Source organism: Carassius auratus, chromosome 1, assembly GCF_003368295.1.
Source record: "Carassius auratus strain Wakin chromosome 1, ASM336829v1, whole genome shotgun sequence".
In the NCBI taxonomy this organism is placed as follows: domain Eukaryota; kingdom Metazoa; phylum Chordata; class Actinopteri; order Cypriniformes; family Cyprinidae; genus Carassius; species Carassius auratus.
Window position 1 is genome coordinate 31364292 of NC_039243.1, and position 135000 is coordinate 31499291.

The following is a 135000-nucleotide window of genomic DNA, read 5'->3' on the forward strand; positions in this document are numbered from 1 at the left end:
CCAGGACATGGATGGAAAGATTACGTGAGTTAATTGGTTATCTGGGCTTTGATATGAGGTATGTGAGATACAGATGGGGTAATGGAAACTGTACTCACCATTGGGCGAGGCGGACGGACTGGGCAGGCGTGGATCAGGTGAGTGGCCTCGCCACAGTATAAACACAGCCGCAGCTGGAGCGGCGTCTCCGTTCAGAGGCATCTAGGCGGTAGAGTCGGTGATCATGGGCTCCTCCTGGTTTCGTTGAGGCGAGGGCGTTCTGGCTGATGGAGAGATGGTATATGAAGCCGGGGAGGCACAAGCCGAGAGGTGCTGAGCAACATTATAGTTTTTCTGATGAATGTCTCGAGATTGACATTATCGTCGTAAATGACCCATTTTGCTTTCTGATCTGGGGCTTTAAACCTTTACGGTATGCAGCTAGCAGGGCAGTTTGTTCCCAACCACTGGTGGCGGCTAATGTCCGGAAACGGAGAGTGTAGTCGTGAACTTCCGTGGCTCCCTGGCGGAGATTAAGAGTTCATCATGGTTGAAAGAGGAGTTAGAGCCATCCCGAACACTTCCTGGAGGTGGGTGGTGAAGGCATCGAATGAGGATAGAACCGACTCTGGGAGTTCCCAAGGCCCTCCGCCCATTGTAGCGCTCGTCGGTGAGGAGAGAGATCACAAAGGCGACCTTTGGTGGCCTCATTGGGGAATTTACTGGTATTCGCGTTGACGAACCAGTGAGCACTGCAGTATAAACCTCACCTGCAGCCCACTCGGTTCACCCCGCATAGCACGCGTGGACGTGCAAGGGGCGTGCTGTTGGTGTGGTAGCACTAGTTTCGGTGGTGGTGAAACTGACTGTAATACTTGGCGGAGAGCAGTCACCATTTCGGTGAACGGGTCCGAAGCCGCTCCCTGAGCAGCAGCGTTAACATCCATGGGAGATATGAACTTCTGTTTTCCGGGCTGGAATCCTGTCACATCCACACAAGGAGAGGAGAAGACGGGTAAGTACTTTCGTGAAGCTTTATTAACATGGGATTTCAACAGAGCTGGTAAGTGTGGTCACAGACGGTGATCTTCAAGCACTGATCAATAGGTGAGTTCAAGTACAAAGCTAGGCCTGACAACAAAGAGTCACTTCCCTTATCGCTGTATCTGAATCTCCACAGAGTCACAATACGGTCCACAAGAAGCAGGCAGAAGATCCACAAAAGAGCGTCCATGTAATCTTGGATTCCAGCCAGGTGAGTGAATGAGTGAGGTGAGTATTTAAAGGTGTGGTGATTGCTGGTGCAGGTGCAGGTAATCAGTATTCAGGTGACGGTTCACGTGAGCGGTGCATGGGAGATTGAGTGGATGGTGACTGGCAATGGTGACTGGGGCTAAGGGAACGAGCTGAGGGTGTGACATTAACCAATTAACAATTTTGCACTGTAGCATTTGTTCTATATATATCATGTATTGCTTCACACAGCATTTCAACATTAGCATGCAGCTGGCCATTACAAATCTAGTCTTGTTCAGATTTGACTGTTTTAGAGCACTGGTAAAACAGAATGAGGACACCACAGATAGATAGCCTTGGTGGGCTTCTAAATATTTTTGTTACATACTATTTTCAAAATAACCTACGAACTGTATTTTGTTTTTCATAAAGTGCAAGTTTAGGGAATCTGGGTTTAAAATAGCAGTTATATAATTTCATGGGGCATATTAAACATTGACTGTTATAAAACAGAAACTGAAGACTGCGGCATTGGCTAATACTAAAAGCACAAAACTAGAGCTTTATTAAAATGCCAATGTTTACATAAAAACACTGACCTGCAGTGCAGAGATGTAATAAATCACATGCTGTCTCCACCACAGGTCATTAAGTCATACACAATACAGTAAACAGTAGGTTTAGAGGCCTGTAATCATGATGCTGCACTGCTTGAGCCTCGGTCACTATGTAAGTGGCATTTAAAAGGCTGTTAGTGTTAGAGGAGTTGCAAAGGGGCATGTGACTCATCGTTAGCATGCTGCTAATGAACAAAGTGCTCAATGGCCAGATAATAGCTCTCTGATTGTGAGAGAGGAGTGAGCTGAGCAACACTGCTTTAACAGCAGGGAGAGGACGAGATAAAACTGAGACTCAGACTCTCTCTCTAATACAGAAACTATTTGGGACAGAGTTGTTTGGGACACTGTGAATACTTTTTTTTTTTTTGTACTGTGAATACTAATTTCATATATAATTTTTTTTCATATATCATGCATTCACTATAGCAGCATGTCAAAAAGTGAGTTTTGAACAATTTTTCATAAAATAAATATTGTAAATACAATGCTTATATATAATGGAATTAAACTAAATATATTTTATAATAAAATATATAAAATGTATATTGACGCATTGTAACTCCTGCTGAGTGGCATCAAATGGCTTGAAAGATCAAAGACAATTTTTTTTTTTTTAAATAACTCTGACTGGATTCATCTGAAAGAAGAAAGTTATATACACATAGGATAACTTCAAGGTGAGTAATTTATGGCCAAATTTTCATTTTTGGGTGAACTAACCCTTTAAGTAATGGCTTTGGCCATGTTGTACCCTACTCTCCTGTAATTTTAACAAACACATAAATGAAACAATCCGAACATCACAGCTGTTCAAATGCTTTCTGAATAGCAGCATAACACCATAATCAAAGAGCTTTATGATTATAAAGAGCTGATTCATGAGAGGTTTTCTTGCTAGTAAAACAAAAGCTGCTGTGTGGCTTGCATAAGCATAACCTATCCAAAGCTCTGCACACTAGAATGAATTATTGAGTGATAGCTTCTTCCCTTTACTTCCAGTCGACTTGACTGAGATGCGTGTGAGTGAATGTGGTCACAAGTTTGCATGAGCTTTCTCTTCCTTATGTATTCTTGCTGGCCATAAACATATATTCACATAAACAAACTGCTTTATGTTTCCCGTCTAACACAAATAGGAATGAATGACATCTGTATGTGACTCTGCATCTGTTTTTGTGCTTGTGTGTTTTGGACTGTAAACCCTTTACGCTAAACACACAAGAGGCTGCAGCAGATGAACCATCCAAAACTCACACCTGGGGTCCTTTTATACTTTGTGTGTGCCAATAGCTAATATTCTTCCCCCTGTAATTTTTCCAGAAATGACTTCAGTGATGAGCACACTGCTTTTAGAAAGAGTGTTCGCATTGATTTATCTGTAAATCATCCTTGATAAAGCCTACTGAGAGATCCATTAGACACTTAAAAGCTCTCCATCCCTCCAATGTGCCTTTATGTGCTTGTGGAAGGCAACAAACATTCCTCAGCTCTGCCTGTTGGAAAAAATCAAAAAGAAAAAGAAGTAGCAGCATGAACACAAAAGACATTGGGAGTACAAGGAGCACCCGGTGAACAGGTGATATTAAAAAGTCTTCATTTGCACTATTTGAGGACGGCCCTACACAAGCTCAAATACATAGATCAGTGCAGGATTTTGTGCTCTGCCAGTTGAAATAAGGTGATGTCCTTGAAAGACCGGCAGTGACAAGATAAAAACCAAGCCAGTCAGTCAAGCTTAGGAAATGATTCTGCATGCCTGATCAAAACAGGGAGGAGAGAGGATTTTATTATGTTGTTTGGAGAGAAAGCGAGGACAGAGCAAATGAAATGCCTCACTGCTAATGTAATTGACAGGCTGTCCTTATAGATCCCTAAAACTCCCGGAAAAATGACTTCTTATCATGTGCCACTCCTTGAAAATATCACAGATAAAATGGGGATTAAAGAAAGCACCGTTCTTACTTTGCAAATAAATGCTCCACTTTTTAAATCTCTCTCCATTTGATGGAGAAATGTTTATTATTCAAAAAACCCAATGGATATTGTAGCTGTAAACTGTAATAGACCATTTCTATTTAGAGAACAAAGAGGGATATAACTGTGCTTCTGTGAGGTGACAGTGATTATTAGTGGACTAAACAAGATGTGAAAGCATATGCACTCACAAATCGAGTAACAATTCTGCTTTTCAGGCCCATCACTATTTAAAACCCGTTTGATAGTTTTGAACACAATGTTGAGCAATGCTTAATGCATGATACACCTCTGAGGTATGATGTTCACACAGACATTTTTTGCTATAATTGCTATACCATTTTTACAGATAGGGAAGTCCCAGGAAAAGAGGTTTTGTCATATTCAACTCAAATCTTTCTTTAAAAAAAATGCTTAAGTTTCATATTTGTTTGTTCTTATATCTTTGTAGGGACTTCAATCCCTTTACCCCCTCGAAGCCTTATTGCATTTTTACTATACTATAATTTGAATATTATTAAGTATGTTTATTAACCAGCTCTTCTCATGGGGACCATCAAATATATAGCTGAGGTCCCCATAATAAAGCTGAGCTCAGGTTTTACTGTTCTAGTGGGAACCACAATTAGGGTTAAAGATGTTCACTCACACACACACACACACACACACACATACACACACACACACGCACACACACACACACACACACACACACACACACACACAAACACACGCGCGCGCACACACACACACACACACACACACACACACATACTTCCATGTTTTATGGGGAAATTCATTAGACTTAATGGTTTTTATACTGTAGAAACTGTATTTTCTATTGCCTTATCCTAAACACAAAACTCTCTGCTGTTTTAGATTTTCAAAGTGCTTCATTCTGTATGATTAATAAGCTGTTTTCCTCATTGGGACCAAAAATATTTCTCCACAAGGTCAAAAATGACTGGGATTACTGTCCTTATGGGGACATTTGGGCTCAATAATGTATGGAATATCACATACACACACACACACTAAATGAGGACATACTGCAGATTTAAACATGGTCAGCATTTTTAGAATAAAAAGGTACTTTATTTATGAATCATTTGACTTTTAAGGGCGTCCCAAGAATTCCCCTAAGCAAAGTTTGTCAGATTTAGCTCATGTCTGAGAACAATATTGTCTCTGAAGCATAGCTAGCTAACATAGAGTTCCTTGGACAGACACATATTACAAATAGGTCAGTCCACTATGAACCAACCTGACAGCGGCAGAATCTATGTTTGAGTTATGACTGTACTGTGCCGCTGTAGGAAGCACTATGATTGGTTCTCTAGTGTTTAATGTCATACTATGATGACTAGCCTTGAGTTTGGCATTAATTAGAATCCCAGGTCTTTCACTATGAGATTGCACAATATAATCATACATTTAAAAATACAGCAGATGCACTATAGGTCTGAAATCATACAGTATATAGAAAACCTTCCTATACAGACTCTTATACACTGTCTAGGTGTTTTGCTTATGTCCTGTTCTGCTATGTCTCTTCACGGTCATGTGTCGTGTTGAGCTTTTAGTGGCCGCTGTCCTTGGTGTTGAACAAAGGCCTTTAACAAAGTGACTCAAGTGTTTGCTCCACTACGAAGCAAATAAGTAAGTCTCTCCTGAAAACATCATCTTCAGAGACACCAGAACACAGTTTAAAATCTCCGGTTCAATGTCAGGGTAAAAACAAGTTCAGGATAAACCCTAGAACTCAGCTAACTGAATGTCAAATGCTATTGGTGCTGAGCGCTGCATACAACAAGCTTAATCAAAGAATTTGGATCAGCTGTGAAAGCTGTTAAAATGACAAACATTTCAAAAGTAAAAAAAAAAACTGTGAACTGTGCTTAATGGTAAGTGCCCTTATGGAAAACTGTAATCGAACATTTCATGTAATTTTACATTAAAATACTGTTTAAACATTTTTGGAAGTTAAAAAAAATAGATTATGTAAAGCCTTATTTATTATTATTATTATAGCTCTAAACTGTAAATATACAGGTTGTCCTCTAAGTATGTTTCCATTTTTGCTGTGTTTTGGGAGAATTATTCTTGTAACCACAGCTGAAAGTTTTGTGGTTGTTGTTTTTGTTGTTTTTACAGTGTATGCTTTGCATTTATATTTGGCAGATGCTTTTATCCAAAGCAGCTTAAACTGAAGACAAAATATACATGGCCTTGGCATTGCTAGCACCGTGTCCTACTGTTTTTAGTTACAAGAACACTCTCAAAAAGATCAAAAACTACAGGAACCTCAGTTCCCTCAGCCCAGTTACACCAGCGGGTTATTTGTTAGAATAGACAATACGCTCTGGAGAAGGAGGCTTTTCTATTGGATTACAGGCTGCTGTTGCCGTAACAAAAGCATCAGATTCCATTTATAGTGACAAGGAGGCTATCGCCTGGACCAAGGCACACCACAACAAAGAGCTAAGAAAAAACTATAAATAACAAGAGTAACAATAATATGACAACAGCACAATGTTGACCGACTAATCCAGGGAGGACAGAAACGTGCTATTTTGAGGTAAGCCTGACCTCAGAATTTAAGCACTGCAAAATAAGAGAACAATATCAAAACTACTATCCTCTAAGAGAGAGGAAGATAAATGTGTGCTATTTATGTCAAGATAAAGCCACACATATCCAGTGTGGTAAAGAACCAGAGGAAAACTGACAGAGGGAAAAGAATACAAATGCAAAACCATGCAAATGCATAAACAAATGATAATTTTGGATATGGTGGCACATCCACAGTAATCAGTATAATAAATCAGATGAACACATGGAATGGGAGAGGGTAGGATAGGAAGAGGTTTTGAGGAGCACTCTTATGCAAAGTTGAACTTAACTCGAGAAAATGAACTTGACGTTCATCTAGAGTAAACATGCACAAACAGAATACTCTGATCGTTCATGTTATCTCCTCATGAAGAGACATGAATAAATACATTATGATCACTGAATAAACACAGACTATTTACTGTGCCCCAAATTTCACTAGACTGCAATATGAGAGACAACAACAGTAATCATTATTTGTTTTTACCCGTGTGATTGTGTGAAAAAAAGTGTATTGCATTCTGTTTTGCGTTAGCAAGTGGAAGAAAAAGCATTTCACTTACACCCCATGTGTTATAGGTATTATGCTTTAAAGTGTGTATTCATATATTCTAGAGATTTTCCATACACATAAACCAAGGCAGAGGTGGTGCATTTTACCCCTTTATAGTCCTCTAATGCTCAAACAAATGCATTTTCATGCATTATGCTGTGATTTTAAAAAAAAACCTACGATAAAGTGTCTGCTGCCTGAAGCTAATATATCAATAAAGAGCCGTTGTGTGCAAAATTGCAGATTAAAGGACAAGGCTTCTTTTGTTTATGCTAATTTCAGGCAAATGTTGGTAATCAGTCGGAATGTAAACAGAAGAATTTTATTTGGAATTAATGCATTACATGCTTTGGAGCTACAGCCAAATGTTGGCACATATCAAAAATGCTATTGCAGTCTGTATGCTTAAGATGCTATTGATTCAACACATTCTGCTGATATAAAGAACACAACAGACATTCCTGAAACCAATGCAGACACAGCACAGTCTCACTATAGTGTTTCTATTATATTACATTTGGGTTTTTTCTCTTTCAAAGGATGACAGTGAAGAAACTTTGAGTGCCCTCAATTAACCATTTACCATTTTTTTTAAATCATTATCATTTGGTAATTTGAAAATGGAATTTAAAATGAATTGCTGCAAGATTAATGTGCATTAAATATAATATACCGTGGAAATTATTAATTTATTATTCGATTTATCTAATGATGTTTTCAAATGTTTTCAACTTTTAGAGCTCTTCAACTGATCTAAAGTCATATTGAAGAGTTTTAATTTTGTAGTATATATATATATATATATATATATATATATATATATATATATATATATATATATATATATATATATATAGTACATACCGTAAAACTTCAAATAATAGCCCGGGCTTCTATTTACCCAAACCGCCGAACTGCACCGGCTTGTATTTGAGACCGGCGTCTATAAGAGACAGGCCTTTAATTTAGTGTTGAGATGTTCAAGCATGACAGCAGGAGGTTACCACATTATACTACGTTTTATTTATAATTCATTTTAATGTGTTTAACAAATCATTTAATGTAAGAAATGTCTTTGGCTATTGGCAGCATAAAAAAATATATAAAAAACGAAACGATGTGACAGCAATGGGCAGAACAATAGAAGTTACCGCTAAAATCCATTGAGCATATGAACTTGTTGCCCGAAACATATCAACAAGAAAGAATGATGGCTACCCTGTAAAACAACTGCAATCATGTGATAGAAAATTACTCTATTCATCACTATCATCATCCCCGCGATCCTCAATTACAAGTTCATTGGCGAATTCCTCCTCCACATCGCTCTCTCCTCCACTTCTCCCTCTCCAGCCTCCGCTAACTCTGCCTTGCTTGCACTAACAGCTCTCGCACAGTTGCGCACGGCTCTCCCTCTTTGAAACAATGGTGATCCTCACTTCCATCAGAAGCTACTGTCAGGCCACATACCTAAGGATAACATCCTTAAGTCAATGAAATATATTATCTCCTCTTTCTCCCTCGCGCGCACACACACGCGCGCGCAAGCATACCTTAAAGGAATTTTTCAGCCGCTCCGTATCCAGCTTTTCCCACGCTTGAAACAGACCAGGCCTCTATTTGAGACCGGCCTTTATTTACCCAAACCTCTCGTCACACCAGGCGTTTAAAAGAGACAGGCGTCTATTTGGGACTCGGCTATTATTTGAAGTTTTACGGTAATTAATTTTTTGCAGACTGACTTGCTAAATCACTGTACTTTGTTGCATTTAAATTGCAAAAACTTTAATTTCCACACACTATAAACAGTGCTCCAGGATTATGACTGTGCTAGAATTAAGTCAGATCGTTCTGAAATTATTATAAAAAGATGCTACTTCAAAAGACCCGATACTCATAAAACCAGAGGCACTTTCAACCTCTGCTTTAGCAGCCAAGCCAAAATAAGCATGCGTGTTTCACAGACATAAGCCATGTTTCCCAGACATGCACCACATACATACACTCATTGCTTGCTGAGTTTGACACAGAGGCAGTAAGACAGAGATCATAGTGTGTACAACAAAAAATAACTTTTATTTGAAAGACATCTTTTAAAAAAAAAATACAAAAGTGTCAGAAGCTGACAAGTGGAAGTGGAAAAAAATGTAAATGGTGATATTAAAGAGGGGATTATGTATCTGGTAGAGCGAGAGAGAGAGAGAGAGCATGAGTGTGAGAGAGGGAGGGAAAGCAGTCATTTTAATAATCTGCACAGCACTCAAAAGAGTTAAGGATTAGGACATACAACTGCTTCAAATGAAAAAAATCTTCAACATGCAGTATCATAGGAATAAGACAAAATAATTCATTAATCTCATTCTAAATACAAATTATTTGGCATAAATGGGACTCGTTTAGTCATTTTTATTCTGGACCGCAGCCATAACACAACTCTAGATAGCCACTATGTTATTTATAGACCACCCATATTCTTGACTAATTTCGTCCCATAATCACACGGCTCAGTGTTTATCCGTGAAGATTTTGGTGAACTAATCTACACAACACATTTTTTTGTGCTAAAACTGGATTTCCTCAACTCTATTGCCACCTTCACTGTCTTTTGCAGATTTTCCTGAGTGACTGCTGAGTTGAGAGAAGATGGCCATGTTGTTTGGTATATAATGCATGCCACATATCATGTGTGTGCAATCAGATATTATAAGTGGTGTTTCATTTTGAGTAGTGGACACAGAACACCAATCAGTCTGATTGGTCTTCTTATGGACATTTTAGTGCTTCAGGAAGGATGGTGATTAGAAAGTTCAATTGGAGTCACTGATTGTTAAAAAGGCAAAAAGCAATCTCCAACTGATTAGTGGCAGAGAGCGAAACAGACCACCTGATTATTATTATTATTATATTTTTTGGGTTGCTGTGCAAGGACACCAGTATATAGTTCTGTTGAATTGATGGAACACTTGTGATACTTATTAAATATGTAGCATGTCAGTAACTCAGATAATGATTGGTTAGAACAGGCAAGCTGGCTCAGTAAGTTACGAGAAGAAGCCAATCAGAGGTTGCAGGAAGAGTCCCAAAGTTCCCAGCACACACACCAGCACAAAGACCCAAAGGAAGATCCGGTCAATCACCATCGCAACATACTTCCAATCATCCTCCACCTAAGAGAGAAGGGGCACACAATAAACAGAGAAAAAGAGGAGAGACGGAAGGTTAACAGATGAAAGAATAGAGAGGTTAGATGTAACAAGGAAAGAAAATGAGAGAAAGAAGGAAAAATTGAACATGTCAGAGCAAGGTAAATTGAGGAGAAAATGGCAACGAGAGGATGAGAATGAGTGAAAAGAAGGCCTGTCCAGAATGCTTTACTCACACTACACGGGGATAAGCTCAGTTAGATTGTGCTACTATAAAACATTTGCTCTCCACATCTTTAGGCACTGGGTGCATTACAATGCTAATGTGATTCAGTAGTGAGGCTCTGAGCCAAGATGAAAGATGAAGTGGTGAGACTTTCCATATCAAAGTGTGATGTCTCCACTGAGGGATCTTAAGCACTTATTGCCAGTGAAGCACTCAGTAAACATTTCCACTGAGAGTCGCCGAGTCGTTTCCATAAACTTATGCTAGATTTCTGTGATGTATAATCTGTCCTTATGAGGGCATTACAACCAAAGCATGATGTTGGAATTTGAGTCATACACTAAGTGGACACCTTCTTCCAATGGGCAATGTGTGTTTTTTTTTTATTGTGAAGACATTTCGACTTGTGAACAGACCAGCGGATCGATCAGTGACAGACAGATTACTTTTCCCAGAGGGAAACAAGGTACAACACATCGACTATTAGAAATCAGACCAGAAATGCATCCCTGAAAAGCCACTAACACACAGTGATACCAGGGACTTCTACCGAGGGGACCCCTTTGCCAGAACACAACGAGACTATTTGTGGAAATACAAATGTATGCTTTAGCACCGGTAGCTCAGGTAGAATAGGGCTGTGATATGTTGAACATTATTATCCCACTTCTGGGACAGGAGTTATGTATTCATGTTTATATATAGTTGCAACACATTGACAACAAGACCAATTCTCACGCCCAATGAATCTAGCAAATATAGAACAGGAATTAATGCGACAGCTCAGAAGCAGGCATCCCACGAGTTGAATGACTTGCACTCCCTCAGGCTGTTACATGCCAAGAGATAGCCTCCACAATTCAGTGAGAGAGACGTTTCTTAGACTGCACGGTACAATGAGCCGGACTAGCAAAACCGACAAAGAGTTGATCCAACAATCGAAAAGGTCTACGACTTATAGTTGAATGGTTAGTGTGATGCACCTCAAAGCTCTCGAGGCAACCCCACGGATTTCCTTATGACATGAAGAAAGTTCTGCTAGACTTTCACAAGTATGAATAATAAAGACTTTTCAACTTTACCATAATGAACTGCAGAAACAATACTGTGCCCACAACACTGACCTCAAAGCCCACAACTCTGGTCAGGGATGCATAACGTCCGCTTTTGGTTGGCTGAGCATAACTGTGCGCAAATAGGAAACACCAAGGCTGTGCTACTAGAGTGTTGATGATGTTAGCATAGCATGTTTTTGACGGTACAGAAAGAAATGCATAAATGAATAGCCTAGGGCCACTGATGTACGGATGCATCTTTTTCTAGAGAAGCACACTGAACTGTTATGGACAAAAACATAGGACACCTGACATTTCCGCATAATACGAAGAGACGTATACTGGAATAAGAGATCTGTGTTCAACCTTGACGATGCCATTCCCTGAAACAGGGTCCTCCCCCGGAAAGGAGGTCCAGCCACTAATGTGACTACTCTCTCATGTGACAGAAAAAGTTCTATTGCATGTGGATTCAAGTTCCAAGAAATAAATAGAATAGAATTTTGGCAGTGTCTTTATCTGGAGAGCACAATTCCTTATAATCAATGTGTTGTACCAAGTATATTGACTGATTGGGAAACACTTACCTCTTTGGCTTTGTTGCGGCTCCTCATGTTCTCAGCAATGTACTTCACACTCTCAATAGCCTGTTTGATCTCCGGTGACACCACAGAGAAAGTCACAACTGTGTTAATAGCCTGTGGGGTCAACTGACGACTCACTTTCCCACAATCCCCCTCGATTGCCTCTTTTATTGGGTGACATGGGCATCCCCCTTTCTTTCCTTCTAATGCTGCTTTCCCCTCTCCAAATTCCAAAGAGTTCATTGCTCCCTGTTGAGATGCACTGCTTTTCATCTTCTTTCCCTCTGCTCCTCGTCCTCCTCCAGTCCCGGACGAGCCCGCGATTTCCCCTCCTCCTTTTCCAGAGGACTCTGATAGATCGATAGGCCGACGCATGAGCATGACACGGGGTAAAGCCCGGAGGAAGACGGTACGGACCCAGCTAGGCATAGTGTGGGTCATAGGGGTGCGATAGTGCACGTTCAATACAAAGACAGTGATGACAATGGAGAGGGTAACGAAAATCATGGTGAAGAGAAGGTACTCGCCTATCAGAGGGATCACGAGTGAGGTGGATGGGATGGTTTCCGTAATGACAAGAAGGAACACAGTAAGAGAAAGGAGCACAGAGATGCACAATGTCACTTTCTCACCACAGTCTGAGGGAAGGTAGAAGACGAGTATTGTCAGAAAGGAGATGAGGAGGCAGGGGATAATAAGGTTGATAGTGTAGAAGAGGGGCAGTCGCCGAATGTAAAAACTGTAGGTTATGTCTGGGTAGATCTCTTCACAGCAGTTGTACTTGATGTCGTGCTTATAACCGGGTGCATCGATGATCTCCCACTCTCCACTTTCCCAGAAGTCTTTAAGGTTTACCTTTGAGCCAATAAGAACCAGGTCAATCTTGGCTTTGTCATAGGTCCAGGAACCAAACTTCATTGAGCAATTCTGATAGTCGAAGGGGAAGTAAGTGATGTCCATAGGGCAGGATGATTTGAAGATTGCAGGAGGGACCCAAGTGATGGTTCCATCATATTTCAAAAGAGCTTTGGTTTTGTCCTCCACCAAGAAGTCCCCAACGGCACTGTGTCAGAAAAAGAACATTTGAATGTTATGACTGCTTATTCAATCATAAATTAGTTCTTAGCTCCAACCATGTTCATTTGGCTTCAAATAAAAAGGACCTTAAAATGTTTCTAAAATTTCTTACATAGAAGACTTGACTCACTTGTTGTAAAGTACAATGTCAGGCCTCCAGATTTTATTTGATGGGACTCTGATGAACTCAATTCCATCAAACTCTGCTGGTAACCACTTCAGCTTATAGTCATTCCATATCTATGACGAATTCACAAAATGTACATTTTTTATTTTATTTTTAAGCCATGATCTAAAGATGAATACACATGCTCTGAGCTTTGGTGCACATACAATTGACACAATATTAATATGGAATTTACACTTTTGTACATAGATCATCTGTGCCATGCCATTGCCTCTAAAAAGAGTGTGTTTTTGTTCATTCTGCTTGAGCGGGTATGTTGTCATTTGAAGTTTGTTATCAAATGTGTATGAGTGTATTTGCAGAGCTGTATGTTTTTGCCCATATGTGTCTCATTTTGTGGTTTGTTGACATGTCAGTGCAGAGATATGTTATTAGGCCTGCTGATCTCTCTGTGTCCAGTGATATGGAGCGTCCTGCTATCAGGCATTGCACAGACTTATTGTACAATACTGCAGGGCTTAACAAAAGCACATACACAGTCTCAAAAAAATCCTACAATATACATTCAAATCTAGACCCCCCCCACCACCACCACCACCACCAATCCTTTCAAAGCACAATCCGGCTAGGGCAACACACTCAGTAACAATCTTACACAATGCAGCGTACATATATCACTCTTAACTATCAACACAAAATGCTGATTTAAACAGTAAATTCAGCAGTAATACTGGGGCATCTTGTACTCGTTATTGTAAAACTGAAATATATAATACATGTATAACAAGAAATTCTCATAGAAACCCTGTCACTATTAAAGCACAACAATTATTTTCAATATAAAATAGTTAATAAAAATATAGCACTTTATATATATATATATATATATATATATATATATATATATATATATATATATATATATATATATATATATATATATATATATATATATTTATATATATCATTGCTGACTGTGTGATAACCACTCACAACAGAAGTTTTTTTATTCTACTGATTTTAAAACAATAAAGTGAAATGTTTGATCTCACAAGACTAAACTCTTTTTGCACATATATTACCATCTTTTTAACCTCTTTCTTTCTTACTCTTTGTTTTTTTGGCGATAACTACTGTGCTACCTTTGAGTTTTCCATTATTTTCATAACTTTTCTTTTCCATGGTGTCCTGTTTCCACCTACTCATCTGCTCCATGTATATATCTACTGTATAGTTCTTCCCCTGCATTACTCAACCCCATCCTTTGCATGTTTATGCTACATACATTTTCTTGTTACGTTCTTACCAACAGCAGTACAACAAGACATAAAGAAGATGAGCTGTTAATGTGTTAACACATTCACAAACCCTACATGCTGCAAACAGACATCACTTACATGTCTCAGCCAGAGATTTGTTTCCATGATCTGATTGACTTCATCCTAGAGAGAGGAAGACACAGGCAGAAGCAAAGACAGATACAATCAGAAAGAAATAAAATCAATACAGTTCTTGTCTAATGGCAAAAGGAGATCTGATAAAAAAGGGGGTTTGGACTACTTTCATCTACTAGCTTCAAATGTGTACTGTATGGCATTCATCACAGTATTAACAGCTCCTGCATATCCACAAGAAAACATCTGAACAAATTATAAAAATAAAAAAAAATTAATTGCTTTTTGCGCAAATTTTCTTTAATCCTGTGAGAGAGTGAGTATAATCTATAATCCAGGATTGTATCCTCTAGAGTGGTGGGTTATGGCTTGTTAATCTCTCAGGTGTCTGTCTCCGGGAAGCAAGACTAAAGGTGTGCTGATAATCTTGGCTGCTTTCCCTGGGCGAAGTGGAAATTTAATCCAGGAGTTTTAAGAGGAGTGCTGATTTGTATGACGCCGGCGAAAGCACAGAGTCTGCTCTACTTCCTGTAACAGTGGGGCGCAGAGGCTTTTAACTCAATTGCTCTCTCTGACCACAGTAAATGAAACAAAAAGCCCTCACAACAACTGAAAACAGCCCAGAATTCCACTTACAGAAAGCCACCTGCGGAGCAAATCCTCCTTTTTTCCATTTTGGAAAAAAGACCGCACACACTATTCCTACATTTATCTTTAAAAAGGGGTCAAATGTTCCAGGCTTACATCTCATCTCAAATGCAATTTATGGACAAAAAAGCAGGTCAAGGTTCTGATACAGTGGACACTGGTTTTCTTACCACTTTAACAAGCTGTGAGATGGAGACCTCAAATTCCACAGTGACGGGGTCAGACACATTTTCCACTGGCCGAATGAACTGATTATACCTCCTGAATAAACGACGAAACAGCCTGTCTTCTCCTTTAGATGAGAGACACTCTGCACAAATAGAGATAAACACACACATAGGAACAGAAGTCTGCTTTAGTATGCAGTGCACTGGGTGTAACCCAGGGATTGACTTCATGTATAATACAGTGGATGGTGAACTGGCACTACAGAGAACGAGACACGTGCAATATAACATTCAGCATTGGCAATGTAATGTGCTATACATTACAGTGTAATTTTTTTATGGTTCTTCTGTAATTCTGTGGTGATGATTATTATTGTATTATTTATTTTCAAGCAGCATTAATATTTTGGTAAATATTTAGGTCATGTAAATTTTAGACTTTCTATCATTAATTATAAAACATTGATTTAGTACAGATTATTTTTTGTACTCATTTTTGTAAGCTTTATATTTATATAGATTGCTTTTGCAAGTATGGGAACATTCCAGAAGTTTCTGGACCATTCTGGTACTTTCTGAAACACACCAGACAGAAATGATCCTTCGTACACTTCTGAGGTTTTAGGATTCTTAGTAGGACTGGATGTTTAAAGATCCCTAATGTTCAGCACAACAATTGAATGGGATGTCATCTTGTGTGGGGTGAAATTTCTCATGGTGCCATCAGTGTGACACATCTTCAGTTGTGTGCCCGACCTCATTGGGTGTTTCGGCCACTTATCACAAGACACCCTCTGCCGGGGTTGGCCCACCACGGGTTGATCAGACCCGGGTGTGTGTCGCACGGTGGTGGCACCATGCGATCATTTGGCAGCCCATGTTGAGTCCCTACGTTTCAGCCACAGCCAGTGACTGCTCCGTTCCGCTACAGTGGCAAGTTCTTTGATTACCATCCGTTGGGACTGCCCTCTGATCCCTACTTCCTTCAAGAGCCTTGTGGTAGAGCTGGCTACAAAACCTCTGCATCCCACCTCCACTGGCCACACCTTCACGTTCCAGCCCCGCCCTTCTGCTTCAGCTGCTAAGTTGGCATATCGCAGCCTCTTCCGCTCAAATGCCTCGTCGATGGCATCCTCCCATGGGACAGTCATTTCAACGATGAAGACACGCCGGCAGGACTTGGACCAAAGGACAAGGTCTGGGCGCAGGTTGGTTGCTGCAATTTCGGTTGGGAAGGTGAGCCTCTGGTTAAGGTCTACCCGCATTTCCCAATCCCGGGCTGCGTTCAGTGGGCCACAGTCTGGGAGTGATGGCTTAGTCCACGGTTTCTCCCCTTCCCGCATGAAGGTTGTTCTCCGCGGGATGGTAGCTTGGGCATTTAGAGGCGCGGCGTTGGTGGTTGCCCTCTTGTTCTCAAGTTCGGCAACCAAACACCTCAGCACTTGGTTATGGCGCCAGGTGTACCTTCCTTGAGTTAGGCTTGTCTTACAACCCACCATGATGTGTTTGAGGGTTGCTGGGGCTGCACCTGCACACAAGGAACAGGCTGGGTCCTCTCCATACCAGAGATGTAGGTTGGTTGGGGAGGGCAGAACGTCGTATGTGGCCCTGATTATGAAACTTAGTCTATTAGCCTCCATACCCCACATCTCATGTGATTTTTCTCCTCTCCACACCATCCCACTTCATCCAACGGCCTTGCTGGGCTTGGGAGACAGCCTTGGCACACCTGGCTGCTTCCTCCTGGTGGCGCACCTCCTCCACCACCATGTGCCGCCGTTCGGTTGGAGTAGCCTTTTGCCATGTGGGTGTTGCTGCTTCCAATCCAAGGCCCCCTCTGCCATGTTGGACCTGTCCCACTATATCCCGGTGTTTGAGGGCAGCCTTTGCCGCCGTAACCGCTGCCGATGGCTTCCACTTCCTCCCCGTTGCTAGGATAGGAGCAGCACCTCTGACGACTGGATCCCGGGATTCTGTGAGAGTCATTTCCAGCCTTGATTTGGCACATTTGTACTCCTCCACCAGGCTTGAGATTGGCAGGGAGAGGGCTCCATTGCCATACAGGCCAATGCTGGTAAGGCATCTCGGCAGTCCCAGCCACTTCCTCACTTGTGCATTCACTAATCTCTCCAGTCTAATGGCATGGGAGAGCGTGACCTCATATATAGAAATTGGCCACATGAGACTGGGCAGCAGCCCAAACTGAAAGCACCACAGCTTCAGCTTCCCTGGGAGAGCAGTGTTGTTGATCTTCTTGGGGCCACTGATTGTATCCTGCCTGAGTTGCTCTATCTGCTTCGAGTCTTTGAGTTCTGCGCTATACCAGCGGCCGAGGCTTTTTATGGGCTTCTCCATAATTGTTGGTATTGGCTCGTTGTTGACCTGGAACCTCTCATTGGTAAGCTGGCCCTTGACAATGGAGATACTGCGGGATTTGCTGGGTTTAATCTCCATTCTTGCCCATTTGATGTTTCCTTTGAGTTTATCCAACAGGCGTTTGGTGCATGCATTTGTTGTTGTTATTGTCGTCATGTCGTCCATGTACGCCCTGATTGGAGGAAGACGCAGCCCACTCTTCAACTGCTCCCCTACTACTACCCATCGGGATGCTCGAATAATGAGCTCCATCGCCATTGTAAATGCCAGTGGAGATATAGTGCAGCCCGCCATTAATACATTTTTGTTAAACTGTTGCTGTTGGCTCAGAATTATGCATGTAGCATGTCATTTTTATGCATGAGAAATAACAGATAAGCATGTATAAGTGTCAACATATATTTTTAGATTTCATGAGAACTGTTTATGATTTACAAAATGTCATGTGAATTTTCGAAGTCAAACTTCATATATATTAAAAATAAAAACCAAACTAAACTTTTATAAAAATGTGTTTAATGGTGCAATAACACATTAAAGGGGGGGTGAAATGCTCGTTTTCAATCAATATCCTGTTAATCTTGAGTACATATAGAGTAGTACTGCATCCTTCATAAATCCAAAAAGTCTTTAGTTTTATTATATTCATAAGAGAAAGATAGTCTGTACCGATTTTTCCCGGAAAAACACGACCGACTGGAGGCGTGACGTGTGGGCGGAGCTAAAGAATCACGAGTGCGAATAGGCTTTTGCGTTGAGAGGATGTGGAAGCTGTGACATTACCGTGAGGGAAAACCCATCATCCAGAACAAACCATGGCTAACAGTCAGATTCAGCCGTTTATTTATGATCCAGAACCAGATCCCGAGGCTGAAACTGAAACAAAGCAGCAGCAGCAACGACTCGCTCCGAGCAGGGCTCGAACCCGGGTCTCTGGCATGGGAGGGGACACACTAACAAGGAGGCAGATATATTTGAAGCAGTTTTACTCACCGCCTGCGCTTCCAACACACGATCGTGACCCTTTTTCGTTGGGATTGCATCATCCTTAAGAAATAAACGATGTGCAAATCCGTCGTCAAACTGGGCCTTGTGAACAAGCATCTTCGAAATGCAGGGAACAAACACAAACACTTGCACAACTCCATTGATGCTCTGTAAAAATAAACTCCATCCACTGGTCCCTTAATGATGTTTTTTTTTTGGTAATCTGTGCAGGGTTTTCTTGCCCTGGCAACCAAAAACACACTTCTTTTGTGACTTTTCGCGCCGCTCTCACTCTGATCAGTGAAGTGTGTTGTGCTCTCAGTGCTGTGCTCTACGGGAGCGCGCTCTTCCGGCAGAAGTGCCTCAGGACCCATATAAGGAAATTCCGCTCCATCTAACGTCACACAGAGCCATACTTGAAAAAAACTTTCCGAAACTTGTGACAAACCGGAAGTAGTATTTTGGGAACAGAAATACTCCTTCAAACGTACAACTTAATTTTTGAAACTTTGTCCATGTTTAGCATGGGAATCCAACTCTTTAACAGTGTAAAAAACTCAGTATGCATGAAATAGCATTTCACCCCCCCCCCCTTAAGAAAGCAATGTATTGTTTTTGTGTTTAGCTGTTTGGTTTTTTAAATACTGTATGTGAGTGTGTTTACTTTTAGTGTGTTTGTTGCTTTTAACACATTCCTGAGGGTCAGAGCCAATTTCCTACCAGACAGTCTAAGTGCACCAAACATAGCTCTCAAGGTTAGAGGTCATCATCAACTATCACCAAAGAGACCAGGTGTAGTCAAGTGGAAAATATGGAGCTAGACAAGTCTGAAGGAACAATACAGAACACTGGAAAAGCCAAGAGCAGGTTGGGGCAAATTTAAATGAAATTAGTTTTTCTTAAAATGGGATGTACAATTTTACTCCACAGGACTACTAGTTAGTTTGTAACTTTGAAATTAACTTGTCTGCACCAGTTTCTCTTAAGACAAGTCTGGTTGAAAGTGTAGTCACATATGATCTTTGACTTTACTGAAGCAAAATGTACAAACAGAAGCAACGTAAGTTACATCATTTGCTCACTAATGTTTGCTCTACAGTGAATGGGTGCCATCAAAATGAGAGTCCAAGCAGCTGATAAAAACATCACTTGTAATCCACAAGTAATCCACAGCACTCCAGTGCATCAGTTAATGTCTTGTGAAGAGAAAATTTTGTAAAAAAACTAACAAATCCAGCATAAAGGCATTTTAACTTTCTCCAGTGAACAAATACATTACCTGTTGTCCTTACACATCAAATTACACCAACGTATTTGTTTAAAACTGCTTTTGCTCGTAAACTGTGCTTGATCTGTGCATATTTTTCTCCTGATTCAAAAGTGATTAATTTTGAAGAATGCAGTATTGTGAAAAATATGCAAACTTTGATATTATACAATATTACTTTATACAAAAACTCAGCTTTATGGACTGGAGTGGATTATTGTGATGTTTTTATCAGCGGTTTAAACTTTCATTCTGACGGCACCCATTCACTGCAGAGGATCCACTGGTGAGCAAGTACAATGCTACATTTCTCCAAATCTGATGAAGAAACAAAGTCATCTACATCTTGGGTGGCCTGAAGGTAAATACATGTTTTGGTGAACAATTCCTTTAAGATTTATTTAAGAATTTTTAGTTTTATGCTATCCTGTAGCTGTCATGTAAAAAACACAGACAAACAGTAAAAACAGTATACTAAATAGTATTATATGTGGTTTAAAGAAATAATATAATGATAATCAAATGGCATTATGCTCAGTATCAGCTTCGGTCATACAACTGCAACATAAATGGACTTCAGTTTTTGTGAACAGTTATTTGCAGTTATGACCTCTGTAAACTTCTAGCAAAAATTGAATAGGACTGAATGCAGCGAGTCTTATATAAAAGTCGGTTTCCAGAAACTTTAAACACCCATACACACTCAAACACTGAGAGTTCAGTGCTGCTGTCTCATGCATGCAATCTTCTTCTTTTACTTTTCTCTTCTAATTGCTTCAACTAGTTAACTCTCCAATGGCCCTTCTGTTAATGGGGTTAGCCAAGGGTTGCAAGCCCCTCCTTCCATTAATTAAACAGACTTAACCCTCATTCAAATTCATAAGATAGAAAGTGGAGAGTTGAAGTTAAGAGTTAGCTTTCTGAACTCCATCAAGCTTAAGATAAATTAAAGTAGAACAGTTTCCACATGGACCACAAAGTCTCTCAAAGTTGAACTCTTAAACAGACCCCTGTGGTAAACTTAAAAGGATAGTCCACACATAAATGAAACGTGTCTTGATTTACTCATTATTTGTAATTTCTTCAGAAGAACACAAAAGAGAAGGTATTTTGAAAAATGCTTGTAATCTAATTTATTGCTATTGACTTCCACATATGGTCAATATAAATATTTTTCTAATATACACAAAAAAGGTTTTTTTGTATATGTGTCCAGTGTGCTTGGTGAATTTGGAAGACTATGAATAGTTAGTTAAATTGGCAAAACAGGAAAATATTTTCCAATTGATAATATGTTGGATTAACACTGTCAGTTAAAATAAAAATTAAAAAATAGGATGACTATTGTATGTCCAAGATACTATTTACAAAATCTGGCAATTAGATCAAATGTATTCCATTTCAAGACCCAATTCGCAATAAAGCACAAGAATGGAGCAGAGATGACATATATTACCATAATTGCAAGAGAGCTGTCCGTGGCCACAATGAGGATGGAGGCTGTTCAAAAATAGAAGCGGTACTTACTTTAAATTACAGTTCCTAACAGTTAAGCCCAACAAATTTGACTTGGTCCATTGGATTCTGCACTGAAGGCCATTAAAAATGCAATTACAAAAAAAAAAAAAAAAAAAAAACACGAGTGACTGTGGAATTTATTCCCTCTTTACCGAAATTAGTTTCTTAGAAAAAAAAAAAAGAGTACCTGAGATTGTGCACGTGTTTCACTTTCACAGAGGCATGTTTTTTCTTTTTTGGTAAATTTGTATTCAGTGCGCAAATCATTAGTGATGTAAAAATTATTCACAATATGTGCACAATGATTTATATATATATATATATATATATATATATATATATATATATATATATATATGAAATACAGGCACTCAGACTATTGTTTTGATAGCATCTCTATCTTAAAATTCAGTAGCAAAATGGTTTTAGTAAAATATGTTGCACACACACTGGTGTTTATTAGCATAATTAAAAAAAATAATAAATAAAATAGTTAATAAAAAAGTGTTTCCAGTGTGGGAAACATACATTAGTTTATAACTGTTTGATCAAACTTATGGTTGATTTATAAATGTCGATATATATTAATAAATATTCATATGTATATTCATAACTATATTTCCTGACCTTATATTATCCAAAGTACATTAATATTTCAATAAAAGGCTTTGCTGTAAATGAGAGAAACACACAAGTAGCAACAACGGTGATGAAGAAGGTTCAATCAGTTGAAAAGACTAAAGAATCCTCTTTGATAATATAAAGCTATGTGCAAGTCACTTGTGAACTGCTGCTGAGCACATATGCCCTCATGCAGAAGTAATGAGAGAAAGAGAGAGAGAGAGAGAGAGAGAGAGAGAGAGAGAGCGAGCATGAAACACTCTTCTCTGTTCTTTCTCTCAGAGTGAATGGGACACTAAGTGTGTTTCTCTGTCGGTGGAGAAAAATCATTACAGATATAATCTGACAGGTGAGCTGTTCTTGTTGCCCAGGGACTTGAGCCTGCAGCAGCACACACACACACGCCTGTTCCCCGCTGCAGGCTGTGTGTGTGTGTGTGTGTGTGTGTGTGTGTGTGTGTGTGTGTGTGTGTGTGTGTGTGTTTGTGTGTGTGTGTGTGTGTGTGTGTGTGAGAAGCTGTCAGGACATGCGTCACTGTCTGTGTATGTGGTGCATATGTGTGCCCTCGCTATCTGGAACAAAGAGTATGGCGTACAAATGTGTCTGTGTGAGCTTGTGACTAATTCTGAACACAGGAAGAATGACACTAAGCCACCTGGAAATCATATTTCCAGCACTGTCATCCATTCTTTTAGAAGCAAGCTTCTCTGATGGTCTTAAAAAACTTAAAACTTAGGGTGATCATCTTCTATCATAACTTCTTGTTCTATCAGTTCATCCTAGAAATGAATTGGAGCATTACCTCACATCTCACTGAAACGTATCAAATTGTGCAACCGCAGGGTTCTCCAAGACCTTTGACATCATCTATATACAGTAAACCTGCCTTGGGAAGACAGAAGAAACAGAGGTGGCAAAACTGGGATGAGAAAGAAAGAAAAAGAATGGGAAACTATTTAAAATGTCTTTACACCCATTCTTAAGGTGAGGAGAATTATTTTCACTTTTTGTTTTACTTTCTTTTGCTTTCTTTCCTTTGGAGCAGAGGGGTTTACCTCCAACAACCGCTCTCTCTCTCTGCTGGAACCTCATTGATTTCTCTCCTCAGCACCAAAACACAGATGTGAAGCTATTGAACAAGAGAGCTTGAGTGGATAAAAGAGCAGTCCTCCCCAGAGGATGTTCCTTCCCAGAGATCTAACAGTGGAAATATGTGTAAAACACTTTTTACACACACACACACACACACACACACACACACACACACACACACAAACACACACACAAACACACACACACACACACACACACATATTCTCCTGCATATTACATTGTCACACCAGGTGTGATCAAGCATGTCAACAAAATGTACAAACTGCAATACATATTTATAGTATATTTCTCTTATTTACTATTCATATATTACTATATTTTATAATATACTATATACTATAAATATATATATATATATATATATATATATATATATATATATATAATATATATACTTTCATACTATAAGTTATTTTTGCATGAAGTGATAAAAACAATAATATAAATCCATGTTTAATATATCTCATGATTCATATTTGTGATTTTATTTATGCCTACACTAAATGAATATGGATCACAAAAGAGGCGAGGCACTAAGTACCTCTAAAATGTGTACCTTTTATTCAGGCAGATTTAAATAAAAAAGATGCAATAAAAAAGATGCAAGAATAAAATATATGCAATACTTTGCTTCAGGTATTATTGATGCATGTCTATCGTGACGACTCTCTGAAGATTTAAGCATGGTAATGGATATGGCGATGTTAATGTATTTGGTCTTGCCGGAATAGATCTGCTACGCTGCTGCTGCTGTTGGTTATTGCTGTTGTTGTAGAGTACAGGAACTTGCTACTGACAGTACATATGCCAATACAGTGCTGTGATTATTTAAGAAATACTGCTGCTGCACAAATAGCATATAAAATAGCCCATAGCAGATCTATACAGGTGGAGCTGGGGAAGGTGGAGGGTTTCAGAGGAACTCTGAAAGCGTGCTGTGAACTGCTCTAGTGCATACTAACCAACCATTTAAATGTACAGCAGTAGACTCATTGGCTGTGAATACAACATGAACCAATCAGCTTGTGCCAAGTATAACAATGTGAATATCATCAGTTTGCATTAACGACTCATCAGCCTGCGCCATCTAGAGATCCGTGACAGGACTTGGCATTTGCTGTGGTTTACATTACATTACATACATCAGGCCATTGTACTAGCCTCCATTAATTAAAACTGTGGTTCTCAAGACCCAACTTAAAATTATTTAAAATAAGACAAAAGTTTTAAATTAAGCTAAAAAAATAACTTTTTAACAAACTTTTTTATTTTTCTTTGAAGAAACATAGTTCCCAATGTCTTGCAAAACATTTACATTAATTAATACTAACTTAATAAAATTGAATTACTTTTTGAGTACTTTTTTTTAAATTAATATTCTTTTTTTTTTTTATGTGTATCAGATAAAATATGTATCAGGTAAAAATGGTGAATAAATGTTTTTTATGTTTTTGTTTTTTGTTTTTTAACTGTTAACCCTTATCCATTAAAACACAAACAACAGGAATACTCTCTGAATCAAAAGTGTTGAGAATCACTGAATTGAAAGGTATTCGTTAATTGGGCATTTTAATGGGAATTTCTTTGGTTGTCCTACATTTAAAATAAAACAATTATTCTACGTTCACAAAAATATTAGAGCGAGAAAGAGAGAAAGAGAGAGAGAGAGCATGCTTAATTATAAAAAAAAATTGTATGTGTGATTTAAAAAAAGTTTAAAAGTTTGTTTCACAAACTTTCTTTCTCTATCTACGTATGTTATGTCTCTTCCCTCCTCCTTGTGATCAGTTCAGCATGCAAAGAACGCTTGCAGTGAGAATGACGTGCAGCTGAAGCTGAACACAGGCTCAGACAGCTCCTCTTTTCCAAGCTCAGAAGAGTATAAGGAATTTAGCAATGTGAAAACTCGACAGGATGCGAGCGGTGTTTGCCTCTTTCTATGTTTGTCCCCTAAATGTGTGTGACTCACTCTTGGCAGAGAAAAAAAGTGAAGCCTCGTGTTTCTTATTTAGATACAGATTTACTTGCTAAACCAAACAAGAAGAGGAAGAACTTAAAGCAGACACTTAATCCATCGTGTAGTTGTTGCTAACTTCACGTAAAAAGCTGTGTGTGAGTCGAGAATAATTTAAATATTCTATTGCTCTGACGCACATGCGGATGTTGACGAAAGTGGAAAACGAAGCGAATAACCTGCATTGCATTGTACAATGCCACTGGGCTCACCTACCGGTTTCTTTCTGCCGGTGAAAGGCTTTAAAGCGATTAAACTAAACTGTGCTACCGTGCTATAAATATAGCAACAATTGTGCTATAAAATAGCCGTCGGATTTCGCGCTGGTAGCGTCTCCAGAGCGAGACGAACATGCGCCCGACACTCCGCGTTCCGCGCGCACACCAGCAGCGTGAAGAATGGCTAAGCTATAGCCTACTAAAACGTAATGCTTTGTTTGCAAAAAATGTTATTATGACTATTATCAAAACAAAACCACTAACCTATAGACAGATACGAAGTCAATACCACAGTATACAAACAGACTAATCAACCATTTAAATTCACAAACCCAAGACAATCAACTTGAGCTAATGTTTTTTTTATTTTATTTTTTTTGCATTACAAATGCGATGTGATCATTTGCCCAAAAACTAAGACATGAATTATTCACCACCATGAGGTTCAAACTTACTTTCTTAAGTGGAACACAAAGAAGTGCGGTTGGCAGAATATTCGTGACTGACAACAATCAGTTGTCATTCATTTTTTACCCCTACGATGCAGTAAATAGTGACTGAGGCTGTCATTCTGCCTAATAAATCTTTGTTTTCACAGAAGAAAGTAAGTCAAGTCTTGAAAAATGTAAGGTGAATGATGACAATTTGGGCGAACTATTGCTTTCAAACACATGATAGCTGAGAAAATGTCCTTTAATAAGGAAAGTAGTCCACAGGTAGGACAGTGATGTCCATTAGTTCACGACTGAATATTGTATGAGCTTTTTATAGGCTACTTTTTTTCGCTTCATCTCAATAATACCATTTAGGTGAATGGACATAAGTGACGTAGATAAAGTAATATATCTATTTTTTTCAAAGTTAATGCATGCATAAAATGTATTAATATCTTGAATACGGCGGAACTTACCTTGCGTTATCAGGACAGTTAAAAGAAAAAACAAAGTGATTCTCGACGCAGAATTCATCGAGCGTCGCAGGTGGGGAGCGTGTCTCCCTTTCCAAAACAAAGCAACAAATTCGCAAAAGAAGGAGCAAACTGTAGAAAGGATGTTAGTGGATCCCGGTTGCGTGGCTGGGTTGAGTTGTGCTTTCCGCGAGCAGAAGAAGCGCGTGAGATGGATTTGGTTTCGTCCCTCCCCCTGGGCACGTGCATCCGTCCCCACGCGTGTCTCCAAGAAAGAGTCATTAATAAGACGCACAATTGCAAGTTCTTTTATACCGCATTTTAAATAGTTGTTTGTACGAATATGACAATTCTGTCATCGCTTACTCAATTTGACGTCGTTCACGTTCTGCAAGACTGAGAACACAAACGCATTTTAAATGTTGGGCTGCATTTAAATGAATGGTCACTTGAGATACAAATCCTCAAAAAGTTTGCAAACTCACTATAAATGCTGATAGTCAAAGTACACTTGCTGTTTTCTAAAGCCATACCATATAGCGTTGTGTGATGAAAAGTCTGAGAGTGAAGTCTATTTCGTGAATGAATCATTTAGATCCAGTTCTGAATCATTTAAATCATTGATAAGATCGACTCTAAACCGTTCCTTCAACTGGTTCGCCCAAAAATGAGAAGTCACTCGTTTTCTCATCAATGCACCAACATTTTCAATTAATAAAAGTTGCATTTCAGCTATTGTGATTCCAGAAGACCACTTTTTCGAGGCTTAACATTTCCAGCTTTTATGTAAATGCATGTAAAAAGTCGTTTAAGTATATTCAATGTTTCACATTCTGTGTTCCCCAAAGGAAAATAGGTTTAGAAATTGAGTGCAATGATGACAGAATGACCTTTATAGGTATAGATCACCCAAAAATGGAAAATATGATTATTAATTCACCCTCATGTCATTAGAAACCTGTAGGACCGATTTTCTTCTGTGAACCCCCCATAAATGGAAACATTTTGCTTACCAAACTGTTTCCATTGTATATATCAAAAAATATAATGGAAGGGAATAAAAATGTCTTTATTTGTGTTCCAGAAACAACAGAAAGTTATACAGAGTGAGTATTAGTAAATTATGATAATTCTTGGTTAGACTTTGCCTTAAAGGTTGTTTCACTCAATTGTTTGTGAATCCAAAGCTGTTTGTGAAGCAAAAACAAGTTTTTTTTTGCATTTAATGCAAATGTCACTGGAATTAATTACTATTTCTTTAAAAACATCATCTTCCCTTTGTCCCTTTATCGCAATAGAAAACTTACAACATATTTTCATATCACCCTAGGAACCACAGAAAATCAGACAGAAATGTATCTGTGTATCTACTATTAATTGCACATCGAAGAGGCTTTCTAAGGTGCATAAAGTTTTGTTTCAAGTTTTAAAAGCAGTTCCAGGTTACAGCAGGTGACTAAGTGCCGCTGGAAAAGCCTCAGGAATATTGATTACATTTAGCTTCCCATTATAAATGCCTGGCCTTTGACATAAAAAAAAAACAGAGTATTTATGAAAATTTAGTTTAAATCTCACTTTATTGATATAGCGCGAACACAAAGACATCAGATGAATTAAAAGATGACAGGCTATCATTTATGTAAATCCATGTTTAACATTTAAATGTAAACACGCATGTTTATGCCAGAGGGACACGCATGGCTCAGCATGCAGCTGTTGATGTGTTATTGTTGTTTTCCCATCAAACGGCTGTGTTTATCTGTGTATTTGTGAAAGGGACATTTTGATGTTTCAACACATGTGCATGAGCAAACAGACCATAAAACCTACCGGCATCCATGTGCAAATGCATACACACAGAGAGAGGAATACACATTTTAAATTTAAAGTCTAAAGTGGATAATGGCAGGATGAACAAAAATATAATGTTTATGTCGTCTGTCAAAGTGCTAATAGCAGTGTACCTTCTCACAAATAAAATATGATCATGTCTAAATCTTGTTAAATGAAACAGCAGTCTACATTGATGGAGATTTCATTGTATGGATTATCCTTTCTCTGTGAATGTGTTTCAGATTCAAACTTCTCAAGAAATCACCCAGAAATTAATATTTGCTGAAAATTTACTCATCCTCTGGCCTTTCATGAAGTCAAAGAGTTTGTTTGATTTGGAGAAATGTAGCATTCAATCACTTGCTCATCAATGGATGCTCTGAAGAGAATGGGTGCCGTCAGAGTCCAGAATCCAAACAGCTGATAAAAACATCACAATAATCCACAAGTAATCCACACCAACTCCAGTCCAACAGTTAATGACTTGTGACATGAGAAGTTATGGTTACAAATAGACGATTTTAACTTTAAACCACTGCTTCTGCTAAAAAAGTCCTTCATATGAGTACATTTTCAGCAGATTTGAATCGTACTATTCCTTTAATAAGTGTAATAACAGGATTTACATTGCTGAACATTAACCATCATAGATATGTACGCATAAAATAAAATAAAGGTAGTTATTTATAGCATGTCCCAATCCTTTTCATTTGGCTTTGCATATCTTGTCAGTGTAGCTTTTCACAAGTACTGGGACTTTGTAGGTGTCAGATCTTCAATGAAAATTTTCTTGGAAATAGATCTTCCTATCTGAGTATAGCTTGGACACCAGGTCTCTCTCTCTCTCTCTCTCTCTCTCTCTCTCTCAGAGTGTGTGTACACTAGAGGGAGCAGGTGCAGCAATTTGGAGGCCTGTATCAGTCTTTACACAATTGTTTGTTAAATCATGTGTTTTTGTCTTTTCCCTCATGCACTTATTTTCATTTCAATTTAGATTTAGTTTGGGTAATTATTTCAGCAAAATATGTGTATAAGTAGTACACTTAAAATTTATTTTTTTATTTTTTTAAATACCCCATCCCCGTTACTCAGTCATAACAGTATTTTACAAAACCTTTTGTAATTATATTGTGATTTAATTTAATCATCCGTTACGTAGTAGTCTGCGGTACAAACATAACACATTAATTTAGATACATACTGCATATTTGGTTAAATAGCAACTACAACCGCAGAAAAAAATGGTCTGTGGCTTTAAAATGGAAAATAGGAGAGAAAATGTGTGTGTTGGTAAGGGATCACTGTGTACGCATGCAGAATTTTCGGTATTGTTTCCTATACTTTGGGAGAATCATATCATTTAATGGCTACAGCACTGGCGCTGTCCATGGTGCTAAAACATTGATTTGTGGTCAAAGCGGTGTCTATGAAGCTTTCCCTGTTTTTGAAGAAGCATTTATGTGTCTGTTAATATAAACTGACTAGTACTTTGGGGTTGGCGTGTTGATGCTTTAAGCTTTCTGCCTTTAATTAGACAAGAAAGTGACACCAACCAGCATCCCTAGGAGCTCTGCAGCTCTAACGTCACAGTACTGACAACACAAATCTAATCGCATTATGCAAAAGCACTATATAGTTTATCAAGATTATAGTTTAACAGTTTTGTTATTGCTAAAGGGATGGTGCACTCAAAATGATGTCTGAATCTTCAATTTTGGGTGGATTATCTCCTTAACTAAAAATTAAAAATAATTTCCATTTATTGAAATAAAGCTGAAATAAAATACAAATTAAATTAAAAACTTAAAAAAAAAAAATTATATATATATTTTAAAAAATGTTGCTTTTGCAACTAACCAATATTAGTACTAAAATTACTAAAATTGAAACTGAACTAAAAATGAATTAAAGCTAAAAAGAAAGATTCAAATAGTAATAATAACAACCAAGACAAAAGCACATAAAATGACATAATTGTGAACTTAAATTTAAAGGGGACATATCACACACAGTTTCACCCAATCTCATGTTTATTATAGAAGTATAGCATTTTAATAGCTCCAAAGAGTCTTTAGTTTTATCATATTAATTAAAGAAAAATACAGCTTTCTAAATCTCTCCAAAAAACAGCTGAGTCCTGGAGGCGCGCTGTGGGCGGAGCTAAAGAGTGATGAGAACTTGCCAGATTCCCAACTAAACACAGACATTTTGATGCCGTTTCACTTACTGTCTGCAGTTCTGAATCATGACCGGGATCTTTTATAGCTGGGACGGCTTCATCTTTCAGTATCAAACATTGTGCAAATCCAGCGCCGAACTGGGCATTGTTTATAAAACGTTCATCAACAAACACATTTGCAAAATGTTTAGCATTCTTTCACAGCGTAAATACAGTAACTCAACATAGCATTAGACATCACCTTTAAATAAAAAATGTATGTATATATATATATATTAGGATTTAAGGAATTGGTATGTATCTATATAAAAATATGTTAAATCCGGACAGAGTGAATAGGTGATGTGTCCATCATAAAACTAAAATCACACCATGATTTTACTCTTTCCTCCTTTCTTCTTTTCTCCATCTTTAATTCATGGCGTCCTAAAAGCAAGACATAGTGAGTCACAGAGCCATTAATGTCTCACTCTCCTCTCTCAAATCTGTGTGTCTGCTTTTCCTCTCTCCATCCACCCTGCCATGTCCCAAATACTCTTTTAAAAGCTTCTTCACTCTTTAGAACAGGAACGTCATCTTCAAACGCATATTAAAAATAGAAAAATAAAGTTGCATTCCCCAATAGGACTTTTATGGCCTTGTGAATTATTCACTTCAACATCTACAAAACCTAGATGATTGTACCTGAGTGCTTTTATTGTTCAGTGGGAATATCTGGAATCACGAAACAGGGCGCACTGCTGCAAAGTAGAAACCATCTTCACAGCCTCTTGCTCCTGACAAGATCTTAGCAAATGCAATGATCTTTTGGAAGACTCAGAGTAAGCACTCTTAATAGTTACTTACTGATATTCACCTGTTTACTTTTCTGAGAGTCAGTATTTGGAACTGAAATCTATATTTAATAACAGGTGTGACTCAAACTGTCTTAAATATTCCATCACTTGCTCATCAGTGGATCTTCTGCAGTGAATGGGTGCCGTCAGAATGAGAGTCCAAACAACTGATATATGTTGCTTTCTACAATGAAAATGTCGTCTCACCTGAATCAGGAGAGATATATGTACAGATCAAGCACCAGTTACGAGTGAAAACAGCACTAAACAAAACATATGTGAGTAAATTTTATGTGAAAGAACAATTTTCATTGGAGGAAACATTATTACGGATTATGGACTAGTAATTTGGCAAGAGATTACAGTTAAAACACCTAAATGCTGGATTTGTTTCCCACAGACACATTTTGGGTGAACAATTAAACAATTAAATATAAGGATTTAGTGTATATAAATATACTAACATAAACATAAATACATAAATGTACTTTAAAGTTGTCACTGGGGTGATACCGCCAAGTAAAAAAGGTACATATTAATACGTAAAGTTATAAAACATCCCACTGACAGCTGTTGTACCTTTTTTTTTCTGAGAATGTATACAGATAATACGTAATATAAATAAGTTTGATAATCAATAGATAAAGCTTTAAAAATGACTACATGTGATCTAACACATTTGAATCTCTGTATATATACAGAGTAGTGACTTGCATGAGTTTGTCTAGTAAATAAAATCTTTAGGGATAGCTCATCTTAAATGTATCCTTCATGCAAAAATGTAAATTATGTCATTTTTTACCCTCATGTCATTCCAACACATATGTTTTATTTTTTCTTTGGACAATATGGAATGACATGAGGGTCAGTAAATGATAACAGAATTTTTATTTTTGGGTGAACTCATCTCTCATCTCTTTAAAGGAGGAAGAGAGCGTAGTTACAGTAGTTGAGCAAAACATTTATATATCTAATTTCAACAACATTTTATTTCTTTCATGTTTTCAAATTTCGGCTTCTGCACATTTCAAATGTGTTTTTGAATAGATTTTGTTGTTACACCCTCTGTTACAGACTCTGACATTAAATCTTAAAATATGAACTTAAAAAAAATATATATGGTAAATATATTACATATATTAATTTGATTTACATTAGGCTATATCACTATTTGCAATGAAACTGATTTACTGTATGAAAACATCTTACAAGTAAAAACACCTTTAACAATTTTCACACAATTTACAAACAACATGTAACTTTGTCAAATTATGCCAACGGTCTGAAAATTGTTATTTATGATGCATAAATTCTGCGTATTTGATGTGTAAAATTCTAGCTATGATTTTCAGTCATTTTATAAATGTTTAAAATGCCATTCCCATTACAGAATGATATTAAACACAATCGTTTGCGGTGGAAATGATACTAGTCGAAATCTTAGAAACATTGTCAGAGGAATTGAAATAGTGAATTTTTTTTACTGAAATGAATGCATGACATTTAAATGGAGACGAGAATAATTTTGAATTTTAATACATAATATTTACTGAATTATTTATTTATTTATTTTTTGTTGGGAGGTTCAATCGAGCAGCACAAGGGCAGCAAAAAGGGCAGCAATTATCCAATCAAAGCAAGCCTGTAAATTTGACCTTGTGATTGTAGACTATAGAGGCCCAATAGTGTGTTAAGGAGTCCTTGTGTGCTGTTTTGAAATGACAGCTGTGTGTGGTTAGTGTTATTTTTAATCTTCAATGGCAGTGAGAGTGATCAAACGCATGCAGTCTCTCCATATGCCTCTGGGGACGTGCGACCTTAAGACAATATTTAATGAGAGAAATCTGGGAGAGACTCACAAGCTAATGAAATTATGTGTGTGTGTGTGTGTGTGTGTGTGTGTGTGTGTGTGTGTGTGTGTTGCATAGGCTTCTCAGATTACCTCTTTCTAATGGTATTTATAGTTTTCTCTCATTTTAAGATGGGCAGTGTTCCAGCTGTAAAAGCACAGCAAAACAACAGGCAAAGAGCCGTCATACTTGACCAAAGCAAACATTCTGGAATAATCTAAAGAGAGGCTCTGGAGGCTTTGTGAACTTTTATACACTTTTTGAGAGTCTTTAATTCCTTCTATCATCTATCTATGTTTACATTTGGTTGTATTTTTACAGACATTTCTGTATGTTTTGTGAGAGTATATTTTCAAACATAGTTTAACAATTTAATTGCGCAAACATAATATAAAAATCAGACTGAATTGAGCCAAAAATAAATTAATTAAAATTAAACTTGAAATTCCTAAAAATAAAAAAAAAGTATGACCTTGTTTCAAGGTCATATCCCCAACACACACAAATGTATACTATGTTTAGATAATAAAAACTTTATTTGAGCATAATTCTGTATTATTTGTTATTATTATTAAATCATCATCGCTTTTATTGTATTGAAAACAAACAAATGCATTCCTCCTCTCCACATTTCTAAATGCACCATTGCATATTAGAGAATCTGACAGTAAATATGAGAGACGTCGATATCTCAGCACGCTATAAGCAATGGAGGGACATTTCTGCTGATCAGCAGCATTGCAGACAACAGCAGCCATCTCTGCTGAGGCAATGAAGTTTCCACCATGTTAAATCTTTCCTCCGACATCATCGCTATGGGCAGCTGAAAATATATGTGCAAATAAAAAAATAAATATATAAATAGGCCTGACAGCTCTCAACTCTTGACAAATAACATATTTCATGGATTTTCTTTCATTCCTCTTATTTTACGGCCACAGGTCTCTCATATCGCTCTAATTGTCTCCTTATTTCAAATCATTTTTAGTGAGTCAAATTAAGATCAGCTTAAATGCATAACAGCTTCTTGTGACGCTCCTCAAGATGCTATGAATACATAAAAGATATCTAAACAATACATCATGATGTTTATGTCCACTCTGAGAAGTGAAGAGGAATACTATAAGCATGACTCTAAAGAAGACTACCGTAATTCATTTATGAACAACTTATATAATGAATGTCATTCATGGACACACACACACACACACACACACTTGGAAAATTTCAAGGGTGAAAAAAGCATGCAGAGAATAGTTAAAATTTCTAGAGAAAAGCTAAATTGTGAAGGTGCGGACAGCTTTGAAGCATTACAGTCTGCTTTTGTACTTTGTCTCACTGGTTCAAATGCTGATGACAATTTTCTCTCAGATGGTTAATTTATGGTACTTCATGGCAGGGATCCAAGCATTGCACTCATATTTGATACACAAAACTCTGATGCCTTCTAAATTATCTTTATGATCTAAACTTTGTGCACAAACTACTACATGCCTTCTGTCGTCTGGTTGATGGTTCATAATATATATTTGAGGTCTGAAAAGTTCCCCCTTTAGGTTTTGTTGTGCATGCCTTTTTGTTGTGGAATATTTAACGATTTTCATAAAGTACTGGTAAGAATACATTTTATATTATTAGTAGTATTTCAAATTGAAAACTTACTGGAATGAAGCAAAGCTACTTGATTATCCATACATAATATTTTTTAGAAACATCATGTTATAATCAAATAAATATTTTGAGGAATGTTTATTAGTGCATCTCTTAATCATTAATGTAATGCATTGCATAACATTTTTTTCAACTGAGTGACAACCGATATTTATATGCATATTATGTTTTATATATATATGTATGTGTGTGTGTGCATACACACACACACACATATACTGGGTTTGTTTAAATATATATTTTTTTATGTTTGAAGAATATTGTGCACATAAAATTATATACTGCATATCAAGTCCCCCCAAAAAAAGGTTATTAAAGGCAATTTTAATAATGTAATTGCACATTCATGGTAGTATTTAAAATGATAAAGCTCTACCTTTCGTCATTACCACTTGAAGGATTTATCCCTCTACAGGGAATATGATTGACATGGGGAAGGCCACTTTAAAATGAGTGCACACCCATATCTTAGTGGTTTCCATAGCAATGGAATATTTTCCATGCTAATGTCGTAGAAAGATTAGCGAAAGCATCTACATTTATTATGCTTCCCAGTGCCTGCATGTTACCAAAGCATCGGTTAAAAGGGTAAAACTCTGTCTATGTGTTGATACCTCAGACACATCGATACTATAAAACAGATAAGCACCACAGTGTGTATTATATGTGTGTAATATATAAACCAAATATCAATAATGAAAGATTGTCCACGAGGAAAAATGCATTTGTGTGCACTTGTAAATGGACCCTCTCGATTCAAAGATGGAGCATTAATATTGAATGTGCAATAAAATAAATACAAAGAAAATGCAGAAATTAAAAAAACAGCTCTCACATGAAGGAAAAAAATATTTATTGTATCATTTTTATAACTACAATGCTTATTTTGAAAAGTCTATTGATCATACTTTTGTGGTGGTGAAGTGATCAATCACAGCATGAAACTTTCTTTTAAGGCAATTAAAATGTGCTTCAATTCCGGAAAACCACTTACAGACGTTAATCAAATGTTCATTTCAAACAATACTGAGTGAACTACAGTTTGTGTCAATGCATTTGTATGAGGTCAAGCAAAGAGGAGAAAAAACGTCTTAGAAAATTAGTTCTTGCATCAAGGTCTCTGATAATCCTGCTCTTGAAACCCTGTAAACTCTTCTTTGATATAAGTGAATGTGTGCCTTGAAAAAAACATAAAAGTGAACACTACATAAACCATATAAATGTTGTACAACAATTTGGCTGCAAAGATGACAGCTGACTTTTATTGCTCAAATGAGAAACTCTTAAAGGTGCAGTATGTAATTTTGTGCTAGTAGTTAAAATATATAGTTTAAAAATATTGTTTCTCCGGTCCATACTCCTCAGACTCGATGCTCACACGGGTTGCCAGATTGAGAACATGCAACAGGAAGAATACAACTGACAAATGAAGGCAGCGAGCCTTACAATTAAAGCTGACAAGATGATTCATCCATGTTTAATTATTCCTCTCGAAACAGAGATTTTTAGTTGGATCCAAAGCTTTTTAACTTGGATAGATTCAGTGATCTCTGACCTAATTTGTTTTCTGGATTCCTTGATTGTGTGAGGAATCACACAGACCAAAACAAAAACAGACATTCTGACACAGAATGCACATTAAAAGTAGATTAACCGACTGTAGCATTGCTTTTCAGAGAAACAAGTATATTAAGCGTTTCCTAAATATCTGCAAATCAATTATGGCATTTGTATGCTTTACTATAGTCAAAAAAATTACATACAGCACCTTTAATTAAAGAAACAGGATCATTGGTTTATAGCATTGAGACTGTTTGTCATGTGACACACATAAGGAATTCACTAAGAAGGAACAGAACCAGCAAATGTGTTTATCTGCATCTAAAGAAATTATGCAAATTGAGTAATGGCTGATTTTACGGCTGATTATAACACTCTACTCCAATTAATCATCATTTGATAATTTACTGCTACCACGATCAGTAGAAAATGTAAACAGGTATCTGTTTACATACAATTGTGTTTACAGCAAGCTTCCTGTGGACGATAATAGCACAACGTTAATACACATGCTATAAGAAGCCTAATTTGCATAGAAAGGAGGTTTTCAAAACAATTATTATGTGCTGCTTAAACTGTATTGCGGGTGGTTGGTGAATAAAATTCATAAGTTTGCGCTGAAACACCACACGCTAATGCAACAGTTTAGTGAATTCGTCCCACAATGGTTCGGTTCTGCTGAACGTTAATGTGGATTTGTGTTTGTGATATGTCAAAGCTGGTATGCCCCAAAGTCACAGGATCACTCAGTGGATATTTTAGAAATCCCCATATCTGCAAATGGGAAAGAGAAGAATATGATGGGAAAAGGCAGGGAAGGACAGAGAGAGGCAGATGCATCAGTAAACTTTTCCACATCGAAGGTGACACTATTGTTAAATGCAGAAGTTTACAAAACTCTGGAAGGCACTTGCCTCCAAACTCTCCTCTATCATGAATAAAAGAGAAGGAGTAGAGAGAGAAAGATGTGACTCACACTTCTTCTGCCACGGGGGTGTTGTAGCTCTGAAAGAGAGGCTGAACAAAGAGTCCGAGTGTGCCGACGACACACACCAGGATAAAAATCCAGAGGAAGAGCCGGTCGATCACCATGGCTACATACTTCCAGTCCTCAATGATCTGCAAACCAAAAAAAAAAACTTAAACTTACTTAAATATTCATTACCATTAAAAATATGCATTTTTTAGTATTTGATTTCATTTACAAAATATGTGATGATTCCAATAATGCATAATTATAAATATATGTTTACACTTTTAATGTTTTATGACATTTCAGTGTTAAGAGGCAGCATTATTTTAATAAAATAGTTTGCATATTAAACAGCATGTAAAATGTTATAAATTTGTACTGTTAAAATTCATAATATGCATCTTGAACTCTTGAATCAGATCACACTGGTTGTGATACATGTTTTTTGATCCACTAAAATGAACCGACTCATAAGAGTCATTTGTTCGGGAATCAGATCACACTGGTTGTGCTACAAGTTTTTGATCCACTAAAATGAACCGACTCATAAGAGTCATTTGCTCAGGAATCAGACCACACCGGTTGTGCTGCATGTTTTTTGATCCACTAAAATGAACCGACTCATAAGAGTCATTTGTTCGGGAATCAGATCACACCGGTTGTGCAACATGTTTCTTGATTCACAAAAATGAACCGACTCATAAGAGTCATTTGTTCGGGAATCAGATCACACCGGTTGTGCAACATGTTTCTTGATTCACAAAAATGAACCGACTCATAAGAGTCCTTTGTTCGGGAATCAGATCACACCGGTTGTGCTACATGTTTTTTGATTCACTAAAATGAACCGACTCATAAGAGTCATTTGTTCGGGAATCAGACCACACCGGTTGTGCTACATGTTTTTTGATCCACTAAAATGAACCGACTCATAAGAGTCATTTGTTCGGGAATCAGACCACGCCGGTTGTGCTGCATGTTTTTTGATCCACTAAAATGAACCGACTCATAAGAGTCATTTGTTCGTGAATCAGACCACACCGGTTGTGCTGCATGTTTTTTGATCCACTAAAATGAACCGGTTCATAAGAGTCATTTGTTCGGGAATCAGATCACACCCGTTTTGCTGCATGTTTTTTGATCCACTAAAATGAACCGGTTCATAAGAGTCATTTGTTCGGGAATCAGATCACACCGGTTGTGCAACATGATTTTTGATCCACTAAAATGAACCGACTCATAAGAGTCATTTGCTCGGGGAATCAGCTCACACCGGTTGTGCTACATGTTTCTTGATCCACTAAAATGAACCGGTTCATAAGAGTCATTTGTTCGGGAATCAGATCACACCGGTTGTGCAACATGTTTTTTGATCCACTAAAAAGAACTGACTCATAAGAGTCATTTGCTCAGGAATCAATTTACCCCATTTGTTCTGCATGTTTTTTAATTCACTAAGAACCAGCTACTATAAGAGTCATTTGTTCAAGATTTAGACACCGCTGGTTGTGCTACATGTTTTTTTTTTTATTCACTAAAAGAAATTGTCCATAAGAGTAATTTGTTCAGGAATGGCCTAAACCAGTTCCTCTGCATTGATTTACTAAATATATATATCAGCAATTGTTGTGCTGTATTGTTGATTCACTAAAACTCTACTCCACTCAAACTCAGTAATAAATAAATCAATAAAGTCAATCAGTCAATAAAATACAAAACCACATCTCACCCCTTCATCGTCATCCTCAATCTTCATATGTTCAGCAATGAACCTCACACCATCTATGGCCTCATCCACATCTTGGTCGTGCCTGACTTTCACTCTCTGCCTGAACTCTGACCCCTCAGGGAGGTCACCGACCCTCCAGGCCCCACACACACGCCCAGGGTCATCAGTTAAGAAGAACGAGTCTCCATCCTGATGAGATGAGAATGATTTCCGTTGATGTTTCCGTCGAAACCTTTCCCGTACATTAGACCTTCCAGGCCGTCGCATCAGAAGGAAAGCAGGAAGCTTATGAAGAAACACACACTTGACCCACTCAGGCATGTAGTGTGTCGATGGAGAACGGTGGTGCACGTTGAGCACACACACACTCGTCACAATAGAAAATGTGACCAGCACCATCGTAAACATCAGATACTTTCCTATTAATGGAACAGCTAATGATGTTGGTGGAACGATCTTCGATATCAGGAGCAGAAACACAGTAAGAGCCAGAAGAACCGACATGCATAGTGTCACCTTCTCTCCACAGTCTGAAGGGAGGTAGAAAACCAGAATTGCAAGAGACGTGATGAGGACGCATGGAATGATAAGGTTAATCGTGTAGAAGAGAGGTTTGCGTTTAATCACAAAGTCGTATGTGATATCCAGATATGTGAGGTCATTGGGGTCTTCGTTTTTTCTGCCAGGGAGGGACACGATATCCCATTCGCCGCTGGGTGTGTAGTCATCGCGACTGGCAAAATCAGACGTCAAGACAAGATCGAGTTCTGTGCGGTCATAGGTCCAAGAGCGAAATTTGAGCGTGCAGTTCTGTTGATCGAAAGGGAAGTTACGGACTTCTATAGCACAGGCGCTCTTGTAGATGGCAGGAGGGAGCCAGAAAATATCCCCAGTGTTGGAGACTACGGCATTGCAGTAAAATGATACTTCATATACACCATCAGCACTGTAAGAAAAAAATGAATATTATGAATATCAATCAACTGTATTCTGTGTATTCCTAAAGAACAAAAAGGGAGTTACACTGGGAAAATGTATGCAGTCCTAAATGCATTCTATATTTATTTACTTTATTTATTTATCATTCATTTTTTATTTAAAATATATTTTTATTTTATGCAAATATATTATTAAGAACAAATAAACAATTTATGTAAATAAAAAAGTTTTTTTCTAAATAACAACAATTTCTAAAACAAATTAATGAGTAATTTTTTTTATGATATAACCACTATTAATGTAATGTTAGATTTAGACTAATTTAATATGCAATCTAAATAATATTTATTTATTAGTACATACATTTTTTATTTAAAATAATTGTTATTGATCTCATTGTTTCTTGAAAATTAAACTATAAAAATATCAAATTTGGCATCTTAGGGTTAGGTTAGGTATATTATTATAAATGTATTCATTCGTAAGTCACTTTGGACAAAGCATCTTCTAAATGACTAAATGTGTGTGTGTGTGTGTGTGTGTGTGTGCGTGTGTGTGTGTGTGTGTGCGTGTGTGTGTGTGTGTGTGTGTGTGTGTGTGTGTGTGTGTGTGTGTGTGTGTGTGTGTGTGTGTGTGTGTGTGTGGTTAACTTAAATCATAGCCCCCGTTTTGAAAAACCCATGAATATGAGATGCTGAGAACGCCTCCTCTTCACACACAGTTCCTGGTTAGTATGCATTAATTAACAGATTTTTAATCCGGGATAGCTCCCCCTATGTGCCCTTGAAAATATTAGTGTACAGCTTTTCAATTAAAATTATCATAGAAATTCAATGCTTATTTAAGCAAAGGATTCGATGCGCCAGTGTCTCTTTACATGAAGAAATGCCTCTTAAGATAACTAACGTCTCATCCCACCAAATTTAGCCATTTAAGCAATGAACATGCGTATGTACATCCTTTATTTTTATCTACTAAAATAGAGGTTATATAACACATATTACTTCCACAAGGAACAACCATCTGACCTATATCAAACACTTTAAACATTTTGCTTGTCATACTTATTTTTTTCTTCATTCTTCTGAGCTTTGTCAAGACCGTAGACGTGAACGACGTGAAACAACAGCAACAAGGGAGACTGCTCTTACTTTTGGCAACTTTCTAGCATAATTATCCAGTCTTGTGTAACAGTGACAGTTTGCTTGTTGTATTGTGTTTGACACTAAACACTGCTCTGCATCAGGTCTCACAACATCCCATGGCCTTAATAAGAACTGAAAAAAGCTGCAGGAAATGTATTATTGTGGTACTAATAACTGCAAAAACAAAGTTATTCCAAATAAAACATTAATTTATCAAACATTACGATACACATGTAAGATTGCATAACTATACTGAATGAAAGTGTATCAGTGTATCATATTGTCATTATAACATAGGATCCTATAAGTACTATTATCAGTACTTACTCAGCAATAACATATTGCTTTATTCATATTATTTCACAAAATCCTGTTTTTCTGAATTTTTTAATCAAATAAATGCAGCCTTGGTGCGCAGAAGAGACCTTCAAAAGAAATTAAAACTCTTATTGATACCAAACTAAGTCTATAGACAGTAGAGATGTGCTAATGATATATAAATGTACTGGTCACAGTTATAGCATACTTGTTATAGAGTACTATATCAGGAAGCCAGATGTGCTGTGATGGTATTCGTAGTTTTTTGATGCCTTCATACTCATTCGGGTCCCACACCAGTCTGTAGTCAGTCCACTCCTACAGAGAGAGTAAAGTGTGGTTAAAACTTTTAAACGTGGGTTAGACAATGTACCAGAATTGCTACCAAGCACACTTTTAACAGAACAGCTAAATGCATTCACTTGGTTAAACAGGATTTTCCCTCACTTTTAGAAATGACCTAAAAGTGAACTATAATTGAATTACAACTCAAATTTGACACACGCAGTAAATGCACTCATGTGTTTGACAGCTGATTAGACTGTGTTTTATAACACTATCCAGATGAGAGCACAGGCATAGCAGGTGAGCTCACCTGAGTCAGCCACACATTCGTCGTCATGATTTGTTCCCTCTCATTCTATAAAAAGAGCAGAACATTGCATGTAACAGCGGAAAAGTGAATAGAAAATAATCAAGCGGAATGACACAAGATGCATCAACCGTGTGAGCGCTAACACTGAGCTCTATCTAGAAGTGACACGAAAGGGTTAAAGCATGTGAAACTCAGTCTGAATGATTTGCTCTAATTTACAGCTGTGTGAAGCACAGATCTGAACAAATGAGATTCCACAGAGGGCGGGGCTACCCAGTGCAACAAGACAAAAATAGTAACAGATTGTTTTGTCGCTTTTCACTTTGTGGCACTGTGCCTGGTTACAACAGAGCGTCAATGTGATTTTACCTGTCAGTGTGAATGACCTTAAGTCTCTAATGTGTCACAGGCATGTTACCGCTGCACCACGGCTCTAATGCAATTGTGTGCATGTGACATGAACATTAAATGCACCATTTATACACACACTCACACGATTGTATGCAAAATGCCTTAAATGTTACTTATTGAAATATCAAATATTTAAAAAAAATTAAATATAAAGTTTGAGTCAGAATGAAACTGATATTTTTATTCAGTATTTTTATTTCTGCTCGTCAAAGAATTCTGGGGTGAAAAACACTTAAACGCTATCTACACTTCATTAAAAAGCAGCAAATCAGCATGTTAAAATGATTTCCGAAGGATCATGTGACAATGAAGACTTAAAACCTTTAAACAGAAATGTATAAATCATTTATATTTAGGACATTTAGCAGACACTCCTACCCAGAGTCACTTAAAAAAGGTTTATACAGTATATGTTAGGTCATGAGATTGTACTGTATTTGTATACTGTATTTATGATGCTGATATCACGTATAATAAATCATACAAGCAAGTTTGTTTGTTTAGAGTTGGAGCTAAACTCTGCGAAACAGTGGACCTTGAGCTGCCCACCTCTTCTTGAATATTTTGTGTTTTCTGTGTGTGCATATGAGACATACTTACCACACTAATGAGCTGTGCAAGAGAGACTTTGATGCCAATAGTGACCTGCTGACTCTTATTGACCGCAGGACGGATAAGTTTATTGTAACGCTCAGGACCGAGCAGAAAATCTACCAGCCTCTCCTCAGCATCAGCAGAAAGAGACCCTAAAATACACAAACACAAACAATAAATGCTAAAGTAAAGGTGTGATATTATTAGGAATTGTTTGTGAAATTTACTGGCAATGTCTATGTAAAAACATCTGTCTATCTGTCTATCTATGCATGTGTGTGTGTATGTTTGTGTTTGTGTGCGTGTTTGTGTGTGTGTGTGTGTGTGTGTGTATATAACATTTTCAGTGCAGTATATGACTGTATGTTCGCTAGAACATAAAAGAAAGTATTTTTGTGACTTTTTGTGATCGATGTGAGTGTCTTGATGGATTTTTGACATAGAGACGTAGGATTTTGACATTTTCCTTGATCAAAGACGTTGTAAAACTAAAAACAGGTCGTTCTGAAATCCTTGGATTTCTGACATTTGACTTTTTTAACAGTCTGAGCTGCACATTTTAGAGCAGATTATTGTGTTAACTTTATTTATAAATTACTATAAATGAACTAAATTATGACTGATTTGCCAAAATAATAATAATAATAGGAAGAAGAATTAGAGAAGAATTATTACATCAGAAAAAATGACATTAAAAAAGGTGTAGAAACAAATTTAACTCAAAAATGGCAAGTAACACATTGTATTAAACGTGAAATTTTAAAGATGAAAATCTGAAAGCATTTTCTGGTAAAACATCCTCCAATAATCTTGTTTAATATGATTCTAGACCGTTCTAGCTTTGCATCTAGTGTCTGTTTGCCCAAATCTTTTACAGTAATTGTCTTTAAATGTCAAACATCAAATCATGAAAAGACATTGAAGTTATAAAGCAGTGCTATCTCCTACAGTTATAGTTCTGGAGCTTTTGAAAAAATCATGAAAAGGTCAGAGGTGTCTGCTAAGCTGCATCTAATCTGCTTTCACTGTAGAGCAAAAAACCACAAACATGTCAGAATCATTTTTCTCCGCATCTTATCCCATCATAACTCATAAGCCCACCAATGCTGTGGAGGGGGTGTGCCAATGACATGGCAAAACAATGACTTGCCAAGCCGGTAGCAACACACACACACACACACACACACGTCATTTCCTCCTCACTGCATGTGGATAAGATCTCCAGTGACTGTGCTCCTCCTCTCAAAACAGAATACTGACACACACACACACACACACACACACCTAGTTTCCATCATGAATCCAAGAGTGTGTCAGACTCCGTTGGATCTGTTCCGCACAGGAAGACACACACACCTTTGAGCTTCTGTGGCTATGCTGAGCTTTAGTCACTTTGCATGGCTTGTCCCTTTAAGCAAAGCAAGGTCCTGATCCACTTCACATCAGTTTATGTGTGTGTTTATGTGTAACTCAGTCCTCAAGGATGTTATACCCATGCAAAAGCCTCTGGAAAGAGCATCAGTGTGTGACCATATACTGTATGTGTGTCTGACCTAATATCTCTAATCTCAGACCCATCTGTGTGTTACCACCATTTCTAGCTTAATGCTTCGTCAGACAGACAAAACATCTGCAGCATCATCTGACTCTAATATCCATTTTATTGATTTATCTATTTGCCATTCTTTCATTGTCTATATGAGCTGCAGTGGATTCAAATGCAGTAACAGAGAGTACCAAATCTCCTTAGAAAATGATGACAATGTTTATAAATAAACAAGAATTTCATATTTTACATTTTAGACAATGCACGTTGGCATGTTCAAGCCTAATCCGTTAAATTTTCTCAGAGAAAGGTCATAATGGCATAAGCATAAACCAGTTGACACAGGTAGATTTAATAGCCTTTTACACAGAATTTGCACATCACATAAGCTGCCACTACCGAGACTCAAACCCACTCCCTTTGGGTTACCAGCTTGACTGGCTAACCATTAGGCCACAACTGCCATAATATACACAGTGTTTTTGACTTATAATTTATTGATCCATAAGGCATGAAACTGCTGCTGTCTTTTAAGCTGTTAGCCAGGTTTTACATCATACTACAGAAAATATATTGATGATCTTTACTTTCTTGATGTCAGTAGTGTGCTCATATTTACTTTTGAGCCTTGTAGATAATTTTCTTTTACCAAATTGTGCTACTCTTGCATTAAGTAAGATAGTCCTTGTATCTCTTTAGCTGCTCCTCTTCAGGTGCACATTTTTAATGCAGGTTTATACTTTTAAGTGCAAACTTATCTGCCTTTTTTCAACGTGGAAGAAAGGCGTTTTCTGTGAATGTGCCAGACTTCTGGTTCATTAGCTGCTGTGGGGAAATAACGAGAAGAATATAACAACATGCACGGAACAGTAAAACTGTTTGCACTACAAACAAGTGTGTTCACGATTAAGATAATACATTAAAATAAAATTTTAAGACACAATTGTTTGCTTTTCAAGCAGCAAAACAAGCTGTTTTGTAAAGCTAAAAATAGCTGGAAGTGCAGGACACCGGAAGCCAGACTCATAAAATTTACAAATGGCCACACCCGCTCTTACGGGAAAACTAAGGTGGATAGAAAGCCTGAGTAAAAGACATGCACACAAACATGCACAACAACTCTTGAAAGAGCTGATAATTAAAGATGAAAGATATCATACTGCTACAATTACCACGTTATGTGTGTGTGTTTGAGGCTATTCAGCTGAGCTGTGATTTTTGTTCATGTGACTGAACTGCTTCTGAAGAGGTTGTGTGTTTTTGTAAAGCTTGCTCTGATGTTAATGGATGTTAGTGGGGGTTAAGTGCTCTCATCCCTCACATTATGTATAGGTCTTATCCCAGGTTATATCTGCACATCGATCGTAATCCTGCATTTTAGGATCTATTACATATATATTTGATCATTTTAAGATATTTAATATAGTCTTTTGCCGGGTTGTGGACACTAGTAATCACAATATCACCAGTAATTCTGAAAAATAGCCACGATGCTTGTTATGAAATTAATCCAATTCAAGGCTTCTAGAGAATTTCAATATAAGAATATAACTTTTGGACTCTTAACAGTTTGGTGATGTTTGATTTAATTTAGAATGTAACTACAGAATATAATATATATTATTATATATATTTTCTATTGTTTATTGTACATTTATATCACTTTTATAGCATTTTTGCATTATTAAAAAAATAGCAAGCAAATGTTTTTTAACATTAATATTATATTTTATATTTTGCTGTTAGAGTACAGTGAATATTTTAATAACATTTGCTAAGGCCTTCAATTAACCTTTATTTATACTTCCTTTACTTCCACATTCCAAAACTGTAAAAATGAATAATCTGTGGTCATATGGCAATTTATAAGTGAATAATCCAGCTAAAAAAACATCTTAACTTTAAATACTTTTATACACATTTCCCTTATTATTTATTTGTCTGACCCTACACAGACACACGGCATGTGGTTAGATAATAATAATAATAAACATTGAATATAAAACAAATTAATTAAAATTGCATGGAACACAGAAATAGTTGAAAGAATGTTCATGCTGCTCTTTTTTATGAAAGTGGATGGGGACCAAGCACCGTTAAGCTTCAACAATTACCAAACAAAATAAAACATCAAAAGTAGTTCTTATAACGCAGGCACTATAATTCAAGTCTTCTGGAGCAATATGTATATTTACAGAGCATAAAATTCAAACTGTAAAAAAATCACTATGACCTTCCTGAAGTTCAGAAGCACAAAAACTCAAAGAATAGTGTTTGACCTACTTAATAAACAATGGACACTTAAACTTAATCAACAAGTCTTCTACTATGCACATGTGTCCCACATGAACGCATGCATCCATTAGGAGAGAGAGTGTGTGTGTGAGAGAGAGAGAGAGAGAGAGAGAGAGAGAGAGACTAACACCATGTTACCAATGTCAGTAATTAAATAAAATAAAATAATGCATGCTTATTTTTTGCGTGCTGCTATTTCTGAATATTTGACTAATGGCTATTTGACAAACCATTATAATAAATGTATTTAAAAACAAGTATGCAATAGCCTCTTACTTGTCACGCAGAGCCAAAGTAGGCAGAAACAAATAAGCCACTTTGATGCCATCACGAAGACCATTTCTCTCTCTCTCTTTCTGTCCTGGGTGAAGGTTCACAGTGATGTCCAGTGCACTCTCCAGGACGGGCGCTGTGGTGCTTTACCCTAGCCGAGGGTTATTCTCTGTGCTCCGGGCTTTGCTCTTTCTCTCTCAGCATTCAGCAGCCGTCTCTCAATCATCGACAAATGTTTTGCTCGCGTTAAGGCAATGTACTCCAGTGCGCCGAGAAAAGCGCGAGCCCGTCCACAGACTCCGGTCAGATTACGCGCGCTAACATTTGAAGCGCGCTTAAGCCTTTCATCAAGTCAGTGCGTGTGTCTTAACGAGAAAGAGACGCGGCTGTTGCAAACATGTTTCCTGACAACAAGAAAGCAAATGACAGTAAACTGTAGACGGCTCCATGTAAACTTTTAAGCGATGAAGCGCGAGAACTGACACGCAACACACACGTCACCTTTTAAAGCTCACATACTTAGGCAATAACAATGTTCTTATAGTATGCACTTATATGATCGAATGTATTTCTGGCTGAGTAATCTTCAGATGCAGTGCAGGGATCTGTGAGAACAGTGATACAGTCTCATATGGGACTCCTGGACTCAAAAATATGATTATTATCATCAGCTTCAATAAGCTATGTTACGTCATTTTAGGATTTCTCGCCTTATCAATCATTAAATTAAAAAAAATAAAATAAAAACTGTCTACTTTCTGTCGTCAGGTTTTTTTATGAAACCTGAGAGATTTCTGTCAGTCCATTGAAAGTCTATTCCAACTTTGATTAAAACTTTTAGAAATATTTTAGTAATACTTTACCTTAAGGTCACATTAGTAAATGCAACTAACAAGTCTCTTTTTTTATATAGCGCTTTAAACAAAATACATTGCGTCAAAGCAACTGAACAACATTCAAATAATGCAAAATGATAGTTAAAGACAGTTCATTATTGAATTCAGTGATGTCATCTCTGTTCAGTTAAATAGTGTCTGTGCATTTGAGCAATGCATTATGTATTAATCTTTGTTAATGTTAGTTAATAAAAATACAACTGTTCAGTGTTATTTCAAGTTCATTAAATAATATTAATCCACAACTTTTGATTTGATTTGATAAGCTGCTGACCCACATACTGTATACCTGACAAAAAAGATGTCCTCCCTTTATCTACTTTCTATTATCTACTGAAATATTCTATTTTAATGTCGTTTTAAAAAGGCTGTCCAGGAACCTGAGCACCCTTAACACCAAAAACCTTTCTGGGTGACACTAATTATTGTTCTGGCTCACTTCTTCAGATGAGTAAAGACACGACCAGTGGGGAAAAGTATAACAGAAGTGTAATAGATAATTAACATTTAAAGGAAACAAGGGTTCAGACCCCTGCTTTTTTCCTTTTTATTTATAAACATCAACCTGAACCTGAACTTAACATACAGTGATCACCAACTGCTAAAACAATAATAATAAGTGATAACCTTTGTTGCATGCCAGCAAAACAATTTTCTCATAGCATGAGGGTTGGCAGATGATTATATAATAATCAGTTTATAGCAAATAAGCCACTTTGTATGTACTGTATACATGTGAATGATGATTTCTGCTACATTTTAGACAATGATGCCTTTCTTTGAGGTATATTTATAGTCAAAAGAGGCATGTATAAGATATCTTTAGTTTGAATAGTCATAAGGTTTCTGCATACGCCTGCTCTTTGTCTCTCACACGCACACTGACACACAAACACAAGGAGAGGCAGTGAGGTTAGAGCTTTAAAAGGCAAGCTTCTGCTTTCTATAACCACAGCAGGTAACCTGCCAACTGTTAAAAGCAGAATCTTGTTCACAGCATAGAATAATCTCCACACTGCACACACACTTTCATATAGACTCTACAATAAATACAGACTGATGATGTTTCATTGTGTCACTCATATCTGAGACTCTGATTTCAGTGGGATACCTAGTGTATATATTGATATTAATGTTGAAGCTTATAAAGATGTGTAATGTGGCAACACTGCACAAGAATTGATGTCTTTGGTATCTAGAGGATCTAATGCATAAACCTGTTTAGAGTCATAACCTGATTTAGAATTGGCCTCCTTCAAGAGGATGCTTTTTTAGTTAATACTAATACAAAAACAATATACTATAGAGATTCATCAGCTTATTGCTGCGTGACATCCAGAAAGACACATCTGATAATGTTTTATTTACATTTTAATGGCATGGTAACACTTCATAATAATGTTAATTGTGTTATCATTGGTTTATGCATACAATATCATGAACCAGCAATTAATTTTACAGCATTTATTCATGTACTGTATAAATGTACTATTACATTTACAATACAACTTGCATGTAAAATGTGTACATAGATATTATCACAATGCAGTGGATAAACTATTTTACAGTATGTGCACTTACAGTGAACTTACACAAGAAAGTACTGAGTAATATAAGGTAACTACTTGGACTTAATATGGGTTAAGGTTAGGGTTAGTATAATTAGTAAGTAGATAGTGCATACATGTAAAACAAGAATGTAAAATGAAGTGCTATCAATATTGCTCATGATCTTTACAGTTAACGTTAACACATTAAACATTACTGACATTTTCATGCTATTATGGCACACTCTTCTAAGAGTTTAACATTTCTTCAACAGTGTTTACCAGCATCCTCAGTCTGTGTCTCATGTACTGTAATTACCCATAGATCCGTTGCTGCTTTAAAAACACATACAGATGTTTTACACAGAGTCATTAATTTCAATCAAAGCTGTGGCTGCTGTGTGTAGATGGGGGTTATGACAGGAGTGTTGGGTAAATTGTGTTCTGCACACACATCCCATTTACGGGATGATGGAGATTCCAATCTGTCGTAATGGACTTGAATCACATCTCACATTGTGTGGCCCACAGTAAAAGAGATTGACGGGCAAATAGGTGTGAGAGACAGATTACTGTAATATCTGAGGGGTTTTGTACAGATTAAAAAAATGGTAAGAGATGATTCATTGGATGTGCCAGTTTTATACTTATTCCTGGAGGACAAACACCTGTTTTCTAAGAAAGGTGACATTTCAGTTCTGATCCATCCTCCATCCATCCAACCCTCTGGCAAAAACAAACAGCTGACACTTTTCACAACATTTCAAATACAAATAACACAAATACATGTGGCAAGTGGACACCACATACAGTATATAATGCTTGAAAATCTTACACACACCGAGTTTTAAAGGGATACTCCGTCCAAAAGCCTCAAGCCATCCCAAATGCATGACTTTGGTTCTTCTGTGGAACACAAACAGAGATTCTTAGAAAAATAATTAATTGCTGTTAGCCCATAATGTCACAATTCACTACAGGAGGAGACAAGGAGCACGATTAACAATCCTTTAATTTCTCGAAACACAAGGGAAATCCAGAATAGGAGCAAGAAACATCACAGATATTGACGATGTAGACCCGACAGAGGAGAGACACAAAGACTGGAACTTAAATACTAGAGATAATTACTAAACACAGGTGCATGGAATGAGACAATCAACATGGGACATGGAAAACATGGAGGAAAAAACACAGCATAATGAGTCCACAGGCGTGAAACATACAGTGCATGTTCATGGGTCCCTTATATTTGATGCCATGCAAAATGAATACAATAGCAATCCAACTATGACACCAGTTGATAAAAATGTTTACTTCTAAAGCAAAAAGATAGGTTTGTTTGAGAAAATTGCAATTTTTTAACTATTTAAATTATAAACCATTGCTTCCCGGCCTACTGCCGAATGCAGTTTTAAGAGTTCATAGACGTAAACATTAACACTTGCTCAACCAGAGATGCAGAAGGACTGTTTTTCTCATCAGCATTGATTCATCAGCTGTTTTATGAATTAATGTGGAGTTTGTTTTGATAGGTTTCACAATCATCAACATTGAGAGACCTGCACTCGCTTACAGTTTATCAAAGATTTTGCTGCATTCCACAGAACAAAGTCAGACACACATCTAGGGTGACATGAGGTTTAGTAAATGATGAGAGAATTTTCATTTTCCTCATGTATCATTTCATAGTAATGGTGGCAGTGGCCTTTTTTTTAGCAAGATAATGCATCCTGCCACACTGCAAAAATTGTTCAGGAATGATTTGAGGAACATGACAAAGAGCTCAAGGTATTGCCTTGGCCTCCAAATTCTCCTTTGGACAACGATCATTGATTTAGGGGTCTACAATTCACTCTTGCTTATAAGAGTGAACCCAGTATGGCCTATATATTTTTATGTAAAAAAAAAAGAGTATACTTCTAAGAGCCTCTCCTTGGAAAACATTTCAACTCACCCATAACTGAAGCATGAGTTTGAAGTGTTTTTGTTTTAAACGTGTTTGGAAACAGCTGTTTTTGTAATTCTGTTCGGTGCCAATAGTGTCACAGAAATCAAACACATCAACTTTTAAAGCCAGTCAGTTCAATGATGTGTGTCTCCCCTCGTTGAATGTGATTCTGCTCATTCAGCTGAAATATTTCATGAAAGTGTCAGCAAGACCATGAGGTCAAAGACAGCAGAAAGCTTTAGCCCTGACCGCTGCATAACCAAGGGTCAAATCCGTTTCAGGGGGTCAGTGCAGAGCAATTTAGAGGTGAGGAAAGTGTAATTGAGACTATCTCTGACACTGTCTGTCATGCACACACATATCCAAATATACACCCATACCCAAACTTATTTCCTGTCATAGAAATGCTAGCTTTGGCACTGCTTTGCTGTCAATTTGACTATTTCAGCAATATATTTTACTTGCATGCAAGCATATAGACACTGGGCTGGGGGTGTGTATTGTTTATTTATTTACTTATTTATTTTATTGACAGAATTTCTGCAAGTCTGAAACCTTTTCTCTCTCTTATTAATCTCCTGATTTTTAAATCTTGAATAAACTGGCAGTGTGACATCATTCCATGACATCTCTCACAGATTTTGTTCACCATTAATGAAAAGTACATTATTATCCTGCCTACGGCCAGGTATTCTTCTCTCCAGCAAAGCCTTCTTTTTCAGTAACCTTGTCTTATCATGAAGGACTAAAAAATGTAATCCTTCACCAAAGGTAATAAAATCTATTACCCATTACTAATTAGGTAGGGTTCTTTTTGTTGTTTGTTTTGCCATCAAAGTAGCTCTCTTAAACCAACATGACAGATATTACTGATTAATTATGATTCTTAAAAACACTGAAATATTAAAGCTTCACATGCAAGTCTGTCATGCTGTTTTCTACAAATAATAATTTATATATAAAAAAAAATATTTGCTTGAAAATTCACTATTAAATTTGTTGAAATTGTTAAAATCCTTTAGTTGTGTTGTCTCGATAAATTAATATTTTATAAAATTGTCCCAGCCATCCTCACACAAAAACTCCTTGATTGTGCACAAATCACATAGACACATATAATCACATAATACATAATTTGGCTTTAAAACAGCTAAATTCATCTTTGGGGAACGCTTAATTTTTTACTTAAAATTATTTAATTTAAGTTGCATTCAAAATCTGCTTGACTTAAAATTCGACTGGGAAAATAGCTCCGCTTAAAGGCAGAGTTCACTCTGTGTTCCTCAGAAGAAAGAGAGCCATGCATGTTGGGAAAAACTTATGAAATGCAATATTTCTCCATGTCTGTGTCCACACTTTCTTGTGTCACCATCAGTGTTGCCATGATATCATTTCACTGTGGGGCTAGTGCAATGAATCGCATCTAAATCATGACTCAGGTGATTGGCTCAAAAACCTGTATGTGGAAAAATAAATTGACCCAGATGCATGAACTGCATAATACATTACACACATTTTTACTTTGACCAAGATGCACTGTGTCTTACGCTAGTCTGTAACTACAGTCTTTTAGCATTAAACCAGCTGAGCTGTAGATTATGGAGCTCCTTCACAGAATCCAGTGGCTGAGGGATTACCAGAGAGCTGATCAAAGGCATTCTAATCGAATCCAAAGCACACCATTAAATGTTATTACACATGTCCCGTCCCTCTTCCACAAAATACCAGGTCTGCTATTTTTACAAATTATTTTTATTTATTTTTTTGTCCCTTGCCCAGTCACTGCAAATTCATTGGTTTATTTCATCATTAAGCTAAACCATGTGTTCCATCTTTACCTCCTCATTAAGAACAGAACAACAGAAACAAAGATCATACATACATATGCCCCTGTTGCCCCAGTGTCATTTCACAATAACGCTGCACTCTTCTCGCCTCATTGGCTCTCTGCTGGGAATCTGTGCTAATTTGTTGTCTCCTCTTGCCCAATGGGGACGGATGGAGTGTGGCAAATGTAAATGCAGAACTGTGGAGTTGAGTTGAGTCAAATGTCAAGCTCAGCTGCACTGCCACATGCTCTGAGAGTCTGCAGCATCTGTGCACATGGCACTCTGTGGATAATGTGATTAGTCTAGCAACAGTGAGCACTGTGGGAGACAGAGAAACAGAAGTTACACAAAACCATGCACAATTTTAGACCGAAGGAGATGAAACACTGTGGAAAAGGTGGGTTTAGAGGCTGAAGCGAGAAAGCAACTACTTAAAAAAGATTCAGACAGTATTCACAGAAATATTAAGTTCAAGTGCTAATTTGCTTTGCAAACATATGGAAGCCCATAGGAGGTAACTGCAACTTTTTCTCCCAAAATTCTGCATATTTTGTATACTATGAGTTATAAGAAAAGAAATGTGAGATATAATCTCAGAATTGTAAGATATGAATGTAAAATTCTGAAGGGGGAAAAGAATGGCAAGATTTATGCTCAGATTTGCGAGATACAAACTCAGAATTATGACTTTTTTTTAATTAGTATTATTTTTTTGTCATAAAATGTAAAACTGTAAAAACAGCTGCAACTTTGTATCTCAGGATTTGTATTTGTTTTTGCAATTGCAAATCGACATCTTGCAATTCTGACTTTTTCTCAGAATTACAAGTTTATATCTCACATTTCTGTCAATTCTCAGAAATGCAAGGAAAAGTCACAATTAGCTTTAAATAAAAACTCCATAAAAACCCTACTTTGAATCATGACAGATTCATGAAAATGATGGGAAATGAAGTGATGGGGAACATAAAAAATAAACACTCTAATAAGGAAAACAGTCACTTATAAGGAGGGGTTCTCAGAAATAAAAGTCACCATAGTTGGGTAAACTTCTATTGTGGTGAACAGAAACTACAACCATACAAATGTTCCAATTGCAAAATAATAATAATAAATAAAAACAACAGCATTTCTATTGATTTACAGCTAGCTTTATAAATGTGCATCCAGTTGTCACATGTAAATTTCACTGCATCCACCATACTGCATTACATGGACCTCTGAGGGAAATATTCTAATGTCAAATATTGCCAGTATTATGCATCAATAAAATATACTCCATATGGTGTATCAATAAAAGCAATATTAAATCCCTACCTGACTCAAAAATGTTTTGTTCATATTAAAACCTAGTTAAAATGCTTGTTTAGAAATGCAAGTATAAATATTGTCTGATTACGTATAGTAACAATTTAAAGAACAGAAAAACTACATTCACAAACACACTCCAGAGTGTTTACCCAGTCTAATGAGTCTGAACATTCACTCATAGGACAGAGCCAATTAAGAAGAGATTTAGTCCCCTTGAACAAACCTTGTTAGACTTATTATCTGATTTTTATTCACGAGGCATTCTCATACACACAAATCTTTTGATTCAGAACCTGTTAGGGTACAGCATTAAGCTAATAATATCAATTAATAAGCTCATTTGATCTTCATTTCAAACACTTTTTTCACTTATATATTTTTTATATAATAATGATGAGCTGGAGAGCTTGAAGAACATGTAAGGTGTTTTTTCCTCTCTTTTTCTCAGTAGAGGTGATGTATAATTGCTTTAGTTCTTATATTACTGCTGAATATTCTGCACTTATTTTACTTCTGATTAGTTTTGTCTTCGGCAGTGAAATGCATGCTTGATCAGGCTGAGATCAGGTGATTGATTGAGGCAGAATATTCCACTTATTTAACTTTTAAAAATCCTTTGCAGTATGTTTTGGGTCATTTTATAGATGATGTTGCGTGGTTTGTATCATAAACTGTTCCAAGCCTTCTCCATGCTTCTTTCTTCCCATCAGTGTGATTGATTTGAGTTTCATCCGTCCAAACAATGCTTTTCAGAACTGGTCCGGCTCTTTTAGATGTTTTGACTAAGTCTAATCTATTCTTTCTATTCTCGACATATGGCATATAATGCATATGAATTGATGTTGCAAATGGGTTCTTAGAGAGAGGTTACTGCGATCATCCACCTCTGTTGTCTTCCGTGTACAAGGGTTTTTTATGTTGCTGAGCTCACAAGTGTGTTTCTTTAATCAGAATGTAATCAGAATGTATAATGGATTTGTTTAGTTTTTAAAGCCTGTTTCTTAACGGCATGATGTGGCTTCAGAACAGCTTCCAAAATGTAAACTGTAGCATCATCCGATGGGATTCATCTGGAATGGGGCATACAGTCGTCACAGACTAGAGCAGCGTTAGATAATTAAATATGTTGAATCAGCTTCCATGAGTCTCTTTGACTGACACATGAGGTCAGTGTGAAGCTCATAGGTGGAGTTAGATTTAATTAGCATCTCTCTCTCATCCTCTGGAGTCAGCGAACTCAAACCTACTCATTTAAAGCACTGACCAGCCCTTGTGTTTCTGGACGGTGAACAATCTCAGAGGAAGAATCTGTCTGAAGAGACATGTCTGCGTTCATCTCAGCTCAAACCTGCAACGGCCACCAAATTATGAAGTACATCTTACATCCTCCTGGACGCTGGGATGCAGAATGTGTATTTGGTGCCATAAACGTGAACCAGAACACATTAAATTAGAAATCACGAGGATAGATTAGCTATTTTTCAAAGATTTTGATTTAAAGCATTTGTTTTTCACGACTGATTCGAATAGCGGTGTTTTTCCATTTGTATTCGCATTCTTATTCTCCTTTCTAAACTCGTGTTTTACCATATTAAATAAAATGTTTCTATAACAACAAGAGCAACAAAGTTTTAAACGATTTTTAGAAGTGTTATATCTTTGCTTTTATTATGGTTTCATACGGTTTTGAAAAGGTTAAAAGCAAATTGCAAAAAGTAAAGAAAACTTAATGATTAAAAATGTATTGTAATTACAATTTAAATAAAAGTATACAAACATTAAACTTTTACAAAACTTGGAATGATTAATTATTAAATGTCATTTTGGTGAGTCGTACCACATAACATTTTATAAACTTGTCATTAAAATGTCAAATTTTCTGATGTTATAAGACGTTTGACATTTTTTTTTGTTTTTTTGTTTTTTTTTGAAGAAATAACAAAAATAAAATACTATTTTTTCAATTTTTTTAAAGAATTGTATTCCTTTTAAGCCTATTTTCTTCATTCTGATGTCAAGACAACTGTATCACTTGAAAAAAAAACATTTATAAAGAAATTTATACATGCATATCTTAGATAAGGTGTTTTCAATCCACCATTTGTATCAAAAGCATTTTCAATGTTTAATAGACAGGAGAACAAATGAGCTTCATGTCATGACCCAAAAGCTCCCGGGAGCCCGTATTTATTTTCCAGTGTCTCGCTGATGTCACTGCACAGTCTGTCCCCGTGTCTGTTTCATGGCTGTCTGATTTTGGGGGCAGATTGCATAACAAGTACAGACATGATGCATCATCCGGATTCTTAATCAAGGAGCTTTCTGTAATCTCAAAGGCTCAGTCGAACAAACCAAGTCATCCTTGTTTCCAGACTATCCAAACTGGTCATTTAACTATATACAGTAACACACACACACACACACATACAGACACACACACAGCCTTTTCTCACCCAGTACCCGCTGATGCCTCCTCATGGCGTCAGCCTCAAGGGCAAAGAGAAATGAATGACAAACAGAGAAAGATAGAGAGAGAGGGGGAAGACTGGTTCAATCAAGCAAGATTCTTCAGAACCATGCACCAGAAAAGTGCACAAGAAACATCTGAGAGCTTCCAATATTCATTATACAATATAACATAAAAACAAGGGGGAGTTTTAGATTACAAACAACCAAGATGTGATTAGAATTTATACAAAAGCTTGTGTGCTGAACTGTATATTAAAGGGGTCATGAACTCAGAAAATACCATGATCTTTTGATATATAAGAGGTCATTCTACTATACAAACATCTTGTCACTTTTATTTCAGTTCGGAAACTCTCTCGTTAGTCTAAAAACAGCTTATATCGAAGACAATCTACCAAAACCACAAACTCCAGAATGATGAAGATCAACCCTGCTTCTACATCACTGCCTGTTTAGCCCCGCCCACAAATTCATGCATGTAGTATAAATAACTAAAGAGTCACTCGATAAAGATGCGCCCAAGACACGCTTTAGAGTGCCATGCTGTGTAAAAACAATCTTTGAATCACCTTCCTTCCGATCCCAACATTAGGAAAGAGTGGATGAACTTTATTTTTAATGAAAAACCAGTGTGACCTTGTTAACAAACAACGCACAATTCAACACACGGTTGATTGAAACTAGAAGAATATACTGAATCTGACAGTGATGTCACACCACACAAGTGTGAGTGACTGTTTTTATTATGTGGTCACTATTTGTCTTATTACAGATCACTTGATATGAGTTTTTAGTCCATCTGTGAAAGATGTAGGCTGTCAAACAAACACAACTGTTAGTCAATCAGAGTCTATTCAAACAGAGCATTTGGATGAGGGGGTCAAAACAGGACAAAAAATAGCCTATTTCTTCTAAATGATGATATTTTTTGTGCAAAAATGATAAAGTTATAAGTGGCCATCAGAGAAGAGTACAAAATAATAAAGGCAGTTCATGATCCCTTTAATATAACCATAAGCATACTGTTAAACAGCTGTGTATCTCACACTTACGCAGACACAGATGAAGTTTTTCTACCAAAAACAAAGTAGGCAGAGAAAAAAATGAATATGTTTCAATCATTTCCACCACGAATACATCTATTCTCTAAAAAAGTTTATTCAGATGAGAAAGACATGAAAAATGTGGTGCCCAGGACTGGAATTGAGAACCAGTGATCTGAAGTAATGAAATGTCTTTGAGGGATCATTCATGTTGCAATGACGCCATCTAGTGGCTATTCCAATATTAATATTACACGTGAAACTATTTTTGTTTTTTAAATATGCTGTTACTTTGTAGCTTTTGGTATGACTTATAGAAACCAGTCTGTTATAACTGACATGCCTCATACATAACACTGAGCTAATAACAACAGTCTAACATACACAGTCAGCAAAAGTCAGTCATCCATTTTTGTCCCACAATGTTCTGTAATGTTCCAGAAAGCACCAAAATATTCCAGAATATTCCAGAAAATCCTAGAATATTCCCTTCCTAACGAAAGCAAAACATCTTAAAAGTGAAAAAAGGCATGCAAAATTAATACAAAGACTGATCTGTACTATGTTTCCTAATTATATATAATAGTTCTAAAATGTATCTGACCTAAATATTTACCAATATATTATGTGACAATAAATAGCACAATAATTAGCACCACATAATTAATATAAGAATTTATAGAATCTAATTTGTTACATTGTGTTATTGTAAAAAAAAAAAAATAAATAAAAAAAAAAAAAAAGAAATTTTCAATAATTTTAAGAAAAATACTTCATGTTAAAAGAACCAGTAGGCTATACCTGAATGACCGGCTCCAGTGACATTGTGTACAGCAAATAGAGAGGTTCCTGCACACTAATTCAATTCAATATCCCGGCTTGTTGATATAACCTTGTTGGCTATCTTTCCAAGACACTCTGAAGTTTGTTCCTGTCAGGACTCGTGCAGTGAAGCTGATACTGTGTTCTGGGAGCAGGCAGGAGGGTGATTCACTGTTGAAAGTGGAAGAAATCCATCAACAGAAGCGTGAATGGCAGTTTTCGAGGCCTCAAAATAAACAGGCACTTTGAGAGCTTTAATTAGCACAGAATACAACACAAACTGCATGCTAATAACACTTAAACAGATGCATTACAGTTCTCTGCAGACCTGAAGTGAAAACTTAAACTAGTGAATGGATGTGGATTACTCTGGCTTCCTAATTTAAGTCATACTGTGCAATTTACGCTGAAACAGCACTGTCTCTGTAGAAATGATAATTTCACACTAGGTGCACAAGAATCACTCATATTATCAGATTAATATGGCATACCCTTGGGTTAAAATAATACCATCCTTAAGATTATAAAGTATGACATTGCATCATGTCTCACTGAATGAGTTATATATATATATATACATGACACTAGAAGGCCCAAAAACAACACTTTGGATTTATTTTTATTTTTATATTCACAAACATGTTTAACTGTTAACAGGGGTTCCATGACAGGTTTGAAAAGCACTTAATTAGATTTTAAAATATTATTTAAATTGTTAATGTTTAATTCCTTCAGTATATAAACAGATATTTTTTTATTAAATCGTAGATCCAGAAAAAAAATTACAGACAACAGTTCTTTTTTTTTTCTTATAAAACATTTTGGCTCTTGTTATTGTAAACATTTTAATAAATTATTCCGAATACATACTTTTTTATGCATTTTCATGGATTTGGTGGAAAGTAAAACAGAATATGGGAGAGAGAAATAAAAAATCTTTTCAGACCCCCAAAATGTAATGTAAATGTAAGAAAATCCTAGAATATTCCCTTCCTAACAAAAGCAAAATATCTTTAAAAGGGAAAAAAGGCATGCAAAATTAATACAAAGACTGATCTTTACTATGTTTCCTAATTATATAGAGTTCTAAAATGTATCTGACCTAAATATTTACCAATATATTATGTGACAATAAATAGCACAATAATTATCACCACATAATTAATATAAGAACTTATAGAATCTAATTTGTTACATTGTGTTATTGTAAAAAAAAAAAAAAAAAAAAATTCTCAATAATTTTTAGAAAAATACTTCATGTTAAAAGAACCAGTAGGCTATACCTGATGCAATGTAATTTTAGTTAGAAGTTTAACAAATTGTTGTACAAATTGTAAAAATAAAAGTGCATGTTCTTCGGCACAGATGAATGAGGTTCGGTGTAGGCTACATGTAATTTAACAATATCTTTTGCTGCTAAATTGACTTCTTGATTAAAGTTTAAACTTCTAGATTTGTTCGATTTTATTATTTATTCTGTCGCTTTTCCTTTTGGCTTGTAAATGCTGCTCTGTTCGGTTTTTGTTTGTTTTATAACAAGCAATAGATCTGCCGTTTTGCATGACCCATGGTCAATTTCTCTCTCATTGTAACTAACTTCTGGTTTTACGTGCAACAATCACAAACCAGCTCTCCGTTAACAGATAAGGTGTGAAAAGGATGTGACATACACGGGAGAACGACGTTTCACAGTTCAGTTAGACACATGTAAAAATAAAAATAAAGTTTAATGCATAGAAGCATGCTTACTGAATAAAAGCATTAGCTAATTAAAACAACTGATCCCAAACATTTGAACAATAGTGTGTATACAGAAATAAACTGCACAGTATTCAGCAGCAGCCTACTGTAATGTCTAAACGAGAAGTTAAACGGTCAGCCAGTGATGCTGTAGTTCCAGCAGGTATACAGCGGTGTAAAGAGTACCTGAGAAACTATACTCGAGTAAATGTAAAGATAGACAGTGAAAATCACTCCATTACGGTCACCTATTCCAAAACAACTTGAATAAAAGTTTTAGGCCTGGTTTCACAGACAGGGCTTAAACTAGGCCAGAACAGTAGTAATTTTTACAGACATCCTTAAGAAAAAATATTACTGGTGTGCATTTTGAGACAAAATAAAGGCACTGATATATTTTAAGATCAGTCAGTTTCTTTCAGCTGAAACAGCTCAGACTCACATTTTAGTCTGAGACTAGGTTTAAGCCTCGTCTGTGAAACTGGGGGTTAGATTATCTGATTTTAACAGTACTTAAGCATTTTACTTATACTAAACATAGGCTCAAAGAAGCATCTAGTCGAAGAGACATGCCAGTGTAAAACAAGGAATATGTGAGGAGAGCGATCACGTTTATTTTCCAAAACCGAAATTAAACTCCTCACTTCACGGATAAATACGATTTAATTCAAAGCCTTCTTGCACTGAATGCATTGGTTTAGGCCTCATTGGCAGCTGCAGTCCTCATATCATATATAATACATTGTTGATCCATAACTACTTGCTAAAGAACTGGTATTCGTGTAAAGTAGCCTTGTTGAGAAGTTCAGATGAGTAAGGGCAAAATGCACAAGATATAGTTCTTTAAGTGCCCTGTAGGAGGCGATATCACTTCTTTTGTAGCAGAAATAAACTGCTGCAGAAAAAGCAGAAATGACAAGACTCATTATTACAAATGTAGTGGAGTGAGTTGCTAATACCATCGATACTCAGTAATACTTAGAGTATTTAAAAAGATACTCAAGGACAGTAATTACATTTACTCAAATACTTGGTATGTCACACACAACAATACACACAAAAGCAAATTACCCTTCTCAGTCTTTTTATTTTGAACATAGGCTCCAAGCTTATTGAGTTCACATAATTTCTGCTAAATGTTGCCCCCATCAAAAAGTGCCCAAAATATTCACACACGAAGGAAATGAGGTAAAATCAACAAAAGCTAATTGAGGTTTACAAAGAGCTTAGTAGTTGCAGATTGACAAGGGAGACAAAAAGAGAACTAAGAAACAGTAATTCACAGTCAGACAGGCAGGCAGGCAGTTTGTGTAGCGTAATACAGGATTGGATTCTGTGCTCGGTGTAGTAAGTGCTTGAAGGGTTTTCAGGAACTGCTCATGGTTCAAGCGAAGTGGTCTGGCTCCTCAGACTTTGCAGAGAGCCACAGCAGAGAAACGCACCTCCCCTTTCTCCCTCTCCGTAAACTCACGGCACACCCTTGCAGCATCCTACAGAGAGATGAAGTCAGTCATTCAGTCACGGGAAGATGACTCATTGTTTTACGATGCTCTGAACCTACCATTTTAACCGTAGAATACACACTACAAACACACATGCCTAGGAAAACTTGTGCTTACCATGACGAAGCTTCCTTGCTTTGTAGGTCCATGATTCACAGGTCCATCCATTCTGCCATCTGAGGCAACAAAACACACTTTATAGCTCATCGTCATTTAAATGCAAGTCGTCAGCAGAGAAACAGAAGCTGCAATACATGTCATCCACTTACCCAGCTCATAAAGCTGACCGTTCACATTGACAAAGGTAATGAAATGGAAGTTAACTTTGTCTGGCTCTGGCTGTTAGAATAAGAGAGATGGAGGGGGGGAAAGAAACAACCATTTAACTTGAACTCATTACTCCTAGTGTTTGTGTATGTCATTCTTGCCTTACTTGACACAGTCCTTCATCAGCAACCGCATCATGAAACTCCTGGATGGCCTGAATAAAACAACAACTTAACTTAAAAAATTTTTTTTTACCACAAACTAAGCCTAAATGCATGTAAAAACACGTAAAATAAAATAAAAGTACATTTTCATTTACTTAAGAAATTTTACTTGTACAATAGTACCACCTTCTGGAGGTCATGAGTACTGCACAAATATTAAAATAAGCCTTTGACATTTTTTAAGTTTTTGGAAAAGATTGTGGCAAACCACATGTTTTGTGTTGCTCAGCATTGAATGGACACTTAGAATACCTTATTTTGTTCAAATGCTTTGGCTCTTTCTGCAGCAGACATCTTGGAGGTGTCTTCTAGAAGCTTCTTCAGCACAGAGTCACTGTCTAAAGACAAGAGGGTGCTGAATCACGAATCCGCCTCTTTCACCAAACTTACAGTAATGTGTCAATCTGTAACTTTGTATTTTATTTGCAAATGTAAATTGCTGCAGTCTGGTTTAAAATGTTATAAAAATAATGTTGTTTTTTCAGATCAACAAGGTAGCTCAATACATCCTCAGAAAACATATGTAGGAGCAGAAGAAGTTCATGGCACGACTCCACTGACCGAAATCAACACTGTCCTGGTTGTTGGCCACAGCATGCACCAAACCCACAGTTCCACAAGAGTTGACCACAGTTTGTTTCAGAAAATACACATCTTTACAGGCATCAACAGACTGTTTGGAACGAAACTCCTCATGCTAAAAACAAAGCAGAAAGATGTCGGTGTTAAAGTTAAATAACTAATACAGTTCATTCTGTGCGAGTAAAGATACTCCGATTTGAAATGCCACCAAAAAGCTAAAAAATAAAATTGCATTTACTACGAAAATAAATTTGAACTTCTCAGATATAATAATGCTACGCAACATTGTTTTTCACATAGCGATTCCCCACGTGATGACCACACCCGCGTTCACGGTAATGCTTTGTGCGTGCGCGCGCGCGTTCGTACGTACCTGTTGCGTTAAAGGGAAGAGCAGCATCATGGCACAACAGGGTGAGGGCACCCCTGACAGAGACTCATCCTCCAGACCCAAAACATCCACAAAACGCCAACTCGAGCCCACACCCAACTTACTCAACACCTACACGAAGACAAAAAAAAATTAATAGGCCCAACTAATAAAAATCACATTATTCTTTACACGTTAGGCCTATATCTATTCAAATATATTTTGATATACTTTGATATATTCAAAGTTTGAAATTACCATGCATTATAAACGACTAGTATATCTGCAACTTCTGATATTATGCAAAATCTTTTTTTTATATGCATGCTTGAGTTATTGTTTTAAGCATGCGTATTAAAAATGCTGCGTGTCTTTGTTATTGTGCATAGCAGGTGATAATGCGTGTGAGCCCACGCCCTTTCGTCTCAATTTCGGGTCCGTAGGAGTTCAGCACCAGACGCCACAGACCAGTCCAGCAGACGGTCTCATCATAACCTCATCTTATGACTCAGCGAACGTACCTTATTCAGCATCTGAAAGCAATACAACGCACAAATATGTCGGTCATGATCAGTCATGAGAAAGCGAAAGCATGCACGATAAACCAGCTAGTGAGCCTAAATCACGAAGAAGCGTTCAACCTCAGGGTTTATTTCCATCGGTTTCCACTCCATGATTGCAGAGGCTCGTGAGTGTCACTTCTTGAGATCTGAAAGGCGCCGCCCGAGAAACACAAACCAGACTGAAGGCGCACGAGGATCATATGCGACCGGTCATATTCCATTTGCACAGACCGGAGGGGTGTCCGCTCACATGAACGAGCTATTTATGCACTCCTGGCACACTTATTCACCCTGCTAGAGAAACCTTTCTATATATTTAGAGTATCTCAAAAAGTCAACACAACACGGAAAAGAGAGAATGCCAAAAAATGACTAGGTGGTGGTTGAGATTCTCCAGCAATAGATCGGTCCACCGTCGACCGATTCTGGAAGCTACTACTGTTCTCCAGCTCTGATGAATCATTTGATTTAAAAAAAAAACTGGGACATTTTACAGTTTAGTATGTGCCAATATGAATTGACTCGAAGCTGCATAGATCAGAACTGAAGGACTAAATTCAACTTTACCCAACTTACATAACACTTTACTTTGAGCTGAGTTCTGATGAAATGACTGATGACTTGCACATTTTGGTCTTTTAAATAGCTTCTGTGTCTGTTAAATCCAGTTTACACACTCATAGAGATTTAACATATTGATTACTAAAATACAAAATAACACCATAAATGCTTAAAAGTATTTCAAAGCATCCTAAAACCATTTATTCATTTAAGATCAGGCCCTTTCTTTCGGAACATGCTGCACAACTCCTTGTTCAAGCTCTTGTTCTGTCCAGGCTGGACTATTGCAATGCCCTCTTTACAATTAATCCAGAACGCGGCAGCAAGATACATTTTTCATGAGCCAAAAAGAATACACGTCACACCTCTGTTTATCAGTTTGCACTGGCTTCTAATAGCTGCTCGCATAAAATTCAAGGCATTGATGTTTGCCTACAAAACTACCACTGGCTCTGCACCCATTTACCTAAATTTATTACTTCAGACTTATGTGCCTTCTAGAAGCTTGCGTTCTGCAAGTGAACATCGCTTGATTGTGCCATCCCAAAGAAGCACAAAGTCACTTTTACGGACTTTTAAATTAAATGTTCCCTCCTGGTGGAATGACCTCCCAAACTCAATCCAAGCAGCTGAATCCTTAGCCATCTTCAAGAATCGGCTTAAAACACATCTCTTCCATCTTTTAACTTTAACACTCACTATTCTAATTCTAATCCTTTCTAATCTTTTTGTATTTAATTTTTTCATTTATTATACCATTTTATGTGTGTGTATATATATATATATATATATATATAAGACCCCTAACACTAGCTTGCTCTATTCTTTTTCTATTCTATCTGTTTTCTTTTTATTTATTATATTATTTAAATGCCCTTGCTACGTGTACTGTGTAAAGCTAACTGAGACTTGTTATAGCATTTATATATCATTGCGCTTTTGTTGTTTTTGATTGCTTCCACTGTCCTCATATGTAAGTCGCTTTGGATAAAAGCGTCTGCTAAATGAATAAATGTAAATGTAATTTATCAATATTCACTGAAAATCTCAACAGTTGGGGTGAAAGGTTACAATGATTCTGGGAGCACACAAAAATGTTTACATTTGATTTTTAAAATGTATTGGGCCATTACACTTACGGAGAAAATGTATTAAATGTATTCATTTGCTCATCAATGCATCCTCTGCAGTGACTGGGTGCCATCAGAATGACAGTCCAAACATCTGCTAAAACATCAATATAATCCATGCTACAGTCCATTAATTATCTTTTTTGATGAGGAAAGCTATATAATAGTAAGAAGTAATTCACTTTAAACCATCACTTCTGGTCATAATCCATAATGCCATTCCTCTGGTAATAAAGTCCATCACCTGTTGTCGAAATAAACTGACACATTTGTTTAGAACTGCTTTAAATTGTTTTACTTGTGCTTTTATAGTGCTTGATCTTTGCATATTTCTCTTCTGATTCAGACTTTCTCTGTAGAAAGTAATATTATGGATACAGAGAACTCATGTTTAAGCCAGAAGCAACAGTTTGAAGTTAAAAAAGTCTTGTTGATTAATTTGTAAACATGCTTTTTGATTCAGTAGATGTTAATTGATGATCTGGAGTGGTGTGGATTATTGTGATGTTTCTATCAGCTGTTTGGCCTCTCATTCTGACGGCACCCATTCACTGTAGAGGATCCACTGATGAGCTGGTGATGTGATGCTTCATTTCTCCACAGAGAAACAAAACTCATCTATGGATGGTCTGAGGGAAAGAAAATTTGCTGCAAGTTTCCATTTTTAGATGAAAAATCCATTTAACGGTTGCATCACATAATTCTTTCTTTATAGTCTTCACAAGAATTCATGCATGGATAATATAGACACATTTTCTTGTACTTTTATGATGCTTTTGTGTCCTTTTTCAAAAGCTCCTGTCCCCCATTAATTATACCTGCATGTAAAAGGGACAACAGCATTATTGAAAATTGCTGATTTAATATAATAATAATTATTATTATTATATAATTTGTATACATCAGCTATATGGGCATCTGTCTTTTTAAAACACAGTGCAGTTGCACTTGTGTTTGGGCTTGAAATTTGATCAGCAATTCTTGCATGCATCAACGTGGAAATGAATAAACAATGGGTTACTTCCCAAATAAACCATTATATTTGTGTAACGTGACACCCACATTCGTGTGTTTGAGTAGACTTAATATGTTGCCTGGCAGATAGCTTTCCTCTGTTTGTCTTATTAACCATTAGAGCACCTGCTGGGACAATACTTTGTTGACTAACAGGGTGGGGGGCCACCAGAAGCACAAACCAGCCTCCTGGATGGAGAAAGTTGATGTTTATAAGTTTCAATATTAAATGCTTACATGGTTCTCTGTACTGTAATCTTCTACAATGCCTGGTCCTCGGGTGTGATTCATTGCTTTCGTATGCACAGATATGTTGAAGTGTAAAAAGAAAGCAGAAGAACACCACTACCCATAAGTCACAGCGTCTGGCTGATTTGCCAGGGTGTGGCTCAGGGTTTTTATTTATTCTATTGGGCTCAACCCATCGCAGTCGAGTTCATTCCTCCTTCATTCCTCATTCGGTCTGCACTGACGTCATCTGCTCCTAAACTAAAACTCTTCTTCGGTAAGTGAATGGAAACTGCACTTCTATACTCATGTTTCTATAGAGTTCACAGGTACGACTCTATCTGTGTGAAAACATTTCAAACTTTTTCTCTTCCCAGTATTTGATAAATTAGCTTTATATTATTTTATAATCACATTATGCATTATATTCACATGGCTGTTTTTCACTGCGCAGTTATTTTCTGTCTCTTCTCTTTTTTTTTTTTTTTTTTTTTTAGCTTCGGACTCTTTGAAGTATTACGTGAATCTCAAAAATGGTAAGTTATAGTTTACTGCCGTAATGGAAGTCTAACATAATCTGTAGCGTGTTTTAATTTTGAACGCGTTTGTTTTTGAAGATATTTAATGTTCTGTATAGATTTGCGACATTTCATGTGCCGACGCCCATAATAGTTGCTTAGGGAAGAAAGAAAAAACATTGAATGTGCTTAGGAGCCATGTTTACTTGTTGCATTGCTGTCAAACTCTTACTATAGTATTGAAACGATGCTTTCTCAGTATCCTGCAATATAGGCCATACGCTATGCGTTTGGAAGCATTGTGTTATAAATATGATTCGTGGGTTCCAACTATTTCAGAGAGCGTTTACGTTTTCAATGCAAATGTTTAGAAAGAAACAAAACAGTTGTAAATGAGAGCATGGATGAGTCACTAGCGTCGCGTGAGCTGGAAGTGGAACACCCGAAGGGCGTTTCTGTCTGTCTCCCTCATTTACATTGAGTTCAAGTAAACTGGGGAATTAATTCCGCTAACGTGGCGCATAGTAATAATATTTAATACAGAACAAAGTCAGCAATGTAATGTTTTGGTGCTATGATACTACTACGTTTAGTTTACTGTCAGTATCAAAATAACCAGGACTGAGAAACTGAAATCACATTTCACTAAGCTATAATGTGCTTTGCTAAATAAATTAGATTGACCAGAAACGTGCAGATTTGGAGAACACTGGCAGCTTGTTTGCTGCAGGCAAATTAATATTGCATTAATTTCCTTATATTTGGATATGTCAGATATGTTTGCTCACTCTATTGTTTGGACAAAGGTTGAGTAACATGACTCCTACTGACAAGAGTTTTGAGTAGGCTACTAGGACAAAAAGACTAAAGAACTGAAGAAAGATCAATGTTTATGTATAATTTGGATTTGGAATATTGTGTTGACAATCATATTTTGCTTTTGTTGTGTAAAATTTGAATTAAATGAAGTACAATAATCTAAATAAAATGGGAAATCGCTACAAAATTACCTAAAATTGGAAACTAGCCAGTGAGATATTGTTGGTGAGCTGAATAATGACACTATTGTCTTTTGTGGAGCTGCTTTACAGCTGAAATTGAATCTGTATTACTGTTACTTTCCTGTTTATTACTGATGAGCTTCTTTAAAACAATCTGCATTGTATAAAGTGCTATATAAATCAATGTAACTTCATAAAAGTGTGGACACAGGTGTGAAATTTTATAAAAAAGATATAGAAAAAGTTGTGTGATAGGTTTAATACTATGTCTCTAAGTTTTTTCCTTAAATGTCTTGTTTGCACAGATTAAATCTGTAACGCATGATGTTGCCATCGTACACAAGTAGGATTCTGTTCTGTTTAGGGCTGGACGTTAAATGGATGGCTCCTGATTCTTAGATAACCACAGAAAGTATTCAGGCCTGAGTTATTCAACACATTCCTGAAGCTGAGACATTAACGAACAATACATTTCCTCTCCCAGACAACAAAATATCATTTAGTTTATCTAATAAAAAAAGCTGTGAGTAGTAAGTTAAAGTTGTTTGCCAGGTCTAAATCAGCAGCTGTCTGCAAGTTTATACACAATAAACATTTTGCTTATTGGACATTTTCTGGGGGCTTAGCTTCTGACATTTTATCGTAATATTGGCACATTACATTGTACACTTTATTACTACCCCTTACCACAGAAATATATGATAAAAAATATATATTTATATGATGTCTATGGCTTTTTTGACATCATACTGTATGCACATTTCAAAATCTCACCAGTAGCATATCCAGGTACTTTTTACCTACTATTTCAGACATGCTGTTCTTTTCATTTAAGGAAAGTATGTGATTTTGAATGCAAGCTATGTCTTGTAGTGTTAAATAGGTGTACAACAGCTACATTGATTTGCAGTATGTTATGTGCTTGTGTGCATACAGCGAGGTTGAGAAAAGAGCTTTAGTGTGTGTTTGTTTTAATGAGGCCTTGCTGAGGGCTGTTGTCAGTAGTGTGCTTGTCACCTCGAGGACTTAACTGAGATGAGAACAAACCAGCGTGCCTGTGTTTCTGCTCGTATCTTTTCCCGTGACTCCTTTGATCCACAAACAGACAGTGTTTTCACAGTGTTTTCCGTGTTGAAGTTAATGAAAATGTATGAAGGATTTAAAGAATTTTTTTTTCAGACGATCACATGATCAGCATGATCTTTGACTGTGTTCTTGCAAAATCTTGGTTTGCATCCGTTGGTTATTCTTTCTGGAATCTTACACAACTTCCTGATTTTGATTAGATATTAGGTCACAGTTTTAGGTCACGAACAGGATGCAGATAAAAAGTAAATCTGAACAATACTTTTTTAAAAAGGAAAACAATGTTAATTCGTAGATGTGGTATAGTATGACTCGTGTCCAGCCTTGCCTCCCACACACATAAACCACAGAAGATCTGTGGTAGTCTCTCAATGTTTCCATGTGGAAAACTACTGCATGTAAAAGTTTAAATGCACATCTTTTTGGAGAGTCAGAGGACACGTGGGTGTGGTTGTGACTCAGAGATGAATTACTGTAGTTCCTGAAGTTAAAGATATACATACTATTAAAAAGGATCATGAAACTAACACTTGATTTTCTTTTTTTTTTTCTAATTGTTTTAGGCTGGCAGAGGCACAGTGAAGGCCCATGGTGGATTCAATGCTAACAATGATGCTGAAGTTCTCTACAAGGCCATGAAAGGACTCGGTGAGTTTCACAATTGTATTAAACGTGTATCTGCAAATTAGAATCTATTGCAGATATCTTGTCACTAGTTTATTATTATTTGCATGATTAAGGCTGTGTGTGAATGCATTAGTTTTTATAAATTTTGCTTGTTTAATTAGTTTGCTTCATTCTCATGAATGACTTACTTGAGAATATTGCATCTGGGTATAAGAGATGGATATCCGATTACTCGTTATCAACATTAATTGTTTTTATTTTTACTCAGGCACCGATGAGGATGCTATTCTCCAGCTGCTGACAGCACGCAGTAATGCACAGCGCCAAGAAATCAAGGCTGCATTCAAAACCCTGCATGGAAATGTAATCTCATAAGCATAATTTATGTACTCAGGCCATGTATATTAAACCCTGTTTTATTAGAATTTGTGAAAGATACATTAAACAATCATTTCAGAAAATATATATTTAAAAGATGCATTCTACAATATTTTTTTTAATCCGTTTAGGATTTGGTGGATAATCTGAAGTCAGAGCTGGGTGGGAAGTTTGAGAGTCTGATAGTAGCTCTGATGACTCCTCCCATCATGTATGATGTCACATGTCTGCGGGATGCTATTAAGGTACACGCTAATAACTTTAGGGCTGTCAGTCATTTAAAAAATGATTGTAGTCATGTGTTTTTTTTTTGTTTTTTTTTTGACCGATTGTTTTATATCTGCACTTTTGCATTTGTTGTCTTAGGGTGCAGGCACAGATGAGAAAGTGCTGATTGAGATCTTGGCATCAAGGTTACCTAATCAAGTCAATGAGATCAAAAGTTCATACAAGCAAGGTAACTGTGTTTGTGCATTAGAACTGTTTTAAGTCTTAGTTATTAATTTTGATATGTGCCTGTAAAGCAATATGTTGAATGATGATCTCTTTTATGTTAATGACATCTGTATGTATTTTATAGAGCATAAGGATGATCTGGAGGAAGATGTGACTGGTGACACTGGAGGTCATTTCAGGAGGATGCTGGTTATTTTGCTACAAGTACGTAGTCCTTTAACAATACAATGATTAAAATGAACAATAATGTATCTGTGCATGTTAACACCACTGGAAATTTCAATCCACTGCAAAAACGACCTAAAACTTGTTGTTTTGTCATTTTAGTTGCATTACTATATATATTTGATATTATGATTTTTCTATAGGCCAGCAGACAGCAGAGTGTACAAGAGGACCTCATCCAAAGCGATGCCAAGGTAAGTTTGTGTATGTAAGTGCACATCAAATCCAATGCAACTGAATGTTTGCAAATATTTTTTTTTTTTTACTAAAACTGGGTCATATTCTTTCTCTGGAAAAAAACTTGGATGTCAAATAGAAAGTTCTTGATCTAAAACGTTGAAATGCTGCCATCTAGTGCTGGTGGTGTGTAATAACAGTTAGTTTCAAAACTGTTGGTGTTGTAGGCTCTGCTTGCAGCAGGAGAACAGAAGTATGGAACCGATGAAGGCCAGTTCATCACTATACTGGGAAACCGTAGTAATGCTCACCTTAGGAGAGGTTAGTACACACATGCATTTAGGTAATGAAACTGGTCTTTTAGTTTCTATATATTCATTTGTTTTCTGTTAACGGTTTTTTCTGCAGTATTTGATGAGTATAGAAAGCTCTCAGGGTATGAAATAGAGGAGAGCATCCAAAGAGAGACATCAGGAACTCTCCAAGAAATACTGCTGGCCGTGGGTAAGACACACACACACACATCTCTCTCTCTATCGATCAGACATGGTTAATTCTTCAATCAAGTTCTTATAAGAAAGTGCAAAATATATATATTTTTTTCCTTATTTTAGAAATTGTTATATTTTTATTATAGATCGGAAGTAAAAAGAAAAATGTTTTTTTTTTTTTTTTTTTTAACCATATTAGGACAGGGAGTAGTGTCTATAATTGAGGAATCACCCATAAGCAGGTTTTGTCTCTTAAAACACTCTTTTCTCTTCCTCCTCAGTGAAGTGTGCACGAAGTGTGCCGGGTTATTTTGCAGAGAGCCTTTACAATGCCATGAAGGTGAAGTTTAAATTTTTTTTTTTTATTTTAATTTTAGTAATTTTTTTGTTTTTAGTTTAGTTTTATCTACTATAACGGTTTTAATTTGAGTTATTTTAGCACATAAAGTGAATAAAAATATAAATCAAATGTTTAAAAAACACTTTTTTTTTTTTTTTTACTTTTCACTTAATATTTATTTTATTTCAAATAAAAAAGTTTTTATAATTACATTTTGCGTTAACCGTAATAACCCTGCAAAGTCCTTGCCTGTTGCTTTATTTCTGCTTTGCTGGAGCAGGGCTCAGGCACTGATGACCAGACACTGATCAGGATCATGGTTTCCCGCAGTGAGGTGGACATGATGGATATACGAGCTGAATTCCGCAAGCGGTTTTCAACCTCTCTGCACAAGATGATTCAGGTAAACTGATGCTCAGTATTTAGCCATTTAACACCTTTATAGATTTTCTTATTTGTCCATATCAGCGAAACTCAATCTTCTCTCTCCGTTCTCTTAAATCAGGGTGATACCTCAGGTGACTACCGTAAAGCCCTGCTCCTGCTGTGTGGCGGTGATGATGCATAAACTCTCAGTGTGGGTCAGATCCCAGGGAGATGAACCCAATTCAGGACCAATTACAAATACATGACATTCCAAATCGATAGAAGGATCTCTTGTCCGGTTGTGAAGATGCTATGCATGGCACATAGAATTTTTTTAATTCAAGTAAGCAATAAATAAATTGTGTTATTCATATTTCATGAAATGTGTAATAGATTTAAAGAAAAACAATATTTTAGTAGACACTATAAAAATACGAAGAACGGAGAACAACATAACCAATCTCAAGTTTGACTTGATCTATTATGAAAAAAAAAAAAGTCCTAATCATTTCTTTCTAAAGATAGTTTTGTTATGAAAATATCCATTAACTCAGCTCTATTAAATAAAACCAAAGACTCATTTGTACTCAGTAAAGCAATATTTAAATATAAATGCATTCATCAGTTTTCCACTTTTTTATTTTTATTGTTTGTATGGTTACTAACTTCCTTTACATTTCAGTAAAGCAATATAATATCACATCCAGTCTCATAACTGGCATTATTAGCAAGCTTGTTTCAATGTTTTTGTTTACCCACAGCAAATAGAGATAAGCAAAATGTTTGCCCTCTTTAAGGATATTAATGCTCGTTAAAAGCTGAAGAAAAAGGTGCTACTACTAAAATGTTCTAATATTTCATTGCCATGATATTCACAATAAACTCATGAAATAAAAGCAAACAGTATGAATGTCTCCTGTATGACTGACCACATAATGATATTAATAACTGAGCTGATCTGATGTTATAATGTCATGACCACCTGATAAATTTGATGTGTTTTCTGATTGTGTGGCTTATTCTATATTTCTGGTTGAACTTACTTCAAGTTAACTTGAAAGTATATGTGAGTATTTAGAACAATAAGTAAAATAATATAGATTCAGCTTTCACTTTAACAAAGCACACTAAAATTTGAAATGATAAAGTTTTAGCTTAACTGAATTTATAGCAGCTGGATTTTTTTTTACCTTGAAATATCAGTTTTAACCTTGAATATAAATAGCATCACAAAGCTATTTTCAGTTAAGCATTATTTTAAAATGTTATATATATATATATATATATATATAACTTTATCATTTCAAATTGTAGTGTGTTTGTCAAAGTGAAAGCTGAATCTAGAAAGTTAAAACTTGAAAGTATTGTCCACAGGGAGGCGCTGTAGTCAAAGAAATAACTCTAGAGCAGACATCAAATAGCTACTGTTTGAAATAAATACAGAATTAGATGATTAATGCATACCAGTTTGCGACTACATAACATGTAGTTTGTTTATAGATTGATTTTATGATTGTTTTATAGTCAAACATATAGTTCAATAGTCAGAAAGTGCAATATGCTCTAATAAAGGCCTGGTTTTATAATGAAGTACGGATCATGAATCCATAGAATTTTCTAAAATACATTTCCAGTTAAACTGACAGTCTGCCTGTAATTCTTCTTTGTGTCACTATAGACATATTGGAGAATGTCCTGCAAGTGTAGACATGCTTTAATCACATCTGTCTATACAAGAAATGCTTTAGTTCTGGTTGTGTATGTGTGCTTTGATGTTTGTCTTCTGAGTAAGTTTCATGAAGACTAGTTTTGATTCTAGACCCTTGTGTATGTCACAGCCACACTCAGCCAATAGAGAGGAGGTGTTGTACCAATAGGTGAGGGATCTCGTCCAATAGGAATGTCTGAATTCATGGGTGGGACTGTCAGGCCACCTCATGCCACACAAAGGAACAATGAATGTGAAACCCAGCCCACCAAACAATACACATCTCCCATGTGTCTGCATCGGTGTGTGAGTGAATGAAAGAGAGGAAGCATTACTGTCATGATAAATTAAGGCTGTGTGATGTCATAATACAATATATCCATGTAGTTGGACATTTGGAGCTTTATATATACAGTATTTGTGTAACCTTGTGGTTGCATCATGCGTCTGTTTGTTTGTGTGAAGGTAAACCCCTCCTTTTACCGAAATTGCACGACTTTGATCTCTCAGCTCTTCCAGAAGCCCAGGTGCAAGAGTAGTCATGTAAAAACATGATTTTTGAATGGAAGCGATGAGAACACACACGTATTCGCTACGAGTCTGTTCCCTTCCAGTGAATGCCTGGGCCTGTTTGAGCTGCAACTTGAATAGACTTGAAACTTCCCTTTACACACCCATACACACACACACACACACTGATGTCTGACTTGTATTCTGATACATGAGAGGTGCACTGTGTTCCTCTCCGAATGTTCTTTTTTGGCTTGAAGAGATTATAGAATTATCCTGATGTTAAAAGAGCTCATATATTAAGTATATCTGTCTCAGTTTAAGTTTGGTTCACTGTTAATACAGTGTCAATTTATTTACAGATTTATTTATTTGCCAGTTTAATTATTTATGCATGACTCACACTTGGGTTTGGGGCCATAAGATCAAAAGTGATAGTTACAAATAAACAATAAACAAACAAACTACAGTTGTTTTTAACTTTCTATTGGAACTTTCTGTTTGGTCAAAGAATATCAAAGTATCAAGAAATGATTATGTGCAACAACCGTTTTCAACGTTGATAATATTTAAGAAATGTTTCTTGAGCAGCAAATCAGCATATTGGAATGATTTCTGAAGATCATGTGACACTGGAGACTGGAGGAATGATGCTGAAAATACAGTAAAATGCAGTAAAATTAAAGTTTAAAAATATATTCTAATATAATATAATTCACATGTCCATACATACTAATTAAAAAAACATAAATATTGCCAAAATGGCAAGGTCCAAAACCTGTCTTGACGGCATGATGACATGATTGTAAACTTTGACCGCTAACTAGACGTTGGAGTGGAATGTGGTGTGATGTGATCATGCAAACTGTAAAGTATAATGTTCACAATCTAATGTTTTGGGTGTGTGTGGGAACGATAGAAAGACGGCAGTAACTGATATCAGATGTATAAGTAAGTATTTCTTATTGGCTGTGGACATGATATGATCCAAAATCAGCCAGTCAGAAAAAGTCCCCAGGTGTTATTGTGTATCTGTGGGCAAATTTAAATAAGTCTTATGACTTAAAGTCATTCTAACAAGTGGTAGTACTTCATATTGATGTCAGCATATGAAGTTGTTATTTTACTCTATCATAGACAGCAGATCAAATCTATTTCTTTTCATCATACTGAAGGAAAAAAAAAACTTTTATACATCATAAATATTTAAATGTGTTAAAATGTGTCTGTTTGGGGTAGGGTTGTGAAATCGTAATATAAAAAGGATAGTTTTATTAACTTGATAAGAAATTAAATTCTAGGCACTCTAAAGTGAATATTCAGTCAACATTTACTTATTTCGGGGTGAACTGTTTCTTTAAGAATTATTAGTTATTATTTCAAGTCGGTAGGAAGTAAATGTGAATAAGATGCATGGATGTGCTTTCCACTGATCCTCTTTCAGTTCACGGCTGTAAACCTGCGCTGTTCATGCTTTCGACTCATCATGTGCACATCTGCACCGTGTTTGCTGTCTTACACAGGTTCACACATGTTAGACCACCCATTTGAGGATTTTTCAAAGGATGGACATGTTCAGCTTTTGTGTGTGTCTTGTCTCAGTGCCCATGGGAAACTAAAATGAAAGAAATGTCATGGACGGTTATGTGAGTCATTATTTGACCTTTAGGTGAGAAGAATGAGTTTCATTATGGGTTTAGTCAAATAATGTGAAGTGTTTCATACGCCAGTGTGGGAATGTGTGTGTGTATGTGTGTGTGTGTGTGTGTGTGTTTTGCACAGATTCTTGCATTTACAGAATTAAATATTGAAATATAATGATAATGAAAAATAAAAGTTGTTCAGGGTGTCGATATATGTCTAGCACACTGTTATTTTTGTCATGTATTCTATACTGTTCTGTTCAAAATACTGTTCATGATTTGTGAGGTAACTAATACATTTCATTTATATGACATCATATCAACACATGTGACAAATCATCCTTTGGGGTCATAAAGGCAAGGGTTTAAGTCTATAACACATTTGTTTTGAAGGCCAAGTAACACTTTGTCACTGTGTATTCTTAATTTGACTTCCTATCTATGTTAATATGTAACTTACAGAGGAGATCAAAGCCATCTGGTAATTACAGTCTGAACTTCACACAGTCATTCTTTTATACAGTCATGCATATATAATTACAAATTATAACACTTTGTATGAGCTGTCATATAACCATTGAAAACTATAATAAAATATTGTCACCCAATCAGAGACTTATTACACGTTACGCTGCAGTGCATTGGTGTAAAAGTGTTTCCAAACATGATTTAAAAAAAAAAAAAGATTTTAAAAAGGTACCTTTATTTTATTTTTTTAAATCGTCTTTCTTTAAAAATGATAAAAATTTTTATAGAAAACTGAAAGTGTCCACACTAAATCAATAGCCAAGCCTTTAAACACATATATACATATTTCCAAAGACTGTGTGCAGACTAGATGTGAAACTGATGAAAGGATCAGCACACACTGTGAAGTGTAACACACACACACACACACACACACACACACACACACAAATGTTGTATTTATATGTTTTATGGGTTCATTCCTAAGGCATATTGGTTTTTATACTGTACAAACTGTAAGTTCTCTCCCCTTACCCTAAACCTACCTCTCACACAAAACTACAGGTTTTTTTAGATTTTCAAAACACTTTGTATGTATTCTGTATGATTTATAAGCTGTTTTCATCATGAGGACCAAAAAAAATAATTAAAAAAATTTCCCCACAAGGTCAAAAATTGACTGGTATTACTGTCCTTGTGGAAATATTTGGTCCCCATAACAAAGGGAATACCAGTACACACACACACACACACAGAGAGAGAGAGAGAGAGAGAGAGAGAGAGAGAGAGAGAGAGACGTGTTTTGAATCTGTGGTTACCTTATCTTTTCCGTTGCTCCACAGACAATGAAAGTGAGTGAGTGTGTGAGAAGGGTTTTTAGAGTATTAGGTTCTGACAAATTCCTCAAAAGCTTTCCAGGAAAAGCAAGGTTCTTATGGTTAAACCCCAAAAAATAAAAATAAATAAATGCTATATTTGTTGAGCATCGTGCCTCAAAGCTGTTTTTTTTTTTTAATCAAGCTTATATTGTAATGAAATATCTTTTGACCATTTCACAAGACCAGGGTGATACTTCTCAACACAGATACATAAAAATATTTATTTTGCATGTCATAAATACATACAATGCAATACAACAGGTGTCATGTATTTTACAGCAGACTGAAGGAAATAATTACATTTGCTGAAAATGTTTAACATGGATATGAAAACGAGATGATTATGAAGATGACAGTGAGGATGGAGCCAATTTATTATTATTATTATTATGAGAAATAAAAGGGTCTACCCAAACTTCTCACTTCAAAATAAAAGCAATACACTAATTTACTTTGTGTAAGTCTCTCAAATGCCTTTTTAATAAATATAAATAAAAAAATGTATATCCAACATAACATAAATAGACATCTCACTATTCTCCAATGAAATACCAACATTAAAAAACTGTTTACGCTTTGAATAAACGTGTTAAGATTAAAGTTTGTGCCACTATGGTCAAGGCAAAAACTACAAGTGGTGTGTTCATCTTGATCCACCTTCCAGTGCATTTGTGTGTGTGTGTGTGTGTGTGTGTGTGTGTGTGTGTGTGTGTGTGTGTGTGTGTGTTTTCAACAAAATACGTGATGCTTTACATCTTAAACAGAACTATCAGTAGTATGCAATCACTAAAGTACCGGCACCCGTATGCACACACACATGCTCAGCAGTCTCCGCCCTGGACTATAGTAAAGACAAACGCGCAGAGACTCGCCCAGGAATCTCCGCACATCTCTTTGGCGACCTCGCTGTGGTCAGTCCTCTCTGTGCATTGGAGCTTCGTGCTCGTGGTCGTCGGTGTTTTCTCTGTGGGGGGTTTCTCTTGTGAAATTTCCGTAAGTTTGAAATGCGCGGCCAGCGGCGCACGCTTACACATGCCCGTGCGAATCATTGCGCGTGCATCCGCGCAAAGTGTCTTCTGTATTGCGACAGATCTGGCTATCTGTTTCCAATAACCTTTAGGATTAGACCCATATTCGGTGCACGTCGAGGGCTTGGCAGTGTATTTACAGCTGAATCCATCCTCATTTCCAGACTTACATCTAACAGTCATGGTGTAGATGTCCTCTCCGCGCGCCACCCACGAGCACTTCGCCTTGTCCTTGAAAAAAAACCTTCCTTTGTGTACGGAAATGTTCTTATCAACTCGGCTCCCCAGCCTCTTTCCTTTGCTCCTCGCTTCTCTAATGCTGTCAGCAGCGAAGATGAGCTGAGAAAGACACAGGAGCAGCAGGAGCACAACAGTCCCACGGAGAGACATTTCCTTCAGTGACGCAACGATCTGAGACAAATTAATTATGAGATTAAACATGATCATTTTTTACCTTTCAAAAGATGCAATAGGGTAATAGTTAATAGTATTATAGATATAGCTAGACTCTTCTTATAAGTTCAAAACTACTTTGATTTACACCAGAAAGTTAATTGATCTTACCGATAAGAGTTAGGAGGAGAGATGGGTGAAGAGATTCCTTGACCAGTTTACGTCAAGATGAACTCACTCGAGGTATTTATATGTCAAGTGACACACCCACTTACTACTGGACAATCAGATTCTCAAACAGGAGGAAACCCTTTAATGAGCTCCTGCATATGCAGGAATCCACTGCCTGCGTCATTCATATATTTGCATTTTTAGAGGGGGCTGAAATAAAAGATAGGAATTACATGTGCTGTCATGGGCCTGAGGTTTTTTAACCCTTTGAAATCCTTTAGCTAATATTGTGTCCCTAGTCCAAAATGCCCAGCCTACAAAAATTGCTTTTCAATATTATTTCTTTCAATCTTTTTTTTTTTTTTTTTTTTTTTTTGACTTTTATTTCTATTTATATAGTTTTATTTGAAGTATAGCACGTTTTGTATTTCTTTTTGGAACTGATTGATCAAAGGCCTCACTGATCTGAGATCATGCACTTCAGTTAAAAAATAAATAAAAAAATAAAACAAAAAAAGGGCTCAGGTCGAGCTGAGAGCAAGGTAAATCTGATTTAAATACACTGTATCTGAATGGGTAAATGGTTGAGGAGGACACAGACAGAGACTGTAGCAGCAGAAGTAAGAGAGGTTCCTGTGGCCTCACAAGACCAAAACCTGTTCCTTAATTCCATGTACAGGATTAGACAAAGGGCTGCATAAACGTAACACCATTATGCTTGTGTACAATGTCCTGGTGTGTAAAAATCCTTTGTTATGGGCCATTGTGAGTGTGCACTCATGTGGTAGGGGTGAGGGGTCCCTGTCATTGTCTTTCTGGCCTAATTTCATCGCTGAACCGCCACTCTATCCCTACCTTCCTATATCAGTTTAATATGCTTTATTAACTGTTTATTAACTTTTAGCATTTGCATTCACACACAATTATTGTAAAATAAGTATTATACCTACAGTTGTGCAAAGACCATGTATTTATCTTCTTAAAGTGTGTTGTGCATCTACTTGAGGAATGATAACTGGAGCTTAATAAATTTAGGTCACTTTTGAGGGGAAGGCAGTTAGAAATGGGGTACAGAAAGACAGAATGCTGGATATTGTAGATTTATATATCTTCATATAAATATAGGTGTTTGTGCGATGGTTTTATATGTATATGTATATAGTAGTCAACATTTGAAGTGGATCAAAAAAGTTCATCAGTTGTCCCAAGACAACAACTTTGATGAAAGGTTTTTATCCACTTCATATGCTGATTACTGTATATATATACTTACATTTATTCATTTAGCAGGTGCTTTTAACCAATATATATATATATATATATATATATATAATGGTATTAAATAACACTTATTTTACACCAAGTCTTTGGAGTTTTGTTTGAGTTATGAACAATGAGTCATCCATGGAAGTCCAATTTCCTTGTTCATTTTCATTACTTATTTACCAAGGGATCAAGTGATAAAGTGAAACTATTATAATGACGAAAAATGTCTTTGTTGTTACAACTAAGACTAAGCGTTGGCTATCACTCATGAAATGATCTCACACAATGATAAAGCTAAGTTTGTATTAATGATTGTGAGTGTGATATTTGTATTTTTTTTACAGAAACTGCTTGTGAATGTGTCTGGTGGAGAATCAGGCTCATGAATCTGCTTTGTGATTATTGATTATTGACACTATGACCCATTTCATAGAAAGGGACGGGACTGTGAGTTTCCAGGTGTTTGCAAATTTTCTATGTTAAACAGAGAATATGTTTTGAATAATTATTAGTGACAATACTAAATGATATAGTATTATAAGAATTAATGAAGAATTGAACCTTAAGAGGCCATGGGGAACTTAAGGCAGAAAATACCGTGCAACATGCATGAGTTGTGTCTGTAGGGTGTGTTCATGTTTGGCACATATTCAGAACATAACTCTTTGATTACAGGGATCTAGAGTGATTTGAGCTCTTTGTAATACAAATACATGCATTATTATTTATTTTGGTTAAATGTTTGCAGAGAACTTATAGAATACACTATATATAAAAAGGCATAGCAGTGTGACATTTAAAAATTCCAGTCTGTCTTTGTAGCTCCAGGGCTATGGCCCCATTAGCCCCTGCTATAGCAGATGAACTATGGTCCACTGAAAAAAATAAAAACATTTAATATTTTTAATAAATATTCCTTATGTTATTCCAATAACTTTCTTCTGCTGAACACAACTGAAGATATATTGAAGAATATCGGTAATCAAATTTTGTAACCATTTAATTTGAGTATTTTTAAATGAGATGATATATTGCCCCCTAGTGGTGTTGATGTGCTCTGACATGTAAGTGTTGAACAAAAATCACACTTGTTTCTGTTATGTTTGAAACCACATATTTTTGTCATCTACAGATTTCTGATCATATATAATAACTTTGGTTTTTTTTTTTTTGTTTATTATTATTAATTTTTTTAGAATCTTTGCTTAAGATTTCAGAAGAAAGCAGATTCCAGAAATCAGATTATAATTGTTTTCTGAAAATAAATTAGATGTAAATTAATGTGAGAGATTAATTTGAGAACATGAGATTCTTGAGACCAGAAAGCAAGTAAAAATAAATAAATAAATACATAAATAAAAAAATACAATTAAAACACTGATTGTGTTCTGACACCATACACAGAGAATTAAGAAATATGAAATATTTTAATTAAGAAACATGTTACAATTTCTTTCTTTCATTCCTGTTGTTCCTGCATGTACATTTACTTGCATGGAAAATCACACAAAACCAGTCATATCCACATTTCCGCACACACACACACACACACAGAGGATAAGAGAGAGCCCTGGTCTCTGGAGGAAACACTTGGCCGGTTGTCAGACAATCTGAAAGTCTCTGACACTGTTAACCTACAGAGAGGAGAAAATGGATCAAAAGATAAAAATGTGAACACTAATGGATATAAATCATTTGATTTGAGCTATTTTGTTAAAGTGTGGAGGTGTAACATAAAAATCCTGTTCAAATTTGCTTAGGCAGGTATTTGACACGGGTGTAAAGCAGCTTTGTGTCTAACACTATTTCTGTTTGCTTTCCACTGTAAACTTTTCACACTAAAAAGCTTCTGAATTTCAGTCTTTCATCTCCTGAATACGCTAAACTAGTCTTGTACCAGTCCTCAAGCCAAAGTTAACACTTACAGGAGTTAGTTTTATGTAAAATGATGTTGTGATGTAGTTTGTGTTTGTTTGTTTTTACGCTATACAGTCAGATACAGTAGCAGATCTTTCTTACACATGATTTAGAGTTAGTTTCCACATAAGCACTGATTGGTAATTCACAAAAAAAAAATGATGTGCTTACCAGAGGTTTTGATGAATTAATTCTGGAACCAGTTAATGAAGTATGCGCAGACACCCTGGAGACTCTTCCAGCAGTATTCCTCTGCCATCTTGGTTGCTTGACTCTCCTCCGCCACGGTGGGTCTCGCTGTGATGCTCTTTACAGGTTTACGTGGTGAAACAGGCTTGGAAACAGCAGGCTTGGCTGGTTTGGAGGCTGGTTTGGCTGGTTGTTGGGGTTTAGGCTGCTGTTTTTGCCCGGGTGGTTTGGTAGGCGTGATGCTGGACTTGACCTGCTGCTGTTGCTTTTGCTGTTTGGGGAAGGAGATTTTGGGCCAAGAGGCATGAAACGCCATTTGGATCTCATCTGAAGCAGAGCGGCACATGTGTGGCTTGTAAACCTGCGGTCCCTGGCAGGCGTTCGGCAGCTTCCTCATGTCCCACATGATCTGAGTGAAGTAGTGTCGAGGGTTGCTGTTATACGCTCTGCAGAGGTTAGGTTTGCCCAGGAAATCGCACCAGTATGACTTCCCCTTGCTCTTGCAGGAGACACGCAGCTTGGTGAAGTTGGTCTGGCTGGAGATCACCATGACGCAGCTATCTTTTGCTTTACTGTTGAAACGAATGGGCTCATCCCAGATGCTTCCTTTCGGCTGCGGCTGCTGTCGACTGTTTTGGGTGCTTTCGATGTGGTTGATGCTGTTCGCCTGGATACTACTGTTCTGAGCCTGAGCATTGATGGCCCAAATGAAACAGACCAGAAGGACAGTGGCACTGCATTTGGCTCTCATGATGGAGGTGTAGAAGAGACTGAGCAGAAGGTGTTGGAGGTGCAAGCTGGCTTTATAAATACAAGTCCCACAAAGGGGTCTTTGAGCAGAGCAGACTGCACACATCCTTCGAGTCTGGTGGGCCTCTAGTCTCCAGTAAAGAGCTGCCTGAAAGAACTAATTGTAGGAATCTTTGGAGAAGTGTGTGTGTGTGTGTGTGTGTGTGTGTGTGTGAGCAGTTTAGTGTATATGTGATTGGTGTGTAAGTGATTTTGAGAGTGCATGAATGTGAAAAAGAAAAGCACGGTCTAGTTTTGTGAGGCATGACATTTGCAACCCAGTCTCGTGGGAGAACATAACTTTTTTATTTTTGCATGAATTTGTACAAAATCACTTTGTGCGAAATAAAAACTCAAACTTAAGCAGACCATACAATTTTTTTTGTTTATTAGATCGTATGAAAGAATTCCTATGAATCCATTTTTCATAAAGTAGTGTTTTGAGTTCTTTCATTTCTTCTTTGAGTGTGTGTTGATGGAGGGGAAGGTCATGGGTGTGGTTACATTCATGGTCTTCATTATATAATTATACATGCTAACAGAAGTGGGCTATTGACTATTGATGTGAAAGACGTTTTAGTTTCAGGGGAAGAGACAAGGAGAGTAATTCACCTGGAACCCATTTGTTTTGTCAGCTTCAACCAATGCGGCTAACATCTGGTTTACGTGAAGTACAACAAGTTCTCTTCTGACACGGTTTATGAGGAGTCAATTTTCATTGTAAGCATTTACTTTTAGCAACTGCAGAGATCAGGTATGTTAACATTTAGAAATCACGAAACATTGGTAGATTAAAAGACAGTGTGTATAGAAGTTTTGTGCATATATGTGCTTCACAATACTGCCCTCAAATCAACTCCTCGTAAGACAATATAACTCAAGACACACACACACACACACACACACACACACACACACAGGACCTTCAGAAATCTCAGGATGTTGATATATATCATGTTTAAATCCTGCTTTCCTTCATTTTATCATTTTCTAGCAGTAATGTTATACAACAAAACAAAAAAACACCAACTACAACATTAAAATGTTATTAAAATAAATGGCATTTTAAAAGGTAGCTTTGATCAAGAATTTTTGAGAATGTGCTTACACAGGTTGTTTGGGCTATAGTGAAACCTCAGCACTATAGGGCCTTTGAATAACAAACTAACACTAAAGAAAACGTATTAGTGTAATTCCTAAATGTTGCATTGATTTACCATTTTTCACCATCTCTCTCAAAGAACCTTTTTTTATTTATTTTTTATTGCAAGACAAAATAAATGCAAATACAAAATAGCACTGCATTGACATACAATGAAAAACAACAACAACAAAAATAAATAAATAAAGACACGAAAATAATTATTTAAGTATAATATCATAATAAGCCTTAATAAACGTGTTATTCTTATTATTATCAATGTGTCTAAGATATTTAACAATAAGCAAAATCTCTGCAAGGAAGACATCAAATCTAGATAAAGTATTGTTGACAACATGGTTAGTTGGATAAACATTCTGCAAAAATAAAAAATTATTTACCTCTTTAATTTTATTAGAAATGCAGAATTCTTCAGGGAGTAACTTTTAGATGTAAAAATTTAAATCTAAAATGTAAAAATTTACATCTAGGGGATGTATATACTGAATATTGTAATATTCGCTTTATATATATATATAATTCAGAGAACCGGTCAGCATCAGTGTCATTAGAGCTCGTCACTTCCGCTCTCAGTGTTTACCTGTAACCATAGTGACGAAACAGGAAGTGTTATCCGCACTGTTTGTTGAATTAGTATAAAGCGCAGACGAAAACATTAAACTTTTACGTTTCACAGTCGAGGACGTTCAAAAGCGATGGATTCAGTTCTTCTGCACGGAGAAGCCGAAGGTTATGTGCAGAGTCTGGAGAAGATGGCATTGCGCGACATCGGAAGCCAACGGTAAGTTACCTGAACATTTATTAAAGTATAACGATTGTATAACGTATAACGTATAAAGTATAACGATTGTTTTTTTGTGTGTGTGTGTGTGGTATTTTTTTTTTTTTTTTTTTTAAGGTGGTTTCGCCAGCATGAGTACATCGAGAAGCTGAACATGCAAGCTATTCTGAATGCCAGTGCCAATCAGGAGGAATTCATAAAAGACCTCTTTGTTTCTCTTGGAAAGGTAACGTTAATTATTTATTACATTACATTTGATGACAAGAGACAGTATAGACGTTTATAATTTTACGAAGGATTTCAGTTTCAAATACTGTTATTTTTGCAATTCTATTAATAAAAGAATCCTTAAAAAAAGTTTTTTGGTTTCCACAAAAATAAATAAATAAATAAAAATTCTGCTTTTTAATACTACTATAATAAACTAATTTCAATGCATTTAAATGGAAAACTGTTTTACTGTATTTACATTTACATTTATTAATTTAGCAGACGCTTTTTATCCAAAGCAACTTACAAATGAGGACAGTGAAAATTTTTTTTTTTTTTTTGTATTTTTGATCAAAGAAATGCAATCATAGTAAATAATAATAATAATTCTAATGACTTCAACTTTTTGAATTGTAAAGCATCGCCTAATTATTGATTAACTTTCCCACTGGCACATCTTCCCACACTTTCACAAATGTGTTGTAAAAAAGCAGATTTTTTGTTGTTGGGCTTCTTCCAGATACCAACACTGGTGCATGCAATGATACTCACAGAAGTCTGGAAACATAAAGTGTTTCCCATAATTTGCAAACTCCAGGACTTTAATCCAAAGAGCACATTTCTTCTCTACATGGTGGTAAGTGGCCTCAGCTTCAAATGACCAGGTTTTCCAAACCATGCCAGGCTATTATTTAAATAAATTCTCCGTCATTGCATTCTCTCCTAATTCTAGATTCACCATGAAGCTACCATCATAAACCTGCTGGAAACAATCATGTACCACAAGGTAAGTGCATCTTCACGGAGAAATTGGTTTGTATTTATCTGAATGTGTGATTTTAAAAAACAAAATGCAGCAAAAGTAGATGATCGGAAAACTAAGACTTCATTCTAATTTGACAGCAATATAAAAATGGCTAAATGTTGATGTGTGTGTTACACATGCAGGAGTCCAGCGAGGCTGCTGGTGATAGTGTACTTGATTTACTGGATTACTGTCATCGCAAACTCACACTCCTGGCAGGACGCTCTGTTTCTGGACAGATCCTGATGGAGGACCGAGTTACACACACACAGCAGTCAGACACAACATCTTTACAGGTGAAGAACACTTTACAGCATCGATTCATTAGCATCATTTACTTTACACTTACCAAAACTCGTACACTGTTTCCTGCAGGATCTGCAAAGACAAAGTGACATGTTAGAGTTTGAAATCTCCGTCAAGGCTCTGTCAGTATTGTGCTCCATCACCGATCACATTGAGAGGTATTTCAACTTCTGCTCATTTTAAAGAGACAATGTTAAAGGAATAGTTCACCCAAGAATGAAAATTTGCTGTCTAACATGTAAATGAGTTTGTTTCTTCTCTGTAAACATAAATGTAGCTTTACATCACTTGCTCAACATTTTATCCTTTGCAGTGAATGGGTGCCGTCAGAATGGGAGTCCAACAACTAATCCACACAACTTCCATCAGTTAAACATCTTGTGAGGTGAAAAGCACTGTTGGCTTCAAACCATTTAACTTTCAGCTAAATAACAAGTTCTCTATTCATAACATTGCTTTTTCTAGTGAAAATGTTGTGTTGTCTGAATCAGGAGGGATATATATGCACAAATCAAGCTCTGTTTACAAGTGAAAACAGTCTAAAACAGTTCTGAACAAATATGTGGGTTTTATTTTTGATGTGAGAGGACAATAGAGGAGTGAGATTTTCATTGGAGGATGCGTTATTATGGATTATGGGCTCTATAATAATGCTTTCTAGTATTTAGGCCAGAAACAATGGTTTGAAATTAAAAACAGTTCAATGATGGATGTTTCTTAGAAATGTGCAGCATTGATGCTAACTGATGCACTGGAGTGGTGTGTGGATTATGTGGTGTTTTTATCAGCTGTTTGGACTCTGACGGCACCCATTCACTGCAGTGCACCCATTGTTTGGCAAGTGATGCAATGCTACATTTCTCCAAATGTGATGAAGAAACTAACTCCTCATCCTCATCTTGGATGGTCATGGTCATGCATATTCTATTCATTTACACGCTGCACATAAAACATAAACTCAAAAACAAATCTTTAAAAACAAATGCCTAGTACTGAATTTTAAAACATCCTCTTTTAATGTAGTTTGAGTGTGAGTGTGCTCTCGAGGATGCTGTGCACTCATAATATGCCCTGTGTGCTGGTACAATTGGTGGAAAATTGCCCCTGGAACAGAGGTTAGTCTCTTAGCTATACTGTATTTTAAGCACGTGTTATATTGTCCAATATAAATACTAGAGAGAGAACTGACAAGATAATTAACAGAACAGGTGAATGTAATCATTAATCAGACACACTGAGAACACATTGTGAAAAAGAAAGCTGAACATAACAGCTTTACTGTCACATAGGAGTCTATTAACTGTTTCCATGAGTAGCACGTTTATCAGGAAGTGGTACAATATTTTATTTACGAAATTCATGTTCTCAGTAGCATGCTGGAATTATTATTTTTTATAATTTCTATGAAAGCATGCTTAAATCTGTTCAAACACCTCCATAGACTTACATTAGAAAAGGGGAAAGAGTATCATTTTTGACTGCATAGTCTAGTCTTTTTCTCTGGTGTAGGAACACTGGAGAAATACACCGAGGGGAAGTGGAGAACCGTCCTGCCTGAAGATCAGCTAAAGCTGAGTAAACACGACGGTCAGGTGTGGATGGCTTTACTGAACCTGCTCCTCAAACCAGACTGCCAGAGGAAATACGATTTCAATAGCTTTAACAAAACACAGCTCTTAAAGGTAAGACTTTACACAGAGCAATCGATCAGTGTTCTGTGACAGCATATCTTATTTATTTAATATCAGTGATAAATCATTAATATTCTTTCAATGCAGCTTCGAGGGTTTCTGACAGACGTTGTTATAGATCAGCTACCGAATCTACTTGATCTCAGGCATTTTCTCAGTCAACTCGCTGTCACAGATCCAGCGGCCCCTAAAAAAGATCTCATCTTGGAGCAGGTATTCCAGCAAACACACATACACTACCATTCAAAAGTGTGGGGTCAGTAACATTTTTTTTTTTTTTTAAAGTAGATAATATTTGCATGCAATAAAATGATCAAAAGTGACAGTATATACATTGCATATTGCAAAACATATTTTTTTTTTATTTCAAATAAACTTAATTTTGCTTAATTTAGGTGCCAGAGATATGGAATGATATTGTAACGGAGAACAGCAGCAAGTGGAAAGCCATTGCTAAACACCAAGTGACACATGTTTTCAACCCCTCTGAAAGTGAATTAAGAGAGCAAGCTAGCAGGTGAGATTTGATGTCTCTAATCTGGAAATGTTTTTCATTAGGGTAGCACTTATAAAACATATCAGTTTAACAGTATGCATGTAAACTGTTTATTTGCACCCTTCTGATCAGGTTGGCTCAAACATATAATCTAGATGTGATGGAGAATCTAATCCCAGACAAACCCAAGTGTGGAGCATGTGGAAGAGTGGGCGCTAAACGCTGCTCCCGCTGTCAGGGAGAGTGGTATTGCAACAGGTATAACAGCACATGGGCCAAAATGATGCATTTTTTCACATTTAACCCTATAAGTGAAAACTAAATTGTTTGTTAATTGTTAATAATTCTGTTCGTCTGTAATTTCTCTGTAGAGAGTGTCAGGTGAAACACTGGCCCAAACACAAGCCTGCATGCAAACTCATGGCAGAGGCCATAGAAAAACCTCAGGAGGAACTGAACATCAGCAGCTGAAGTACATCTGGGAGAGAGTCATGCTGCGGGGATCTGAGTCCACTATCAACTGTCCAATTTAGTGGACACTGATGGAAAAAGACAAAAAGATGCAACAGTTCCTAACCGTTTCTTTCTTGAGCTGTTGTCTTGGTATATTGAGTAGATCATTCTTGTTCATATATGTTTATAAACATGATTACATATGACATCATTTATTTATATTTTTACATGATTAATAACCGTTACACTGTAATGTTTAAATGAAAAATGCAATTATACAGGATTAACTGCTAAAAAACATTTGAGGTGCAATCCCTTAGATTTTCACTGATTAAACTATATCGCATCTGTTGTTAATTACTTCCTTTATTTTGGAAAGCAAAAAGATGAAATTTTTAACGATATCGTTTCAAATGTTTTTCATGCAATTACAAAAAAGGATGACTGGAGCGTTTAAGTTTTAGAATTAAAAAAAAAAACGAATTTGACTAAATATGTAAAAAGCCTCATTTGGCCTAACTTGATATAACAAAACTAAACACATACATATAACAAATTGAAAATATAAAAATAAATTAAAACTAAAATTTAAAACTATTATAATATTCCAATGATACTAAAATAAAACTGTTAAGCTTAGAAAGGGTGCAAACGTGAAATAAATGTAATTATGTTTACCTTTAACAAAAAACACAAACCATTTTGAGCTGATTGTTTCATTGTAATGTTCACACAGAATCCATGTTCCAGTGGATTTGCGGTGTAAAAAAAAAGTCCAAAACACTTGTTACAAGTGTTTTGAATGTCATAACATGGGTGAAAACACAACCTGGAAATCTGTACTGCTTCACTGCCAAAGAACACATGCAAAATCACCGAGCAGACCGTGAGACAGACGTCTGGATTTGTGGATATCAATAACAGATTTGGAACATAACCTCATCTTAACCTAAGAAACCTTTGGTTTGTACAATAGAGAACTTAGTGGAATTGTATTGCCACTGTATACTGTACTGAAACCTGTATTTAAACAAATTACAGTACATTACACACGGGACATATTCAACTATTTTCAGTTTCTTGTATGGATGTAAACACAAAATCAAATACATAAGACACTCAAAAGAAGAAAAAGACAACAACCAAAAAAACATTAACTGAGTTTTTAGTGGTGTAATTAATGTCTTGTATCAACCGTACTGACATTTCAAACAGGAAAAATCAGTCTTTTAGGACATCAGCTTTATTTGTCTTTTAAGACATTAAGACTTTTCCAGTGCATTCAACATAGTTTTCATAATTTTCTCTAAGAAACATTTCTGAAGCTAACATTCGGTTGTTGAACAATAAAATGTACTAAAAGTAACATTGCGCAGAAGAACTGAAAAGTTAACATGATAAATGAAGTGCTCCACTTTTCTATGTAAATACTTAATCTGCTTTGTCCTTCAAACTTGAGATGTTTGGTTCAGAAACACCGTTTCGTGATCCATAAGCAACAGTACACAGACTGACATCGCAGAGCTTTCTTGCCCCTTTATATCAAATGTTAAAAAGACCATTACAAAATTTAGATGTGCCCACAATTATGTCTAAAGGACATGTTTTATAAAACAGATTTTAACAAAATACATACAAAACTTTCAAAAACACGTTGAAAGTGTATAAAAAGAACACATTGCTGTACCATGTACAATAAACTGTGTGTGGAATAAGCGTGGTATTCTTTAGTTTAGGTCCAAGTATGTTTTATTGTAAGAAACTAGATTGATTTTCACAGATTAGATTCCCTTTTTTCCATCTTCGGTTGTCGTCCATGGAATCTGAATTTAGAAAGACAATTTCTGATTTAAAAAATATATAAAATTAGACTCAAAAAATGCATTAAAGCCTTGAAAGCTTGCGGTGATGTAAGATACGATAGGATGTGATTGTCTTACCTTACTAAACGCTCTTTAGCTCCAGTTCTCAGCACCGCTGTAGAAGAAAAAGAAGAAAATGTCACTAAAACCTCAGAGAAATATTTCCAATTCATTAAATTACACAAAGATGAATTGTAAGGTATAACTGAATCAAAGATTGAAGATTGAAATCATGCAAAGCTACATGCACATGTTACTGGAAGAAAATGTGAATGATCAGATTACATACATATCTATGTTTACATGCACACAAATAATCTGTTTAGAATTGGACTGATGTTCGATCGGACTGCAAAGTGTCCATGTAAACACCTCAACTGATATGATGGAGCTCGAGACATAATCTGCTCAACGGGAAATAAATAAGCATCTGAATCCAAATACTTTCTCAAAAGGATTCAAAGATCGCCCACCAGCAGAAGAGTCTGAAAGTGACTATATGAAACATCCACAAGACTGTGTAGAATATGGGATGATGAAACATGTTTGAGAAAAGAGAAAAGTGGAAAGATGGAAAACGAATACCTTAAGAGAACGATAGCGGCTCATGAATGAATACAAAGTGAGAAAAGTTCAAGTTGAGATGTCAGTTGAGACATAGGATGAGTAGGAAACACTGACTTGAATGAATGTGTTTGCAGAGGAGACGTATGGAAATAATGCAAACACAGAAAAGGTCAATAAAGGGCGAACTGATGAGCTGCTGAAAGGTTTTGTACCTGCAGGATGCATGCACAGTTGCATACCCCGTGTGAAAGTGTGTGTGTGTGTATCTGTGTCACCAGTCAGGCTGTCTTGGGGGGGCTGAGGCCCGAGGATACCACCTCATTGTGTCATAGGATGGATAGCTGAAAAAAACCCAGGTGCATTTTGAAAGTTTGGAATTGAGATCTAAACTCAATGTAGCATCTTTTGTTTAGCTCCAGAGGATCTGTAAGGAAAGGGATGCATGCTGGGATACAGATGTCATGCTATTTCAATATTCTCTATTTGCGTGCATTTCATTTAATCCGAAATTTTAGAAAAAACTCTCAAATTTTGTAATGAATCATAGAAAACAGATAAATCGGTTTTGGGGTATCTACCAACACAGAAATGCATGCAAATATTCTCATACGTGGACCAATGAAATAATACAATTACAGAAATACGTGCTATTTTATATGTTAAAAAATACAAATAAAAAAACCTTAACCAGAGTTTTACATTCTGAAGTGCATTCCAAAATATGTGAAATCAGCTGGTCATATCATGCATTTTTTCAAATAATAAGAGAAAGATGTCACTCCTGCAGCTTGTATTAGAAACACAGTGTTACTTTGTTTTCTTTAATGCAATGCCAAGATGATGCACCACAAAGTATAGTTTTGTTAATTTAACATTTAGAAAAGATTTACAATATTAATAATAATGGAAATGTGTCACAGTCTGTGAAAAGGGTCCATACATACTGTACATATACTCATAAAAACATTCATGCACACAATTGACTTTAATTAATTGATTTAATCATGCAGAGATGAAGTGGTGGAATAAACTCTACCTGCTCATCACGGGGTTGTTTATGCCATATAAAGACTCACTATGATAACCACTGATAACAACATCCAAACTAAACAGGGAATATAAACAATAGTTGCTTGTAAATGTAGCATGAGATGTATGATTGAATGTAATTAGTTTATAGAGTGACATAATTTCACAAAAAAAATATTTATAAAGATTTAAGGTATCTGAGATTTCAAAAGTGCAATGATAAGATGGAAAGTAATATAAATGTAAAAAGAAAACCGAAGTGGTTTGTTATCAGAATGTGCAAAATAAGAGTGGAATTGAGGATATACGAGACACAAGATGACTCTCAAAAGAAGAAATCGAGGCTGTTTCAAACACATGTGGAGTGACAGTCCTCCTTGAATCTTGGTAAAGATTTTCAGTTTAGTTGCAGTTCTGAATTTGATGCCGAACCATTTTAAAATGCCAAATTTCACTTCACAGTTATGACATATGCTGCAATCCAGTGGTGATTCAGTCTAAACTCAGCAGGTACTGTATGTGTTCACTTACTCATCAAAGACGTCCTCGGTGTCCATCCTGCGGTAGAACTTGGCCAGTTTTACAGAAATGATGATGCTGGGAATGAGTAACAAACAGCATCCTCCCAGACCGAACCAGAACATGTTCTGAAACACACACAACAAGCACAACAAACAGCTCATATAAAGAATTGTCTTAATCTTATATATAGGCATTTATGAACACATTTTGGCATATGCTTTAGTTTAACATATATAAAGAAATTAACCTATGACAGTACACTGACTACCATTCAAAAGTTAATACTTAAACAATAATACTTTTTTTCAACAAGGATGCATTAAATTGATCAAAAGTGAAAATACATGTAAGGACATTTGTAATGTTACAAAATGTTTTATATTAAATAAATGCTTTTCTATTGAAATGAACCTTTTATTCATCAAATAATGTTAAACAAAATGTATCATGCACCATAAAAGTAGTCCATTTGACTCCTGTCTAATAGAGTATTGTTAAATGAGTATTCTAACATATCCTAGTGTCTTCAATCCCAAAAAAAAAAAACAGACATGGAAAAAGACTGAGAGAGCGTGTACTGTCCCTTTAATTTAACAACAGAAGCCAGAGCTTGGGCAATCCCCAATTACAGAACATAGTTCTGTTAAAGTGAGTGTGTGTTCTCCTCTGGAGTGTTTATTTCTGTAAGGTCATGGTTTCAGACCACACACACACACACACAAGCATTTACACTGCAATAACATTCTCAGAGTGTGAACACTGACGATCTTGTTCTGTGTGTGTGTGTGTGTGTGTGTGTTGGGGACGTTCATGCATATGCTGCACGTTCATGAGATATCCAGTCTGTCTCATGAGTGTGTGTTCTTGTATGTGTTACAGTGGTTTTGTATATCTTACCACTGAGTCAACAACGAAGCCGCAGCCAACGATCTCCAGCGAGTCAATGATGTTGCTGATGGGCTTGCACTGGGCGACCTCCATGTCCAGCTGTGCATACAGAGGCATGCATGAGTAAAACTGATTTAGTTGTAGTGTTGCATGACTCTTTAAGAAAATGCTGGACTTTTCTTATCTTAGCATACTCACAGAATGCTTGACCCACTCCGTATATTGTGAAAAATATCCCAGAAGTTTCTTAATGAATTTATCAGCCTCCTGTGACATGTTAGCAAAACAATTATTTATTTTTTTAAGTAAAACATACAAACAGAGCATTAATAACTGACCTATTAAAATATTAGTTTTTCTTCACCGGTAATAAAAAAAAAAAACTAAACATCTTTAAAATACGATAAATTTGCTTGAGAAAAAAAAACTCTGCGATATGATTTGATTTCAGCACGTGGTTCAATTGATAAGTAATAATAAATAAGTAAATGAATAGACTCATTGATTAATAAATTAAATATAAATATCTGTACCTGTTTGACCACATGTGAAGCGTTGTTGGCGATGAGGTACTCTGCTGCTTCAATGGCATTCAAGACATTTGTCACTTTAATCTAGAGGGAAAATGTAAGAAATATGACATAATTATTCACATAGTTAATAACTCAATTTGGACAACTTATCCTCTATTGACCATGTATAAATGTCATTGGATTGCAAGTGGCATTAATTACAGTAAATAGAAAGATTCACATATATCTCTGTGTATTTACTGGACTTACAGGTAGTTCTCTGGATGTTTTCTGAAGCAGTCTGATGCTTTGACTTAAAGTGCCCTACAAGAAAAAAAAAAAAACACATTCTTTATTTGAATAAATATAAAATACCATATAAATCACTTACAATCTGGTTGAGCCTCAGAGAGTCACTGGTGTCTCTGATTCTAGTTTAGAGTACATCAGGCACAAGTGTGCTCTTTTGAACCCATTATCTATGTCATTATTACAGTCGCTGAAAAATCCCACAGCACAAGCACAAAAAGAGCTAAAAAGAGCACTTACACAAACATGCAAGCACAAACGTGTACAGAACACAACTGAACTGAAGTACATTCATTTTTGGATTATCACGTCACAATACCAACTGTTGGCTTACCCTTGCTTTCACAAATTTCTTTGGTTCCATTAAAAGAATAATAAAGGATACAACTTAGAATAAAGTTTCATAAAACAAATTATTTGAAAACATACTAAAAATGACAAATGTTTTCGGGTTGGGTCGGGTTAGGGGATAGAAAATATTAGCTCAAACAAATGAACTGTGAAAAATTATAGCTCAGTATAAAAAAAATTATGCCTATGAATCCCTGCAAACCATATATGCAAGTTTGTGTGTGAGTGTGTGTTTGTTTGCATACATATGTTACTTAATCATATTTTAGGACCCGGATATGAACCTTGAAATTAACAAAATCTTATAAAAACCTCCTTTTAGGGACATCATCATATGTAAATATGTATTTAGGATATGTTAAAATATTTAGGATATAGTGTTTATAAGCAGCTGTATGTAAAAAGATAGAAGTCTATGTGATGCTCTGTGTGTGTGTGTGTGTGTGTGTATGTGTGTGTGTGTGTATGTGTGTGTGTGTGTGAGTCTGAGTGTGTGTGTGTGTGTCTGTGTGTGTGCGTGTGAGTGTGTGTGTGTGTGTGTGTGTGTGTGTGTGTGTGTGCGTGTGCGTGTGTGTGTGTGTGTTTTTGTGTGTGTGTTTTTGTGTGTGTGTGTGTGTGTGTGTTTGTTTTACCATGGCCTGTTCCATAGGCACCACTTGTTCTTTGTGGATCTGTCTGATGCTGCTGGCATGACCCTTGAGCGCATTCTCGAGAGCCCCACGTGGCTAAAAAAAAAGATTCAGAAAAAGAAACAGAATGAAAAAGTAGATTTTTAAACTAGATCACTACTTTATTTAATTTAATTACTTAATTTAAAAATTAGCAGTGGACGTATATGCATCACAAGAATTAAGAACTGTCACTTTTGTATTTTTATTTATTTATTTATTTTCTGAAAGTTTTTTACTTCTTTGGAATAGCATGCAAGATGCTACAATCTAAGGCTATTTTAGCCTAAACAAATGCAACTAAACACTGTTTAATAAGTGCAATATCGTTGGAAATGGTGTTACAACTTTAGCAGCTGTCATTTCTGTAAATTGATATGAAAAATAATGTGATAAAAATAGAAATAATTAGTTTATTCATTTTTTGTTAAGACTATATATTAAAGTTTTTAAATTTTACATCACGCTTTATTTTAAGGTTCATTTTTCTCTATTAACTTATTATTAAATGAGACTTTTTGCCTCAGTAAACTCATACTTTGCTGCTTATTAATAGTTAGTAAGGTAGTTGTTAAGTTAAGGATTAAAGGATCTAAAATATGATCATGCAGAATAATGCATTTATATGTGCTTTATAAGTACTAATAAACAATGGGTCATATGCATGCTAATAAACAACTAGTGTAGTTAATAGTGTAAATCAGTCCTTAAAATAAAGTGTTAACACATTTTAGAATACTTTTTTATATTATAAGTTTAAATGTCTAGGTCAAGGATTAAATATCCTTCTGCTGTAATACAGGTAGAACTTGACTAATTATTTAATGACAAACTATATTAACTATTAACAATCAGGCTCATGTCTCAGAACTACATTTTACGCCAAAAAGACTCAGTAAAAGACCCCCGAGCTGCACACATCCTGTAGCTGTGTGTTTTCACTTCATGAATGCAGTGTTTGTGTCTCTCTACACTGGAAGGGAGATCTCCAAAATGTTCCAGAGACTGGCAGATTAATACATAATATCTAACCTAATGAACAGCCAACATCTTCACATTTAATGAGTGATTAATGTGTCTAATCTCACCAGCTGTTCTGCTTGAGCTTCAAGTTCATTTGCGTAGGACAAAAGATCCACAACTGTCACTCCTTTATTCACCTGTCAATCAAATAAGTATCATTAAAATGTCTTGTTGTTGTTGTCGTGCCCGTAAGTGACTATGAGAGCGTGTTGGTTACCTCGGTTAGATAAGCCTGATAGTCGATTTCTCCAATGCCTGTGTTAGCAAAGTCAATGAGGTTATCTTTGCCCTCCTGTTCCAGAAGCAGCATCCCCTGGAGATCCACACTCACACTGTTAAATATCTCGGTCAGTTCCAGGTTATACTGTTGAGAAATCACACAGACACATGGTTAAAGAACTGATATCGTGTTCAGTCTGTAGATATATAGGTTTTATCTTTCTTAAATCTCTTCACGCACCACTGTGGCATTGAGAAACTTGTTGAAGTTGAAGTTGGTCTCCAGTTGCAGCGCTGAATACAAACCGTGATTCTCATAACAATCTCTGAGTAAGAGAAACAGAGAGAAGCAAATCAACACATTTTCTCACCGAGCAAATAGTGTGTCTAATAAATCATCAAAGGGATGTTTCACTCAAAAACTAAAATGTTGTCATCAATTACTCACCCTCATGTCATTTCACACCCAGTCTTTTCTTTATCTTCATAACACAAATGAAGATATTTATTATGAAACCTGACAGATTTCTGTCCCTCCGTTGAAAGTGCATGCACCTAATCACTCGATTAATATGGATTGCATTTAAATTGTCTCTGTAAACTTTCAGAAGTAGAATGGACTTTCAGTGGAGGAATAGAAATCTCTCAGGTTTCATTATAAATATCTTCATTTCTGTGTTAAAGATGAAGGAAAATCCTATGGATTTGGAAGAACTTGAGAGTGAGGAAGTGATGCATCTCTTTAAGATCAACTACTTATACGTGACTTCCAGCACTGATCTTTGCTCACAAACTTACCTGTACATACTGCCCACAGTGAGGTCGATGTTTGGATCTTGGAACAGCATCCCAGGAAGGAAGTTCTTTTTGGCAGGATGGACCATATATGGTGTGTCGATTATCTGATCAGCATTAAAAATATATATATATTGAATTGTCAAAAAGTCATTTAAAAAAATTAAAATTCTGTCAGTTGTTTAAAACTTGTATGACTTTCCTTATTCTGTGGATCACTAATAAAGAGCTATTCATTTAATATTAAAGATATTAAATTCACGTACAAACCATATGCCACAGATTGGATCTTTTAAGTGTGTTCAAGGTCCTATATAGAAGTGTTTATGTGTAAATGCTTTGATCTGAAATTAACCCTGATTTACTTAAGAATTTACTTAAAGGGACAATAAGTAACTTTTTAGGTATTTTATTATCTAAAATCAATATTTTTATTCATAAATATGCCCTCAATGGTGTACAAATACCTATGCCAATGTTTAAACTAATCCTTGTAAATGAAGAATTTATTATCTTTATATACATGGGACAGGTAGGTCGACGGAGGCTTCCATGTAGTTCCGCCATCTTGCAAAACTATAATAGCAGAGAGGGACAAAAAGTACTAAGCCAACGCGTTTCCACAGCGCGTTTTCGGTCAGAGCCAGAAACGCAGGTGCAGAGCAGTGAGAGGCGCTTGAAACTGCACCGGCAAGTTTAAAAGTCTGGATTGCATTCTTATTATGGACCATACATATGCCGCGCCACAGGAGAAGAAAACATCGTCGCCAAAACAGTCAAAAATAGAACGTAAAAGGAAACGTGACCGTAGATTACAGAAAACAAGAGTTAATGTCGGGGAAGCTTTTTCTAGGTGGAAAGAGCTAATGCTGGATAAAGATTTCAAAAGAGACGCTGAAGTGGCCAGTTTTCTTCTCGACAGGTAAGTCAGTGTTACAATCTATATTACAATATTTTTTTATATCTAACAATGCACATTATTCAGAAAATATAACGAATAAATTAGACATAACTACTAATTACAATATTTCATGTTTTCCACAGTCAGTAATTCATACTGTAACATTCGTTTGTTTATGGTCATGTTGCAGTTTGTTTGAAATAACACACCTGTTCACCTGAAGGAAAACTCGACGAAGTGCTATTAGAAGACATCCCGTCAAAGCTTTTTGGTACATATCGCCTACCGTAGATGCAACGCGCATTTGAAAAAGCGAGGCGCTGGAGAGCAAAATTAGTTTGAATGCAAAATACAATTTCACCACTAGATGGGAGTAATTCCTACTTAGTGTCCCTTTAAGAATTTCCAACCCAATCCAAAAACTTTTGCTCAAGCACACGCACACACACACACACACACACACACACACTTCTAGCTTAACCACAGTTTAACATAAATACAAGGGCTCTAGTGTTGTGTGAGTTATGTAAGATTATACTGGTCTGTTTCTCTTCTCCCTTCCAAAAACTACACAGAGTTTTTAATTACATGATGTGAACCAAGATAGCTGATTTACCCTTAGTAGTTTGAGTTTTATTTTTTTGTATAAACATAAGCAGTCATGTACTATTAAACATACAATCAACTAGTTCAGCTGTTGTTTCTTATCATAGAGAAGTGTACAAGTACCTTAAAAATCTGTCTGTTAGCCAGCGGCTCGCAAACGAGCTTCTCTACGTTTCCCCCAACAATAAACGAGGTGACTACAACTCCCATGAGCACCCAGGAGAAGATGAAGCTGAAGCCAACAGAACTGATCACACACAAAACCACAAAAATGTAAAAGAATATTAGTAATAGCATCTAACTTTTAGCTATTATCAAATCTTTTTTTATGCACTTTAAAATATTTTGAAATGTAAGCTAAGTGTTATTGTATACACTGCCTGCATGGCCAAAAAAAAAAGAAAGTCATCATCTGGATTTAAATAAGCAAATATGTAAGATTTTAGGACTGAATCATTATTGCATCGATTAAAATGTTTCTGGCATGTTGTATATTTGTGTCACTTCATTTCTCAAACAACCATGTAGGAAGACATAACCATAACCATATTCCAGAATGACACTTCAAAAATCCAGCAGGCTAAAAATTATTATTATTTTTTTTTTTTATCCTTATGTTGTGCATTCATTGTGGCAATGTTTCCATAATATCATGCAACATCACAGCATAAATTTCCATCAAGTGTTTTGGCCGAGATCTTGCATTGCTAAAATCCTAAATATGTACAATAGGGTTCATCTCAGGACTCTTGTGGTGACAATTCATGCATGAAAACAATTCCTCATGCTCACTGAACCCCTATTTCACAGCTTGGGCCCAATGGTTGTTTGGGAAATAAAAAGGTATGCACTGCATCAGTTAGGGATAAAATAATTATTGCCAAACATGCTACAGTACATGCCAGAAACATATTCATTATTAACCTGCAATTGATGAGTTATCTTATCATTTAGAAGACAACGCTTCCCAGTCATTGATGAGTTTTTATGGCTTTTCGTGTTTTCACTGTTATACACTCGGGGGCGCTATTACACATCTTCTGAACGAGTACAAAACCTCGAAAACTAAACAAAAACGTGAAAAGGACAGAAAAACTAGCGATCTCTGATGTAAACAGATGCATAAGATAAATAATGCGATCATCAGCAATAGACAGCATATAAATTAAAGTTGCATGATGTTACAGAATAAAATGTTTATCCAGGAAGTGGTGTATGTCTGTGCAAGCTTTTGAGGTGTTGATGGAAGTGATTTACTAGATTTATGCTTTGATAATCATACTGAAAATTATCCAGATGTAGTTTTGATAAACATTTAATCTTCTCACCTCTTTGCTCAAAACTATAAATTCTTATGCAACCTAGCTATATTCAAGTGTTGATTAAAAAAAAAGTGTTTTAAGTGTTTGTTTTTTTTTTAAGTAAAGGCTTTGATGTTTGGTGTATTGCATATTTAAATATTCATATTGGAAGCCATCAATTTTAGTGAAAATTATCAAAATCGCTGGCGGTGGCTTGCAACTTTAAAAAAAAATTCTGGCGGGGAAAGAGTTAATCACTGCAATAATAATCCGGTTCTACAGTCTCAAGCATCTGCTTATTTAAGTCCAAATTGCAACTTTTTTTGGCCAGGCAGAGTGTGTGTGTGTTGTTTGGGTGTTGTCCTGATAACTCACGCCATCAGTAGGTTTCCTCCGCTGTTGGACAGACAGCCACGAGTGGTTGGTGTGGCATTTTTATCATAACCACATGATCCAAACAACAGACCCAGGAAATTAAAAGTCAGAACCAGCACGACCATACAACAAATCACCACACATCCAATCCATCTAGAAACACAAACACAGAAATAAACAGTATACACCGCATTCGTCTGCAAAATATTGAGTTTGTTGTCAACTAGATTATTTTGCTTGCAGAAATTAATTATTTTATTCACTAAGGACGCATTAAATTGATCAGAAGTGACAGCAGAGATAAAACATTTCAATTTCACATAAACACTGTCCTTTTGAACTTTTAGTGAATCCCGAAAACTGGAAAATCACGGTTTTCACCAAAACCAACAGACCAAATTTAACACTGATGCTAATAATAAATGTTTCTTGAGCACAATCAGCATATAAGAGTACTTTTCACAATGCTTTCTTTTTTTTTTTTTTTGCTGTAATTGTGACCAAATAAATTCAGCATTGGCGAGCACATCAGATTTCTCCCAAAAGCATTAAAAAATATTTTGAATAGTTGTGTATACATGAATATTTTGCTATTTTAAATATGTCACATATAACTAGTTCATTTTGGTTCTGCACACATCTTTAGCATTTCATGTAAATGTAGTTGTCCCTCTTTGAACACTTTAGACACTATTCACTATTAACTAGTTGCTTATTAGCATGCATATTACTAGCATACTGGCTGTTTATTAATACTTATAAAGCACATATTAATGAGCATATATTAGATCACTTAACAACTACCTTGCTAACTATTAATAAGCAGCAAATTAAGAGTTTCTTGAGGCACAAGTCGTAGTTAATAGTGAATGTGTTCCCTAATCTTAAGCGTGGTCTTGAATTCTGTGGCTGTGACTCTCATAAGAGCTGGGTTTCTCTTTATTATGTGTGTGGCACTGTCGCATCAGTAAGCATTACCTGTAGAAGTCCAGCTGGTCGATCTGAGGATAGTACGCTTCAATATTCTTCTGGCTCTCTGTCAGGAACTTTGTGAAGTTCTCAAGTGCATGTTCAACCGGGAACATCTTTGTGAAAGCAACTATCTCTCCACCAGACTTATCCAGCAGCCCTTTCACTTCTTCAACAGACAGAAGGAGAGAGAGATGAGTTTGTGAAAACGAGGATGAAATATAAATATGTAAATCAAGACAGAAATATATATCTTTTTAGATAGATCTCCCAATGAAAAGAGTATCACGTCTGGCACTAAAACATCTCGGTGAGGATTAGGCTTAAGTTGAAGAAACACAGCACTTGAGGAACACTTACTGGGTAAAGCTTCATTTTTAACAAGAGACAGGTTCCCACATGCATTTTCAGAGAGGAAATGAGGTTAGCATGAAAAGAGAGAGAGAGAGAGAACAGAGAAAGCTGTAGGCCTTATAATAGTACAGAAGGATGCTTGAGATGAACGAGTTTATGAAGGCAGCACATTAAGGCATCATAAGCAACATTCCCTATGTAGGCAGCAAGGCAGCACCCCAGGTTTTGGGACAGAGCTAGACAGATGAATAAAAATGCACTCACCCGACAAAATTTCTTTTGTCTGTTCTCTGATCAACCTCGGTGTGTCGTTAAAAGAAGAGTAGCCCTGAAGACATCAACAAGAAGAAAAGCTGGTGAAGAACTGTCATTACAGGAGACTTCTAGTGGCGTCATGATAATGAGAGACCTAGCTGACCTTCTGTACGATATCACTGAGGTCTGTTTGAAGCACAGCATCCAGACTGGCCAAAGGTGCCTCAACATCAGGCAACTGTTGGATGAAACACAGGAGTTACTATATGTTAAATAATTAAACCTTTAGGCTTAAATGTACAGGTAGAAGTTAGTAGAATACTAACTAAAGTTTACTGGTTTTTACTTTTGGCATGAACCAGAAATTGCACTGAACTTTTTCTGATTGTTAATGTTTTTGATGAAAGACCATAAGGTTAGATGAATTTTAAATGTTTATCAAAAATAATAATGTGCAAGGATGAATCTTTTATAATAAAAACTGCAATACGACATAAATAAGCATTTGATTTCATGGTGAAAAGGATGATATATCCTTTCTAAAAAATCAGCAAAGTTATACACTGAAAGATATCAATATTAATTTAACAAATAACTGAATTTAAAACTCATGTACAGGGTTAGAAGTTAACATGGCAGCACTTTATAAAAACTAACATTAACAAGGAGCAACAATTTTCTTACAGTATTAAAAAAAGCTAATGAAAAATAGGACGGTGCATTGTTAGTTCTGGTTCATTAAATAATATCAGATGCAACTTATGATTTTAATAATGCATTAATTAATGCATCTTAATAAGATGAATAAATGGAATTTTAAGAAAATTATACAGGTCTTCCTACTGTACGTATGAGTTACTTTTTGTTGTCAAACATAACATAAAACAATTTAAATGGACGAATTTCCCTTTAAATATTGCCTAATAATTTACATTATTCTATATACCCTGATACACACACATGCACAGTTTATATTGGTTGTGTGTGTGTGAGAGAGAGAGAGAGAGAGTGTGTGTGTGTGTGTGTGTGTGAGAGAGAGGGAGAGAGAGAGAGAGTGTGTGTGTGTGTGTGTGTGTGTGTATAATGACATGGGTATGACACAGGTATTACAAGGAGAGGGTGACTTATGAGGACATAACCCATGTCTCCATTTTTCAAAACGCTTATAAATCATACAGAATGAGTTTTTTTGAGAAAGTAGAAATGCACAAAGTTTCCTGTGAGGGTTAGGGTTAGGTGTAGGGTTGGTGAAGGGCCATAGAATATACAGTTTGTACAGTATAAAAACCATTACACCTATGGGATGAACACACTTTACACAAAAACAAACGTGTGTGTGTGTGTCTCTGTGTGTGTCTCTGTGTGTCTCTGTATGTGTATGTGTGTGTGTGTGTGTGTGTGTGTGAGAGTGTGTGTGTGTGTGTGTGTGTGTGTGTGTGTGTGTGTGTGTGTGTGTGTGTGTGAGTGTGTGTGTGTGTGTGTGTGTGTGTGTGTGTGTGTGTGAGTGAGAGAGTGTTACCCCGTGAAAGTTTGCACTGAGCACGAGCTGGCTGAGTGTCCCGCGGATGGTGTTGCAGGTGTGTGTTACGTCTCCATTAGAGCAGGCCGGGTCGTTGAGTGTGTTTGAGAGAGACACGCGTTCAGACTGAAGAGAGATCTGGAGTCTGCCCGTCCCTTCCTGCAGGATCTCCAGTGATGTGGTCACACTCTCTAATGACTCTTTGGTCTCCCGCATGGCTGTACACACACAACACATACTTCATAACAACACACTCACATGCAAAACTGACACTACTGCAAACACACAACACAGCTTTACTGACCAGAACATTTTTATATGCCATTTTCTAATATAAATGTGTTTTCCTTCTATTCAGATTTTTCTTTAGCTTTTTAGGTTCTTGTTTCATCATATAAAACAGAAATATGATGAAATGCAAAAAAACATTTGGCAGCTATAAAAAAAACATACACAAGACTGATAACAACAACAGAATGAACAACAACCACAATTTCTACTTTCACAAAACAAGTGGGTGAAACACTGACTTTTACCTTTAATAGCACCCTCCACTTTAACTTTTATCCATAATCACAAGCAACAGAAACAGAAAGGAACACGTTAACCAGAATAGTATCAATGTGTGTCAATGTGTTTTGCAGTAGCTGAAACAGCAGAGGGTGACAGCATCAACATCAAAGACATGGGTTAAATAAGTATTTTTAATATGCATTTTATTATACTTCTGTTTTGCTTTTGTTTATCTTTATTGATTTTATCAGTTATATTATGTTTGTTTGGCATATTATTAGATAATGTTATTTTTACTTATCCTAAAAGCATTATTAATTATTTAAAATTAGTCCAACCTCAACTGTATGACTTTATTTGTGTCTTTTTATCTCAAAATGTAACATTTCACGATTGTAATATATATATATATATATATATATATATATAAATTTTTTGTAAATTGTGACTTGATATCTAATGATTGAGGTTTTACTTCTAGTGTTTATATCTCATAATGTACATTTCAGATTTTTAAGATTTATAGGTTATTCAGGATTGCACTGAAATGCAACATGTTAAAAATTAAGACTATTTTAGTGAATTCAGCCATAAGTGTGTATTTGTCTGGTTATGCACCTGCTGTCATGCGAAGAGCGTTGTCTAAAGCAGGCACCACTTCTCTCTCCAGCTGATTGTGAATCTGTCCACCCAGCAGATTCCCAATATCTGATAAACCACATTGACAAGAAAAGAACAAATTTGCGAATGCAGTTCCAACATTAAGTACAAAGATGTTCGAAAGTTTGGGATCGGTACTTTTATTTTTTTTTAATGCAGCGAGATTGTATTAAATTGATCAAAGACATGAGCACTGTTACAAAAAAGTTATTTTGAACTTTCTATTCATCAAGAGTTCCCACAGAAACATTAGCTAGCAACTTATAATAGCAAATAATAATATGCAACATTCAGCACTGATAATAATGTTTCTAGAACACTTTGAAAAGCCAAAAGTAATCACTGCGTGATGAATCAGTTAAAATTTTCATTTAATTTGAGTTACACATGATAAAAATATCTCTAATTTTGGTTTTTATATTCATATCATTAAGTAATACCACACAATGCCGTTTCCTAAATTTTAGCACGTGAGCATGATCGCCAGTGAGATATTAATGTTATACAACAGTTCATCAAACAAAAAGTTAATATTGATTAGGTGACATTTTAGACACAATATTGTCTTTTATTTTTGACAACAGAAATAGTTCCAAACAAAGTCAAATCAGAAGTCGAATGTTTCTGAATGAATCATGTTTCAATGATCCATGCATAAAGACACTCAACTTGCTTCGTCAAATAATTTAACCGTTTTGAATGAATCGTTTGAATGAATGATTCAACGAATCACTCATTAAGACAGGGACTTCTGGCTGTGTTGTTAGTGTCATATTTACCAGCACAAGAACACACTCAGAAAAAAAATATTAATTATCCTAATAGAAGAAATTCCAGTTGATTTCGAGACATAATTTTTGTAAATATTGCACGCCCCTAATGGTGAGCATTTAAGACTCAAAAACATAAAAGAGTTCTTACCAACCCCAAACTTTTCAACATTAAATGAGGAGGAAAGACAGAGTACTTACTGTCTAAGTCTGATAACACTTTGTTCTTGGCTGTTGTGTACTGTGCAGCGAGGTAGTCTATTTGCTATAAAATAAAAGAACAAAGACAAGCAGATTTAGCTGAAGTGTGTGAATGTGTTTGTGCGTGTCTCCATGCTTTGAATCTGCAGACTTGTTAGTTCAGCTTTCTTTACACATTTTACCACAACATGTGAACCTGTTTATGGCTTACAATGGGTGTGCTGTTCGCAAAAGATTTCAGGTCTCTCATGTTAGAGCTGACAAGGCGTCTGGTGCTCTTGATCTGATTTGTGATGTTCTGATTTGCTGCGTAAGCGATCGTCACTCCCACTCTGTGAACAAATCAACACAATAATATGCTTACAGGTATTGTTATGGTGAAACTGTAGATTACAGTAAATTAGGCCGTCTGGTCTTAATTTGCACCATTAAAGCCAGTGCAGAAATTACATTTAATGGAAACACTACACACTCTGAGGAAGGGAGCTTGAGATTTCAATATATATATTTAAAGTGCAGATATGCATGCTCTGTATTGCTGTCACAGACGTACAGTTACATCACACGGCCACAGTGTGGTGCTGTTGTCATGCTGTTTATGTAATGTTATTCAAGGGTTAAAGCTTAGTATACAGTTAATTTGACCTTGTTCACCTCTGGCAGAAACTACAACACCTAGACACAAATAGCACTTTTCTCACCAAGTTTAATCAAGTTTTTTCCTAATTAGCATTTCATTTGAACAGGTCCTCAAATTCCGAAGCCTTCTTAGCCCCTACGACCCTACGGGAAAGCCAAGTAACCTGCACGTTTCCAAGCTATTGAACCATGAATATTGAGATATCAAACAGCTTACTCATTCAGAAATGACTTTTTGCAAACTTTGTAGCTAAAAAGTACACATATAAGTGACAGATTTTATGAATATGATTCTAGATACGGGATCCTGCTCTAGCCAAACCACAGCATTGCTATGAATGGAAGGTTAGGAGAAATTATTCTTCAGGTATTGTAGCCCTCCTTAGCAATAGAGCAATAGAGCAGATTACTATTATATAATAAATATATTAAACATCATATACAAATATAAAAATAAGAAAAAAATTAATATTAATTAAAATATTCCCTAATATAATAAAATCATTTTTATTATAAATATTAAAATACACTACTGTTTTTTTTTTTTTTGTCTTTTTAAATAAATAAATTATTTTATTTACCAAGGATGCATTAAAATGATCTAAAATCACAGTATTGTTACAAAAAAAAAAATTTAAATGAATGTTGTTCTTTTAAACTACTTTCAAAAACATTTCAAACGATTTACCAACCTTAAACCTTTGAATTAAAGTGTAATAAAAATTTATTAAAATATTTAAAATGTAAATATATATACAAATATACATTTTAAAATGTCACATCAAAACACAAAACTAGGTGAATCAGTAAATGCACGCACACACACACGCACACACACACACACACACACACTAAACTAGAGATAACACTTTTCTAATTGTGTGGTGCAGATATGTATTCAAACGCGGCATCTGATTACAGATTATTGCCAGACAAACATCCTTCCCCATTCCTCCACTCTAACACCTCCTTTCCCTCTCTTTCCCTCAGACAAAAAAAAATAATAAAGGGGAAATGTGATTTAACAAAGGAAGCCATACAGAGAGAGAGAGAGAAAAGAAGAGTGAAGAAAGAAGCAGAGCAGATTTGCACAGTCATGTTCTCTGCTCCCAGCACAAAAACTGCAAACCTCTCGGTAAGTCATTGAAAGTCCATCAAGACACACACACACACACACACACACACACACTTACAGTACAGTCTATGCCGCACAAACGCCCATTGTGACCCAAGCAACTGCTGTCAGTACTGTCACAGAAAAAAAGAGGCAGAAAGAAAAAGGGGAATGGAGTAGAGAAATAAAGAGGAGACTTTCTCTCTGGACAGACTCAGGGCTATCAATGTCACATGTGTGAATGTGTGTGTGTCATTCTAGACCACTGCATTACTCTCTCTAGCAATGCTGCGCACCAACTGATTGACTTTATGTGCACAAAATGTCTCTTGCTTATTCAAATCATTTTCTCTTATCTCCTAAAATTTCAGTATCGGTTAGCAATTAACAATTATCCAAATCTGACTTGAAACACAATTGCACACTTACACACACACACAGACAGAGAGAGACACAGTAACAAGCCTGGACTAGGCTAGATTAGCGTCGAGCAGCACAGCTGGTGTTTATCACACAGAGGACAGAGAGAGAGAGAGAGAGAGAGAGAGGATGATGGTGGTTCAGTGTACCTGTGACCTCTATTCTATTTCTAGATCTAAATAACTCTAATGTTCTTTATCTAGAATGACTGGTCACATTTACATGCAAACTGGCCCCCATACACTGACATATGCACTTATAGTATGCATGTAGTGCATTGTACAGTATGCATTGTACAGTATATTGTTATGCATGTGTGTGTTTGTGTGTTGCGATATCATGTGTCTTGTGTTTCATTAATACAGTTTGAATTAGAAATTTAAATAACACTTCAAATCAGGAATACAATTTGACAATGATTATCTCATAAAATGTTTAACAGGCTCTTTTAACTGTAACAATCTGGCCTGTTATAACAGGACCTTGCACTATAGTCTCCAAAGAGGTCTACAATAATTGAAGAAGGCTATCAGTTAGCATTCCATTCCGTTAGCATGCTATTGTGATGCACAGGACCCCATAAGCGAAATCGTTATTTGAAATCTGCCATCTTTGCTCGTTTGAGCCAATCATCTGAGCTGTAAATGCAATACGGACCACAAAACCTTAGTCTTAAGTGTGCATTTCTCGTAATTGAGATTTATACATCATCTGAAAGCTGAATAAATAAGCTTTCCATTGATGCATGGTTTATTAGGACCGAACAATATTTGTCTGAGATTCAACTATTTGAAAATCTGGAATCTGATAAAATATATTGAGAAAATCATCTTTCAAGTTGTCCAAAATAAATTCTTAGCAATGCATGTTACTAATCAAAAATCAAGTTTTGATATATTTACAGTAGGGCATTTACAACATATCTTCATGCAACATGATCTTATATCCTCATGATTTTGGGGCATAAAAGAAAAATCGATAACTTTGACCCATATAATGTTTTTTTGGCTATTGCTAAAAATATGCAAAAAGACTGCTTTTGTGCTCCAGGGTCACATACTGTATGTGTTCAAATATGTGTACTTTTCTGCTACAAACTATGCAAAACGCCCAGTCAGATGATTAAGATGTATTTTATATATAAATAATCAATTAATTAAAGCATATCAGATGCACAGAAACTGCTGAATTTAAGCAAGTACCTTTTTTAATTGAATCTAATTTGAACAGATTCGAAATGAGTAACTCTCATTAGTCTCTCATGCATTAAGATTCACATTTACAAGCATGTGGAAGGTATAGACTGTTATAAATGTTTTCAAACATTACACTCACGCGAGGAAGACAGAGGTAGCGATGAGTGTGGTCATGTAGAAACCTTTCAGGCAGTCGCCGTTCTTCTTCTGTCTCTGATGCATCTCACCTCCACAGTTCTCACAGCAGCGGCACACACAGAAAAACAGGCCCACGACCGGCACGAACAGCACAAATATCACCCCCAGAACCGACAGCAATATGAAGCCCAGCTCATAGTAGATCGCCTGGAGAAGACGAGAGAGCAGTCAATCAGCATTAAATCTATTTATTAACATTTGTTGAGAAAAGCCTCCAGATGAAGACGACAAAGCTTGAACTGCTCTAAATGTTTTAACATTGAATTTATATAGGGGTCAGGTAAAAATGATTTGTTAATTTTATCACATTATGAATATCAGTTACTTTGATTATTTTGGAAGCTTGTTTCCCCCATGGGTTAAAAAAAAAAAAGTAATGCAATGTTTTATCTCACAATTCTTGCCATTTTGTTTCTCGCAATTCTCAATACTCACTCTCAATTCTGCAAAACTCAAAATTGTGAGAAATAGATTTGTGCATTTATTCCCAATTCTAAGAGATTTGTCAGAATTGTAAGATATAAAAAAATTAAAATAAAAGTCAGAATTGCAAGATTTTTATTTGTGAGGAGAAAAGTTGGAATTGTGAAACAGCAATTGTGAGAAATTTTTATTTTTTTAAATGAAATAGCAATTGTAAGATAAAAAGTTGCAGTTACTAAAGTCGTAGTTAAAAAAAAAAAGTATTCCATGCTTGAAAAAAAGAAACCAAAATGTGAGATACAAAAACTTAAAATTTAGTTAAAATTAAAAATGTACAATTGGGAGATATAAGCTAGAGAAAACGTTTGAATTCGGATTTTATATCTTTCAATTCCTCAGAACTGCAAGAAAAAGAAGAATTGTGAGATATACATTTGCAATTACATTTGTTATATTTTCTCTCATGGCAGAAATAAGCTTCCACATTTTAAATATTGCATTAAAAATAAATTAAAAAAAATTTAATGTGCATGAAGAGTATGTTGACATTAAACAGCACCTGTAGTAATAATACAACATTTTCCGGCTGTGTTGTCAAAGAGTTGAAGAGACATCATTAGCGTGCATGCCAAAGATGAAGAGAAAGAAAGTAAGTTTTAAACATATAAGCTATTAAATCCAATATACATATATTTATTTTATTATATAATATACAGTGTGGCACAAAACAAGCACACACACCTTCTTGTAATCGTCCCCTTTGATTCCTCCCATGTTCTGCTGGACCATTTTAACAATGAGATCTGCAACAGAAAATTGACCAGATTAGCTCACAAGGTCAAGAGAACGAAATATTTTAATTACTGCAAACTAGAAATTCGGGAACCCTTCAAACAATAATTCATTTTCATGGGGCTACAGAGTCTTGTTTTCAGTGCTAATTCCCTCGCTAAAGTTTGTCGGCATTTGTTAACTTACAAACCATCTGCTTCTATGTAACACACACGTGTGAATGATATTTATGCTCATGTTGTAGGTACACAAATAATAGCTATTATAAGACTTTATATAAACCAACAAATATGCATTAAGTAACCAATAGATATCAGTTATGTCTACTCCAATAAATAAATGCATTGACTGAGATTGTTACTGAAACAAGCCCTTCACTTAACAAGATGCTAGAACATACACAAAGAGAACCTACATGATTTTTTAAAGAATATTAATACTTTTATTCAGCAAAGAAACATTAAATTAATTAAAAGTGGAAGTAAAGACATTTATAATTTATTATACATTTATTTACAACAGATTCCTACGGTAAATAAATACTGTTAAAATAATAATAATAATAATAAATACAAATACAACTTTGATCACAAGAATAAATTATATTTGGAAATATGTTAAAATAGAAAACATTATTTTAAACTGTAATGATATTTTAAAATTGCATTGTTTTATTGTATTGTATTTTTTATTTTTTATCAAATAAATGCAGCCTTGGTGAACATGAAACACACACAAAAAGGATCACACTTTTGGACAGTAGTATGTATAGATAAAATATAATTTTCTGTTCATCCAAGCAGAATTTACAGTTATATTTTACGGGTCTCCATGGGATAATTGAGAGTGCTTATATTATCACTTGACTATAAATTATGGATGCAGATATTTGCATTACAAGAGAAATCCTGTGTGAACAGGAAAGAGTATCACTGGTTATAATGACATACGGTCAATCCTCTTAACACTGGCCTTGCTGTTGGCCATTTCAGTTGTGCTCTCCCTCTCTAATGCTTTCTTTCCCCTTTTCCTCCCTTCTTCTACCAAACCCCATTCGTCTGTTTAATCCTCAACCCCCTCTTCACACACTCTCCCTTCCATCCCTTCTTTTCTTACAGATGCAGCAAGCCACTCAAATATGGATGATAGGCGAATAAAAAGGTGATTCTCTTCAGCAGTAGAACAGTATAAATGAAGACACATCGTCTAAATGGATAGAATAGCATAAGTAGGACATATCCGAGTGATGATCTTCCTGTCCTTCAATTACAGCGCAGTTTTTTTTAAATCCAGTGATATTAAGGTTTATCTGGGCTGAGACGAAGGGAGCCCCTGGATTAAAGCCCCGACCGAATGACAGAATGAATGTCGTGATATTAAGCTATAAATCCATCTATTCCTTCACAGACAACACAGTCCAACAGTGTTCAAACCTGTGAGCTGTGACTAATCCGGAAAAAGAGTTGCAGACAGACAGAATGGAGAAATATAGCAAGCTTTAACCTGAATCATGTGTGTGTTACTGCTGTTTAATCCAGACTCATCTCTACATCAGGAGTACCTTTCTATAAATTCAAGAGTTCAGAATCTGCAAAGAATGATTTAGCGGTAGTAAAGAGATTGCAGAGGGAATAATATCTGTTTGTGGTTTGTGTTTGATGCATTTTCATTAAAATCTGTGATTTCAGATCAGAATTGTTGCTAAATGGTTGTATGTTTTGTCAGGAGCATTGCGTGTACCTTTGGAGCATATGGCACTCAGATTATCAGATTACCTGATTGGGCAGGTGACTCACACAGCGGATCGGCTAATTGGTTTGGCAGCAGAGACTTAACCATGCAATCCTATTGTACTCTAAACACACACACACACACACACACACACACACACAAGCGCTCCTCTATGCTCAACATGCTGACCTCACAAAGAAATCCACCTGCCAACAGTCTGACCTTAAATAGACTTGGACTAGTTGTCACACTTTTTACTCTAGGTTTTTTTTTTCAGTGTAGGCATATACCAATATAAATATTTCCACCATTACTGCCAATAGTGATGCAAAAAAAAAAAAATGTCACAAATAATGACAAAGAAACAGCAAGTAATATTGAATTAAATGTGAAAATTTGAAGACTGGAAAACTATTTTCTTGTAAAATGCATGCCAGCAATGTTTCATTTATAGCTTTTACAAAACACAAAGGTTAAAGTGTAGGGTAAGTTGTGACAGTGGAATTTGCCATTAAACAGCCAATCACTGACTTTAAAAAAATAAATAAAAGAACTTTAAAGCAAAAAACTATTAATTGATAATTACAATAAAATGTGACACACTGCCCCAATAAATAATGTGGCTTGTGATATATTTTCAATTCATATCTTTATGGCAAGCCGTTTTAGCATTTAATCCTTAAATTTACTAGCATTCATTTTTATGTTAGTAGTTAGTAGTATGTGTCTATGTAAATCAGACATTTGTGCCTCACTGTTTTTGGATTTCTATTATTATTGTTATTTATTTTTATTATTATTATTATTATCGGTTAAAAATAGATCGGACTTAAATAGGTAAAGACCCTGCATTCTGGTCCATTCAGGAAGAAACTCCTACATTGTGCATGTTTAATTACACTGTAACCAATCACAAAACAAGACCTTTTTTGACATGTAATATTGATAGCAAATCTATTTTAAAAAGTAATGTCATGAAAGGCAATCATCTTCGTTATTGATAATTTGTGTAACAATTTATTAGACACTAGAAGTGAAAACCTGTTTAATTAGTTTGTTCATTTACAGTTTGTTAAAGGTAGCAAATAAGATACTATTGTTTCATATCTACTTTTCTACAAATCCACTAATATGAAATAAACAGTATAAGTAAAATGTTAATAATAGCCATTTCTTACCAGGAACAATGGAATTGTTTTCACTACTGGACTAATGGTTAGTAACAAAAAAAATACTTTATACATATTATTAATAGCAACTGAATACATAGATGCCGTTACTGCAAAAAGCAGGACTACTGGTATGTAAAATAAAAATTTAATGTACACCCATTACTTTCAGTGTTTAGTAAAAACGTTGTTAATAAATATTACTCAGTACTTATATGTATAATTACACTGCAACAAGTAAAACCTTGAAATGTTACCAAAGTGTTACTTGAAGTGCCATCAAGGTTTAAGGAATAAAGGTTAACGCCTTTTTTCTCTCATACTAACTAAAGCATGCACCTGCAGCAGTATTCATCAATCTGAAGTCTACATCACACTTCTGTGAGTCCTTGTGGACGTTTGCCATCTGGAAATCACCCAGAAACACGCGCGCAAGAATGTGGACAACTTTTGCGCGTTCCCAAAGACAGTGTGCATCTCACCTTTGGGGAAAGGGTTTGGTTGAACCACGTACAGAAACGCGTGGACCATGTGGAAAACAATACCGATGGGACCCGGTTCATAATACGCGTGCGTTTCGTACGTCACCGACGGCACGAAGCCAAAGTCCAGCGTTTCCACGGGCGCTCTGAGCATCGTGTTGCGCGGAGGCGAATCCCGGTGCTCCTCTCGGGCTTCGCTGCTCGTGAGACCCGAGCACATCACCAGCACGAGCCCCACTTTCCACCACATGCCTGTCAGTCCTTTACGCAGGGAGGTTTTGATAAAAAACGGGAGGGAAGGAAAGTGAGATAAAAGTATATTTGTTTGGAATGCTCTCTAGTCCTCGACATCAAAAATACAAATAATAATAAAAAAAAATAACCAGAGATACATAAAAAAATAAAACACAGAATAATGGAAAAGATATATATTCCAGCTGGTGCGTTTATTCCCCGCTTCCTTTTGATGGCTTCATGGTAAACATCCCTCCGGTCTGTAGAGCTCAGGATGAGCTGAGTGTTTGTCTGACCTCTGCGCGCTCCTCTTCTGTCTGCTCTGCAGTGCACGCGCACTGGAGATGGCTTTAGTGAGTCGAGCTGTTTTGCCCCAGGAGTTGATTTTTGTTCAAACGCATAGATTAACAGATTCAGCTTTATAGTGTTTTTGTTAGTTATTATGTGACAAAACCTTTTTTCTTCCCCCAAAAGTAAATTTGTCTGGCTTGACTGATTTTTTGATTGAACTAGAACAAATTCAAATGAATTGCAGCATCATTACAATGAAATGATCACACATTTATTAATCATAATTTATAATCTGATTTAATGTTTACACTTTAGTTTAGGGACTAGTTCTCACTTTTAACTCTGCACTTATTTTGCAAAACCATATTCTACATCACTAATCCTACCCAATACCTAAACTTAACAACTTACTATTAACAAAACAGCAGACTAGGAGTTTATTTAGGCAAAAGTCTGTTTTAAGCAAAATGGTTTGTTAATAGTAAGAATTGGAGCTTAAAATAAAGTGTGACCAGTTTAAATGGATGTTAAACAAACCACATATGCAGTAAATCCTATTAATGTCCATTTATGAAATATGTTATCTTTTTATAATTAAGTACTCCACAAAATATAAAAAATTCTTAAGACTCAACAGTCAAAAAGATACAGTAACATATGACAACTGTGGTCACAACTTTACTAACTAGCAGTCATTGTTTACAGAAATACACAGTAATATTCTCTTTTCACACAGTCAAAGAGTCAAATGAGCAGAAGAGCAGCAAATACAGACTCTGCCAAGACACTAGCTGATGGTCCTCGTCACTGAAATGTGCCAAAGTTTCATTTGGAACGGCTGAAAAGCCTCTGTGCAGCCGTGTGTGCATGGACATGAATACCAACAGAGACGGAGAGAGAGAGAAAGACAGACGTAGAAAGAGACCACACTCTGTATTGTGTCAGACATCATGAGAAAACTCAATGCATGCACGCACGCACGCACGCACATACACACACACATCACAGAAAAGAGAAAAAAAAGACAGCTTTGATCAAGGGTATGATAAAGCATTTTAATATTACATGATCTGTACAAAATAAGGATTAAATTCTTCTGATCTCCATCCATAAACACAAGCGTTACTAATAAACTATAATAGATCTTATCTAAAAAATTTCAAAGGGAAAAAAAAAGAATAAAGAAATATTATTATTTTTTAATATTGCGTATCATACCCTGCATTGAATCTGAAAAAATGTAACTAGTCACATGAATTCTTGGTACTGTAATTATACATGGAAAATTACATATTTTATTTACTATATAGGATGGGGTCGATCTATGTACTGTACCTATTTATACAATTATTTTATATATTCAAATTATAGATTTCAAATGTAAGCTCACGAACTGTTTTTAGATCACAGAGCAAAATTAATAAGCAAATTTGTGACAATGAGTAAATGTTTTGATAATTTAAGCATAAGAGCTACTCTTATTAAAGAAAATGAAGCAAACTAGAAGAAATATAATGAAAACGTGTGAGTGTCTTTTTGAGATATCTAATCCGAATAGTAATAATAATAAGAATATAATTCTCCAGCACTAAACAAATGACAATCACAACAACAAGGTAGAAAAAGAACAAAACTTTAATTAACACAATGCCCTGATTCCTCTCCCCAATTCTGTCTCTGAAACATACAAGGGATCATTCCTCTTCAGTTTCTAGAGGCTGGAGTTAATATGGGTACAAAAACACACCGAAAACAACAAACTGTTATCGACCAATGAGAGAAAACGGCAGTCTGGAAAGAGCGGGATGGCTGGATCTTAATGCATTTCCAAATAAATGGATATGAGTATGAATTAGAATGGTTCAATCAAGCAAAATCACCCTTTTGAGCCATACTGAGCTATATCCAGCACATCTACACTTCAGCTTTATTTCAAGAGCCAAAAGGCGGCTGAACCTACGGGAAAGCACAGGCAATCACACTGAAAAGCACAACAGAACCAAACATCTGCTTAAAATTCTTTCTTTCTTTCAAAAATAAGCAGAAGTATCTTTAACACCAAGTGTTTCAAATGTAAAAACAATGAGAAACACTCGCTGATATCATTTTGAAAGTTAAAGTGAATGCAAAGGTTTTGAAAAATGTGAATCAGAGTTTGCATTAGTTTGACAACGGAGGGTAAACAATTCCTTGGCATAGTTGATATTTTCACGTAATAATCTTCCTAAATGATCATTAAAATCAAACCTTTTTTTTTTTTGAAAAACTGAGCACCTTTTTGACATGATGACTCGAGTGTGAAGTGTCAGACTAAATGCCACCATGATAATGTTACAACGCAAAGCGATTATAGCCACACATTTGTAACACAAGAAATACAAATGCCAAAAGCAGTAAAGAAAATAAATGTTATAAAAAAACATCATTGTCATTACTGAGAGAGAAAACAAAAACTTAAATTCTGACATCCAGCTCTACAAAGAGACATAAGTGATTCACAAAAATGTGGTCTGTTATGCAAATCAAATGTGCAAAACATTACTGTCTATGATGATAACGCACTATACATGATGCATTGTTACTATCATGTGTATTGACTGATAAGTTGGTTATTCTGAAACATTGACTCATTGTTACTAGCTTACATTACTGGATTCTGAAGCTCATTGACCTGTAAAAACCCAAGATATTAGCAAAAGGCTGTAAATTCAGCATTGCTTTGGTCAAGATTCTGACGTTTGGAATGTTGCTAATTGACTATTTAGTATCAATTCATCTGATACTTTACTCTCTGTTCAAACGCTTGCGGGGGACAAACTGACTTCCAAATATTTAATTCCTTCATTTTAGATTCCATGCGAATATCTTGCATTAATCAATGATCCTTTCATTTAGATGCAGCGTTTTAATCAATCCAAAATTCAAAGGCATGTGTTTCACAATGGCCTTTTAAAAGGTCATATCCTCAAATGATGCAAAAAATAAAATAAAATGATAAATTGTAATCGGTAACCCTGTCTTTAAACTGAAATTTAGTCATAGATGAGCAACTGTCTTGAAAACATAAATAACTAAACAAACGTGATATGGGATTTTAGCCTGCTGTCTCAAAGATACAAAAAAACAAAACAATTAGCAAAAGACATCTGTAGTTACATTTCAGTACTGAGCATCAATGAACATGGTTATCTTTCAAACTAAAAGTCTTTGAGGGAATTGGAGAACTGTAGCGTGCAAATAGAGAAAAAACAAACTTAAGCATTTCTGTCATTTGTTTTGGAGCACTGCATTTTACATTTTTGGACTATTTGCATCCTATTTAGTTCCACACATATGTATGAAATCTTCAGAATCTGTGATTTGGGAATGTAATCCATCCCTTTTCTCATTCAAAGCTTCCTAAGGTAAGCACAGCGACCATCAGACCAAGATACACCCCGCCGTCCCCCGCTGATCTCCAACCTCTTGAAAACATCACCCGGTGGATTCCAGATGGGTAAAACTGTGTTTGACCGTCTGTGTTGAAGTCTTAAATAAATTAGGTGCATCACTTGTTAATAAATATCCTGCAGTTTCTCGCTGTCCCAATCCAACGAGCTCAAATGTCAAACAAATCCAGCTAGCAGAGAGGGCGGGCATTCAGTGCAAACCTGGCGTCACTCTCACACACATCAACGTCAGTCGATACGGTTCCCGCAGATAGTAAAGCGATCAATCTCCAGTAAGTCTTTATCAGGCGCCCTGTGTTTAAGTTCGGTATCGTCCTGAATAAGGCTTTTCTCTTCTGATTCATCTGGTGTAGTGAGGAACTGATCTGATTGGCTGGTGGGGAGCTGAGGGGCGGGGCATTCGTCACTTCGGCTGGGCTGAGTGGTGACTGATGCAGACAAGCCCTCCTCCTCTGGCTCACCTTCAGACGGGTGTGAACGCAATCGGTTAGTGAGAATAACACTTTTATAAATATGGAGGACAAATAATGAGAGATTAAATTAATGCATTACATTTCAATGCAATTTTTGTTTCAAAGACATTTGCCATTATTTTTCTACCATATGTAAGACTCTGCTATCTATTATCAGGGTGTGTTGTGTGTGTCACAAGGTGTGTGTGTTACCTGCTGGTTCTCGTGTGTGTTTGGTTCTATGGGCTCTGCTTGACGCTCTGCTGGGAGCTGCAGAGGGAGGGTTCTGGAACAGCTTCTCCTCCATATTGGCCTCTTTCACGTACTTACAGGATTTCCCCAACAACACAATACTGTTCAGCACCTTCAGGGTGATCATACTGAATAAACACACACACACAGGCTTAGTGCAACATTCAGATCATACACACTTCTGTTTACAGATGTTTGGGATCGGTAACATTTTTGACACACGATTGTTCACTAAGAGCAAAAACAGTGATATTGTAAATTAAAAACTGTTTTCTATTGTAATACATGTTAAAATGTATTTTCTACCTATGATGACAAAGTTAAATTTTCAGCAGCCATTACTCTAGTACTAGTAATAAAAGTATTGTTATTTTTATACCAGTTGTGGTGCTTAATGAAGCATGTAAATACAGTGTTTCTTTTGATTATTAAAGCGAGAATAACTTTTTGAACATTATAAATGTCATTACTATTACTGTTCATTAATTTAAAGTATCAGTTTATTTAAAGAAAAATCATAGTGAAAATTTAATGAAAAAAAAATAGATTTTATATATATATATATATATATATATATATATATATATATATATATATAAACTTATAAAAAGTGAGCTCATACCCCAGGCAGAAGAGCACAACACACACAATGGACAGAGATCCCTGGATCTTCACAGAACTGGTCACCACTCGGATCAACTGTAAACCAAATACTACATGAGCATAATACTAATAATGCAATACTACGCCACAGAAAAATGGTGAAAAAGTTTTAAATGAACTCCATAATTCAGTACTACATAGTTCACTGTCTTTGAAACGTGTTTTAGCATTACATTTCGATTCTCTGAATTGCCTTTACACAGACTTTATATTGTACTGTGCGATAGATATACTGTGATTATTATGAAATAAGGAGGCAGGTTACCACTAGTGCAAGAGGAAGAGGAATGAAGCCCATCCTCCTGGACACACTGTCACTGTAGTCTGTGTATGCCTGGAAAACACACACATATCAGCAGCTCATTTATAAAACTGGATGAAATGCTTTTCAAATGAAGTCAATGCAATCAGAACCATGAACAAGAGGAGACAAGCAACTGCTTGAAATTAAAATAGTTTGACAAATTGACGTAAATCTGGCATCCACTTACATTCTTCTGTCTGCTGCTGACCAGATCAAATGCCAAGCTTGCTCTGTATTCACTGTAGACCTACACACACACACACACACACACACACACACACACACACACACACACACACACACACACACAGTTACTGTATAAGTAATGAAGTTAAGATGATTTCAAGCAGGACGTAGCTTTGGAGCTGTTTTGTGCAGTTGAGGTGGTCTTTGGACAGACATTACCATAATTACAAACAACAGATCACATTTGTATTTACTAAAAACGATATAAATAAAACATAACGAAAGTTTTGTGTTGGTGTGGTATTCGCTATTTATCATTTCAAGGGAATATGACAGCGTAGTCTTCATTTCAGACAGTTAACGATGGCATTTTACACATATTTGTATTTTACCCAACAAACCTGTGCATTGATTCTGTATTTATTTATTTATTTTTAATTACAGGTGCATCTAAAAAAAATTTGAATATCATGGAAGAGTTATTTATTTTTTTGTAATTTAATTTAAAAAAGCAAACGTTCTTATATTCTAGATTCATTGCACACACACTGAAATATTTCAAGAGTTTTTTGTTTTAATTCTGATGGTTATGAGTAACAGCTCAGGAAAATAAAAAATTCAGTATTCTAAACAAATTTGAATATTTTCTCAAATATCAATCAAAAAAAGGTTTACAAAACTTGTAAATAGGCGTTTGATGTCACTTTAATAACAAGTGGAGTTTGGTTGAAATGCATTTACTGATAAAAAAAAAAAGCTATTTAATAAACAAAAATCATAAACATTAAGATGTATACTGAATATGGTACAACTGCTAAAAATGATCCCAAAATAAATATAGTGTCCCCCTTTAGAAAAGATGCTGTACGAGAGAGAAAAGTGCATGTGTGTGCTGTGACACTAATCTTCCTGCCTGAACTAAGCAGATCTGTCTCTAATCCCTGCCGGTAACTACACTCCTCTTTCTGTCCTTACAAACATCTCTACCCCTCATCCACAGTGTATTCCGGCTGCTCCACCCCTATCGTGCTCATCTTTTGCTTCTATTGTACCTCTTTTAGACCCATTTTTAAGGACCTTTTAGTTTGTAGTGTCATGAATCATCAGAGATGCACCGATCCGATACGATACAAAGTATCATTATCGGCACCGATACTGCCATATCAGATATCGGTCAAGCAAAACCGATACAGTGAATATACTATTCTGTGTAACTGCCCCACAAAAGGCACAAAAAACATTATAAAGCACCATAAAGTTTTTGTATCAGCTGATACTAAAGAATTTTTGGAATCGGATCGGTTTTGAAAAAAAATGGTATCGGTGCTTCCCTACTTATCGGTTATCTTATGAGTAGAGAGAAGAGGGGCTCTGTACTGGACAGAATCCATGAAACCATCCCAGTGCTGGCTCTGTGTGTGCTGATAGATCTGGGTCAGTGGATCTGTCAGGGTTATCAAAGACACTGGGAGCGGTGCTGATTTTCAGACACCCTCCCAAAGGGAACCTGTCTCTCTTTGTATAGACTTTCTTTCGACTGGAACAGAGTTTTTAGTTTTTCAGACAAGAAGGAACAGTCCAGTATCTGCGTGTGGGGGAGCACTTTGGTTTAAAAAGGACATGCCATAGTTCTCATGTTGTTTTCTTTAGTTTTTATTTTCTAGATCAATGTATGCATACTAGTGTCTTGTCATTTCAATAGCATTAGGTAATGCTTACAAACCTTCCCTTTAAAATAAGCCCTAAATTACTAATGCATTTAAGTGACAGGATTTCATTTTTAGTTCCTCCAATGTTTTTTTTAATCTACTTACAAGTTTTCTCAATATCTTAACAGAATATTATCCCCAAAATTGTAAACTATCCCTTTAATCGCAATTACATTATTTGTGTTTATGGTGATGCATGTTGTATGGATGTGATTTTTGTTATAAAATGTTATATTATTATTTATTTTAGGGATGCACGATAATATCGGCACAACATCGGTATCGGCCGATAAAAGCTTAAAATGACCATCATCGGTATCGGCCGATATGAATATTTCTGCCGATGAGCCAAACCGATATTCTCCAAGTGAAATAATTGACCTGTTTTTCAGGTGTGAATGTCTGTCTACATTTGTAAAATAATACATTTATGGTAGAATCAGTATAGAAGAGATACATGGTTTTCTCTTCAGTAAAATTAAAGTTTAAATATATCAGGCGAAAATGTTTATATATATCGGTATCGGGCAAAATTATTTTGAAAATATCGGCATATCGAATATCGGCCAAAATCCAATATCGTGCATCCCTAATTTATTTGTATTTAATATTACACAAAAAATATTAATTTTATTTAATATTTCACAATATTTTAGTTCTTGCTGAATTGTGCCTGGTACTGGTAGTGTATATGTAACTCCAAATTTTCCACATTTTGGTTGTGCTAGAAATCCTGTTATAATGCATATCATGTTAGCTACTTAAATATCATATTTATGTTACTACTGTTTAAAGAACACTATGGCACTGCCAGTATTTTAGGGCTGGTATACCATGCAACTCACATCTGCCGTGATGTCGTTAAACTTGGTGATGAAGGCATGTTTGACAACGTCCACTGCAATTTCTGAAGCGATCACCATACAAACATCAGGAAACAACACCCATAGATGATCTGTAACCAATAATCAAAGATTAATACACACCTCAATGTCATGTATAGGCACAAACTGAAATGCATCAGCTGTTGACAAAAGATACCTGGGTTCCAGGAGAACTGCTCCATGTTTCTGAGACAGACGATTAGTAAGAGTATGTAGTTTGTAAATCTTTCTTTAATGTCTATAGTGTGAAAACAGGAAAAAGTGACGGTGAGACTGGTGACAAGCTGAGACAGACGTGTTTTCATTTGCTAAATATATATGTACCTACCGCTATTAGACATCTGGAAGAGGTTGTTTTTCTCAAATTTCTTGAATACGCTTCCTTTGATCTCAACAAACTTCACAGAGAAAAACACAGACACTACATCAATACAAACAGAGGTAGCCTATGAAAGCTTCTGTTCTTTCATAATGAAATATAATGTAACATGCAGAGATTAAGGTCAGTTTGAGTGTATTTAATGCTCGCTGTGCTTGTACTCACATTATTAGACATCATGATGGTAAGCAGCGACTTGTTATGTGAATTGAAAGCCACATTCAGTGTGGTGGCCTGAACCATAATCAGAATGGCATGCATAACTGCATTATAAATTAAGGAAAGTTATAACCTCCGACTGATTGTAAAAAGGTCAAAAATTACACAAAACTTGAATTTAAAATAGTATTTTTTTTTAATAGCACTGAGCAGTTTCAATGCCATAGGATAGATTTCACACAGAACTTTGTATTTAATGGGGCATGGCGCTAGTGTGAAGGATACAGACGTAGAGAACAGCCATGAAGAAATGTGGGATGACTCCTATATGAGCTCTCTTCCTCTCTTTCGGTTCAGTGGCAGTCCAGTACAAAGCATCCAGAATATCCTGTCCGAAAGATGAAAACAAGCGATCTGCCACCTAGAGGAGAAAAAGAGAGCGTGTTCATTCTGCTATTGCTACTACAATAGCAACAAATGTGAGTGATGTGATACCCTACCTCCAGCATGTTGTAGATGATGTAGAGTTTTATGACAGACTGACCCCGGATCATGTGGTACATCATGGAATAATCCACATAATGCATCATGAAATAACACAGGATCATAATGACACCCTTCAGAACATCACACACCTGAGCGGGCTGCAAGATACGAGATCCACTGCAAACACACACACATAAGAAGAAGAAAAAACATCATCTGGTTAAACTGGCTCCATAGACATCTGGAATTACTATATTGTGGCTGATTATAATCACAAAGCAGTTCCTCTTTTAGTAAGATCTTCTTCCACGTACAGCCACAGGGTTAGTGATCTTGAGTCACACACTGTTGTGCATCATGCTTCCACAAACATAAAGCAGCAGAACTGTTTTTAACACTGATAAAAATAAGAAATGTTTCCTGTGCAATAAATCTTTAGAAAATTAGACTGCATGGCTTTATATATAAAAAAAAATTAGACATGCATTTTATATATATATATATATATATATATATATATATATATATATATATATATATATATATATATATATATATATATATATATATATATATATATATATAGTATAGACCAAAAGTTTGGAAACATTACTATTTTTAATGTTTTTGAAAGAAGTTTCTTCTGCTCATCAAGCCTGCATTTATTTGATCAAAAATACAGATTTTTTTTTTTTTATATTGTGATATATTATTACAATTTAAAATAATTGTTTTTACATTTATTATACTTTAAATTATCATTTATTTCTGTGATGCAAAGCTGAATTTTTAGGATCATTATCACATGATCCTTTAGAAATTATTCTAATATGATGATTCATTATCAAAGTTGGAAACAGTTCTGCTGCTTAATATTTTTTCAGAACATGTGATACTTTTTTAGGATACTTTGATGAATTAAAAGTAAAAAAAAAAAAAAAAGAAGCTATGTTTTTAAAATATAAATATTTAGTAATAACAATATACACTACTGGTCAGTAATTTGGGGTCAGTAATTTGTTTTCTTTCTTATTTTTTAATAAAATCAATACTTTTATTCAGCAAGGATGTGTTAAATTGCTAAAAAGTGATAGTAAAGAAAATATATTATTAGAATTTTTATTTTATTTTTAATAAATGTAGTTCTTTTGAACCTTTTATTGATCAAATATATTAGACAGCAGAACTGTTTCCAACACTCATAATAAATCAGAATATTAGAATGATTTCTAAATGATCATGTGATCGACTGATGTTACATGTGACACTGAAGGCTGGAGTAATGATGCTGAAAATTCAGCTTTGCATCACAGGAATAAATTATTTTTTAAAGTATATTCAAATAGAAAACTATTATTTTAAGTTGTAATAATATTTCACAATATTACTGTTTTTTCTGTATTTTTGATCAAATAAATGCAGGCTTGATGAGCAGAAGAAACTTCTTTCAAAAACATATATATAATTGTTATTTTAGATTGTATTTTATCAGTATAACTTATTTTTACCATATTTTGCCCTGGCAATCATTTTAGAAAAAATAAATACATACTTAAAAAACCCAAAACTTTTGAAAGGCAGTGTATAATAACACACTATTCTAAAAGTGTTTGTTACTAGATAAATGCACACAGTGTTAGTATTTACACTGGGGTGCTAACTACTTAGTCTTGCTGAAAATAAAATCTACGTTCTTTAGGATCATGTTATGCATGCACTGAACACAATTTACTGATTTTCCATTATCAGATGCATTTTACAAACATCATTTCTCTTCTGATCTCTTGTTAAAAAGTGACCACACTGCCATCCTGTGACCGCTCATGCAAGTACACCCTAAACACTGAAAGAAGAACAGGAGAATTCTGGGAACGATCTCAGATGATTTTAGTAGTCCAGGGTGAAACCAAAGCACAACGGTGTAAAATTAGACAGCTTTGGCAACTGCAGCCTAGTGTGTGTGTGCATGTGAATGTGTGTTTGAACACAGCCGCTGCAATCATATCAGCACGTGTGTGTGTGTGTGTGTGCTTAAAGCAGCTGCTGTAATTATTTTCTGCATACCTGCTCTTTTTGCAGTAGGGGCATATACTAGCCCTGCAGGCAGAAGAATATTCAGTGAACAGCAGCTACAATCATTTTGGACTTAAGTGTGGGTAGGTATTTGTGTGCATAAAAAAAAAAGGTGGATCAGAATTTTATGAAAGTGCTACTTTTGGGAATATCCCTCCATGCATTACCTGAGGCCACAGCAGGGCAGTGTCAGCAGTCGGACCAAGGCTAGCAACACTCTGAGAGGCAGCAGAGTGAACACGTACAGAAACACATCCAGACACAGGAAAAACCCAAACATCATCAGCTGCAGAGAGAGAATAAGAGAGATCATTTATAGTCCTAGATGTGCTAGAACTTACTTCAAACTGGCTCCAGTATTACAAAAAAAGGACCATTAAGTAGTAGATAAAATTTATTTTTTTGTAATACTGTTTGGTGGCAGATCAATCAAACACATCAGCTTTAATGCGCAGTGAAATAAAGGAAGCGGTTCTATTATTTTACTTAGGCGTTGTAGTTTTATTCATTTGCGTTTGGTACCTTACCTTCTCCAGTTCTTTCGGGATACGCAGGCAGGTGTAGACCTTCTCTCTCCGCTCGGTGTATTTAGCCTCATTGTGTTCCAGAAAATATCCTCTAGTCAACTCAGCACTGATAAACCTCACCAGAGAGAGATCTGCACACACACACACACACACACACACACATACACACACATCAATGAACACACACATTAATGCATAGGCCAGCACAATGAAAAGCATTTTACTCATTATTTAGCATTATTTAACTCATTATTTTTTTGCAACCAAAAGTGGGTTTCAGAAGTTTGAGTCCACTTGTGAAATTACTCTTTTAAAAATGAATTAGGATTTTAGAATATAGTTTTACAAAATAAGACGGAAGATTTTTATTCATTAGATAATTCTGATAATTTTGAGTCATTTCCTTTGCATCGTGCCTGTTATAAATTGCAAGTTTTTTTTGTACTCATGCTGTGTTCATTGTAACACTACTTAATTCAGTGTTTGGAATAGGGTTGCAAACATTCCAAAATGATTATGACTTAATATTAATCCTGGAAAGTTTCCAAAATTTCTGGAATGTTGGAATTGTCCATCTTAGTTTTTAATGAAAATAGTCTTTCTTTAACCATCTGCAATAATGGAGAAAGGTTCAAACAAAGCAAACAAAATAATAAAATAAATAAAAAAATAAAATAAACCAAAACAAAAAGCACAGGCTCACTGTTTGTTTATTTAGAGCGCTTTCTTTCAAGTGAAGATAAAGTGCATATGTTTATGAGCCACATCTTTTTATTTTGCATTTAACTTTGTTTAAATTTCAAGTTTAAATTTAAATCCCAGATTTTCCAGATGTGGACATCACTGTCCAAACCTAAGAACTACATTAAGCAATAATCCTCTCACAAATCCACAATACACACGTATTTCTTTCCACTATGTTTACAATACTGCAGCAGTTCTGTGATATGATTAGGAACATTGTTGCCATTGATTTTACAACAGGACAGCTAAGTGACATAAAAGAAGCACAGAAAGTGCTGGACTGCTTTTAGGGCATGTTTATGTTGACCTGAGGCCAAATGTGTTGTGATAAGAGCACGAGAGCGTTCTGAGATAAACAGCACACACTGTGAATGCGTTCTGTGGCCAACACACACAGTACTTACTTTCTGTTTCTAACAGTAATAGAGAAGGTTAAACTTGAGGATGATCACAGTGAATGGGAAAACAAACAGTTTAAGTTTCTTGTATGATAAAATGACTAAATGTATCATCCAATGAACATGAGTCCATGATGATGTCTAAAAGCTTTAGACTCATGGCAAGAAAAAATAACAGAGAGAGGCTCTTGTTTCATACATTATTTCCATTTAAAATTAGGTTGTTTGGATACATTTTTGCTTCCTCAGGAATTGAACCCCTTTTGGCAAAACATATTTACTTGAAGTATCCCTTCAGAGAGTTCAAGTTATTATTTCGGTAATTAAACGAATCATAAAATGATTACGATTTTTAAAAAAAAATGCATCCCGTTATATGCATACACCTGCATATGAATGTTTTATTTTATAAAGACGAATATCAATTTTTATAGTCAATTACAAATGTATGAGATTATATTATATATTATATAACTGTTTGCCACTTTCAGAAAAATGTTAGCCTTAATGAATTGTCAGTCGCTTTGGATAAAAGTAAATGCATAAATGTATTTATTTATTTATTTTTAACTACCAATAACAATGATGAGAGTTTTGTTTTCTAAGCAAACTCGTGTAAACAGATATATGAAAACACACCAGCTTTATTCCCAACAGCTTATTAATAAGAGGTTATATGAGGTTATTATGAATATAAGATTCAGTGTCCTTCCATTTGTTGAAATGATGATGGGGATGATTTCAGGGAAGATGCTGATGCAGCTCAGGTCTTTATTCTCATCTTCACACCTGATTTGATCCTCGTGCTACTAAAGTTAACGTTAGGCTTGTTATTCAAGCGGCTGAAGGGTCACATGAGCCAAACCGTATTCACGGTGCCTTAAATAAACCGATACACGCCGAAGTATCTGATCTTGTTAAAGGTAGCGTTAAATAAGCACTAGTGACTTACTGATGACGCTTCACACAGAATTGATGCAATCACCTTTTTTGGCCTTTTCAAACCCTGTCTTTCGATGTTTATATCAAACACTGCTTACCTTAGATTTTCCTAATGTGTTTATTATGATGCTGTCTATGTAACGTTAGGTTGTAAACAGCGCACAGAGCCGCTGTCTGTCACTCGTAACTTACCTGACACATTGCTCTTTCTCTCTTTGTATTTCGCCTTCCTCTCGTAAAATCCCAGAGTTTCTGTGAGGTCTGATGCGGCTTGTTCCTTCGTCTCTCTGAAGAGTCGTTTCTCCCTCTCTTTATCCTCATTTTCGGTCTCATTTTCGTCCGCAAGGCCAGTCGCTACTGAGTCCGCCATCATCCTCGCAGACACAACATTCATGCGTCACGGCCTACGTCATGGACGCAAACTAAAATTCACGGCCTACGTCACGACGCACGACTACAATTCCCACAATGCAGCTGGTAACTTTCATAAAGAAACAAGGTAACCCTAAACTGTGTTTAAATAATTAATTCTTCTTTTATCAGTTATGGGCTGAATTATTCCATTTATGTAATAAGACACCTGTTTGTTACATAATGCCCACAAAACTAGAAGAGTTTCTAAGTGCATATAAATAATAAATTTTTGCCATTGCTAATAATATCATGTAATCAATAAAATAGCAACTGTTGTCTGATTACGAGTATTTTTAAATGTCAATATAAAACAAAGCGCATACAATAGACGTCGATGGTCCCCAATACTGTTTGGGTACCACTACCAACATTTCTCAAAATATATTATTATGTTTTACATAAAAAAAGTCATGTAAGTTTGGAACAAGGTGAGAATGAAAAAATGACAGGATTTTATGGGGAACTTTCTTCGACCTCAAGAGGGGGCGAAATATTCAGATATGTTTTTATTTATTTATTTATTTAGGTATTAACGTTATATAAATAAATACATAGCTTTGCCACTTTTTAGATTACAAATAATTTACTTTGTGCCCTCGATTATTTTTATTTTTTTTACATTTATTATATTGATATCAATAACAAAACACAGAGTCTGAAGTCATAACCAAACACATTTTATTAATGCAAATGATTGAAACCATACATAAAATACACAACTAACAGCACAGATCTGCATGTGTTTTACAATAGGCATTAAACTTTAGAGCAATAAAGATATCTGCATTAATGCTCACAATGGGAATTTTTTTCATTGAGTTGTTGTAGCGAAACCTACGACAGCGTTTTAGTGCCACGTAAAAAAAATTCTAAGATCACGAGATTGAAGTCATTATATTTTGAAAATAAAGTTGAAATATTACGAGAATAAAGTCAAAATGTTTTGAGAATAAAGTCAAAATATTACGAGAACAAAGTCTAAATGTTTTGAGAATAAAGTCGAAATATTACGAGATTGAAGTCTAAATATTACGAGAATAAAGTTGTAATACTACGATAATAAAGTTGAAATATTACGAGAATAAAGTCAAAATATAACGAGAATAAAGTTGGAATATTACGAGAATAAAATCTAAATGTTTTTAAAGTTGAAATATTAAAAGATTAAAGTCGAAATATTAGGAGAATAAAGTCGAAATGTTAAGAGATTTAGGCCTTTATTCTCGTAGTATTATGACTTTATTCTTGTAATATTTTGATTTTTTTCTCGTAATATTTCGACATTATTCTCTAAACATTTTGACATTATTTTCGAAACATTTCGACTTTATTCTCGTGATATTTCGACTTTATTCTCGTGATATTTCGACTTTATTCTCGAAACATTTTGACATTATTCTCGAAACATTTTAACATTATTCTCGAAACATTTCGACTTTATTCTCGTAATATTTTGACATTATTCTCGTAATATTTCGACTTTATTCACGTAGTATTACGACTTTATTCTAGTGATATTTCGACTTTATTCTCATAATATTTCGACATTATTCTCGTAGTATTTCAACCTTATTCTCGTAATATTTCAATTTTATTCTCATAATATTTCAACTTTATTCTTATAGTATTACGAATTTATTCTCATAATAATTCGACTTTATTCTCGTAATATTTAAATTTTATTCTCGAAACATTTTGACTTTATTTTCGAAATATTACAACTTTAATCTCATAGTCTTAGATTTTTTTTTATTTCAACGTGGCACTAAAACATTGTCGTAGAAACCAAACAGTATGGCACAGAATGAAGCCAAGAGATCCACTGAGTTTTTAAAAAGGCTGAAAAATTCTTTTATGAAATGAACAGATTTTTTTTTTTACCTTAAATGGTTGAAGCTGTATGTCTCAAGTATGGAATACTGTGTTACACCAACATAAACGCAAGCATGCACACACACACAGACACACACCTCTCTCCAGCAATCTCTCCTCTACAGATGAAGATTCCCCCATCCCATCCCTTGACAGCACCGTTGCCATAGCTACCCACTGTCAGATCACATTACTCCAACTGCTGCATCGCCATGGTATCTGCCTTACTGTCCTGGTTGCTAGGGTGCTGGCTGTTCCAGGAGCTGCCGTTTCCAAGTGTCGGTGAGTCGGTGTAGTCATGGAGACCGTCATCATGGAGACCGTTGACGGGGTCGTATTGTTCGTTCTCTAGGCGTGTGATCAAACGCTCGTCCACGTCACCCAACTCCCCTCCCATTAGAGAGGGCTCTCCTACCATCATCACATCCTAGAGAGAGAGGGAGGGAGAGAGAGAGAGAGGGAGGGAGGGAGGGAGATAGAGAGAGAGAGGGAGGGAGGGAGGGAGGGAGGGAGGGAGAGAGAGAATGAGGGAGGGAGGGAGGGAGGGAGAGAGAGAGAGAGGGAGGGAGAGGAGGGGGAGGGGGGAGGGGGGGGAGAGAGAGGGAGGGAGAGGAGGGGGGGAGGGGGGGAGAGAGGGAGAGAGAGAGAGAGAGAGAGAGAGAGAGACGGAGAGAGGGGGGGAGAGAGAGAGAGAGAGAGAGAGAGAGAGAGAGAGAGAGAGAGAGAGAGAGAGAGAGAGAGAGAGAATGGTGGGGGAGTAAAAAGAGAGAGAAAAAAGCCGACAGAAAGCAGAATAATTTATGGCTGTTATTTTTCCAAAAACTAAACTTGTAATATAGCTAATGCAAGCATACAGTAGATAATAATAATATATTTACATATATAAAAAACATGGGTGTACACACAAGCTTTGTTAAATACGCAGTCATACACACACATGCACACAAACTTGTCTCCAGATACTAGCTCTTTGGTCTTCAATTAGATTTTTTTTTTTCAGACAGAGAACACCTAAATAACAACATATGTGCTAATTAATCAAATTTGCATTGCTAAGTAGCTCGTTAAGACAGCACATGCTGCTTGATAACTGTCTGCATGTGTCACTCACCTAGCTAAGCTCCGCCTCCAGCCACCCGCCACCCCTCGTTTCCCCGGCGACACGTTTAGGCTGGGGACCAGAGACGGACAATACTAATTATCATCAAATCAATTACGGCTAATTAGTGTCAATTACAAAAATAATAATAATCAGAGTAGACAAATGACTATATATATTTTTTTAAATACTCTAATATTACAAATTACAATCACACTGGAAACTAATTGTTACTTATTATAAACAGTAAAACAATAAAATTCAGGTATTGACTTGAAATATAATAATACATTGCACAGAAATAGTACAATATGGGAAAATAAGATGCTGCTCTCTCTGTCCCTCCTTCTCTAAACTGCTTTATGGTATTCACACACACACACACACACACACACAGTACAGACGTCCAAACATTCTCCATATATAAATTTTAGTTTATCTCCCTTATATGATCTTTTCAGTGTGGACCAGTGATTATCTGCGAGTATCTGTGTTCAGAATGGAATACTTGCTTACTATGTTCTGAAAACTCTGCAGTATATACTTAATCTTACAAGTTCACATTTTTTATTTGAATTCAGTGAGTTCTGGAGAGTTAAATGTGATCTTAAAAAATATTATTATTATTATTTTGCATTCAGATTCCAATTTTTTCATAAATAAATAATCTTAGCTTTTGGTCATCCAAAAAATCTGTCAATAGAGATTCATAACACTGAAAATTAAAGGTCACATTTAACGCATACATATTACATGTTACATATTTGGTAAAGCTGGTCCAATTTTTGTGCCATTTAAAAATGGTTTGAAATTATTTTATTTCAATACTTAAAGCAGCTGAAAAAAAGAAATAAGTTAAATCAATTAAAAAAAAAAATACTGAAATGATTTGATTAAGTTTTATTTAATTTATTTTATAATTTGCTTTTATATTTTTCATCATTTATTATTTGTAAGCAGTGTTTGGTGTAATGCATCACCAAGTAATTAATACTGTCATTTAATTACTTTTCCCTTGAAAAGTTAAGTAATGGACTACTTACTTTAATTACACTTACTTCAGTGTGCAATATAAATGCATTAAATACTGTAGAGACCACATAACAATTATATTTAACATAAAAATGTAACATTTAATGTTAAAAGGTATATTATTAATTTAACCTCAATCCCTGGACAGTTCAAGAATAATTCATGCAATTTTATATTTCATGTCTATCCTTGTATTCTTCAACAGGTTGAGGTTAATATGGGATTTTGGAAGTAATTAGTTATAAGTAATGCAATGCATTTTAGAGAGCAATTAGTGCAGTAATTTAATTATGTAATTAGATTTAATTTTTATAGTTTTAATTTTAATTATATAACATTTTTTTTTCTTTCAGTGCATGCTGTTTAGATTTTATTGTTGGTGTTTAACAGTGATAATGCCTGTTTGTTGTTTGAAGAGGTTTATTTAAGGTTGAACACACTGCATCATGGGATACAGTACTCCACTGCGCATTTTAATCTGTAGTTTTTAGCTGTGTATCCTGAGAAATTAGCATACTGCTCAAATTATACATTCTACACACTGCAGGAATAGTAGTAGTAGAATGGCAGTGTGGTACAGTAAATACACATTCTGAACATAGCCTCAGGGTAAACTTCTGTGTGTATGAGATGTACCTGTGAAGGAAGGCTGAAGTTATTGGCTGTGCTGCGCTTCTTGCTGTTTCCTGTGTTGCTATTGGACGCGCTACCAGCTGAGTTCCTCCTCCTCCGTCTCTTTGTTGCTGGTTTGGCTGGCTCTGCTGTCAATCAAAAGATAAACACAGCATAATGCAAAATGAATCAACATTGCATTCCATGCATGTTGTAAAATGAGTGAAAACAGAGTGGATTAATAGATGGGAACAAATACAGAGATATCATATATACTGTACTTATAGATATACTGTATATTTTTAAATGCTAATGAACACTGCAAATTAAATCATCAAAAGTGTAGTGGTCATAAGACATTCTTTAGTATTTATGCAGGAGAACAGAAACAATTTGATTTGGCATTTCTAAAGAAAAAAAAAGGATATTTTGAATTTAGCGATAATGCAGTGCTTTGCACATTGAAAACATAGCTTTATATGCAAGAACTGCGAGATCAGTTTAAAATTGACTATGCAAACGGATGCAAAAAAAAAAAAAAAAAGAAGAAGTAGACAAATCACAATACAGTATGCAAATATTGCATCACTGCAGTTGGTTAGATTTTGAATGCAGAATATTCTAGCAGTATCAGTGAGACATTTTTATTGGATTGATGCTGTTCAGGTTGAATAATTTTTTTATTTTTTATTATTAAATATTTAGAGGTATGAGTATGGAAGAAACTTCCAACCTCAGTGTTTGAGGCTCTGCAAAGCAAAAAA

The 135000-nt window shown here is 35.9% G+C and overlaps 9 protein-coding genes and 1 pseudogene across 21 annotated transcripts in view; 2 read left to right on the forward strand and 8 right to left on the reverse strand.

The window, feature by feature from the left end:
* Window positions 1-9054: 9054 nt before the first annotated feature.
* LOC113107475 (neuronal acetylcholine receptor subunit alpha-3-like) lies at window positions 9055-26675 on the reverse strand. The gene is made up of 6 exons (XM_026270028.1): window positions 26421-26675; window positions 15400-15539; window positions 14585-14629; window positions 13191-13300; window positions 11987-13046; window positions 9055-10142 (listed from the first exon to the last, which is right to left on the reverse strand). The coding sequence occupies exons 1-6, from the start codon at window positions 26476-26478 to the stop codon at window positions 10017-10019; spliced, it is 1539 nt and encodes a 512-aa protein (XP_026125813.1). The 5' UTR covers window positions 26479-26675; the 3' UTR covers window positions 9055-10016.
* Window positions 26676-35629: 8954 nt separating this feature from the next.
* LOC113107484 (neuronal acetylcholine receptor subunit beta-2-like) lies at window positions 35630-47492 on the reverse strand. Its single transcript, XM_026270040.1, has 7 exons — window positions 47168-47492; window positions 43057-43202; window positions 42046-42090; window positions 41659-41768; window positions 39049-39994; window positions 37323-37465; window positions 35630-37120 (listed from the first exon to the last, which is right to left on the reverse strand). The coding sequence occupies exons 1-7, from the start codon at window positions 47229-47231 to the stop codon at window positions 37105-37107; spliced, it is 1470 nt and encodes a 489-aa protein (XP_026125825.1). The 5' UTR covers window positions 47232-47492; the 3' UTR covers window positions 35630-37104.
* A 14347-nt stretch (window positions 47493-61839) lies between these two features.
* LOC113107493 (ubiquitin carboxyl-terminal hydrolase isozyme L1-like) lies at window positions 61840-64513 on the reverse strand. Its single transcript, XM_026270052.1, has 9 exons — window positions 64359-64513; window positions 64239-64250; window positions 63721-63849; window positions 63327-63462; window positions 63018-63103; window positions 62708-62755; window positions 62544-62613; window positions 62392-62450; window positions 61840-62262 (listed from the first exon to the last, which is right to left on the reverse strand). The coding sequence occupies exons 1-9, from the start codon at window positions 64389-64391 to the stop codon at window positions 62179-62181; spliced, it is 657 nt and encodes a 218-aa protein (XP_026125837.1). The 5' UTR covers window positions 64392-64513; the 3' UTR covers window positions 61840-62178.
* A 2835-nt stretch (window positions 64514-67348) lies between these two features.
* LOC113107501 (annexin A5-like) lies at window positions 67349-73784 on the forward strand. The gene is made up of 13 exons (XM_026270064.1): window positions 67349-67490; window positions 67711-67749; window positions 70382-70466; window positions 70714-70808; window positions 70955-71068; window positions 71190-71280; window positions 71404-71483; window positions 71648-71698; window positions 71909-72002; window positions 72090-72185; window positions 72454-72512; window positions 72793-72915; window positions 73018-73784. Exons 2-13 carry the CDS (start codon window positions 67747-67749, stop codon window positions 73078-73080), a joined length of 954 nt encoding a protein of 317 aa, XP_026125849.1. The 5' UTR covers window positions 67349-67490; window positions 67711-67746; the 3' UTR covers window positions 73081-73784.
* Window positions 73785-78279: 4495 nt separating this feature from the next.
* LOC113107508 (fibroblast growth factor-binding protein 1) lies at window positions 78280-79785 on the reverse strand. The gene is made up of 2 exons (XM_026270077.1): window positions 79678-79785; window positions 78280-79524 (listed from the first exon to the last, which is right to left on the reverse strand). The coding sequence occupies exon 2, from the start codon at window positions 79501-79503 to the stop codon at window positions 78907-78909; it is 597 nt and encodes a 198-aa protein (XP_026125862.1). The 5' UTR covers window positions 79504-79524; window positions 79678-79785; the 3' UTR covers window positions 78280-78906.
* A 2695-nt stretch (window positions 79786-82480) lies between these two features.
* LOC113108569 (fibroblast growth factor-binding protein 2-like) lies at window positions 82481-84495 on the reverse strand (annotated as a pseudogene).
* Window positions 84496-85580: 1085 nt separating this feature from the next.
* On the forward strand, window positions 85581-90295 carry LOC113107544 (zinc finger MYND domain-containing protein 10). The gene is made up of 12 exons (XM_026270143.1): window positions 85581-85781; window positions 85899-86007; window positions 86512-86628; window positions 86725-86778; window positions 86940-87092; window positions 87172-87260; window positions 88126-88217; window positions 88612-88784; window positions 88881-89006; window positions 89189-89310; window positions 89422-89547; window positions 89661-90295. Exons 1-12 carry the CDS (start codon window positions 85696-85698, stop codon window positions 89758-89760), a joined length of 1347 nt encoding a protein of 448 aa, XP_026125928.1. The 5' UTR covers window positions 85581-85695; the 3' UTR covers window positions 89761-90295.
* A 672-nt stretch (window positions 90296-90967) lies between these two features.
* LOC113107513 (prominin-1-A-like) lies at window positions 90968-115680 on the reverse strand. Of its 11 annotated transcripts, XR_003292667.1 has the most exons (29): window positions 115076-115680; window positions 111643-111704; window positions 111461-111487; window positions 110420-110625; window positions 107123-107243; window positions 106912-106975; window positions 105899-105988; window positions 105304-105327; window positions 104768-104985; window positions 103412-103486; window positions 103258-103321; window positions 103000-103008; window positions 102649-102808; window positions 101671-101823; window positions 100118-100241; window positions 98491-98594; window positions 97934-98018; window positions 97691-97837; window positions 97539-97610; window positions 96415-96507; window positions 95766-95783; window positions 95393-95446; window positions 95144-95224; window positions 94809-94877; window positions 94620-94709; window positions 93732-93847; window positions 92384-92512; window positions 91683-91719; window positions 90968-91565 (listed from the first exon to the last, which is right to left on the reverse strand). XR_003292667.1 is itself a non-coding variant. In XM_026270119.1 (28 exons), exons 1-27 carry the CDS (start codon window positions 115323-115325, stop codon window positions 91698-91700), a joined length of 2598 nt encoding a protein of 865 aa, XP_026125904.1. In that variant the 5' UTR covers window positions 115326-115680; the 3' UTR covers window positions 90968-91565; window positions 91683-91697. The 11 variants fall into 11 exon arrangements, 2 of the variants coding, with proteins under 2 accessions (XP_026125904.1, XP_026125916.1); XR_003292674.1 differs by lacking the exon at window positions 111461-111487; XR_003292672.1 differs by lacking the exon at window positions 105304-105327.
* A 1537-nt stretch (window positions 115681-117217) lies between these two features.
* On the reverse strand, window positions 117218-129608 carry LOC113107553 (transmembrane anterior posterior transformation protein 1 homolog). 2 transcript variants are annotated; one of them, XM_026270152.1, is made up of 15 exons: window positions 129400-129608; window positions 127124-127254; window positions 126764-126882; window positions 126588-126620; window positions 124538-124700; window positions 124323-124458; window positions 124044-124141; window positions 123828-123897; window positions 123657-123737; window positions 123461-123570; window positions 120908-120967; window positions 120682-120750; window positions 120376-120452; window positions 119715-119881; window positions 117218-119510 (listed from the first exon to the last, which is right to left on the reverse strand). In XM_026270152.1, the coding sequence occupies exons 1-15, from the start codon at window positions 129599-129601 to the stop codon at window positions 119278-119280; spliced, it is 1749 nt and encodes a 582-aa protein (XP_026125937.1). In that variant the 5' UTR covers window positions 129602-129608; the 3' UTR covers window positions 117218-119277. The 2 variants fall into 2 exon arrangements, with proteins under 2 accessions (XP_026125937.1, XP_026125945.1); XM_026270160.1 differs by lacking the exon at window positions 126588-126620.
* A 1513-nt stretch (window positions 129609-131121) lies between these two features.
* Window positions 131122-135000, reverse strand: part of LOC113107568 (LIM domain-binding protein 2) — a 12053-nt gene continuing 8174 nt past the window's right edge. Inside the window, exons 8-10 of one of the 2 annotated variants that reach the window (XM_026270182.1) lie at window positions 134261-134385; window positions 132605-132664; window positions 131786-131920 (exon numbers count right to left, since the gene is read on the reverse strand). In XM_026270182.1, coding sequence (XP_026125967.1) covers window positions 132605-132664; window positions 134261-134385 — 185 coding nt within the window. In that variant the 3' untranslated portion in view covers window positions 131786-131920. Of the gene's footprint in view, window positions 131921-132604; window positions 132665-134260; window positions 134386-135000 lie in introns of both variants that reach the window. The other variant, XM_026270174.1, reaches the window with a different exon arrangement.

Bases quoted from the DNA above. Each gene is read 5' to 3' on its own strand.
- LOC113107544 (XM_026270143.1), top strand. From the start codon at position 85,696: ATGGATTCAGTTCTTCTGCACGGAGAAGCCGAAGGTTATGTGCAGAGT. The intron at 88,785-88,880 runs GTAAGACTTTAC...CTTTCAATGCAG, and splicing joins ACAAAACACAGCTCTTAAAG to CTTCGAGGGTTTCTGACAGA. The intron at 89,548-89,660 runs GTATAACAGCAC...ATTTCTCTGTAG, and splicing joins GGAGAGTGGTATTGCAACAG to AGAGTGTCAGGTGAAACACT.
- LOC113107513 (XM_026270119.1), bottom strand. From the start codon at position 115,325: ATGTGGTGGAAAGTGGGGCTCGTGCTGGTGATGTGCTCGGGTCTCACG. The intron at 106,976-107,122 runs GTAAGCCATAAA...TTTATTTTATAG, and splicing joins TTGCGAACAGCACACCCATT to CAAATAGACTACCTCGCTGC. The intron at 98,595-100,117 runs GTACTTGTACAC...AATGCTGATCAG, and splicing joins CTAACAGACAGATTTTTAAG to ATAATCGACACACCATATAT.
- LOC113107553 (XM_026270152.1), bottom strand. From the start codon at position 129,601: ATGAATGTTGTGTCTGCGAGGATGATGGCGGACTCAGTAGCGACTGGC. The intron at 120,751-120,907 runs GTAAGTGGATGC...TGTGTTTTCCAG, and splicing joins TCAGCAGCAGACAGAAGAAT to GCATACACAGACTACAGTGA. The intron at 119,882-120,375 runs GTATGAGCTCAC...GTGTTTATTCAG, and splicing joins GTTGTGCTCTTCTGCCTGGG to TATGATCACCCTGAAGGTGC.
- LOC113107484 (XM_026270040.1), bottom strand. From the start codon at position 47,231: ATGGTCTTCGTGATGGCATCAAAGTGGCTTATTTGTTTCTGCCTACTT. The intron at 43,203-47,167 runs GTAAGAGGCTAT...TGTGTATTTTAG, and splicing joins ACTTTGGCTCTGCGTGACAA to GGTCTCTTTCTGCTGATGCT. The intron at 42,091-43,056 runs GTAAGTATGTCT...CTCTTTTTATAG, and splicing joins TTGCACAGCTCATTAGTGTG to AATGAGAGGGAACAAATCAT.
- LOC113107508 (XM_026270077.1), bottom strand. From the start codon at position 79,503: ATGTCTCTCCGTGGGACTGTTGTGCTCCTGCTGCTCCTGTGTCTTTCT.
- LOC113107493 (XM_026270052.1), bottom strand. From the start codon at position 64,391: ATGGAGTGGAAACCGATGGAAATAAACCCTGAG. The intron at 62,756-63,017 runs GTATTCTAAGTG...TGTTTTATTCAG, and splicing joins AAGCATTTGAACAAAATAAG to GCCATCCAGGAGTTTCATGA. The intron at 62,451-62,543 runs GTAAGTGGATGA...TTGTTGCCTCAG, and splicing joins CGGTCAGCTTTATGAGCTGG to ATGGCAGAATGGATGGACCT.
- LOC113107475 (XM_026270028.1), bottom strand. From the start codon at position 26,478: ATGAATTCTGCGTCGAGAATCACTTTGTTTTTTCTTTTAACTGTCCTG. The intron at 14,630-15,399 runs GTAAGAAAACCA...TCCTCTCTCTAG, and splicing joins TCTCACAGCTTGTTAAAGTG to GATGAAGTCAATCAGATCAT. The intron at 10,143-11,986 runs GTAAGTGTTTCC...CTTCTCTCTTAG, and splicing joins GCCGCAACAAAGCCAAAGAG to GTGGAGGATGATTGGAAGTA.
- LOC113107501 (XM_026270064.1), top strand. The intron at 70,467-70,713 runs GTGAGTTTCACA...ATTTTTACTCAG, and splicing joins CAAGGCCATGAAAGGACTCG to GCACCGATGAGGATGCTATT. The intron at 70,809-70,954 runs GTAATCTCATAA...TAATCCGTTTAG, and splicing joins TCAAAACCCTGCATGGAAAT to GATTTGGTGGATAATCTGAA.